This window comes from Cryptomeria japonica, chromosome 5 (assembly GCF_030272615.1).
Source record: "Cryptomeria japonica chromosome 5, Sugi_1.0, whole genome shotgun sequence".
Lineage (NCBI taxonomy): Eukaryota > Viridiplantae > Streptophyta > Pinopsida > Cupressales > Cupressaceae > Cryptomeria > Cryptomeria japonica.
In genome coordinates, this window is record NC_081409.1 from 649379212 (window position 1) to 649523390 (window position 144179).

At 36.1% G+C, this 144179-nt stretch overlaps 1 protein-coding gene across 5 annotated transcripts; it reads right to left on the reverse strand.

Annotated features, from left to right (window-relative positions):
• Nucleotides 1–3775: 3775 nt before the first annotated feature.
• Nucleotides 3776–100619, reverse strand: LOC131078135 (truncated transcription factor CAULIFLOWER D). 5 transcript variants are annotated; one of them, XM_058015830.2, is made up of 8 exons: nt 100073–100562; nt 75272–75350; nt 60157–60218; nt 59918–60017; nt 59630–59671; nt 4544–4585; nt 4340–4458; nt 3776–4256 (listed from the first exon to the last, which is right to left on the reverse strand). In XM_058015830.2, exons 1-8 carry the CDS (start codon nt 100252–100254, stop codon nt 4247–4249), a joined length of 636 nt encoding a protein of 211 aa, XP_057871813.2. In that variant the 5' UTR covers nt 100255–100562; the 3' UTR covers nt 3776–4246. The 5 variants fall into 5 exon arrangements, with proteins under 5 accessions (XP_057871813.2, XP_057871804.2, XP_057871795.2 ...); XM_058015821.2 differs by lacking the exon at nt 4340–4458 and having other exon boundaries at nt 75272–75341; nt 100073–100619; XM_058015812.2 differs by lacking the exon at nt 4340–4458 and having other exon boundaries at nt 100073–100610.
• Between the last annotated feature and the right edge of the window lie 43560 nt (nt 100620–144179).

Genomic DNA, 144179 nt, shown 5'->3' on the forward strand with positions numbered 1-144179 from the left:
AAGTACCGACAAAGAAGAGGTGGAGGTTGAACCAGTAAGGTTGTAGCAGTGAGTGAAGGAGAGGAGGATCTAAGTGAGAAGAGAACCGGCAGAGAGCAGAGCAGAGGAAGACCAATTGAGAAGAGTAGAACTGGAACAAAGATTGCAGAGGTTACAGAACACATTTGTAACCAAGTATTAACTTTCGTATTTGAAATATGATATTGTAATCACTGAGTTGGATCTCGGTGCAGGGGTTGGTGCTCCTTGGGTTGGTTCCCTAAAGGAGTGGTACTACTTAGGTTGGTGCCCTAAATGTTGTAACTGAAGGTTTTCACTGTGAGGCTGGATTGGAGTAGTAGACTCCATCAAGACTTCTCACTGAGGTTTTTCCCATCTTGGGTTTTCCTCGTATATATTGGTATTATGTGATGTGCCCTCTCTATGGTTGATTTGTGTTGTCTAACTTTATCTTACAGGTAGGTTTGCTTGGTCCTTAGGTTGGTAACCAGTAATCTCTCTTGGAGGTAAAAGTATTTAGAAATCACCGATTCACCCCCCCTTCTCAGTGGCATCTTGTGTTTAACAGATCTATCTTGTTTAATGACAATAAACACATCTCCATCTCCTTTTGATTCATCATCTATAACACCTTCATCTGCAACATAATAACAATTCTTTTGGTTCCTAAACTTCCTATTAGACTTATAAGGCTTATCATACTTCTCATGCTTCTCATAGATATCATTCCTATCATGCTTATCAAACTTATCATGCATGTCATACTTAGCCATTCTCTCTGGGAATCTAGAGGCAAAATATCCTATCTTATTACAAGAAAAACATTTTAATATCCTAGAATGTTGCCTCAAAAGTTTGACATCTATGTGTTGTCTTTGAAATTTTTGAGATTTAAATCAAACCCTTTTGTGTATTATAAATTTTTAAATGGTCACATTATTATCATAGTCCTATATGTGGATGATATGTTTTTTTATTGGGAATAGTAAAAGAATGATTTGATATGTGAAGTCTCAATTAGCAGCATAATTTGAAATGAAAGATCTAGTTGTAGCAACATATATTATTAAGATTGAGATCATTAGAGATAGAGCTAGAAGAAAGATTTGGATGAGCTAGAGTAAGGTATGTTAACTCTGTGTTGGAGAGATTTAGCATGATAACTTATAAGAAGTTATTTGTTCCAATGTTATAGGGGAAAATTTTTTTGTGGAGGATTGTCAAGATCTCCTATTGAAATGGAGGACATGTCTAGAGTACCTTATGTCAGTGTTGTTCATAGCTTGATGTATGCTATGGTTTGCAAGAGTTCCCTGGTCTCCCTTTGCCTTGTTGGTCGGTCTTGCACTACATTGCTCAATTTATTGGCAAGGTGGTTTGCATGGAACTTGATATATTTTTTCATGCTTGTCCCCAAAAAAGGGTTTGTGTGGAGGTACATTTCTCTCGAGACCTCAAAGAGACTTGATAAATTCAAATAGGAGTTCAATGCTACTCTCAATGAGTGCTCTATCTGAACATTCCTAATACATGCTATTGGTACCAATCCTGAGCATAAAATTAGGGATTGTCCTTTGGCCATACTGAGGGTTAAAACTCCACCCAAGGAGTCTTCCCCTCCATGGTCCTTCAAGGTTGCTAAGAATGAGGATGGATGGACTACAGTGGTTTACAAAGAAAAGAGTTATTCAGTTGCTTTTCAGAAGGAATCTAATTATACTTCTATGCAACCACAATCGCAGGAGACAACTAAGTTGCTACCGTAGTTCACGACTCAATCACAGTTGCAAGTTACTTCAAACCATGATTCTCGGGAGAAAAGTTTAGTTGTTGAGGGTGTTTCCCACATTGTGTGGGTTTGCACAACCTAGGCCACTTCAGATTTATCATCTCATTCATATTCATTACATCTCTCTCACAGCCTTTCTTGTCGAGAAGCGGATGGCAATGAGGTTCCCGAAAAATACAAGGTGATCTTTGGGGATTCCTACCCTAGCTTTCGACCAACTTCCAATTTCTTGTAGAATAGATTCTCCTCTCTCGAGGATAGGGATTACATGCAAAATTTTGAATCATGAAGTTCATGTCATGGAATGTCTGAGGTCTAACTGACCTCACTAGGAGGAATTTTGTGCAAGATACTCAACCAAAATTTCCCGATATAGATATCTTTTGCCTCCAGGAGATTAAAATTACAACTTTCATGTTAGTTGTTGCATGTCATCTAATATGGCGAGATGGCCTGATTTTTGCTTCAGAATGTGAAGCTGGTCGAAGAGGTGTTGTCACCCTCATCTCACCATTCTGACATTCCCCTATTGTGGCTAATGGGTTGGATCCCACTCACCAACTCGTGTGGGTCCTCATGTTAGTTGATAACCAATCCTTTGGAATCATTAATATTTATGCTCCCAATGATGTTGTTGAAAGATCTCATCTTTGGCAATGGTAACCTAATTCTCTAACACTAGCCACTTGGGTTCTATGTGGGGATTTTAGTATGGTTTAGGTGGCCTTTGATAAGGATGAGTTCTTACCTTTTCAGTGGACAGTTGGTGAAAGAGAGGCATGGTTTTATATGTGCAATAAATTGGGTCTTTTTGACTCCAATATCAACTGTTCTCGCACTCAAAGTGTCGAGCACACTTGGAGTAACTATAGGGCTGGTTCTAATATAATTTTCAAACGACTTGATCATGCCATTATCTCAACTCAATATTTTTTCTATTTTGGGGAAAATCAAGTTCTACAAATTTTACCTCCTTGAGGTAACCTTATCAAATCATTATCCCATTAAGCTTCGCATTGAATGGCAAGTGGGTCACTTACAACCATCAAAAACTTAATTTTTTTAACACTTCATTGTTGAGTCATCCACCCACGATGACCCACATTCAGAGGGTTTTGAATCTTAAGAGCCACCCCACTCAGCTTACGGGTTGGCTTACATGGTGGAATGATGCCATCCAACACATGGATTGTTTTCTTCGTATTTATGGCAAGTGGCTGGCCATGTACCATCGACGATCCTATGAGGTGGCCACCATGGATTTGGGCAATGCCACAAAGGCTCTAGCCACCAGCCCTTTCTACTCCGTGTTGTAGGTCTGGGTCGCTCAACTTCATCACCAGAAGAAAATTGTTGACAATTATGTTGTGCATGGACCTCAAATCAAAGCTAGATTATACTAGCTTAAAGTGAAAATTGTTAGCCATCATCATGCCCATCATGTCTATCTCAAAAAAACTGAAACAAAACCTGCATTTCAAGCATTTAGATCAATTATACAACAAAATGATAACTTTAGCACTCTTTAAATTTGATTTCCTTATCAATACTATATTATAAATTTATGACAAATAAACAAATAATATGTTCATATATATTATCAATAAAAATAAATAAAATTAATAGTATACATAGATATTATTGAATCATAACTTACCATTAAATTTTTCCAAATTTTTGTTATTCAAACTACCATTTCTAAAAACAATTGTTAAACATATTTCTCAAACTCTCATGGCATTTGCTCTAATTCAAATTACTTGTATAATTCTCTCCCCTAATAATGTATATGGAAGTATAATGCTTGTAAGCCATATCCTTTATAATTTATATTGCTGCTCTATTTCCTATATATAGTGCAGCGCTAAAATAACAGTAACAACTAGTATAATTTTCTGTGTATATATGTCTGAGCGATTTCGCTTATACGCATAATTTTGAACTAATAAGAGATGAATACAATAGTTTTTTAGAACAGTATAAACAAAGCATTTGAAAAACAGCGCGTACAGAAAATGGCACTATAATACATACCTTGCATAGCTAATATTGATTCAAGTGTTCTTCTAAAATATTTTGTTTGGGAGATGCAACCTGCTAAAAATTTGTAACCATGAAAAACAATTTAAGGAAATTTTGATGGATTATGGTTTGTTGCAGGTTACAGATTCTGGCCTTTACATTAAAGAGAACCATAATACGCTCTGAAATTTACCCTTGTATACTATTTCAATCTAGAAGTTATTTTCAATTTGCTAAAATTAATGTGAAAAGATTGAGCGCCCAGCTCAATTCATAGCATAGAAAACAAAGAAAGTGAGAGGTGCGAACCTAAGAACATTAATGGAATACTTGATTGCTTAATATATAATCTGTTTGAAAACTGTACTGTTGGAACTTCACTGTGCCTGAAATAAGTTGCAGAAAAATCACTTTGACCATAGAGTCCCCTTGAATTCATGAGAGGCTGCACACACAATTTCTTCATTAGATTTTATCTTTTGCAATAAAGAAGAATTGTTTATTAAAAATTATGATCATAATAATTACGCGAGATTGAGATTAGTTTGAGGTAGATCTTGTTGAGTTGCAGCATCTGTTTCCAAATTATAGTTGACTTCTTCCACGGTGTCATTATTAAGGTGCCATGCCGTGCGACTTCTACCAATCTGTAGAAAGTTTACAGTTTTATCCATGCCAAAAGCAAAACAAACATTATGATGGCAATAAGAATATCGATATACAGTCTGTTACCTTTTTAAACATATAAGCGTTTTCCACTATAAGTGATTTTGCCTGCGTGACAATTCAAATCATCAGCCATTATCAAAACAGCTTGAGTATAGTTGTGATCAGTGAGGAATTTACAGCAGTTTTATTTATCCAGTGTATAGCAATTCAGATTTAAAATGCAAAACATGTTGAGAAAGCCAAACTAAAAATAAAGTGAAATATTAACCATGTTCATTCTAGGTCAGACTGATCGGTAGATGTGGACCATCTTCAACGAAAAGAGTTCAGATTAAAGAACAGTCTGTCTAAGAAAAAATATTCAGATTTAAGCCCTAAAGTGGTGTAAGATTCCAAGATAAATGGTTTGGACGTTAAACGAGTAATAATTAATTTATTGAAAAAGCGTACAAATTTCATCAGCAACAAATAAAATTTTACTATTTTATTTATAGAATATATAAGACAAATGTAAGAGAGTTATGTTTATAGAAATTCTGAAGAGATGGGAGCAATAACTTCTTTTTTTAACAACGAATGAGGTGACACTTCAATCTTTAAAGCAGTGTAATTCCAAAGGAATAAAGTGACATCATATTTTTTAAATAAAGAATCAAAATCGAATCTTATATATTACTTTCAATATAAACAATAATAAATATACAATCCTGTAATAAATTTATAGTTATATCAGCATTCTTTATTGCATAATTTACATGGTTAAAGAGGGCCAGGAAAATATGATATAGTGAAATTATTGCAATCATAACAAGTCAATTTAAGAAGCAATCTTTCAAAAGTCTAAAAAAATATAATTCACAATGTTATTAAGAATAAACTAATCAAATTTCCTATATATACCATAATTATATCATGAAGGCAGTTAAGATTGCCCTAACTATCTATATAAGATTACATAGATAATCACATAACTTAATTAAAATTTATTTTAACAAATAATTTTTGATATTGGTAAAAGACTGGATTACAAGGCCCATCCATAGAGCTAAATAGTTGATCACATATCTAAGATGCTAGCAAAAGTTGGTCAGATATATCTCAATGGGCTAAGGTAATAGCATGCCCACCTTTTTGGGAAGTGTATGCGTGAATTTTTTATTCTTTATATAGAATCTTTGAAAGGATAATTCTTCCACTGGATCATATACTCTATAAGCACCCTTGATTAGAACCTCTTAGTGCCTATTTAAAATATTCCCTTATTTAGAATTATTTTTCCCTCATCATCAACCTCTAATAATTATGTCTAATATGAAAAACTTCCTTTAATAACCACCTTCATATAATAAATAAATGTAAGAGACTATATTTTTGCTGACCCTGACAGCTCCAACTTGTTTGCTAAATTGCCAATCTTCTGCAAAACTATGTAAGGGCTATAATTGGTGGGTGCAAAGATTGTCATTCTTCTATTGTTTTACTCATTATATACTAATATGAATATAATCACACAAGTGTCAATCTCCAACAATAAAAATTTCTTTCCTTGCAGTGTCTATCTACTTGCTACTTCATTCTACTCTTTATTATTGATATGTTCTCCCTCCAACAATAGAGTACCTCTTGCTCGTGTTGAATGTGTTCTTCAACTATTCTCAACCTTGAGTGCACTTACAAGAAAGAGATGGTAGATAGCAACCACAAGGCATTACAATTGGTTCTAGATTTAGAATTAAAATAAGTACCATACTAAAATTCTACTAATAGAAGCCATTGCACCTATCTCTCTTATTTATATGAAGTGAAATGTAAAAGATAGCCCTAAAATAACTTGTTATTCACATCATTCTCTGATATTTCATTTTTTTGTCTCATTAAATTTTAGATTACCCAAAATGAATAAGTGATGGATAGTGGATGGTCCCATACAATGGGAAAAGGAGAAAAGTGTAAAAAAACATTGTATTGTCATTTGCCGAGGGGCAGCCAATATCCACATCTCATATTTTTATCTCAATAAACAAATGGAAGATATCTTTAAAAGATCCTAGTGAACACCTTTTCTTTTCAATCTAATTGGGAATGACTTAATAGTCTATGATAAAGCTGAGCACATAAGAAAAAGCGAAAATTATATATAAAAATAGGATCATTATTATTCTATAATTTTTTGTGCCAGGAAACCTTTGAATGATATTCGAGGGCCCTTTCTATAATGCTTTCTATAAATAGGTATGATATAAACACAAAAATATGCACATTCAGCGACATAATCCATTAAAAAACATGATAAAATCTATTGATACCTATTCTTACATATGGCTTAAAATAGATAAAGATTGTAGAATGCCCAAAGTTTTAATTACATTTTATTTATTTTGTTACTATACTATGCATTCTAAAATAAATTTCTTGACATCACCTTCTAGCCTAATAAAAAATATTTTTCTTCATTTGTGACATGTTTTCAAGAATCCTTATTGTCCACCTACTTGAGAGTAGTAGAATATAATGTCCCCTACTAGGTTTAGTCCTGTTTTAACCATAATTAATCCATCTCAACATACTTATGACTTAAACTACGTTGATTAGGAGACAAAACCATCTTAACCGGATTTCAATCAGTGACAACATAATCTTCTTCTTGATATTGAATTGATAATTCAATCAGATTTATAATCTCACATTTACTTGTTCATTCAAATTATGATTTCTATATATATTTATTTATCTAAATTCGGATAGTATTACACTATAAGTTTTACTGCAGAATAGTTCTTTGTAAAATATTATTTGACTGAACAACCCGTATATGTATATAAATATAAAAATACATAAAACAGATTATATTCCCAATAATATAAATTACTACACTGCCCATTTACTAAACACCAATCATTATTCCACCTAGTAGCTGTAGTGGCAGACAGATCTGACATGCCACAATATGTGAAATTAAGCTTGAATCCCTTTATATTAGTATTACTATTATACATATTGTAGTTTATGCTAATATTATTATTATTAAATTCTTCATACAAACATTATCGGGCTATATATATTAAGCAGTCTTTAAAACACATTCCCTATGCATACCACTCAGGACAGGGTTGTCACTGCCTGTAACTTAATAACAGTTCCAACCTTCTCTGATCTGATTTATGAAAACCAGATTACAATATCTACTGTGATACCTACGGTATTGTAGATTTCAACACAAAAATTGACAACAAGAATATTGCAAACCAAAAACTGTCTCCATTCTATTCAAAATTGGAGTTTATACAAGTCGAATGTATCCCAAGGGTCACACAAATCCCTTGGAATTGAAATGAAGAGTCATCATAATGTTTATTACAATTAAACTATTAAAACTATCAAAATTATCAAAAAACTAAATATAAAATTTCAGTCCACTTTGAGAAGGCATAACTTTCTCATCCTAGCTCCGAATTACAAACCGTTTGATGCGTTGGAAAGGTATTCAAATAATCTAGAACCAAATTATATTTGTCCAGAAATGCACCGAAGACCCTCAAAATTGCAATTTACTAAAACATATAAAATTTTGGAAAAAAATTAGATTTCAATATTTTCCCAATTTAATCCTGATCATTCCTCCCCCCTTAAGAGGCAATGGGCCCCATTGCACTAATCTGCTCCAACAGATGAGGAAATTGTTCTTCAATTTGTTCCTTAGTAAGCCACTTGCCTTGATGAGAATGCTGACCAGCTCGAACCACCCGATACAAAGGAATTTTCTGATTTCTCAAAGTCTTTAAAATGGCTTCAGTAACATGGTCACACTGGACTGGAGCAGTAGTAGAGGGGTTTAACTCTGCAGCTTGAATGTATTCAGTAGCTTGGGAGATATCCAATAAAGGAGGAAAATAGGGTCTCAACAACTCCACATTGAAAACTGGATGCAGTCCCAAAAAGGATGGCAAATTAAGTTCAAAAGCATTCTCACCAACTTGTTTCACAATAGTGTATGGTCCATAACGAAGAGGTCGAAGCTTCCTATTTGGTCCATGCAGGCGCTCTTTCTGAAAATGTAACCATACCTTGTCACCAACCTGAAACTGATGGGGAGTTCTATGTTTATCATGTCTTTCCTTATACTTTTGATTACTCTGCTCCAATATCTCATAAACTTGTTGTTGTAGGTGTCTAATGTTATCAATGAATTTTTCTGCTTTATCTACCTCCTTGTAACCATTCAATGGACTACTAGACTGTAGAGATGGTATTGCTACATCCATAGGTGCCAATGGCTGGTACCCAAGAGAAACCTCAAATGGACTGTGCCCTGTAGTACTATGGAGTGCACGGTTGTAGCTGTGTTGCACATAGGGTAAGATTTCATCCCACGTGCGAGGATGTTTTGAATGATACATCCGTAAAATATGAATAATCATTCGATTCACCACTTCTGTCTGCCCATCTGTTTCGGGATGGAATGCTGTGGACTTTGTCAGTTTCGTGTCCATTTTAGCCCATAGTGCAAACCAAAATTTGCTGATGAACCTACTATCTCTATCAGAAATAATGGTTTTTGGCAAACCAAAATGAACCCACACATGTTCAAAAAATAGCTTGGCAGTATCTTCTGCAGAAATCATCTTTTTACATGCCACCATGATAGCCATTTTAGAAAACCTATCTACCACAACATATACACAATCATGCCCCCGCCTGGTAGTTGGAAGCCCAGACATAAAATCCATTGAAATAGACTGCCATGGCTTATCAGGAATAGGTAATGGTAAGTATAGACCCAACTTACGGTTTGCTGGTTTTGCAATCGCACAGGCTGCACAAGCTTGTATATGTGAAATGACATCTTGCTTCATTTTTGCCCAATAGAAATACTTTTGAAGGATAGCAGTAGTCTTACCAATACCAAAATGTCCTGCAACACGACTGTAGTGAGCTTCCCATATCATTTTCTTCCGTTCTTCGGTGGGTACACATATGTGACCATTATGGCAAAGAAACCCATCCTGCAAGTGAAAATCAGAGACAGATTTTCCTTCTACCAAATTACTATAGATGTCAGCAAAATCAGGGTCAGTACTATATAGTTGTTCCCAAGTGGATGATTGATGACCGCATGAATCCAACACTATTGTCAAACCTGCAATTGGAGGCCTACTCAAACAATCTGCCACCTTGTTACTGCTTCCTTTTTTATGACGAATGTTGAGGTGAAATTGTTGTAAATAGACTGACCACCGTTGATGTCTATCATTCTGTAGCTTTCCTTGTGTTTGCAAGAATTGGAGTGGTTTATGGTCTGTATGTATAACAGTTTCTTTTCCCAGTATATAGTGTTTCCATTGTTTGCAAGCCTGAACAATGGCATACAACTCCTTATCATAGGTGGGATACTTACGTACTGTATCAGAAAAAGTTTCACTGTAATAGGCAACAGGATGCCCATTTTGTGTGAGTACCGCACCAAGAGCATAATCTGATGCATCTGTTTCTATCTCAAATGTTTGGTGTAGATCTGGAAAGACCAATACTGGTGCTGAACATAGTCTTTTCTTTAACTCCTCAAATGCTTGTTGTTGTGCCTCTGTCCACTGAAATTTTGCTTGTGCTCCACCCCTGAGTGATTGATTAAGAGGCCATGATATGTGTGAGAAACCAAACACAAATCTACGATAGAAGTTGGCTAAGCCCAAGAAGCTGCGAAGCTCTGTGAAATTTTTAGGGGATGGCCAATCTTGAATTATTTGAATCTTTGCTGGATCAACATGAATACCCTCAACGTCAATGATATACCCTAAGTATTGAATACTCTGCATACCAAAAGAACACTTCTCAATGTTGGCATAAAGTTTGTGTTTTTGCAGAGTTGAAAGAACTTGTTCAACATGCTGCAAATGCTCAGACCAAGTTCTGCTAAAGATGAGTATGTCATCCAAATAAAAAACTACAAAAGAATCAATGAATGGTCTAAGCACATCATTCATCAATCTCATAAATGTGGTTGGGGCATTTGTTAGGCCAAAAGGCATGACCAACCATTCAAACAAACCTTCCTTAGATTTAAATGCAGTCTTCCACACATCTGCTGGATCAATTGGTACTTGGTGGTATCCAGACTTCAAGTCAACTTTTGTAAAGAATTTAGCCCCCCTAAGTTGGTCCAACAAATCATCAATTCGAGGGATTGGATATCTATTTTTAACAGAGATTTTGTTTAATGCTCTATAATCAATACAAAGCCTCCATGTCCCATCTTTCTTTTTAGCAAGGACAATTGGACTTCCACAAGGTGAAGCACTTGGACGAATGTGTCCTTTCTGAATCAACTCCTGAATTTGTCTCTTAATCTCATTATTTTCCAAAACTGACCTCCTATATATTGGCTCATGTGGTAGCGGTGTGCCTGGAATTAAATCAATAGAGTGCTTGACTTGATAGTGTGTTGGTACTCCCACTGGTGGTGTAAACACACTGTGATATTCTTTCAAAATTTTATCTATTTGATTTTGTTGATTCTCTGTTACCTTAGCATGTGTATTAAGAACAACTGACTTTGTTTGTTCAGGGTGAATCATGAGTACAATAAAAGCTCCAGTTTGAGCAATCAAGCGTTTACATTGTTTAGCACTAATTAAAGATGTAGTTTGTGTTGGACATACCTCTGGTATTCGGTACCTCTTCTCACCAAGCTTGATTGTAACACTACGTGGCCTGGACTCATACACCCCATGCCTCTGATACATGTATGGCTGCCCCAGCAAGACATCGCATACATCCAATGGTGCTACATCACATATCACTTCATCCTTGAAAGGCTTGATTGAATACGGCAAACGACATTGTTGATTGATTTGAATATCTTGTCCCTCATTCACCCATCCCATAGAGTATGGTTGTGGGTGTCTTGTCACTTTCAAATTTAATCTTTTGACTGTCTCCCTAGAGATCAAATTCTTTTGACTCCCACTGTCAACAATAAAATGTAGAGGCTTTCCATCAACCCACATCTGTGAATGAAAAAGTCTCTCTTCATCTTCACGGGGAAATACTTTACCAGTTCCAACTACGGCATATGGGTTTGCTTCTATGATGGAATCATTCTCCTCTTTCTTAGAATTATCTATTGGTGACGATTCAGGTTCAGCTTCCTCCCCTCGTATTTCTGTCATCAAATTTTTAATACTTCGACAATCCTTTGTATTATGGGTTGGGGACTTATGCATCTCACACCACATGCCTGTGTCTGTCTTTTTAGTAGACCACCATGTGTTCTTGGGTGAATTTGAATGAGGTTCCTTGGTCACCTGTTTCCCTGCAAATTTATTGCCACCTTCAGCCCTTGGCTTGTTGTTTGCAAAGTAGTCCCTCTTCCCTTTTTGCTTGAATTTTTCTTCAATTTTTGTAGCATATTTATAGGTAGTTGCCAATGTCTCAATATTTAAAAAATCCATCTCTGTTTGAATATACCTGTGAAGTCCACTCCGATATTTCAAAATTCTATGCTTCTCTGAATCATTAATACCGAGTTTTGCTGAAAGTGAATGGAATGTATTGGTGTAATCTTGCACAGACTCATCCCTCCTTTGGCGAAGAAGCTGCCATTCTATGTATTTTTGTTCATATACGTCCTCCGGGAGGTAGGCTTCTTTTATATATTCCACAAATTCTCCCCATGTGGGCTTCTTATCAAGAGATAGTATAAAACCATCTTCAGCAACTGATTCTTGTTCTTTATTTGCTACTTTGGTTTCCCATGCTAATTTCACATGGGTTTCAGCTTTGAGGAGAGCAAATGTTATCTTTTCAGCATCTAAGAAATTATTTACAGAAAAGTACCTATCCAACTTTGATAACCAGTTATCAACAGCTTCAGCATCGACCTTTCCTTCAAAATTTGGGATGTCGAAATTGACCTGCACTTTGAAAGGGGTATTTCCACGAAATGGTGTTTCAGATTCAGAGGATTTTTGCTTCTGTAGGAGGCATGAAAATTGACTCATCATCTCCTCTCGTTGCTTATTTAAAGCTTCCTCGACCAACTTCTTAACATCATTGTCTGACATCTTCGATTGTGTGCGTCTCAAAGGTGGGTATTTTGACAAATCTTGTGTATCCAATCCTAATCTTTGGTAGGAAGACCTTGTGTAAATTGGCATAAAGGAGCGTTCCCGCTCTGATACCACTGATCTGATTTATGAAAACCAGATTACAATACCTAGTGTGATACCTGCGGTATTGTAGATTTCAACACAAAAATTGACAACAAGAAGATTGCAAACCAAAAACTGTCTCCATTCTATTCAAAATTGGAGTTTATACAAGTCAAATGTATCCCAAGGGTCACACAAATCCCTTGGAATTGAAATGAAGAGTCATCATAATGTTTATTACAATTAAACTATTAAAACTATCAAAATTATCAAAAAACTAAATATAAAATTTCAGTCCAGTTTGAGAAGGCATAACTTTCTCATCCTAGCTCCAAATTACAAACCGTTTGATGCGTTGGAAAGGTATTCAAATAATCTAGAACCAAATTTCGGAAACATCAATGATGCTCCATCATGTTTCCAGAAATGCACCGAAGACCCTCAAAATTGCAATTTACTAAAACATATAAAATTTTGGAAAAAAATTAGATTTCAATATTTTCCCAATTTAATCCTGATCATTCTCCGATTTCTCCTTATGATTTCCTTCGTCCCTTTTTGTTTTTTCAATAGAATGGATTGGATATCTATTATATATCTTGCCAACTTGGAAGCTAACATGCTTTGGGGGTGAAAAGACATCCCTTTAATCGCCTATCTTCATAAACAATGATTAATGCTTCTAATCGCACTTTTCCACCATTATTGGTTAAATGTTCTATTTGATGTTTTCGTTTGTATTTACTTATTTAATCATATCTCTCCAAAAATTATACAGGTTGGTCAAATCACACCTCTTTAGTAATCGTGAATCTTTACTTTTGTGCATGCTTCCTTTGGATCACAATGATAGAATTGTCTTGATTCGATACTTTCCTGTACAGTGATTATAATCTTTCTTTCTTAGATATTAATTAAAGCCATTCAATGGGTGTCTAGTCGCTTATACTGAGTTGATGCCGTATATGATATGGCTGTCCATATTATTGAGAATCAATTACGTAGGATTTTGTTTGAAAATTGCCCGATACTATTACCCTTAATGGTTTATCCCGATTACTATAACTTCAGTGCTTTCCATTCGAAACTCAACGAGTGCCATGGGAGCTCTTGTCTTCACCGACCACGTAGCGAGGAAACCCGTAATTGAATTGTGGTAGCTGTATCTTACAAAGGATTTCCGTAATATCTTATTTCCTTACTGCTATATAAATAGGTTGCTTCATCCACGGTATCACTCAGTTGATCAATGTTTGTAATAATAATAAGTCAGTAGTAAGCAAACTCTATTATTGTTTATTTCTATAAACAATAAGTTATCAATATATGTATTGTTATCATATTTATATTCTTGGATTTATTTTTATGTTTATTATTATTTTTTGTTATTTTTGATTTCGTTATGCTATATATAATGATTAAGGAGGGGACATGACAGGTATGATCTAGTACTATGGAACAAGGTATGATCTAGGGGATAAGACCCACGCCATAGGGGGCCAGAAGGGCATGTGACTGCTTTTGGTTCAATATGGGACGGTTGGGCAAACCTGGTACTAAGGAACAAGGTATGATCTAGGGGACAAGACCCACACCATAGGGGGCTAGAAGGGCACGCGACCGCTTTTGGGCTCAATATGGGACGGTTGGGCAAACCTGATTTTATTCTGGTTTCAAATTCTTATAATAGAATGAATTACCTTTATGATCTTGTAAGCAATAATTGTTGCCTATGTAAATGATCTATGATTATGTGTTTACTATATGCCTGATGTGTCTTCAACTTGATTGCTCCATTATATATGTTTTGTATGAATGTTTATGGAATTGCTTAATGTTGTCATGTTTTCAGGATAATTACATATGTACCGTCCTAATGTATGTATTCTTTGTATATATATTATGTGTAATCATGTGATGGTTTCATGTCTAATATGTTTTTTCAGCAAGAATACCTTGTATCTTTATGTGTTGCTTCACAACTGGTATGTCTACAGCATGTCCACTCCATGAGTGCCTTTCTTATATATGCTATGTGTCTTATGTGTATTTTTGTATTGCTTCAGGCCTTACATGTCTTATGTGCATACTTCATGCTTTATTGTATATTACTTAATGTTTACATGTGTACTACTTCATACTTCATGTGTGTATTTCATGTTTTTTATTTGCACTACATGTCTGATATGTACTTAAGAGTATTGCTTCATGCTTTGTGTACCTGTCGTGTATTTATTGCATTACCCCTAACATGTATACTTCATGCAATACATGCATTTATATGTCTACATGCCTGATGAATGATTCATGCCTTGAGTGTATTCTTGCGGATGATTCACATATTTTTCTATATGCGTGATTTTCATGCTTTGTATGATCTATGACTTAAGTGAATTCCTGCTACTTAACTTAAGAAGATTCAATTGTATACTCCATACCTTATGTACTATATGTATTTCATGTGTATGTTGCATGCCTTAATTGTATTCACTTATATTATACATATGCTACACACCTTGAGTGTATTCATGTGTATAAATCATGCTTCTTGTGATTCATGTCTTGCATGTATTCATATGTATGATTCATGCTTTACTTATGTGCATTACTTCATTCCTTACGTGTATTCATGCATGCTGCTTCTTGCCTTACATGGTTTCAAGCCTTATGTGTGCCCATCATGTTTTATGGCATTTATGTGCATTACCTCATGCCTCATACATATACTTTATGCTGCATATGTTCATTTGTATGCTTCTTGCCTTATATGCTGAATATTGTTACATGCATTACTTACGTTTATGCTTCCAGACTTCCATGTTTACTTCAAGCCTTGCATGTATTTACATGACTTCGTGTGAATCACTTCATACCCTACGTAGATGCCTCATGTCTTACATACTCTTATGCCTCATACATTATTCCTTGCACGTATTCATGTGTATTACATGCATTCAAGCTTCATGCTTCACTAACTTACGTTTATTGTGTATACATTTCATGTATACTTCGTGTCTTCACATATACATATGTATACCTTGTATTTTTATTTGGAGATAACTCAGTTTGAAGAAATTGTCAATTGCTTGAGGACAAGCAATTTCGGGAAGGGCGGACTGTCATGTCCCCTCCTTGATTGTTATATATATTCTAAATGAAGTAATTATTATTAATTCATTAATATAATAATTAATTACCAACGAATAATTATTTGAAATTTATTTATTTATTATATATTATTAATTAATATTTGTTCCAAATAATATTCATGAAATATTCAAATAAAAATAAATTAATATTAGAAACATAATTTACATATTCTTAATTGTAGAACACAACCTACATATTTAAAATAATAAATATATAATTTATATATATTTATATATCAATCACCGAATTCAAATAAATTAATAAAAGGCAGCGATCTGTTGTGGAGAGACATTGTTAGGGAAAGACATGTCTCTTACACATTCAAGGGATGTAACCATTTGGATTACAAGATATATAATATGAATTGAATCCCATTTTGAGGGGGGGCATCATGGAAAAAAGAAACGGAAATAAGTTCAGTTTATAATATCAACGATCATCCTTGTAGGAGCATAATATTATTTGACTGGCAGATTCCTATTATAAAAACATTCATTCATAAAGAGAAGGGAAAGTAAGACATGGAGAATACGGAAGAAAAGTAAATTTTAAGGAGAAGGAATAGGTGGTCAGGAAAAGGCATCGAACAATAAGGAAAGAAAGTGGTGATCGATGGATATAATCAGGTTGTTGTATATTGCTGCCATTGGTATGTTTTATTTACGAATTGTTATAGTAGCGATGCTTCTTTCTGAGAACTGTTCTGCATTTATATTATTATGCAGTTATATATTTATAATAGTGTCTGAAAAATTATATATATATATAATGTCTTGATCAGAAAATAATAATATTAGATTGTAAAATCAGAAAGAACTTTCAAATAAACATTTAAGATAATAAAAATATATTATTCATTCTCGCTATTACTGTCAATATTTAAGAAGATAGGATTGAGTTGTTTGCAAGGGAGAACAATTAGAAGGCTAAGCAGTAAAACATTCCTGTTCTTGGCGGTATGTACAGTGATGTGCTTAATATGAAGATGCAGAACATAATAATAATATATTTATAAAAAATAATATAACGATTATAATTATTATAATATTTTATAAGAACTGCTCTGCAGTAAATTATATATGATAATACTATCTGAAAATAATAAAAAAATATATAAATATATAGATATATGTATAGACATAGTAATTTGAATGAGCATTTACTGTTTGAACTGTGGATTATCACTGATTGGATTCATGTTAAGATAATTTTGTCTCCTAATCAATTTAGTTTATGTCATAAGTATGTTGAGATGGATTAATTATGGCTAAAACAGGCCTAAACTTAGTAGGGGACATTACATAGAGCTCCACCAAAACATTGAATTTGAGGGTTCAATTCCTAAATAGGCTACACCACGGCCTTGTACTATAGAGCGTGTTCTTTCAATGAAAATTTATCTTACATAATTTAATTTTGTTAGAGATTTTTATTGAAATGTGGTGCATTCATATTAACTTTCCGTTCTTCTTGTACCTCATCCACTTAATCTACTTGTATTATACAAATGGAATAAATAGTTAAATTGTAAGCTTATTCTTCCTAGACAGAATAGTTAGCCATAGCATTCTCCTACTATTTTTTGCATGTCATCTCAAAGCCATTTTAAAAGATCTTTGTGATCTATTTTTTTGTTCCTCAAATGGTAAACTCCATCCTATGAATTATTTGAAACTATCATGATTTATGTTTACCTTAAATTATCTTCCCCATTAGATATATTCTCTATTATTTGACTCCATGTACGATAGCTATTATTTTGTTCACCAAATCCTTACCTTGTAATTGGCGACTCCCAAATGTTAGGGGTCTTTCCTCTTGCATAATTACTACCCTCCTACCATACCTATGCCATACCAAGATAATCACACTACAAAATGAAGGCTTTATAAAATTTATAATAACTAAAACTAGAGTTGTGTATGTTGCTTTCCTATGTTTTTTAAAATATCTTGGGGACTAGCTCATTTCACTAAAGAGATTCACTCAATAAACCTATGATTGTTACCGCTATGTTGTCATAAGTTTTTACAAATTAGTGATACTAATGAATAAGGTTCTAGCTATTTGTCATTCTATTATGGCCTTGACCTTGTGAGGATCCATATTAGATCCCCTCTATGGAATAAAATGCCTTAGGTACTTGTTGGTAAATAGATTTGTACTATTAAAAATGCTCTAAAAACTTGTTTCTCTTATATTCAAGAAATAGTATAATTTGCGCCATCAATTTGTAAGGTTCCTATCTCATTAAACCTACCTTTGGTTTTAAGAGGGGCATCTCCCTGGTATTGTAGACCTTGATTTTCAAATTAATTAAAATACTAATAGAGAAAAAAAATTATAGAATGAATGATTTAATAAACAAACAAATATTAACTCGTAGTTCTCAGCATGTGTTACAATGACTCTTATTAACTTGTCTGTAGCTCAAAGAAAATACTTGAATCCATAAGCATCACAATAATTTTGAGTATAACTTTATGATATGCAACACGATAAGATGAACACCATAAACATTCTGAAGTTAATGACATAAATAACTTTCTCCATAATCTCTATTGAAAAGAGTTCATAAAGAAAAGTCATTTATCAAAGAAAAGAAATGAAAAACTTGGAAAACCTATGAAAAAAAGCTTACAGATTGCCACCTCTCAAAACATAGATTCTTATATTTTAGACCTCCTCTTTACAAACAACTTGATAACTAACTATTTCAACTACAACTATATAATATGTCAAATAGTTTGTTATCAAGTTGTTCACCGAATTTTAAACATTGGCATAAACAACTTGATAACTAAGCACTTTAAGAACTTATAAGAAGTTCCAATGAATTTAGAATCCAATGGACTCACTAATTACTTGTTTATTTATTTCATTCTTGTCCGAGGCATCCCATCATTGTGAACTTTTGAAACAAGTACTCCTACAATGCCTTTATCAAAAATTTGAGCCTTGTCATGAGCCAAACACAATATAGAAAGCGATTGGACGTCCTCTCAGTTCACAGAATCTATGATTCCTCTGATTCCTCTTATCCTCCTCCTTCCATTCTTTTAAATTTTATTCTGTTGATACTTTTATTGAGGATGCCAAGAGCAATCAACAAAAAAGTTCTGAAATCAATATTGCACTGTTAAAGAATAGTTTGGACAAGAGTCCGGAAGTAAAAGACCTTAAAGACGAGAACGTCGCTTTAGATCAAGTATTAACGGATCACTAGGACTCACAACATGAGGTAGAAGATTCGCTTCACCAGTATATTCCTTCCTTAATTGATACGTGTAAGGAGAATTAGATTTGGACTCTAGTTGGTAGTAAGAATAAATGGAAGATAACTTGGAAAAAGAATCATGTGCGAGCGAGGAGAGACCACGAGATTGTCTCATAGGGAGACCTGATCAAGGGAGGCCACGAAAGAAGTTTCAACTGAGAAAAGAAGATTTCAGAGAATCTTTCAGGGTTGAGAAAATATAAGGAACGAAGATTCTTTCATAAATATAAGAGGAAAAAATAGCCCGCAAAAACAATATCTGCTAAAATGCTGCATTTTAGATAACGAGATAGATGTTCTCCTTCTTCAAGAAGTAAACAAAGTAGAATCAAATTTTTCTTTTGTAGCTGCTAAAATCTGGCCGATTGCTACTTTTTGTATTATTGTCTGCAGGTGCTTAAGGAGGAATGGCTACAATGTGGAGCCCTTCTTCGTTTATGGGGTTTAAAGTGAGCCGTTACAAGAATAGACTAACAGACTAATATTTTGACCAAAGTTAACTGGAAGCTCATTAATACTTCTGCTTAGAAAATACCTCTCGGACAACCTCTCCTTGCTTAGAAAATACCTCTCGGACAAACTCTCCTTGCTGTTCGATTCCCAAATAGATATTAGATGTTGGATGGGGACTTCAACACGCCTTTGTACCGATTAAAAAAGCTTGGAAGTCAAGATGATTACTCTGAAGGTATGCTACACTTTGTAGATTTTCTAAATAGAACAGTGTTACAAGTTGTGGAGTTGAAAGATACCCAGTTCACCTGGTCCAACATGGATATGGGAAATACTTTAATCAAGTCAAGCTGGATAGATTCTTGATCTCTGGCAGTTGTGGTGGTTGAAAATTTTGTACACCTCAACGGTTGTATAAAATTGTGGATTTCAGTCACGTGTAAGTAAATACTCTCTTAATTCTAAGGGAAGGCTCCCCCTATCTAAATTAATAAAAACAGATGGGATTACAGTTTTCCTTCATCTTTCAAGAAAAACTATATTCTTTCCTCTTCACAGGAAAGAATAGCAATTAAAAGCAAATATCAGTAACAACTTGTACCACGAAATAAGAAAGAGGAAATGAAGTTTCCGGAAAACCCAAAGATTTCCGTCATTTCCTCCGGGATGGGAAAACAATATCAAGCTCAAAGTCTTGAATATTTGCGATCCTATCAACCCTGGTAATGATAATTTTCAGAACCAAATGCAATATATAACAGCACAAAGTCTGCAAATAGAATGCACTTCTAAAGCTAATCTATTTGAGAATCTATCATAAACACAAAGTCTTGAGATCCTTCTCAACTCTAATTGTAATTTCTAAACTAATTCCACTTCCAATAGCTGCAACACAAAGTCTGCAATTAAATGAAGTGAAGCTCTTTCTAACAGCCTTCCACAATCTTCAAAATAAACACAAAGATATATCCCAAGATAACATAAGAACACAAAGCGACAAAACAAGACTTCGACACAAAGTCTGAAATTCCTCACTTCTCTTGTATTACTCAAAGATAACAAATTTACAATTATAAAGCTCAAAGTCTTTATGAGTAGAAAATCTTGCAGAGTTTTCTTGCTTTTCAAAAGATAAAAAGATACAATAGACCCCCTCAAGTATTTATAGGAGAGAAGTCTTGAGAAAAAGGTGGGAGGATCCCAACTAGCTTGAGAAATTCTCTCAACCACTATGTCTTATTCCAACTACTAACTAAGACTTATTCAAGATTACAAGTCCTATTCTAAATTGACTTGTAATCAGCTTACTTGTATTTACAAAAGTGCAAGTGATCAACTTGCAATTACAAAAGCATTTCTACAAATAAACTTGTCAAAAGAAAAACTACAATTTTGAAATTACAATGCTGAAATATAAACCAAGTGTTGAAAGCACTTATACGGTAGCATGTTTGGCCATGTATTCTTTGAACTTTTGGATAATTCCTTGTAGCTCATCAGGATTCGGCTCACGGGTATTCTTAGCAACAATCATTGTTTTGACAATAACATCACTACAACCAAGAATTGTAGAGTTGTACTTCTCAAGAGTGGACTGGATTTCCTACAAGAAGATTTGGTATTTCACCAAAGCTTGAATCGATGGAGCTGAAAATGGTTCATTGCTCCATTCTTGATGAATCTTCCTCTTAAAATCTGTGAAGACCTCCTCTTCTGGCAGCAACTCTCCATTCTGATTCATAATATTACAAGAACCTTTCTCACAATGAGAAACAACATCTTGCAATACTTCGGCACGCAATCCTAAGGCCTCTCAATTTCTTCAATGAGTGCCTTTAGAACAAGGGCTTTATTCTCTAGAAGTTCTGCAAATTCTAAATACATGATTCTAGAAGAAATCATGCCATTCTCTTGAAGAACAGTCAACTTTTCTTGTGGCATCCCCTGCCAAACTTTCAAGTTGCTCTCGATGCATTCCAGATTCTGTTTGAAGGATTCAGTAGTTTGGTTCAATTTTTTTTTAATGGTCTCGAACTTAACCATTACTTGAAACACCTCCTTCAACACTTGAGCACATAGATCAGAAATCTAATCTACCCAAGAACCCAATGCTTGTACTTTCTGAACAACTCTTTCAACTTCTTGGACTAATTCTTTTGCTTTGAAAGAAGTTGAAGGATTATTCTCCCCTTCAGAAGACTTGGTAATTCTCTGAATAACTATGACAAGCTGCAAATTTTCCTCCTGCAGCTTATCTTTCTTTTCCAAAAGTTCCTCATATCATTGCACCAATGAAGACACTTAATGCTGAGAGTCATGCATGACAACTGCATGTGTTTGTTTACCAAGTTCCACCCTAGTGATTTTGTAGTTAGAAGCTTGTATCTCTTCATGTGGTTTATCTACCATTGGTTCAACAATCTCTGCAACTTTCATCCTGTTGCTGTCAATTGTCACTCTATAAACTGTCTTAGGTCTTTTAGCAACCTTGGGTTTAGTTTGCTTGAGCTTCTGAAAAATATAAGATGTCAGGAGAAATCTCCTACTTCTTTCTTTTAGAAGTGAAAGAGCTTAGCCATGGAGGTAAACACATATAATTTGCCTCAGAAGCAACTGGGGAAGAAGCAGCTTCTATTTGAGCTAAAGTAGTCACTCTAGGAGAGGTTTTTGTTTGGACAACAATCATAGCTCGTTCAGTCACTAGAGGATGTGATGCTTGCAACATGAATTTATCAAAACCGGAAGTAGAAGTATCAATCTCCAATGATGTCAAGCCGGGCATAGAGACATGGGTAGGATTATCCTCAAAGATATCCAGTAGATCCGCCTGTGTGTGATCAAGAGATATGTTATCACTGTTTCAAATATGTTGAAAATCTTGCCTTTTGTTGTTGGAGTCTGTCGAAATTCAGAATTTGACCTTTTCCTTGAGTTTGTGGTTCTAAGGGTTTAGGGTTTTTACTTTTAAATGAAAACATTTAGAAAATTAAACCTTTGTAGCGCATTATTGTAATTCGTTTTGAACTTGAACCCTTGAACCAAATCGGTTCAAGGTTCAAGATTCAAAATTTCCCTTTCTTTTGTTAGAGGTCTTTGCTCGTTACCTTTTCCACTTAAGTGGAAGGATCTGTGCGTCGTCAACGGGGCCCCTTTTAAGTCTAGGCCTGGGCGGGTTCTGATAAATTTTAATTTTTCCTAAGTCCTATGTCTTTTCCTATGTATATGTCGGGTATCCTAAAGATCGAGCAAGTTTCTTTAGATCTCGCGGCTGTCGCTATATCGCAACATAAAAGTGCTCGATGGTTATTAGCCGTGCAATGGTGACAAACCACCAACGGTGAACCATGGCCGACAGCTAATGCAAGCAATTTAGGCAAATAAAGATTCACAGGCGTTTGGGGAGGCATCGAAGTTTTATGAACAATGCAATGGCAGGTGCATAGTCCAAGCCCAGACCAGAACCATCCTCTTTGCATAGTCTGAGGAAGCAATTTCAGTCGCCAGGCGTGTAAACCATTTATCCCACATTGACCGCGGGGAGGAGCATTTTTGTATTCAAATGAAAAGTCACACACATCCTTAGTGTCAAAGCTTACGGGCTTTTGACAAGACGTCGCTGAGCGATCCGGGGGGCCCCCTGCGCATGCATCTGCAGCAGAAGGGCAAAATAACCAGTGAGCAAGTCTGACAGAACAATGGTGATCGAAGAAGATCCAACGACTGTCGCTATGTCGCGACATAAAGATGCTCACCAGATATCATCACGACTTGGCGGGAAAGCACATGCCGAAAAGGGTCAACGGTTCAGGTTAAGGATCAAGCAGGTTTGAGCCGATCGAACAACTATCGCTATACCGCCATGTGAAAGTGCTTGACTGTTAATAGCCGCGACTTGACGATTGGTGGGGTGGCAAGCCAGATAAGCCGAGGTAGACTCTGAGCAAATCATGAGGTGCTACATGGTGACATGCAGCTGATGAGGTGGAAAGTCCAATGGTGACACAAGGCAGAATAGGTGGCACGTCATCTAAATGAATGTCAAGCAGACCTTGGCCGCAATGAATCTCTAAATGGTTTCATCGAAGGCTCAGTTCCATTGACAAAGGCACATCAAAGAAATATCAACTGGTCCCGCAGATAAAATAAGGGCATCGATGAAACTGCGGGTTCGATGAGACATATGAACGGCTTGCCGAAGAGGAAGTTTGGCCGAAAGAATGATATCCGACAAAACTAGAGGTTGACACGTGGCAGACCCGGCAAACAAGTGGTGCCCAGGTAGATCTCAGAACGAATCACTAGATGACACGTGGTGACACCGTGGCATAAGAAAAAGCCGCTCAAAGAAGTTAATGGGTGGGCAGATCAAGGACGATCAATAGTGATCAAGAAAGATCTGATGGTTGTCGCTATGTCACAATGAAAAGATGATCGCCAAATATCCCCGCAACTTGGCGACAAAGCACGTGTGAAAAAGGTGAAGCGGTTCAAGTTAAGGATTGAGCAGGTTGAGGGAAGATCTACTGTCGTCGCTATACCGCAAGATGAAGATGCCCAATGGTTATCCCCTGCGACATGGCGACTGACGAGGTGACAGTTGAGGTGGCCGTCCAGATGGGCTCGAAACGTATCATGATGTACCACGTGGCAGGGAGTAGAAGAAGAACCAAGTTAGGCCCAAGTCCGGTGGCAGTCCAAGTGGCAAACAGGTGGAGTCAAGAGGGACTCACAAGCGAACCAGGAGGTGACATGTGGCCGAGATCTGCGCGGGAAAGTTAGGTTAAAATATAGTTTCAGACTATAGTGAGAAAGGAGAAATTAATAACTGACATGCAAAGGGATTTATTCGCCTGGGGGTTAATTTTTTCCTAAATATGGATTTGCCATGTATTGTTAGAAAGCTCTCGATCCAAGGAATCTGATTCTATAGTCAAGTGTAACCCACGGCAAGTATTTTTTTTTTGGGGCAGTGACCTCGAGATCTCAGAAGTTTTTTCTCAGCCAGAAGGTGATGATTTTGTGCAGGCCAAGTGCAACAGCGGTTAATGCCAATAGTGAAGGTGAGCGATTACGCTGCACAACTAGTGGTAGCGGTTAACTTTTTAACATCTAGAGACCAAGTGGTGGGGATCGTTTCTAAGTGGATTACTCAAGAAAGTTAAAGGGCATGCTAGTTTCCCACGATCGGATGGTTGTCGCTATACCACAATGGAAATACGTCTAAATTTTAAACACCGCGACATGGCGACTAAAGGAAAGGTGCTAAAAAAGAAGGCTTCCCTTGTCCGTTGATGCCAAATTTTAAAATATTCAAAAGAATCAATGGCAAAGATGTGCAAATCTCATCAGATATTGTTTCAAAGTGAAGGTTTGGTGAGGGGTATCCAGGGAGATCTGCAGAGAACATAATGGTGCGCGGCTATGTGTTTTCTTAGGGAGAGCTCATTAATGCTCTAGGACGAGATGATCCACCGGCATTATGAAGCTGACAGTGGTTGTAACCGATTTTGGGTAATAGGAACTTACCCTTTCGGCCATTTTCCAAATGAATGCCCAATAAATTAATGAAGCACGCATTCCAAAAAGAATGTTAGGTTTCTCCCTCAGCTGCAATGGCACAGAAATGTAACTTTTGGAGTAAATGACTGTTAGGGTAAGATTTTTTCTTCTAGGTAGTCCGAAGCTTGTTGCATCCTGATTTTCTATTTAAGGATACCAAGGCTACCTAGAAAAGGGGACACAAATTTTTGTAGCTAAACTCTAGCAAAATTAATACAAGCCTTTGTCTTAGCAATTTTTGAGTCAAAAAAAGAAGTACTTGTAACCTTCTAACAGAGGAATGAAGTATACAGTCCAGAGAATTTAAACTCAAATTTGTATTGTTTCTATGTCACCATACTGGTGTTTGTTCCATTTAAGTAATCAAGGATTGCTTATTTGAATGATTTGCTAGGCATCTAATGAAGTTATTTTGAGTCTTTTTCTTAAGGAGGAAAATATAAATATACTTTGAACAAAGTCATTGATATCAGTATCTTTGGTGTGGATTGAATGATGAAGTCTGATGCAGATTAGGACTCTGTATATGTCAAGCATATTCAGAGTTGATAGACCAGGAACTTGTGATTTGTGTACTAGCTTCTTTTGTTAGGTTGCAGTCTATTGTAGATGACTCTATTGCCCAAGATAAGGCACTAGTTTACCTGTTGGTCTTTTCGGTGCGGTTTTGTAATCCTTTGCAAAAGTCAAATCAACTTTCCATTTAGGTTTAGTTGTACCGGTTAGTAAGGAAAATTTACAAGAATTTACACTGGTTTTCTGCAAACCATTCAATATTTTTGTGAGAAAATAGTCTTAAAAGGGTTCACCTGCCCAAGCTTTTATAAGCTTAAAGTGTTGGAGGTTTCCTAAGTCTGGAACCTCATATGGTTGTCTTTATTTCAAACTTTTATTGTTCTCTTCCATTGCAGCACAGAGGCAGTAGTTTTAACTTTTAAAGAGAAGAAACAGAAGTTTTCAAAATGGAGAACAACAAGATGGTTTTGTTCCTAAAACTGGAATGACCATCTCTGCATTCATACTTAATGAAACAGGATTTATATGAATGGTGGAAAAAGAATCCACCTCTATGTTGAAAGGAGACATAGGCAAATCCAAAGGGAGTTGAGGAGGAACTTCATGAGGAGACTCTGAAGTTGTGGACATAGGAGCATCATCTTCTTACTACTCTTCTTCTGGATCTTCAAGATGAATGACATGAATATGAAACTGTGGTTTTTCTTTCCCTTTCACTATTACCTCTTTAGGAGGAATCACCATTCCTCTACTGACTCTCAACTTGATCCTTGTAGTAGAAGAGGAAGCACCTTCCTTGTTATCAACTCTAACTTCAGACTTGCATCCGACAGGTCCTGTAGAATCTTCTTTTCCAATCTTGATATTGATGAGTCTAACACCATTTCTTTTGAGCCAAGCGTTGGTGTTAGCTAGGACAGGCTGAAATCTATCAAGAATGGAAGTGCATTCCTTCTGTAACCATTAAATCAATGGAAGTGTGGCTTCACCAACTCTTTTCTCAACATACTCGGAATCGAGTACCTTCCCATCATTAACCATTCCTTCAAGAATACTAGCAAGATCCAAATCAATAATCTTCTCAAGTGTGAGCCTGCAATAGTCCATCCTACGGATCTCCTCTTCAATGCAAAGATCAATCCAGATGTCCTCTATGTGATGCACATGGATGAAGGATCTTTTAATCCTTTCCTTCATCCCATTGTAATCAAAATCTACTCTCGGTTTGAACCTTTTGAGTTTGATCTCCTGCATCTCAGTCTCCATTGCTCTAGCCTTCGTAAATGTCATGAGACAATATCGACCAATCTGCAATGGGTTGTTAGAAGATATTCCCATCCCAACCTTCTGTCGAACTAACTGATGTGCATGAACTACCATGAGTTGTCTTCCCAATTCCATAAGAGTGGTTTTGTCAGTTGGATATCTTGGAAGCATGTATGGTTGCCCACTGTAGCATCCAACTCTCAGATAAGTAAATGTTGGGAATTGAAGGAAAAAACACCCATACTCATTTACTTTCTCCCATGCAAAATCTGACACTCTTTTGTTCTTCAATGTTCTATCAAATAAGCACATGTATTGGCCATAGAAAGCATCTCGGACTCTCCTGTAATGGAATCCGCTAGGTCTTAGAGGTAACTGATCATAGTAATCCCACACAGGCACAAACGAGCGATCACCCTTAGTAGAAAGACCGGGAAAGTGTTTGAGTGATGTTGCTATATACACCAAATATGCTTGTTCATGTAGAACGTCAAAGTAGTGGGAACTCAGGCAAGTTGTTCACAAAAAGTGTCGCTAATGATTTCACCCCAGAAGATGTGCTGAGACTATCTGATGATTACAATAAATTGATACATCCATGGTGCAAAGGCATTTGAATGCTCTGAACCCATGATTCTACTCAAAAGAGTAATTGTATCACCAATTTCCTCTTTGAAATCACAACGAAACAACTTAGCCCACCGGGTAAGACATGTCCTAGGTTCTTGAATTCACTTGTTGATATGACACTTCCATTCCTTCTCCCTCTTCATTTCGTATTTTGTTGCACTTTCCTTTCAAATCTCTACATAAATAGGAGCTACGGGTATTTTGAAAATCTTTTCAATACTTTCAACATCAAGACAAATGACTTCCTCACTCTCATCATCTCTAATAGTTCTAGTTTCTTGATCAAAGTGGGCAGCACAAGCAAGAACGAATTCTGGCTCTAGGGCAGCTACTGGAAAGGAGGACGCAAGATGAAGATGACTATCTAGCAAAGGCGGCATGCTATGGTCCACGGGATTTTTAACCCTTTTGAGAAAGTCTGACATATCCACATGCTCAATCTCTATATCTTTAATCTTATCCAATGGAGAAGAGACTTGGGAAGGAGAGATCTCATTCTGACACATGGTGTATTTATACTTCATCTTCTTTTGGGAAGATGATGCTGGCAAATCAGTCATTGAACACAAACTTGGAACACTGCGATGAAAATCCACAAGTGTTAATGCAACATCACGATCCGTTGAAAGAGCCATATGATCTTCTTGGAAGGGGAAAAACTCAACTCTAACCCTAAGGCTTTTAAAAATGGAAGGATGGATAGACAATAGCCTTTGAAGACTAAGCTTTTGACTAATTTTGGATCTTGGGAAACATATTACAAGTATGCAAATGGGAAAAGATGTTCTTGCAGTCGGGTTTTTAAATCCCGATTGCAAGTAAACTTATAATGGGTAAAGAGAATGAATGTATGACAAGTGATAAAAATGGGATTTTGACATAAGGTAAATGAAGCTTATGACAAAGACAACAAGTGTAGATGTTATGAATGGATTTTGGAGAACTTTTTTCATTTTGACCACACGAAAAATGGGAAAAACTTTCACTTGTAATCATGTTTTTAAAACCCGAAATTGAGTGGATAGGCTTCATAACAACTTTCAACTTTGAAATTTTGGCAAAAGAAGATTAAGTCTTTTCAGCCAAACAAAAAAATTAACATTTCCATCTTACTTGCAATCAGATTTTTAAAACCTGAATGCAAGTAGATGGAAATAATACAAATGGGAAAAACAATGCAATCTCAAAATTGCATTTAAGATTTGGGTAAAATGGGAAAAACTCTCTCAAACGCAAATTGAAACAAGAGCAAAACATATACCTATCATGATCAATCAAGGAATTTAAAACAACAAAAATGAAAACAAAACAAAAATAAAAATAAAGCATACCTTGCTTGATAAGAATGCCCTTCAAAGATATGAAATAACTTTGAAAGAAACAATCAGCTCCTGAAATAGAAGGCAAAATCAATACGTTGGAACCTTTGTGTGAACAAAGCAAACTCGAATTGAAACTTTGATGCAGAGTGCACAACCAGAAGTGTGCCAATGGGCTCACCGTCTCTAGAACTCACAAGGTGACTTTCCCAACTTAGTCAACCTTACCCACACTTCACAAAAGGTATGAAGGCTCACCTTCACTCAATCCTTAGACCTACTCAAAGGCCAAACCCAAATCCTATGGGTTACTCAACTTAGACACAAAAGTTGCTTTAGAGACTCAATCCCCTAGTGAGACTCAAATAGGAAAAATAACTCAAATCTGCTCTCTAATGCAAAACAGCAGTAGGGTCACCTTTAAGGACCCTAAACAACCAAGAATCAACTACTGGTTTGATTCCCCAAGCCCCACAATACCAACTTCACCATTTGGACCTACTAGGCTACTAGGTCTCACAAATAGAAATCGGGTAACACAAGACAAATTAAACAAAGTATTTGGTACTGTTTTTGTTGATTTAGAACCTCCAACAGATGTTTGGACAAACCCCAAGAGATCAGATCCTCACCCCACTCCTGCACTATCAAACCCTTACTTGGTTCATAGGCATAAGTGGCCAATTTAGGCTCGGAACACAAGCAAACACTTGATGATGGGTACACAAGGTTAGGACAGAGTCTTGAGAGGTATATTCAATCTGATTTCATGCTTTTCAATAGCTTTCACCAACCCCTTGGTCCTTCCACCGATCTGCACTCTTCATTCATCCACTTGCCGGCTAAATACATGAGGATATTTAGCCTAAGGCTTGCACAAACACCAAGAAAACTCAATCACCAGATCCTGAGCATTTGGGATATTATAGTACATCCTTAGACCTTCCAAATTCCAAAGGGGCATGAATTATTACCTCTGGAATTGCAAGATATTGTCCATATAGCAGCAAATTCCTCAAAACCCTATGGGTTTGGGGCTGATTTTAGAAAAAATGCAATATCTTCCACAAAACAACTCCAAATTCAGTCAAACCAGATTCATATGAAAGGTATTTCACGTGCCTATGCAACCATGGACCTGTATCAGACTTTTCCAATCCGTACAAATTCGTACAAACACGTTTTTGCTCAGAAAACTGGTTTTTTTCCAGAATTTTTATCACTTTTTACATCAATTCGACTTCCAACCTTTTGGGAATTGTTTTGAAGGCCTAAATAGGCTTCCCCAAACTGTTACAACCGAACCAAGGTGGTTAGAAACCATGAGAACCATTTTTCAACTAATTGTCAAAGTTGCAAAGCAACTTTTACAATTTTTGCATTTTTTGCATTTTTGCCTTCTAGGACTCCAATCAACTTATAAATGGTTCTAACATGTCCATAATGATCACAAAACATAAAAATCTATCTCCTAATGTCAAAAAGTCAACAATACTAGAAAATGCCATACTAGACCTAATAGGATCCTAGTGGACTAAGGGTAACTCTAGGCTTATAGCATGACCTAAGAGTCCCTTGACCACACAAAAGGATCAACAATTCCATGGATGGTCATCACACATCCTTATTACAATGCCAAACAAGAAAAAAAAAAAATTCCATAAAAGACATGTGAAGGTGCCCTGCACCAAACTTCATGCACAAAAAATGACATAAAAGGAGAAACAAAAACACCTTGGAATGATTTTGTAAACCCACGCTTGGAAAGAAGAAGCCAAAACACCTTGCAATGGAGATGAAATTGCCCCAACACGTGCTGCAAAAACGGTCATGAAGGGGAAATAAATGTGGCTCCAAAACAGTAAAAACCCCTCCCAAATAGGAAAAAATATGGTCCATAAACCAGCAAAAAAGGAACAAGAACGGCATGCATCCTTCATTCAACACATTTCTCCATGACAATCGGATTCAAAGCCATGAAAAACAAATTCTTGGGAGCAAGAATGCAGGTCGGGTTCTTGGTTTGCAAATGCAACTCAACAATGCCCTTCAAGAGATGTAATTGGGTTTTCAAATCCCCTTTACAAGTTTTAATAACTTCACTTTTTCAACTCCTAAGGAAAATTCGGGTATGTGAGAGGAAAGAGCAAAAAGAAATGCCATTACAACTTGTAATACGAAAATAAAATCCCTATTGCAAGTTGAAAATAAAAAAACTTAAAAGACAATAAAACTTGTAATAGGGATATAAAATCTCTATTACAACTTAAAATCACTTAAGTAGGAACTTTTATAAGAAATTAAAAGTTCTTTCTAAACTTATAATTTTAAATTCACTTGTAATTTGTCCAAAAAGTTCCTACAATGACTTAAAAGACATAAAAAGCAAAGGGGAAAATAAAAAGTAAGTCACAAGTTACAAGTTTACAATAAAGCGCACTTGTAATGTTTTAAAATTTTCCTACAACACAAAAATAGAAGAAAACTCCTAACCTCCAATAAAGGGAAAATTACCCACCTGCAGTTAGGAAAGAAAAACCCGAAATTGAAGAAAGGACTTAAAAAATAACTCGAAACATGATGAAATTTGAAATGAGGATGGACCGAAGATCAGTCCAGTTTAACGAGAAGCTAAAATTTTGCCTCGAGAAGTATGCCTTATAGTAAATTTTCTTTTGTTCAATAAAAATTTTAAAGCAGTTGTCTGTTTTTGCGAATACAAAAATACGGACAACACGTTGCAATATGCTTCTTATATTCTTGACTTGTATCTTATTTGTCTCCCAACAGTGTGCTTTGATCACAATGCTCTCCTCCTGAAATGGGAATCTCCCACTAGGAAAGGATTGTTTCCTCTTAGATATGAAATCGTGTATTCCTCCCACCCAAACTTGAAAGGAACCATCTATGATTGCTGTAATTCTCCTATATAGGGCACCTAGGTATATTTTTCCTACATCAAAATCTTACGTTGGTAAAAAACAAGGTCAGAGGATGGAATACATACTCCCTTGGGATTATCTTCTTTAAATGATTATGAAGCTGATGGAGATAAAAGAGATCCCAGATTAGATGGTTGTTGGGTCTAATGATATGGAAACTTGCTCGAAGGGGAACTATCTTAGGGAGGAATAACGAAAGTTGATGAAACAAGACGAAACATATTGCAAATAGAAATCCAAAGTCCAGTGTCTCACAAAAGGAGACATGAATATTCATTTCTTCCATCAATCTATAAAAAGGCATAGGAGAAACACAATAAGGAACTTGTTGCGTAAGGAGGAGACATTATTGAAGATGATGAAGCTATTCGTAATTGATGCAGATAAGATTGGGAGGACTTGTCAAACTACCCAATCTTGTAACCTTAACATGTCATTTAATCTATTATATGAAAATAAAATATAAAACATATATTTATTACAGCTTTCATCTATACATTTATGCAATAGAATACCTCATGAACAATTATATACATGGAGGATATCAACAACAAAAAAAATTAGTATTTCTAGGCACTTCATGCCTTCAAATCTTAAAACCTTCATGTCTTCACATGCTCACATCTTCACTCCTTTTTAAAAATCTTATTTTAACATCGTTCTACAACTCTCATGGATGCCTTGAACATCACCAACATACCTGAAAATTCATTCCTCTCTTTTCTCTATTCCTGTCATCTTCACAAGCTGATTTCCTACAATTTTCTTGGCCAATCCTTTAAAGCTACCTACAAATCCTTTCTTCAAACTCGCTGCTATTGATTGCTACCTCTTAACACCAATAAACGCTATATTTTATAGAATTTGGAACCTTTTTGAGGCAACAAAAAGAGGCACCCAAATGTACTCTTTTGTTTCTCATAACTTGACCCTTGATATTCTCTCAAAAAGAATGCAATAAAAACACAGTTTTGCTTCCAAAATGTGTTGTCAATGTTGTTTCACCATATCCAATGCCTTGCTGTTGTATATATCTTTTGAATTTAATTAATAAAATGATAATCCAAGTCATTCTCATTTAGAAATTGAATATTTTTTAATTGTTTTCTCAAAATCACTAGTTTTTCCCTCAATTTAGGCACCAAAATTGAACTAATATGACAAGAATGGAATGCAAAAGATGATTTGTCTTATGCAAACTTATCTAGGCATCAAAATTGAGTAAATTAAATAATTTTCAATTTATAATATGCCAAGGAATCCCTTCAACCCTTGAATCTCTGAAATTATAAGATATAATACTTTTAAAATCACATTAATTGCCCTGTTTGCCTCTAATTCTTTAAATGGAAGACGAGTCATAAAATAAATATTATATCCTTCAACACTCCAAAATATGCTCTTAAATCTCCAACCTACACTAAAAATATAAAAAATTAACATGAAAAGAAATTTACTTTTTTAGCAATGCAAGATTGCTTCTGAGCCCAAATGATCTTACATAAGCCACGCCAGGTAAGAAGTTTGTTAGCATAAATTACAAATGGAGTTCAGTAGATGGACTACCATTTCAATTTAAAGACAACTTTGCAGCATACTCAAATGCTATGAATATGTATCAAAGGATTAGTTTTCTTCTTTATTTTCTTCTACCATCTATTTGAAACATTTGCCATGGTTCTCCACTCATGTTTCCTTTCATAGGATTTAACCCACCACAATCCGGCCTCCTCCACCAAAATTCTTCAACAACATATACACTATTTTCCATACCTATATATAAATCTATACTGAAAATATCATTAAAATGAAATATTTCCATCAGCTTCCCTATATTTATCTCTTCACCAATTTCTACCACCTCATCTGCATACATCTCATAATAATCTTTATGATTACCAAAATCAGAAAAATAAAATATTACCTCCATGATTTATTTCTCCAATACTGCTACAATGCTTTCCTCTTTCTCACCGTATAGTGTTACATCACTTTTGTCTACATATTCTTTCTATCACCGTCTTTTTATTCTTTCTTTTCTTATACTTGCACAATATCAAGAAAATCAAATTTTACCTCCTCCTCCTCTATTGCAGAAAATTCATCCTCCATCTATATACCTTCAAATAATCTTTCAATCTCCTTTATCTCCTCTTTCAACGGACGAATTTCCTCATCTTCACTAATTTTGTCAAATATAGGACTCTCAAAGTCTATTTTATGGGCTCCATCTTCTACTTCTTCCTTGTTTCCTAGAAACAAAAAAATATTATATAAAATGAACTCTTCAACATTAACACACTCCTTTACTTCCTCTTCTATCTTTCCTTTTTAAGATATCTTAGGTACAATCTCTATAACATCCTCTTTATCCTCTTTTGGAGTTAGTTGGTCCACAACTAATAATACCTCTATTATTTTTCTCATTTTTGTTGCTCCATATTATTCAATTTTTCAAACTTGTCCAATCTCAAATGAATATGCACCATCGTTTCAAAGATTTTATTTTTATGATACTACTTCATAGAAATCCATATAACTATCTTCTTCAAAATAATATTCATTGTATTCTTCAAACAGATCTTGCTCATTGTTGCATCCTTTTATAATTTATTTTAGAGATTCACACATCTCTTTCTTGCAACAATCTATCCAATCTCTAGGGTGTTAACCCTCTATAGTTGACAACTTGACAGACTCTTCTTGCAACAAAATCTCCACATTCACAACCACATTGGTTTCCTATAATTTTGATGTCCACCTCTTTGCACCTGCAACAAGCCTTTACATCCGTTGACACATCGTTCACCACTTCCAACCCTAACACCATATCCATGGACTTCATCATTTCCAAATTTTTCAGCTATTCATTAAGGTTGTTGCTGATTATTCGGGACCAATTTAACATTTTGACACTTGAGGTGATTTCTTCAATAAAATAGTACATCCATGTTTCAAATGGCGCACCTTGAGGGCTGTCCATTACTCTATTTAGCAGTAAAATGATATCACCATGTTTCTCCTTGAAGTCAATGCGAAGCAAATTTTTTTGCACTTTCTTGAGGGTGGGCCTCGGCTTCTTCAACCACAACTTATTGACATTTGTCACACAAATCTCAATTTGGTCCTCATAAAGTTTTTTGGTTTCTTCCTTAGTTTTATATGAGGTTTGGTTATAACTTGGAATTCCAAATGCTTCCTGAATGGCTAACTCTACGAGATGAGCCAATATTCTCCCATTTGGAGCAATGATTTGCCTTTCTTGAGAATTATAATGTTGACGCAGCCAATGAAGGACATCCAATGAAAGACATCCCCGCCTGGCAGCCTATAACACAAAACGTCGTGCAAGGTACCGGCAACCGATTGATGAATACTAAGAGGGGGGGTGAATTAGTATGCCAAAAATCTTTGCACTTAAACACTTTACAAGACTGACGGTAAACCAGTAAAACAATTTAGCAGACAAACCGGTTAGCACACATGCAAACCAAATAGCAAATAATGCATTCACCCACAAAAGCACAAACACCATAACACATGAGATTTTGACGTGGAAACCCAAATGGGAAAAAAAACCACGGTGAGATGGAACTGACAAGTAACTATCTGCAGAATTGGAACCAGACTGGTTAAGGTCTTACAAAGTTCTTTACCAGAACAGATCCTATTAAGAATCTCAATCTTTGTTAGGAGATAAGTCCGATTAAAGACTACCTTGCTAGAGGATTTTAGATCCACAGATGTGAACCACCTTGTTAGAGGATTTACAAAAGGCTTTTGGGCCTACCCGATTAAGGACTACAAACTTGTCAAAGATGTGAGTAATCAACAAGTGTTTGATCTAGCTAATAGCATAGACTACTCGGTTAGATCCTTGATAGCTCGTTCCTAATGCATTCCAGCATTACTTCAATCTTCTACACATTCATATTCTCTCCAACTCCTCAACCACCTTAAACCCTAGCAACAACATAAACTTTCGCTACAACGAGATCAACAACTTAAAACCCTAGACATGATGTCCTTATAAAGGAATCTGATTTCATGTCGGTCCAATAGGATTACATTACAATTTCCTAGGTTCATTGAACCTAGACAAACTCAGTAACACGACACAAAAAGCACCACCAAAGTGTCAGCACCGTCAAACAATCGGTGGGTGGTAACTCATCACAAAATGTCGGTTGGTAACTCATCACAAAGTATTACCGGTTCATACAAAATACCGTTTGCCCGTTTGACAAAAATGAAGACTGGTAAAAATGTGTTATGCCGCTTTAATCCCTCGTACCGCTTGGGATCCATGAACCGCTTGGGTTCCACATGCCGCTTCAGACCGGGAAACACATTCTTCAAAATACCAGTACTCTAAAGACTATAATACAACAAACCGGTTGGAACAAATACCGGTTGTGCTCTAACTCTTACATATAAAGGGGATCTCAATGCAAGTGTGTGTCCATCAATGACAATCACAACATGAACATCAAAATTGGCAACAATCTCCCCTTTTGGCATTGATGGCAACACTTAGGAAAATAAAATTTTGACATCTAAGTGTTTTACAACAAAATCATGCCATTAGCAAAATTGCTCACCCTAAGCATATACACTATCCCTTTGACAATACAATGTATAACAATTTTGCATATAGAGCATAAACATTGAGATATTCAGAGCATATATCAAAATTTTGATTACAGATACTTCTCCAAATAGAATTCTTCTCCCCCTTTGCCAACAATGACAAAGTATAGCTGAACAACCCTGTTTTCATTTGATATTAAAATAATAAAAGTTTATGACAATAAGGAATAATACTTGTCAAAAACAGATTTAAAGTCCTGCAAGAATTATTTCATCAATAAAGACCAGGACACAAGTAGGGAGGTGGCTACTTCTTTCTCTATTTGCATTTGGGAGACCTGTTCTTCCATGGAATCGATTGTGCTCATCTCCTATTTCACTGTTAAGGCATCCAGGTTTAGATAGCACTTTTGAAGAATTTACAATCGTGGAAGTAGAACCAGTTGTAGCTCCTGCAAATCTCTAGATCGGGTGCTGATCTCTTGCTCCATTTTTGCTGACTGGATGCGAAACTGGGGCACGGTTTGCCCATAAGTTGTAAAGGAATCATAAGGCGGCTTGAATGTGCTCATGTAGGACTGCAACTCTGTTTGAAGCTTTTGCTTCTGAGCTAGCACATCATCATAGAACAGATGGGGTTGGCAGATCTTGCTGAGTAGCAGATTCCCCTCATCCAGAGTGTCCCTTATATCCTTTTGTTCTTTTTGCAGTTCAAACCGGAGCTCATTCAACTTCTTTACTAGAGCTGTATTAAGAGCTTTTTGATGCTCTTTCTTGACATTTGCCTATGCTGCCTCTTCTAGGCTCTCCACCTGATCATCCACTACTATGCATAGGAGCTTAAGTTTAGCCAGTGATGATTCAGTGCTGGGAAGGTTAGTACCAGGTATCAAACCGGTAAGAGTGTCCACAGCCGCTTGAATTACATCCTGTTCCTTCTTCTTCCGTATGTTTTCAAACCGTTCTTGGGCAACTGTGATGCTCTGCATCAGCTCCATTTCACTTGCAGACTGGAGGTCAATAGGACTGGTGAGGTCAGCCGGTTTGGCTTGACTACCGGTTGCCTTCGGAGTCTCCATCTGGGTTCTCTTTGCCGCTTCTCTTTCCTTATCCTCTTCTCCTTTTTTCTTCTCTGATTCTCTCTTCTTCTCCTCTGCTTTATCTTCCTCAGCCTTTTTCTTTTTTGCTTCCTTCCGCTTCTCCTCTTCTTTCTCTTCCTCTTCCTTCTTCTTTATCTCTGCTTCTCTCCTCTTCTCTTCTTTCTTATCTTCCTCTTCTTTCTTTTTCTTTTCATCTTCTTGCTTCTTTTTCTCTTCATCTTCTTTTCTTTTCTCCTCTTCATGTTTTCTCTTTTCCTCCTCTTTCCACTTCTCCTCATCTTCATTCTTTTTCCTCTGCTCTGTCGGTTCCTCTGCCACTTCCTATCTATCCTCGGCTTGCTTATCAACCTGTTTAGCCTGTTGCTCATGTCCTGTTGCCTCAAATGGTGTATCCTGAGTAACATCCTCTACATCCATAGCATCGACATCAATGGTGTCGATCGGCTCAACAACCAGGCTTCCTTCATCATCAAATGCTTTATCCAGTTTTGTTATTACCGGTTCTTGCTCAGCCTTCCGGTTGGCTTCAACCACTTGATGCATTTTCAGAGCTTCTAGAGCAAGGGTGTGTCTGTTCTTGAGTATTTCTTTACCCTTCCCTTCAAGTAACAGGAGTCTTCTTCTTCTCATGAAGAAGAGGCCTTTGTATTTGTTCATCACTTTGAACAGTTCCGAATTTGATACATCCGGAAAATGTTCAGTAAAAACTTTTTCTCTCATTTCTTGTTCTTGCTCTATGCCAATGCGCCATTTATTTTATACAAAGAATCCGATGTCTCGGATCTAATTTCTGAAGGCAACCAGTCATTAACACATAAATATTGAATTTTTTTTTTCTACCGCTTCCTTTTCATCATCATTAAAGTCGTCAAAACAATCAATTAAATCATTCAATACTTTTCTCCTAATGTTTTTGATAGTTCTTTGACAATGTGTCAAAAGTTTGTAGGAGATATCAATATTTACCGGTGCCGATGGTGCCGATGATGCCGATTCATTCTTTGTCTTTCTCTTTGCTTGACATGTTTTCTTTGGTTTTTCCTTAGACGCAGTTTCTTTCGAGTCTGGAGAGGTATTCCTTGTCTTCCTCTTTCTCTCGAACACTTTAGCCAGTGCCGCTTCAGGTTTTTTCTTAGCCGGTCTCGCTTCTGGTTTTTTCTTAGCCAGTATTTGCTTGGTCACTGCAGGACTAGCTGTAGTAGCTGGTGCCGATGCTGAAGGCACTGATTTTGCCTTCACTGAAGGTGCTTTTCCTTTCTTCGCTGGTGGTTCCTCAACCGGTGTTATCCTTTCTAGGTAGGTGCCGGTTCTTTTTGCCTTTGGATCAAGCAGTGAGGCAATAAGGGTAGAGGCATATCCTTCCAGCATATCATTCATGATCTCATAGCCCATAGGCTCCACTTCCTCTTGTCTGGGCTCAACAGCCTCCATTATGCATTGATCCACTTTGATGATAAAACAGATATCATCTTCATATTTCTTGACAATATCACCTAATATTCTCACTCTTTGGCTCATTTTCCGTCTGAACTCATCAAAATACTTGTTCAGAACTTCAAAGTAACCGATTCCCACTGCTTGCAAACTTTCCTTTATCTGTTTGGTAACTGGTTGGTCCGCAGACCACTAAATGTCACCCACTCTTGGGAAGTATCCTTGAAAGTAAAAGAAAAACCAAACCAATAGTTGTCCAAATGTGAACCTTAAAGCATTATCCTATTTGATAGATTTCAGATTCAATAAGAGTTGCCTTTGCATACTGGTGCATAGGTCAAATGATGCATCCTCCTTGATCATCCAATAAGCGGCATTTACCGCTGCAGCAGATACAGAGTTAATTCTGCTAGCTGAGAATGTCCGACATCTAATCACCATACATGCATACTTCACCAGATCGTCCTTGATAGAATTGATGGTCATACCTCGTGAGTTGCTCACTGAACTGGTGAGCTTGGACATTTCAATTTTGCTTACCGTCCTTAAGGCTGGCACATCCCCTGTATTGCAGAAACCGATGACGGTATGAATTGCTTGTGGTGTTATATCATGCGTTCTTTCCAGGTACATCTTGTCACCATGAACTCTACTCAAAATGATCCTAATGTGACCATCTGTGAAATCCTCCAAGAAATAAACAGCATTGTGGAGCTTCTTCTTCTCCAAGATACTATACTCCGGTTTGATCTTTTTATCTTGTCCACAGTACAAACCTAGCTGGGAGTGGATAGAAAGAGACCCTAGGTCTTCGAGTTTACAATCAATATAATATGAGATTCCCTCTTCTACTATAACACCAGCCGGTACTTGAGACAAGGCATTATACTTAGACTTGCATTGAATAAAACTTGCAGACTCAACAGATGCACTAGAACTGGTATGAGATGCGGAAGCCATGATAGAAACTTAAAAACTTGAGAAATACCTTTTGAAACACGTGAAATTAGGGCTTTTAGATCCGTCTTCACCTTGCACTCCATCGGTTGCAGAATCACCACTTTGCGTTCTTCACTTAACCGTTTGCAATTTGAACTTGAATCACCTTCAAGGTTTCTTAAATTCTCAGAATCGCAGCACAAATCGCTTTGTCCTCGCTCTGCACTCAAAAACCTCCTTCGCTTTGAAAACTGATAGTGAAAAATGATTTGAAAAAACCTTTTAAGCATATTCCTCACCTACCCCAATTAATGCTCCTCCATTAGGGCGTAAACCCTAATTTGCCTTTCACCATTTCCAGTCTTCCGCCAACTGACAGGTATCACATGTCGGTTAAGGTCTTTTGTCAGTGTAAACCAGGGGTTCGAAACATTTGGCCGTTTGCTCGCCCTAAGCTTTTCTGAAGCTTATTTTGTCGATTCCGTGATTTCCACACTAGGTGCAGAAACCGGTTCCTCTTGTAACACCGCTGGTTTCTTCTTCCAGTTTTTATTCATGTTCGCTTGAACAATGTCAACATCAATGTTTCCTTCCGGAGTGACCGGTATGTCATCAGATATGTTCTTTCTTGATCTACGGAATCTGGCAATGTGACCCGGTTTGTTGCAGTGATAGCAGACCAATCCAGGTGCTCTCCAAGGTCCAATGTTCATGTTTTCATTCTTCCTTCTGCATGTTGCAGCAGTGTGACCATGACCATGACAAACCATATAGTTTGCTCTCCATCCGATTGCCGCTTGATATCCACCGCTTCTTGGCTGATGATTGAAGGCATTAAATCGATTGTGATTCCGGTTCACAAAAGGTTCAGGACCAACTCCTTGGGTCCTCTGAGGATATCTTCCAGTGTTATTCATAACAGACCTGCATTCAGATGCTCTATGCCCATACTTGTTGCATGCATAACATTTACCATCAAATCTATAGGATCTAGGCTTATCATTTAGGAAATAAGGAAAATTGTTGTAAGCCTTACTCCTACACACATTTGCAGTATGTCCTTCTTTAAGACAGTTAAAGCAAACAGGTTTAAACTTTTGCTTACCTTTATCCTTTGATGCTGGTTGTTTCTTTGATGTTCCAGCATTTGTACTAGAGGTCTCACCTTCCTCATGACCGGAATAACCAAGTCAATTGGTATTCTTAACCGGTTTGACAGATTCAAGCTTTTTCTCTAGCTTGACAGTACTCTTGTTGAACTTAGCGAGTATTTCCTTTGACTCGGAGACTTCTTCGGAAATAGCAGCATTTGTTTCCAACAGGTTTTCATTCTCAAAGATGGCAATGTTCAGTTCTTCTTGCATGTCTTTCTTTTCCACTTTGCTTGCATGGAGTTGAGCAATTAGGGCACTGATCTCTTGTTTCAGCTTGGAGATCTCATGATTTCTTTCTTTCACCAGATCTTCATCTTTCCTCTGGTTCTCAAGCTCTTTACACATCCGGATAGTCAGTCATTCCAACTCCTTTCTAAGGTTGGAGTTTGATTCATTCAACTTATTTACTTTTATAATTAGGGCTTCCATGTCTGCTTCATCTAAAGAACTATTTTCAGATAGCTCCATCAACTTTTCAGCACGTTCTCTCCTTTTTGCTTGACATGCCTTGTATTTGACCATAAGATCATCATAGGCTTGCTCAGACTGAGTCAACCGATAAGTAAGTTCCCTTATAGAGTATTCCCCCATATCTCTTTCCAAGTGGTTAAACTTATAGAAAGGTAGGCTCTGATACCAATTGATGAATACTAAGAGGGGGGGTGAATTAGTATGCCAAAAATCTTTGCACTTAAACACTTTACAAGACCGACAGTAAACCGGTAAAACAGTTTAGCAGACAAACCAGTTAGCACATATGCAAACCAAATAGCAAATAATGCATTCACCCACAAAAGCACAAACACCATAACACATGAGATTTTGACGTGGAAACCCAAATGGGAAAAAAACCACGGTGAGATGGAACTCACAAGTAGCTATCTGCAAAATAGGATCCAAACCGGTTAAGGTCAAACCGGTTAAGGTTAGACCGGTTAAGGTCTTACAAAGTTCTTTACCAGAACAGATCTTGTTAGGAATCTCAATCTCTGTTAGGAGATAAGTCCGATTAAAGACTAACTTGCTAGAGGATTTTATATCCACAAATGTGAACCACCTTGTTAGAGGATTTACAAAAGGCTTTTGGGCCTACCCGATTAAGGGCTACAGACTTGTCAAAGATGTGAGTAATCAACAAGTGTTTGATCTAGCTAATAGCACAGATTGCTCGGTTAGATCCTTGATAGCTCATTCTTAATGCATTCAAGCATTACTTCAGTCTTCTACACATTCATATTCTCTCCAACTCCTCAACCACCTTAAACCCTAGCAACAACATAAACTTTCGCTACAACCACATCAACAACCTAAAACCCTAGACATGGTGTCCTTATAAAGGAATCTGATTTCATGTCAGTCCAATAGGATTACATTACAATTTCCTAGGTTCAATGAACCTGGACATACTCGATAACACGACACAAAAAGCACCGCTAGAGTGTCGGCACCGTCAAACAATCGGTGGGTGGTAACTCATCACAAAATGTTGGTTGGTAACTCATCACAGAGTATTACCGGCTCATACAAAATACCGGTTGCTCGTTTGACAAAAATGAAGACTCGTAAAAATGTGTTACGTTGCTTTAATCCCTCATACCGCTTGGGATCCATGAACCGCTTGGGATCCACATGCCGCTTCAGACCGGGAAACACATTCTTCAAAATACCTATAGTCTAAAGACTATAATACAACATACTGGTTGGAACAAATACTGGTTGTGCTCTAACTCATACATATAAAGGGGATCTCAATGCAAGTGTGTGTCCATCAATGACAATCACAACATAAACATCAAAAATGCCAACACCGATAACACAACATAAGATCTAACAGGTAAACAGATAAAGAGCACCCCTAATCGATACGGGTAACACACAATATAACCGGTAACTTGGTAAATCAATCATTATAACCATTTAATGAATTGCATATGCCTTCAGTGACTACACATGCTGGACCGCAGCCCAAGATTACAAAACAATCCATACAACACAATCTAAGATCTGCAGATCTTCTGCTCGACAAATAGGCCTCTGATAACAATTTGCATTGGTCCGGACCTCAGTCCTTCCGAACTTCAATCCCTTCGTACCAGAATCTCTCTGGAAATTACATCTTTGCCCAATCTCTTCTTTCTCCTACCTTTGTCCACCAAAATAATTCTCAAAAATTTCCATTTATACCAACCACAAACAATAACAAAATGATCAAGTCAGTCAAAGACCAACCGGTTGATGATGAAATGTGTAAATGATAACAAGTTGGCCCAAATCACCAAGAACGTCCTAAAATGCATAAAACTTCACGCAGTCCTGCGGAAACATCAGACAAGGTCCAGAACAATATCGTTGAACGATCTACAAGTTATAGAAACCACCCGCAACCCAATTCATCTTCGCACCATAAAATGCAAGCCCAACCAATAAGAACGTACCAATACCAGACCAATACCGAGATTGATATCTCACCGAAATCAAATCCAAATGCCAGTTTGAATTACGTTGATGCTCCTACATCAGACTCTCAAGGTTAACTAAAAAGTCAGTCCCATCACTTGATCTGATTCAACGATCTGTCAGTGGGTACTTGCAACTGCCTCAAGCGTTCAGCAGTCTGACTACAAGTTCCAGTTTCCTCTCCTCGGAAAATCTACCGGTCCACCCTACAGCCTGCCTCGGTTTAGCGATCGATTTAAGTCTCCACACACTAACTACCTCAAGCTCAAGCTCTAGGTTCAGCGGTCTACTTGCAAGCCTTGCACTGCCTCACATTCGACAATCTGAACAAGTCTACAAGCTGCCTCAACTTCCTTTCCAACCAACCGATACATAACCAGGTCTTCTTCAATTGATACAGGCCGGTCAACAAGAGTAAACACAACAAAAAAACAAGGATACGATGGAGGCAATGCAGAACTAAATAAATTCTATCATGAACACTGTTTACAATCAATCGGTAGCAAGCGGGTTACAGAAACCGGCTCACAGGCTTGATAAAACATGCTTAATCACATAACAGGTCACAACCGAGACCCCAAATCTTCAGATCTATTTTCTACATTCTATATCTTAACTTATCTACATTATAGTGCTCAGTTACAATGATTTATACAATCAAAGGGGATCTGGTCGGCCCAAAAGGGATCAAATGCCGAAGAACAAGACCTAACGTGTAAAAAAAACAAGGTCGGCCTCCACCAAAGAAATTCCTCCGAAAAATCCGAAGGATGAAGTGTAGATCAAAGGGAAGGTCGACCACACACCAAGGAACATTGTAATCAATGCTCAGGGCTCTGCAAGGTACGGAAGGGATCTGGTATATCATGGTAGATTACAACTAGGCAACCGGTACCAAAAAACTCTCGAAAACCGGTAGCGATAACTTGTCGGAAAATGATCGAAATGCTCCACGGTTTGTGAATAAGGTAGATGATCAAGTCCTTAAACAAAATCCAACTCTTTGAGATCCATTAAGACAATGTCAGAAAATGCAAAAAGAAATACAAAACAGAAAGGAAATATTTTTCGTTGATGGAAGATTGCCATGAACCGAGGATGCTCCTCAATCAAACATCCGAGGTTATTGAAAAAGTGAGTCTCTCACTTTGTTGGGGTCAGAGGAAAACCAAGGCGGTCTACCTCTGTCTGAGAAATCCAAGACGAATCTTCAACTGGTATGTCGTTCCACTTTACAAGATACTCCTTATATTGACTGCTCCGGGTACTATGCCCAATCCTACTGTCTGAAATGTCTTCAATTTGATTTGATTCCTTCCAGGGCAACTATTTCTCCTATTGTGCACTATTGTCCTCACTGAATTATGTTTCATGATACTGATGAAGATCTGCAATGTTAAATACAGGTGAAACACTCAGACTACCCAGTAACTCCACTTCATATGCATTTCCAGAACTGAACTTTATCAAAATCTTGAAAGGTCCAAACTTCCTCATCTGCAACTTGTTATAAGTTCCAACCGGGAATCTTTCTTTTCTCAGATACACCATCGCCAACTTCAAATTCCTTATGTCTCCTCTTCTCATCTATTTTCTCCTTATACTTGTCGTCCATGTCCTCCAAATGTTTTTTAACTTTAATATGTAAGTCCTTCATGTGATCTGCAAATTATTCTACTTCTGCACTTCTCCGGTCTTCACCGCTATTATCTCTTAATTCTAATATACCTCTAGGGTGTGCTCCGGTAACAATCTCAAAAGGTGTCCTTCTGGTACTCGTGTTTATTGAATTATTGTAGGCAAACTCTACTTGTGCAAGAATCAAATCCCAACTTCCAGTTTTGTCTCCAACTAAGCATCTTAATAAATTTCCCAAGCTCCGATTAACTACATTTGTCTGTCCATCAGTCTGTGGGTGAAAAGTAGAACTGAACTTCAAATCTGTCTTCATCTTCTTCCAAAGTGTAATCCAAAAATAACCAACAAACTTAGTGTCTCTGTTTGAAACTATGATCTTAGGTAATCCATGCAATCTCACCACATCCTTGAAAAATAGGTCTACTCTATGTACTGCATCTGATGTTTTCTTACAAGGTATGAAATGAGCCATCTTCAAGAATCTATCCACTACCACAAATATAGAATCATTCCCTCTATGTTTTAGGCAATCCTAGTATGAAATCCATTCTTATATCCTCCCAAAGTCTCTTCGGTACTATCAAAGGTTTATACAATCCCACATCCTGACTTACTACCCTTTGCAACTTGACAAACTCTACAACTTTGCACATATTTCCTAACATCCTTATGAATATTGGGCCAAAAGTAATGCTCACTAACCACTGCTACTGTTTTAGCAACACCAAAGTGTTCGGCTAATCCTCCAGTATGTTTCTTCTTTATCAGATTCTCCCTCATAGAACTCTCAAGTATGAACAACTGAACTCCTCTGAATAACATCCTACCCTGAATGAAGTAATCCAGCCACTTGCTTCTGTCTACCGTAATCGGTTCTCTACATGCTCTCCAATGTTCTGCAAAATCCGGGTCATCATCATACAAGGTCTTCAACTCCTCAAATCCTAATGTTGCCACTCTCATCTCTGTCAGCAAATTCCTCCTTCTACTTAAAGCATCAGCAACTTTGTTAGATTTCCTACTTCTATGCTTAAACACAAAGGTGTAACTTTGCAAAAATCCTACCCATCTCATTTGTCTCTAATTCAACTTAATCTGACTGTTCAAATACTACAAAGCTTGATGATCCATATACAACACAAACTCCTTAGGCAATAGGTAATGTCTCCACTTCTTCAAGGCTTGAACTATGACATAAAATTCTTGATCATACACTGAATATCTCCTCCGGACATCATTCAATTTCTCACTGAAAAAAGCTACTGCTCTCCCTTCCTAATGCAAGACTGCTCCTATTGTTGTTCTACTTGCATCACAATCCACTTGAAATACTTTATTGAAATCCGGTAAAGCTAACACAGGCTACTCAATCACTTTCCGCTTCAACAGTTCAAAACTTTTGTTTGCTCCATTGGTCCACTTGAACTCCTTCCTATCTCCCCTCATTGTCTCAGTCATAGGGTTACAAACTAAACTGAAATTTCTAATGAGCTTCCTGTAGAAACTAGCCAATCCATGAAATGATCTTACCTCTCCAGTGCTTTCGATGTAGGCCATTGAACAATTGCTTTTACTTTCTCAGGGTCCATCTTCGAACCATCCTCAGATATCACAAATCCCAAATAGACTAACTCATCCTTCATGAAAGTACAATTCTTAAAATATATCAATAACTTTTCTTCTCTAAACCTCTGCAAACCTTGTCTCAAATGCAACAAATGCTCCTGTTTCGTCTTACTGAAAATTAGAATCTCATCCAAATATACAATAACAAACCTACCCATGAATTTATTCAATACCTCATTCATCAGCCTCATGAAAGTACTCAGTGCATTAGTTAACCCAAAAGGCATCACCAACCATTCATGCAGTCCTTCATTTGTCTTGAATGTTGTCTTCCACTCATCTCCTTCTCTGATCCTAATCTGATGATATCCACTCTTCAAGTCTATCTTTGTAAAGTATTTGGGTCTACTCAAATAGCCCATTATGTCATCCATCCTAGGCAAAGGAAACTGGTATTTCACTGTGATCTTGTTTATTGCTCTGGAATCGGTACACATTCTCCATTCTCCATTCTTTTTAAATGCTAATATTATTGGTACTGCACAAGGACTCAAACTTTCTTTGATCAAACCTCTCTTCAACAGCTCTTGTACTTGTCTATTCAACTCTTCATTCTCTGTCAGTGTCATCCTGTGTGCAGCTTTGTTAGGCAAACTAGCTCCAGGAATCAAGTCCATGGAATGACTAGTACTTCTCATAGGTAGTAATCCATCAGGCACATCTGAAATGATGTCTTCATTCTCTGTCAACAAATCTTTTATCTCTTCCAGTTGTTCTTCTTCATGCTCCGAGTTCTCAATCTTCTTAGGAACTAAGGCAAAACACACATTCTTATGTCTCATTCCATCCACCAAACAAATTCTAGCATTCATACAGACTTCACTCTTCAAAGGCTCCTTCAAGGGCAACAAGGTTTGCATCATCTCATTGGCCACAATAGTGTATGTATTCTTCCTCCCATCGTGTATTGTCTTTCTATCAAACTGCCAAGGTCTACCCAACAAAAGGTGATAAATATCCATAGGCATAATATCACACAACACTTCATCATGATAATTCCCAATTTTTAATTTCACCAAACATTGCTCATTTACTAACAACTTACGATCATCTTGAATCCATGCTATCTAATAAGGCTTAGGGTGTTTCAATCTTTCCATTTGAATTCAACTTATTCACCATCTCTTCTAAAACAAGATTATCTGAACTACCACTATCAATGACAACTTTACAGCACTTACGAGATACCTTACATCTAGTGTTGAACAAATTCTTCCTCTGCAAGGGCTCTTCATCTCTCCCGATATGACACAAAGCTCTCTTCATCTTCAACAATTCTCCATCTTCCAGTTTATTAGCTGATCCGGTGGGTTTTTCTTCCACCAATTCTATTCTTTCGATATTCTTTGTCTTCTTACACTTGAAAGCACGATGTCCTTCTCCTCCAAACTTATAGCAAGTTCCTTTAAACACTCTCTTGCCTTGTCTTCTATCATTTTTTCCTAAATTCTCATTCGAGTAGTCATCTGAATCTCTCCTCCAGTAAAAATTTCTATCATATTTTTGGTATGAATTATCTTATTTGCTCACTTTCTTGTCCTTGTTTTGATTCATACAGGTTCGTCTACCTCTGGTATACCCTCTTCCTCCTTGAAATCTTCCTCCGGAAAACCTTCCACCTCTGCCTCTCTTCCTCTGCTCATGTCTTTTGTTCAACTTCTCTTTTGCTTTAAAAGCATACTGGTAAGCTTCTTCGACACTCTGCAATTTGATCAAATTGAGTTCATCTTATATAGACACCCGCAATCCATTCAAATATCTTGCAACTTGTTCAACTTCATCATCAACATGATTGGATCTGATATTCAACTTGTAAAATGCTTCGGTGTACTCCTTCACACTAGATTCCTTCTGTCTCAAATTTTGCAACTTCCAGAACACATTCACTTGATAATCAGCTGGCATAAATTTTGATTTCAACTTAGAAACCATCCAATCCCATGTTTTGATCTTCTCTTTACCTCTTCTTTGTCTATCAACCTGCAAATGCTCCAACCAAAGAGATGCATGCCCCTTCAACCAGGTACAGGCATATTTCAACTTTCTTTCTTCCGCAGTGTTTTCAAAATCAAAATATTTCTCCATCTCCGAGATCCAATCCATCAATTCGTCCAAATCTAACTTTCCATCATATTCCGGTGGGGTAAAATGAGGTTTGGTATTCGCCCTACTCAAAATCCTCAAAAACCTTTCTTCATCAGGATCAATCGCCGGTGGGTTTGCTTGTTCCGTCAGGGCTTCTTCTCCTTCATATTTACTCACATCTTCAACATGTCGGCCTCTTCTCTGGGATGTCTCAACGGCTTCTAACGGGGCTGCAATTCCTCGCAACATTTCCATCATAGCAGGGTCTGCATTCCCACACACTCCATTCCTATTTCCTCTTCACGCCATCTTCACGCCAATCCTCTACAGCTGCAGGTTAGATCCACAATGCGCCACCCTACAACAAAATTTCTCAGGACAACACAATGTCCAGAATGAAAGCTCGCTCTAGTACCACTTAGTGCAGTCACCGGTTAGGAGAGACCTCAAAGAAATCAATCTGGGCCTGTCAGCAAGATAAAAACACAAAGGAGGCACAAGGATATGATGGAGGCAATGCAATATTGAATGAATTATATCATGAAAACTGTATTGGCGCAAAAGTTGAATGAACTGATCTCTTTCATCCGAAGTGCAGTTATTGCCAATGTTTACAAGTCTTCATTTGAGCCAATTTTATATTTCTCATATCCCATAGGAGAATCAACACTTTCTTGTTACCATCTCTTGATATAACGATCATGTTGATCGAAAAGTTTTTCAAGAGAAACCAACCCCTTGAGGATTTTATTTCCTTTTACCTGAAGAATATTTTCATCTGATTTGAATGATGTTTCTGACATTGAATCTGACGACGAAGAGAAAGGAGAATTACTCCCTTCGAAGTACAAATTGTTGAAACCATCTTCTGTTTGCAAGAAATTATTAATCTGCTTATCATCATTGAAAATCTACCAATGATCCCAATTGTCAGGCACACTGGATCTGCAAATCAATTCAATAATATATTTATCTTGACCAAAGTCAAAATGGGGAACCAACAAAGTAGCTGAAACAGCAAGGGAATCAGCCCTGTCATTTTACTCATGAGGCACAACTGAGATGCTAAAAGCATCAAAATCGTCAATATTTTCCTATACCAAATTACGGTAATGCTTGAGTCTATCATTTCCTGTTTGATATATACTCCTTACTTGAAAAACTACTAATTTTGCATCACCCTGGGCATGAAGACTTATGATTCCTTTTTTCAATGCAACGCTCATTCCTAACAAAAGCAACTCATATTCAGCCGTATTGTTAGTATTAACGAATTGCAATTTGAAGGAATAAGGGAAGATCTTTCCCCTAGGAGATATGAGAACTACGCCAGCTCCGAATCCATTTGTAGCACAGCTACCATCAAACTCAAGAGTCTACACATCATTTGAACTGTCATTTTCATTAGAACGACTAGTGCTACCCTCATCCAAAATGGATACATCATGAAAAGAAAAGTTGTCATCTTCTTCCATAGGAGAAGATGAACTTTCTTCTTGTGTAGGAGAAGAGTAAAACTCAACTTGTTGAGTAGACAATTGAGCATTTTCATCAGCAACAAGAGATGAATCTTCTCCAACCATGATATATGAACTTGAAGATCCATCTTCCAATGCTTGGTCTTCCTCAATATCAGTAAATTTTCCATTTTCTGAAAGTAGTGAAATGTCGGAGCTACTAGAAGGGCAATCTTCAGCGAACTCCGAGATTTCATCTATATGAAGATGATAATTCCCAAAACCCGAAGACTCAAAAAGAATCTGAGCATGGGGATCATTAGATTTGACAACCGTGTACTTGGTCTCTCTTTCAGGAACTAACTTTTGCACAATACCTTTGATAGGTATCCTTGCTTCGGTCATATCCATTTTGAGTTCTCCTCCGACATCCTTGCAAAAATTACGGCCAAGTAACATTCCATATGATGCAGGAACTTCGGCTACCAAAACAATCATCTTTATTTTATTATCTGCAAAAGCTGCAAATGCAAATTGAGCATCCTTGATTTGCTCAATAAGAGGCACTTGTTTGTTTTCCATGGAAAAATAATGACCAAAATTTTTGGTCAAGGTCAGCCCCAAAGCTTGAGCAACCTTAGCGGGCATGACATTATCAGAAGCACTAGAATCCAAGACACAATTGCTTAATTGAAAACCATTGATCAATAGGGAAATATAAAAGGGTTCTATCTTTCCTGGAGTAGCTAATGGAATGGTCACCAAATTATTGGGCAAATTCTTGGATTCTTGCGGGGTAGTATTTTCAAGTATAAGACGAGTTTCCTTACTTTTAACAAAATTAGCTAGCCTATCAAATTGATCAGAATTAGCTTGTAAATACTCAACTTCAAACATTTGAATCTTGGTCTTCCTAGCATGATCAATAATGTCAAAATCTTGGAACGAACCAGCTAAGGAGGGATGAACATTGTCCGATTGTGATTTGGGGTTAGGTATACTGGGCTTGGGATCAATAGAAAAAGCAAAAGGAGGATTATTGTTACTTACATGACTTTTCGCTACATCCTTTGGAATATAGGGTAGCAGTGTCCCTCTTTTAGCGATACTAACAAGTAATTGAGAATCACTTGCAACTTTTGTGGCTTCATCTTGTTGAGCCAACCGAGTCTGGGATCTTATCATCACAGCAAATGCTTAACTATGAGTCCTTTGAGCAGCAACAAAGTCATCATAGTGCATATACTGTATAGTAGAGTCGCCAGTTGCATCTTCTTCTTCTTGTTAAGGAAGAGCAACATCATCAGACTGATAATCAAAATAAGAAGACTCATTTTTATCAGTCTCATAATAACCAACCGTTGCCTTTGAAGGAGGTGGTTCAAGCGCAAGCCTTTCCGGAGGAGGAGGTGGCTTGGTTGGATTCTTAGCAGCATAGCTAGAAGCAAGCATTAGGATACGTTCGTCTTGGGATATCCTTATATGGTGTAAGATAGTAATTCTAAGATACTTGCTTCTTTAAAGAAAGGAGTTCATTTGCTAATTTCTACACCATTGGGTCGGTAGAACCTAAAGATGAACTCTCTATATGTGAACCTCCTTTGGACCAATTAGAATCCCTTTTGATTTTACCAACTACGATCAAATCATCCTCAATTTCAGTAGCAATTGATTGAGCAGTAGCTAAATCAGTGGGAGATGCTCGTCTTAGAATGAAACTGACCTCCGGCAACTGAGTATTGATGAAAAAGCACTTAAGATTCTCAGGAGTATGTTGAGAATTTATAGGAATTCTATTTGCTAATTTATTGAATTTAGCAATGAATTCTCGCATGCCTTCGTGGGTATCCTCCTTCATTTAGGTCAATTGGACCAGCAAGGCAAGTCCATCTTCTGCGGGCTTGAAACATTCCTCAAACTTGTCTCTCAACGAGTTCCAAGAAATGATCGAACCAGCAGCAAGATTGAAAAACCAATCGGCTGCAATACCTTGAAGAGTTTCTATGAACAAACGAACAACAACATCTTGATGTTCCACTCCAAGAACACCACGTGCCATATAGAAAGATTTGACATGCTCATCGGGATGTTGTTTTCCATCTTTATAGAACTTGGGAAGATTTCTCTGGGAACCTTGTGGAAGTGGATGAAGAGGTGGAGTTAAGGCTAAAGGACCAAAAGCTGCTCCCCACGGACCGGGAGGAGGAAGTGGAGGAGGATTATCCATACTAGATGATGAAGATATCAATGGTTTGAAAAAGGAGAATTTTCACTTGGGATAGACTTATTTTTCTTTGACGGGGGATAACTTGTGGTTCGTGAAAGGGAGGATGTACTAGTAAGGAAATGGAATCTAGCTTGTTTAGTAGGAGATATTTCTTGAGAACTTTCACCCTTCCTAGGATGAATATAAATACGCATACCTTCCAACTTAGAGAAATCTGGAAAACCAAAGTGATAAAATTCTAAAAAATCAGCAAGACGCTAGATTTCAAACGAAAGTGTGAGGCTTCTGAATGCGTTTGTGTCCCCAGCGGAGTCCCCAAAAACTGTACGTTGAAAATTTTGTGCACTTGGAGAAATATACAAAATTGTGGTTTCAACCACAATGTGTGAGTAAAACTCTCCTAATTAAGGGAAGGCTCACCCTATCTATCTACAACTTAAACTAATATAGGATGGAACAACAGTCTTTATTCTTCTTTCAAGAAAGCCAATATCCTTTTCTCTTCAGAGAAAAGTGATAGCAATTTAATATAAAACAACAGTAACAACTTCTGAAATGAAATGAGAGAAAGGAAATGAAGTTTCCCGAAAGCTCAAAGACTTTCGTCACTTCTTTCGAGACGGGACAACAATGTCAAGCTCAAAGTCTTGATTATGTGAAGTCCTATCTACCCTTTTTCTATATTAATGATATTCAGAACAAATTATATCAGCACAAAGACTGAAATACTTTATTCTCTTCTATGTAAAATAGTAAGAAGTAGTACAAGCTCAAAGACTCGTAGCTATTTCTTACAAAATCTGCTTCTAAACTCTCTTAAGAACAAGTGCAAGCACAAAGTCTTACAGCCCCTCTCAAAAGAATATTTACTTTATTTTATATTAACCTCCAATACTTGCAACACAAAGACTGCAAATCAAATTTGATTAATCTCTTAAAGAAACACTTGCAAGAAAGATAATATGGAGCACAAACTCAAGAATGTAGCACAAAGACTCAAAGCTTGAGCAATTTTCTTCTATTTCTTTCAATTCTTGAATTCACACATGAAAGATCAAAGACTTCTTTGCTGTAAATTTGGCAAAGTTTTTGCTTGCTTTTTTAAAAGATAAAGATTACAATAGACCCCTCAAGTATTTATAGAAGAGGAGTCTTGAGAAAAAGGTGGGAGGATCCTAACTAACTTGAGAGATTCTCAACCACCAAGACTTGTTCAATAACTAACTATGACTTATTCCAACTACAGTCCTAACTGAACACAACTTGTAGTTGTTTTTACATGTCATTACAAAAGTGCAAGTAAAGACTTGACTTGCAATTTACAAAATGTTTTTACAGGTAACTTGTCAAAAGAAAAGCTACAACTAAGAGATTACAATTCTGGAAAAAATGCAACTAAGTGTTGAAAAACACTTAGGTTGCAGCATGTGAAGACATGAGTCCTTCAAACTTCTAGAACATCATTTGTAGCTCAACAAGATTCGGTTCGTGGGTGTTCTTGGCAACAACCATGGTCTTCACGATGGTGGCATGGCATTAAAGAAGCACATAGTCGTTCTTCTCCAAAGAACTGGATTTTGTGCAAAAAGATTTGATGTTACATCAAAACCTGAATTGAGGAAGTTGAAAATTGTACGATCCTCCACTCATTATGAATCTTCATCTGTAAATCTGCGAGCACTTCCTCTTCTAGTATCAACTCTCCATTCTGACTCATGATATTGCAAGAGGCCTTCTCATAGTGGGAAAGAACACCTTGGAACACTTCAACTCGCAATCTTATGGCATCATCAATCTCCTCAATGAGGGATTTGAGAATAAGGGCTTTGTTCTCTAGAAGTTCTTCAGATTCCAAATACATGACCCTGGAAGGGATAATGTCATGCTCCTGAAGAATACTCAATTTTTGTCGTGGCATTGTGCGCCAAATTGTCAAACTACCTTCAACCCTTTTCAAATTATGTTTGAAAGTCTCGGAGGTATGATTCAATTTTTCTTCAATGGTTTCCAACTTAGACATCATTTGGAAAATGTCTTTCCGCACTTGTGCACACATATCATGAAGTTGATCTACCCAAGAATCCAACTCTTGTACTTTCTGAGTATCTCTTTCAACTCCCCGAATTGATTCTTGTGAATCGAAAGAACTTATAGTATTACTCACTTCACCAGCAGGTTTTGTAATTTTATGAACAGCTGCAACAAGTTGTCTATTCTCCTCTTCTAGCTTGTCTTTCTTTGCTAGAAGTTCATCATACAGTTGTACTAGTGAAAATATGGATTGTTGGGCATCATGCTTGACCACTTCATGTGTTTGTTTACCCAATTCTATCCTTGTAACCCTGTAATCAGCAGCTTGCATTTCCTCACGTGGCTTATCCGCAAGGGGCTCAACAATTTCTGCTACTTTCATCTTGTTGTTGTCAACAGTTACTCTTGAGATTCTCTTGGCTTTTCTAGCAACCTTGGACCTAGATTGCTTGAGTTGCTGATAACTAAAGACATCAAGAGAGATTTACTACTTCTTCCTCTTTGGGGTAAAAGAACTAAGCCATGGAGGTAAAACGACTAATTCTCCTCTAGTAGCTACCGAAGATGAAGGAGAAGCAATTTCTGTTTGAACAGCCGTGGTCACCCTGGGAGGAGTATCTGTTTGGATGACAACCATGGCTTGCTCAGTAACCAAAGGCAATGAAAATTGCCTCATAAATTCTTCAAAGTCAGAAGTAGAGGTATCAATCTCTGATAAATGTATACATGTAGGAGTATCCTCAGGGATTTCAAGCAAACTCTCTTGTTGATGATCAAGAGGTGGCTCAACTGCTGAAATAGGAACGACATTCTGAGGAGACTCCTCCACTATTATGTCAGGAGGAAATAGAGGCAGCTCCATAAAAACTGAGGAAATCTCATGAGATGACTCCGGAGCCAGTGACTTAGGAGCACCATCGAATTGTTGTCCTTTCTCTGGATTATCAAGATCAATCACATGAATGTGAATATGGGATTTTTCTTTTCCGCGAACTGTCGCCTCCTCAAGAGGAAGTACTATTGCCCGACTAACCTACAATTTGATCCTAGTGCCTGAAGATGATGTATCTTCCTTGTTGTCAATTTGAACCTCAAAATTATCTCCAAGAGGCCCTGTACATTCATCTTATTTTCCAACCTTGATCTTGATGAGTCTAACACCATTACCTTTGAGCAAAGTGTTGGTGTTAGCTAAGATAGGCTAAAATCTTTCAAGAATGGAAGTGCATTATTTATATGACCATTGGATTAAAGGAAGTGGAGCTTCCTCAACCCTTTGTGAGATAAACTCTGGATCAAGCACATTACCATCATCAATCATTCCTTGCAGAATGTCCACCAGGTTCAAATTAATAACCTTCTCAATAGTAAGCCTGTAGTAGTCCATCTTGAGAACCTCCATTTTTGTACGAAGATCTACCCAGATATCCTCAATACAATGCACATGTACGAAGGACTTTTTGATCTTTTCCTTCATACCCAAGTAGTCAAAATCTACCTTCGACTTAAACCTTTTGAGTTTAATCTCCTACATCTCAGTCTCCATAGCTTTGACTTTGACAGATGTGACAAGAGAATATCGGCCAATCTTCAATGGGTTAGTTGTAGAAATACTCATTCCAACCTTATGTTTGACAGATTGATGAGCGTGCACAACCATGATCTGTCTTCCCAACTCCATAAGAATGATCTTATCGATCAACTATCTAGGAAGCGTGTATGGTTGCCCACTATAGCATCCAACTCTTATTTAAGTGAGTCGGGAATTAAAAAACAAGCACCCATACTCATTCACTCTTTCCCATGCTTCATCTGACACCCTTTTGTTCCTTAGAGTCTTGTCAAACTGGCACATGAAGCAACCAAAGAATGCATCTTGAACCCTTCTAAAATGTAATTTGTTGGGTCTCAAGGCTAGATGATCATAATATTCCCACACAGTTATAACCGAGCGATCACCCTTGGTAGAAAGACCAGGGAAATGTTCAAGTGATGCTACCAAATACACTAAGTATGAATTCATGTAGAAAGTCATGGTAGTAGGGACTACTACAAGTTGTTCGCACAAAGCATCACCAATAATCTCTCCCCATGATATATAATGGGACTGCCTTATGAACATGGTAAACTAATACATCTAGGGCTCAAAAACATTGGAGTGTTCAAGACCCATCATCCTGCTAAGGAGAGTAATGATGTCTCCAATTTCCCATTTGAAGTCACAATGGTACAACTTAGCCCACCTCGTGAAGCCAGCTCGTGGCTCATGAATCTACCTGTTAATGTGGCGTTTGCAGTCCTTTTCCCTCTTGACATAGTACTTAGCTCCACTATCCTTTGAAATTTCCATATAAACAAGTGCCGGTGGTATTCTGAAGACTTTCTCAATAGTATCCTCATCAAGGCGGATTATTGCCTCACCATCATCATTTCTAATGGTTCTCGTCTCCTTGTCAAACTAGTGAGTGCAAGCGAGAACAAATTCAGGTTCCAGGGAAGCCACTAGAAAAGAAGATGCATGATACATGTGGCTGTTTAACAACTGCTACATATTACTATCCTGTGGATCCTCCACCCTCTTAAGGAATTTTGACATGTCCACATGCCCTATCTCTTTATCCTTGATATGACCCAAAGGAGAGGAAATTTGTGAAGGTGAAACTTCATTCTGGTACCTGTCATATTTATACTTTATCTTCTTCGGAATCGCAAATAATGATAATTCTGACATTGAAGAACAACCTAGTATGCTGCGATGAAGACTTAAAAGTGTTAAATCAACATCATAATTAGTCGCAACTAACATTTTTCCTTCTTCAAATGGGAAGAACTCCAGCCCTTGCACTTCACAACTTTGTGAGAGAAAGATGGGATATAATTCGAAATGTTGGAAACTTGACTTTGACCAATTTCGGATCTCGGAGAAATTTTTACAAGTATACAAGAGGTGAAGAACTAACATGCAATCGGATTTTTAAAACCCGAATGCAAGTATACTAGTAAAATGAAAAATGGCGAAATGAGTGAAAAATGAGATTTGGACTGTGGGAAATGACGTGAATGGAATGTGCGGATATAGACAATGAGTATGGATAAAAATGGGAAGATTTTGGGAATGTCATTTTCAAAAATATGGGAAGAACTTTCAACATGCAATCTGGTTCTAAAAACCCGATTTTGGAAGAATGGGTTTTTTTCATCTTTGCAACTTGGAAGTTCAACAAAAGATGGTTCAAGTCTTATAACCATAAGGGAAGGTCAATTATTTTCATCCAGCTTGTAATTGAGATTTAAAATCCTGAATACAAGTAAAGAGGGAAAATAAGGAAGAACAATGCAATTCACAAATTGCTTTGCAAAGGGGAAAATCTCTCACAAAACCGATTTTAGGGCAAAACCAACATATATACAAATTTACAACTAGAATGGAAAAACAAGAAGACGAGAAAATGGAACAAGAAGAAAAGAAAACATACCTTGCTTCAATTCAAAATGCCTCTTCAAAAGATGAAACAATCTTTGAATGAAGAAGGCAATCCTTTAAATAGAAAAAGATTCCAAAACCCTTGCCACGTTTTTCCAAACTCGGATTTGGAGAATAACAGCAAAAACATGTTTCAAGATGCAAGAAAATGGGTCGAATCTCTATCCAAACCCCACGCCTAGGTGAAGGAAGCAAAACAATTTAGGAGAGTGTTGAAATTGTGACAAATTTCAAAGAAAATCATGGCATTAATAAACACACTTTTTGTTGTTCATATATCATTAAAACCTAACGATTTGAACCTCCAAATGGCGTGGGATGTGTTCATGAATGCATAAAAATAGGAAACAACCCAAAACACCTCTTACGTCCTAAAATTCCTCCACAAAATTTTCTTGAAATCTTCAACAAATCCACCTTCTTGGCTGGTTGGGTTCTTGGAAATGAAGAACAAGTTTTAATTTTGCATGCAACAATGAAAATCGGGTTTTTGACTTCATATTACATGTTTAAAATGTCCCTATATCTTGCACAAGGCAAAACGGGTTTTCAAAACCCTTTAGCAAGTTTAAAATACCTTTATTTTTATTCATGGAGCAAATCGGGTTTTTAAAACTCAATTGCAAGTTTATAATATCACTTTATCTCCATTCTAGACAAAATTGGGTTTTGAGAGAGAAATACAAGTTATAATAACTTGACACATGTAATAGAGGAATAAAATCCCCATTACAAGTAAAAACACTAAAATAGGAACTTTATAAAAGAATTACAAATGACTTTTTAAATTTGCAATTTAAAATTAACTTGTAACTTATCCAAAAAATCCCTATTATGACTTAAAAAGCCAAAAAGCATCAAGGGGGAAATTAAAAGTAAGTTACAAGTTGTTTTTTCATAAAGTGGACTTGTAACTAGCTAAAAATTTCCCTACAAAGACTAAAACATAGGAAAACATTAAAACTTGCAACTTAAGGAAAAATTCCCACCTGTAGTCAGGAAGAAAAAACCCGAAATTGAAAGAAAAACATAGCAAACGAACCCAGAATGCGATGAAATTTGAAACGTGGTTCGACGATGGGCTAAGGATTAAGCCAGTCCAAGGGCGAAGCAAACTTCTGTCTTAGGAAGCGTGCCATAGAGTTAAATTTTTATTTTTTGATAAAAATTTTATTTAATGGTCCATCATTTTTGAAAACGCTAAACCCTAACCCTAAAAATAAGTATATATAAGTATAAAATTAATATTATATATTTAGAGGGGGATTGATCCAATAGAATATATATTTAAATATAAGATATATTAAATATTGTTCGGGTTATTGTATCTTTTAATATAAATATATAATTTATACAATTTATACTTTAATAAATAAAAAATAATACTAAACTTTACTTTCAATAAAATATAATTACACTTCAGAAATTAATTTATTTAATGGCTTTCATGTTGCGCTGCTATTGCTACTAGCTTACATATACTAAATAAATATAAATAAAATATGTCAAGAGAAGGATATCTCTCAACGTATGTTTATTTAGACAAAGGTGCAAAATCCAATGACTTATGTAGTACTTTTAAGACAAAACATATAGAATGTATGTTTATTTAATTCATCAAAAAAGATAAAATTCATTAAAATAAAATAACAAATTATAATATTCTACCTTCATTTTTAGAGACCGGATATGCTCTAGTGACATTTTTTCCTGCAATTTTGAATAGCATGCTCCCATTAAGATATGTAATATCGATTGGAATCAATCTATGAAAATCATACTACAACTGATTTCATATTTTTGAATACTTTTCTCTACAAATAAGAATATATTCAAAAAAGTGTGCATAAAACTAATCTAGAATTATTTAAGTTTGATAAAAGTAAATATAAAACTTAAATTATTAATGAGTAAATTTAAGAAATATTCAAATAAATCTGAAGTTATTATAATTGCCTTTTTTGTCCCTATCCTTTTGGCACCCAAGCTCATTTGCTTCTCAAGACATTGGAGCTCCTTAAAATTTAACGATTTCAAATCTTCACCAATCATATTTCTGTTTCAAAAGAATAATATTTCTTATTACTAAAATCTTTCTATTCTTATTACAAAACTATGTATAAAGATTTGTTATAACTTGAAATCTATAACATAAATATAAAAATTTCAGCACAAAATTAATTCTAAATTCTTACTTGTAGGTTTTTTCTAGATAAGTAATCCTTTTCCGCATGTTCTCCACTTCCAAACGTAGCATCTATTGCCACAAAGAGTGTTAACTCATCAATGATTAATGCTATAAGTGCATTTTGCTAAATAGGTAAGAAAGATGTATTTGATTCAGCGTACACATTCAAAAAACTTGATATAAAGGATTCACATCATTATTTTTATTTTTTTTCTTCAACAGGTGATGCCAAATGTCGTAAGTCAAAAGAATATTTATCTTTTGTATGTTCAGTCATGAGAGATTGCCACCGTGGACGCCCTTTACTATCGTTGAACACAAACCCATATTATATTTTTTCAATATTGAAAATCATATTGAATTTTCTTCAACAAAAATCTTTACAAAATGAGTGTGTTTGTGTGCATGTGAATTTCTTCAATAAAAATCTTTATTTTTTCTTTGTGTGTGCGCGTGTGTATGTTTGTGTGCGGGATTTGGTCTCAATTATGAGAGTTTCATTCTCATATTCATGACTAAGAATTTATACTAGACTTGTAATTGATCTTTAAAAATTATTTTCAAGATATAAATAATTATACAAACTAAGCATCAATTATAAAAATAATTTTGACTACTACATGTGTACTTATCATAGTGGTACAGATGCTACCTACAAAGGATTTCTCCACATTAATTCTCACATCTTCTTTTCTATGGTGTTTATTCATTTGGTTTTTATTCCCTTCTCCAAAACTCTAACTCTATTTCATTATATAAGATGGTTACTAACCTATGGAATACCCTTGGTGGTTTATGAATTGGGTGATAAAAGATCTTACTTCTACAGACACCCCAAAATTGGCTAGTCATTTTATAAGTAATTGCATAAATGGTTAATTGATAATTTTACCAGATCCACATCATATTCTCATTATTAGTCAGATAATTTAATTAATCAATTGTAGCGTCGTAAAATTGCGACACTTGCAATTTCGATTGCATTTGGGTCTTCACGATGGCGGTGCAACGTTGAACCTGAATGGAGACCCCGAAACATGTTTACGACATCAAAAACTGCATCTTTCTGCACCTTGGCTTGATCCTCCTTGCACCCTGTTGTCCCGGGAGGTGGGACCATGGCGCCCAGCGCCCTGGTCCCTGGCCCTATTTTGGGCCCGGTTTCTTGTTGGGCATCGGGTTTTCAAGTTTGCAATTCGGAAAATAATGTTCCTAGGTCGGCCTAAGGTCGGAAAAATCAGTCTCCTAACCCTAATTGACAAGTATATAAACTACATTTCCCCTCCCATTTGAGGGAGAAAAAAAGGAAAAACATGTGTGCAAGAGGTGGAAGCGATATTCAAACATTCAAACATTCAAGCATTCAAGCATTCCTTCAAGCAATTGAGCATTCTAGGTCTCCATTCAAGGCTAGGTGTTGCATTCAAGACAAAGATTCAACCATTGAAGAGGAGATCACCCACAACATACAACATCATTACACCTTCGCATGTAAGAATACAAACATTCTTACAACAAGGTATCAGTACTTGATTACATTACATTTACATTTACAGCATTCTCATTTCTTGGTTAATTCCAAAACCGGGGTTTGACCTGAAGGCAAACCCCTAATCCCTAACCCCCCAATCGTCCTCTTTTTTCTGTGTGTAGGTTGCAGGTACGCGGCTGTAATTGAAGATCTGGAATCCTTGTGCAGAGACGAACAGATCCCCCTTCATTTCGCGGATTTTTCGGAGGACCGTGTGCACTCCGGGCGCCATCGTCCCGTCAACTTTCCCTCAAACTCGCAGGACAGCATCGTCTCGACATTTTATTGCTAATTTCAGGTCCGCAGCTTCATCCCGTGTCTCTATCTCCATCTACAAGCGAATCTTTCTTACTTTCACATACACTCCTAGTTCAATCCTTCTATCTACATTCTTTACAAAAGAGGGTATCCTTGCTGTCTCAACCCTTGAAACTCATTTAGAATTCAATCTTGCATTGTGTGGGATTGGATCTTGTGAGTTTCAAGCCCTCTTTTGAATGTAAAGTATCTCCTAAGTGAAAACCGTCAATCCTAGTGACCTCCTTTCTCTCTCCTTGGAGTGGGGGAACACCTAGTGTTCGATTTTCCGCTTTACATTTTGGTGAACCCGACGTGAAACATCCTAATTCTGATTATTCATGGTTAGATCTGAAAATTTGCTTCCTTAATTACATTTCCATGTTTGATCTTTTGCAAATTTTAGAGGTTAATTGCATAAAAACCCTAAATTTTTTTTTTAGTAATTGAGCTTGTGGAATGTTTAATTGTTCATGCTTGTTTCAGGTCTACCCTTCTATTGCAAATTGTCAATTCATATTTGTGCTTTAATTCTGAAAATTAAGTGGTTAAGTGTCAAAACCCTAATTTTTTAAAACCCTCTTGGTTCAACCTTTGACCGACAATCTCACTGATCAAAACACCTCCAAATCGGCTGTAACGTTGGATTCCGCAACAAAATCATAATATCTTTCATCCCTGAAAATTTTGAGAAAAGTTGCGAGAACCATGTGCACCCCGAGCGCCATTGTCCCCGACATTTTTTCCGAAATTTCGGGAGCTAGATCTTACTGTATTTTTTTGCTAGAATCCAGAATCTTGGCTGATTTCATCAATTCAAACACTTTTAAAATTAAAGTCAAAGTTGGTCTAGCGATTGCTTGGATTAAGGCTTCTAATCATTCAAAAATTGTTGAAATCGAAATTTCGGGTCAAAATTGTGTTTCTTACTGTCCTAAATCTGAAAAGTGTGTTGGCATTCATTCAAAGTTTCAGTGCTTTATTCAAATTTTTGCAATTTGTGACTTTTGAAGTTAAGTGTTTAATTGCAACAACTTTGATTTCCGCTTTCAAAATTGAATTTTGCATGAAATTAAGTCAACTTTTAAATTTCAAAGCTTGCATTGCTTTTAGTCTTCCCTCTAAAATCATAAAATTTAAAATTTCAGTTTCCCTCTCTTTTTTCAAAATTCAAATTTTGCATTTTTCAACAATCTTGGTAGGGTTCAATTTTGAGATTGCAACTTTAATTTGGCCTATCCACAGATCGTAAAATCACTCAATTTTTTCAGATTAGCTTTAAAATCATCATAACTTTCATCCCTGAAAATTTTGAAAAAAGTTGCGAGGACCGTGTGCACTCCATTCACCACGGTCCCTGACATTTTTTCCGAAATTTCGGGAGATTGTCGTGATTGCATCTAACAGCTTAAATCTAGGAGATTGGCTGATTTTATTGAAATTTGCTACCTCTAAATTCGAAAATAAATTCAAAATTCAAAATTTTCTCTCCCTCTCTACTGCATGAGTTTTACAACAATAAGCCCTACTTACACTATTCCCATTAGACGAAGCCTTAGAATTAAGTCTTCCCAAGGTTTAATTACCGAGGAGATGGAACCTAATTTGAATGGCCTCTTTAACGAGGACATGGGTAATTCCTCTAATCCTCTTAATGATGAAGAAGCTCTCCATGAGGTTTCTGTAGAACAACTTTCGAAATTGGATAACCAATTTGATGATTTTCAGAAATGGATGTCTCAAGAATACCCCGATAGTCAAGCTCTTTCATTAATTGAGGATCTAAAGCGTATGGTTCAAAGTGATAAGAATGGAATTGATATTTTGCGTAGTATTGCACACATCGTGGATTCGAATGTGATGCCTATGAAGAGTTGTGCCGAAACTTTAGGTTATACACAACCTCCTACTCAAGTCAATCATTCTATTCCTTTGACAAATTCTATTGCCAGTATACCTACTTGTACATCAAACATAATGACTACTTCAATACAAAACATTCCACCTATGATCACCAGTCATGGGGGCAATCCTTCCTCTTCAATCAACCCTCTTCATTCAATCCGACTTCTTCATTCATTCCTTCAATGAGTGTCCCTATTACATCTCCACAAATTAACATGACGCAAGGGGGCAATTCATTTAACCATTCCATTCCTCCTTGTAGTGTTCGTTCTTTTCAATCATCTCCTATGACTAACTATCATAGTGTCCCGCCACCTTACTCTCAATCAATACATTCTTTCAATAACATAATACCTCCATCACAATCTAACATGTCTAATATGAACTCTTCGACTGAAGCGACCATTAACAATCTTGCACAAATTGTCTCTTCTTTACAGCAACAAGTTGCCTCTATGAATCAGTCTAAGTTTAGTGTGCCCACATTTGATGTTGCGAGCCCACTTTCTCTTGACATTGTTCGAGCTATCCCCCCTAAGCATGTTGAAGTCCCGCAATTGGACCTTTATAATGGTAAAGGTGATCCTTTAACACATGTTAAGACCTTTCAAACAATATGTACTGATTTTGCTCATGACCAAAGGTTGCTTGCAAAACTGTTTACTAGAACATTAAGAGATAAGGCTCTACAATGGTATTGCCCATTGCCTTCCTATTCTATTACTTCTTTCCAACAACTTGCAAATGCTTTTATTCAACAATTTCAAAACAATATAAGTCCTAAAGTTACTTTGATTGATTTAAAGCATTGTAAACAAGGTGTTAAAGAAAAAGTGACTGATTTCATTGGTAGATATAAGCATTTGTGTGCTCAAATTTCTTTTCCAGTACCTGACAATGATATTCAAAGAATCTTCATTTCTAATTTACAAAAAGATATTAGAGAAAAACTTATGTTTTCTGAGTTTACTTCTTTCCAACAGTTGTGCGCAACTCTTCACAATTATCAACTGACCGTGAGTCAAATGGAACAAGCAAATCCTATGGCTCCGAGTGATAAGGGTGATAGTAGTCAACAATCATTTGGGAAGTTTAAACCGGACAGAGGGTTCGTCAAGTTCAATGAAAACATCACCAACAACAATGTGAATGCAGCATCAGGTGTGCCTCCTATTTCTAAGTTTTTCAAGAAAGAAAGAGAGTTTACTCCTTTGAATGAATCATTGCATAGTATTATGAATAAGTTATTGGAACAAAACGTGCTTACTCTCCCTCCTATAAAGCAAATAGATCCTACAAAGATTAATTCACCATATTTTGATAACAAATCTTTTTGTCAATTTCATCGTCAACCTGGGCATGATACTGAAAAATGTTTTGCTTTAAAGGGTAAAATTCAAGATTTGATTGATAATAATACTATTTCTGTTTCAGGTGTGAATGATAAAGGCAACACATCTGTAGCTCTTCCTAACCAAAATCTTAAGATTTCTACTGATCCATTACCTTCTCATACCTCTAATGTGATTGAGACTAATGATTACTCTTTCTCACCTAATAGTCTTGTGTCTATTACTCCGAATGTGATTAACTTTGTCGAGCAACAGAAAATCCCTAAAGAACCTTCCATCACATTTGATTCCAGTGAAACTATCAGGGCACCTGATGGTCCCTCATATATAGTTGCAAAAATCAAGAATACACCTTGTCGTGGAGTGCTTATTGATCCTTCTTGCGTGGTTAATGTCATTACTGAAGAATTTCTTTTTACTTTGCAATTGAATCAAGTGATCTATGACAAAACAAATGTGGTTGTGAAATTATTTGATGCATTTTCTTCTCCTGCAATTGGTTCTATTACATTACCTATTGAGGTCCATAACAAATCTCTTGATGTGAGCTTTGCTATTATTCCATCATCCGAACAATTTTGTGTGAAGCTCGACGGATAAGATTAAGAGGTGAAAATATAAATGGTCGGCTAGGATTAAAAGGTAGGTAGAGAAAATAATAAAATGATAAGAGGGTAATTAGGAAAATTAATAAAATAATGAAAGGGGTAGGTAGAGGAAAATTAAGAGATAAATGACATGTGTCATAGACGGAAAAATCTAATGAATTAATTAAATAAATAAAGATTTATTCAATTAATAGAAGAAGTGGGACCAATTAAATAAATAAAATATTTAAAATATTTATTTTAGGGAACGAATAATTATTTAAATAGGGAAAAGGCTAGAAGAGGATAAGTGAATTAATTAAACAAATAAGAATTTATTTAATTAATAAAAGACTTAAGATAAAATAATTAATAAAATAAATAAAATATTTATTTAGTTACGCTAGAACAATTTTAGATGTCTACAACTAGAAGTAAATTATTTTTATTTAGAACGAAAATTTTCTATGCTAATAATCATTTTATGAAACATTCATTAAAATGAGAGACTACTAATTTATATCGCTACGTAAAAGTAAATTTCTATTTGAAATAATTATTAAGAAGTTATTTAGGAAATCATTTAGCCCAAATTATCATAAAGGAGAAATATATTTATGATTTGAAGGAACTAGTACACATTCTCAACATTCTCCATTATCCTTAATGTCAAGTGGAATTGTGGTTAGTACAAAGATGTCTTATTCAAAGCCTATCAATATCAAGTTTATAGTAAATGGTGATTATTCAATAGATCCATTACATAATCCTGAAATAAAATCATAACACATGTCGACCTAAGGCCAAATAAACGTCATCGAATCAATAAAACATCTCGAAAGTGCATCAAAAGGATCCACCAATACGTTTCATGAAACCGATCCGTAACCTAGATAGCACTGGACCTAAGTTAGATCCACACATGCCAAAGCAATGACACCAATCCGTCGAGGCACGAACACAATCACCATCAGCATCCTGAATCCCTTCTAAAAGCTGCACCAATACCACTTATGCATTACATCAAAGATCTTCAATAAAGCTCTACCAATGAAACCCTTACTAGACCTACAAAGCAGGCTTACTAGAACATAAGATAGCATCTAATCATCAAGTGAATACCAACTGAATGTGATACGCATCAAAACACATGAATAACCAATCCAAACCAATTCCACCAACCAAAGCATACCGGATCAATATCGTAATCCAACCACCCTACCGGAACCAACTAGAAACCGGTAAACAACCAAAACAGTCGGTGTTGCCATCAATGCAACACATAATCAATTCCTCCAAATTGCCAACATGTTGAATGTTATAGATTCTCATTTTGAATCCTTGGAGAAGGCGGCAAATACTAGAGTTTTGAATCAATTTAATGCTACGAGACTGAAAACATTTTTGAAGATGATTAAGAATGATATAGTTAGTCTAATAACTGCTGTGAAGGGCATTCAAGATGCACTAGATGAGCGTGGTCAAATATACAAGTCATGTCTAATTTTGCCTAAGTTTACTATAGACATTGACAAGAAAATAAATGAATATGAAGGCCAGCTAGCTAGCATATCCCAGTCATATGCACCTCAGTTAGTCCCGGCTAGCAATTTTGAACCACAAGTTTTGAGTAGATTGGATAAGATTTAGAGCTTAAACCAAGAGAAGGACATAATTTTGGTTAGAGTAGAAGACGTAAGGAGTCTTATCACTCCCCGGATAGATTCTCTGATGAGCAGTATGCAAGATGCAAAGGATGCTCTGGATAAGAGTGTTCCAATAGATAGACAGGGAGCAGAGATGCTCACATATCTTTTTTGTGGGATGATCAGCATTTTGGAGAGTCTGAAGAAGGCATGGGATAACCACTTGCTGTCCCTTAGGAAAAATTTTGCTGATATGTTCAATTTTTTGTGAGCAACTGTCCATATCCTTGTATTTAAGTTTTGGTGGAATTGTTGGACATTGGGGAGATTGTCGGAAATTCCTCCTGCTAGGATATGTTGTTGTCATTGATGTCAACATATTCCTACTCCGATGATTGCAGATTGGTTCTTTGTGATTATGGTTTCGTGTATAGAGTATCTTTAGTATCATTATATTCTTTTGTACTGGTGTTCGTGATCCAGGAAGCTTAATTGATCATATCATGTGATTCGGTTTTGCAGTTTGTTTATCTAATCAGTGCTTTGCAAAGTTCAGTATTTCCTCCAGTATATTCCGGTGTGATCAAATCTTGATCTGAGATTTTTGGATATTGTTTGGGATGGTCTTGTGTATCTTCATTTCAGATGGTTCATAATTTGGTGCTCCGCAAGTTATCTTTCTTCGTGACAGTTGCTACTGTTTGAGTGTTCTTGAGTTTTAGACGTTGACAAATGAAGATTTGATAAGTGGTGTTGGTGCAGCTGTTACTAATGATTCTAATGTGTTTTCTGGTATTTTCAAATTGTGTCCTATTTGTCTTGATGATCTGCATTGATCGTTGTGTGAAGTTTTTGTGATTTTGTTGAGTCGGTGATGTTCTTCATTTTATCCTATTTTTCTGGTGGTGTAGCGTATTGCAATTGATCTTGGCATGATTTCCAATGGTGTTGCATGTTTAGAGACTTGAATTAGGTCCATGTTATATCATGTAAATCATTATATTGGTCCGCGGGTCGATCTTTGTATCGTCTGATATAATTTTGTAATTGTGAGTTGAGGGTTTAGCCGACCTTGTTGTCAAGGTTCATGAATTGTATAAATAGGTGATATTGTCATGTAATTTGGGTATGAAGTTTGTGTCTGCATTATCAGAGAGTGCTGTATGTGCGAACAAAGATTCATTTTTTGGTGTAGTGCATTGAGGAGATATTGGTGTTGTAGAGCAGACAATTGTGCTTAACGGGAACTATCATCAAGAATTTGGAGATGCTATTATTGTAGTTCATTCCTACCGAATTGTAGTTTGAATCTTGTCGTAGGTCAATGAGACTTCCCTGAGGGTTGTAGCCTTCCACGTCATTATCTTTTGAGCAGTGAGCTCTAGGTAGTGTGCCTGAATGCATGTGCATTCCCCATTGTAATATTTTCACATACTAATACAGAGTATCATCTTATTGTGGGTAGGTTCCCACCGTGGTTTTTCCCTCAACCAGGTTTTCCACATCAAAATCTTGGTGTTGTATATCATGTTATCAATTTGCTTATCTTTGTTATTGCTGCAGTTTATCAGATCTATTTTTGTGATTAAGTTTATAGATCCGGTAAAAACTGATTCACCCCCCCTCTCAGTTTTCTCATTGTTGTTGCCATCAGGAATCCTATCTTTGGCCTTGTTGTCAAAGGGGGAGAAAGAACAGTGAAAAATGGTGCACATTCTCAAGGGGAGTTTGTAGATTCTTGGAGAGTTTGAAATTTTGCAGTTTAGCAGTCTTGAGTGTACAGTTCATTTGTCATAGTGTTGCCATCAATGCCAAAGGGGGAGATTGTTGGCAAGAGACACTATTTTAGTGAAGATTGATGCTTAGGAGTTGTCATTGATGGCAACCCATTTCAAAAATCATATTTGGTGTACATAGATTTGATTTGCCTGAAGTCATATCATTCATGGGACATAAGTCTGGAAGGTGGAATACAGTAGCAGGTAGAGCATGAGATCATTGTGCACATCTTGATTTTGGTGGTATAATTTTGGTTGCGGTGATAAAGCTAGATGATTTGAGGTTCGAGGCAAATTATTTCATAATCTTGATATCCAGTGTTGATTCATGAGCAAGATTAAAGGTCTAGTATTTGGTAATTCAATTAGAACAGAGATATTCTTATGTAACGTATGATGTGGAATTGTTGGGTTGATTTTGGTGATTGGTTTCGTCTTCAAGGAGATTGGGCCGACTTGTATGAAGCTTGTTATCATTCTGATTAGGTCCACATATGGATTTGTGGATGGATTGAGCCGACTTAAGGTTACAGGTTACATATTGTGTGTTATGCGGTTTTTGGAAGCTGACATGGTAAATGATTCATTTTGTTGATGGGGATATATAAGACCGATTCATTTGAGCATTTTGATAGATTAGAAGAGTGTGAGAAGTCTGTATGAGAAAATTTACAAAGGCTGGTGAATGTTATCGAAGGTTAAGGTGCTCCAGTGTAAGATAGAGCAAGAAAACAGAGCAAAGAGATAGAACAGTTGCAGAAGTCAATTTGAGTCTAACCGGAACTGCTTTTTGACATATGTAGATGTTTCTCTTTAGTTCACTCATTATTATAATCAATTGTAATCGCTAGTAAGGCAGTGAGCCTTCCTCCAGGTTGCAGCCCTTTTGTATTTGAGCAATGAGCTCTACGGATTGTGCCTAAATGCAAGTGCAATCCCCTTATGTAATACTATCATACTCCTAGCCATGGTTAATAATATTGTGGGTTCAAATCCCATTGTGGTTTTTCCCTTTCTAGGTTTCCACGTAAAAATCTTGGTGTTATGGTTGTGTGGTTGATTGCTTTATGTTTATGCACTTTACTTTCATTCTTATGCATCTAGTGGTTTAAGAATCAGCTTAATAAGTTTGTAAATTATAAAACACTGATTCACCCCCTCTCAGTATTCATTGATTCCAACACAATTATTATTGTTAATGCATGATTGCCTCAGTAAGATAAATGATTGAATGAGAGATAAATGAAGTCTCTCATTCAAACATTTATTATCGTGAGGGGGCATGATCAAGTGATGTCTTGATCGACCATGTCCAAAAGACATGGCCGGTCAAGGCATCGCTTGACCGTACCCAGCCCACTACATATACCAAATAAAATGTGTGAGAATGGACATTGAAATAAAAAAATGCTCCTCCTCTCCTGGAACATAAAAGAAGATAATCAGATTTATACAACAATTCAATGATAGATAATACATAGAAGAAGATAAATTTTAATTCTGATCCACAAAATTAACATGGTATCAGAGCCAGGTTTCCTTCTATAAAGCCTAACCGCCTGAAGGAAGATCCGATTAAGATCAGAATGATATCTCCTTGAAAGTCTCAAATATGGCCACATTGCAAGAACTTGTCCTCTCAAACTTAAACTAAAAGCGTCCCTTGCTAAAGTCAGAAATTCAAAAGTATGTTCAGAAAAATATGTTCTCTAGAAGAAACTCAAGATACCTTGTGATTGAGAGGGAGCTTACTAATCAAGATTGAGCACTTCTGAGGTAAAAATTGTAAATATTGATTATTATTATTAATACTAATAATTATTTTATGGGCCCTGTGTAAATCATAAGGAAGTGACGACTTCCAAATGATTTCCACTTGTATTTTTGAGGTTATTGGAAGGTGACGATCTTACAATAACTCAAGATTGTGGATAGAATCGCCGACTGAGGCAATCCACATAAAAGCTTGTGGATAGAATCACCGACAAAGGCAATACACAAAAGAGCTCATGGATAGAATCGCCGATTGAGGCAATCCACGTAAGAGCTTGTGGATAGAATCGCCAACTGAGGTAATCCACGTAAGAGCTCATGGATAGAATCGCCGACTGAGGTAATCCACGTAAGAGCTCATGGATAGAATCGCCGACTGAGGCAATCCACGTAAGATCTCATGGATAGTATCATCACCTGAGGCAATCCACACAAGAGCCTGTGGATAGAATCACCGACTGAGGCAATCCATACAAGAGCTTATGGATAGAATCGCCGACAGAGGCAATCCACTCAAGAGTTTGTGAATAGAATCGCTGACAGAGGCAATTCACATCTTGAAACTATGGTCCCAAGATAAGCATCATACGATTTATGAATATTGCTCCCAATACCTTTTACATTTATCTTACCTAGCTAAGAGGGAGCGTTAATGCATGATAGCCTCGGTAAGATAAATGATTGAATGAGAGATAAATGAAGTCTCTCATTCAAACATTTATTATCGTGAGGGGGCACGATCAAGTGATGTCTTGATTGGCCATGTCCAAAAGACATGGCCGGTCAAGGCATCGCTTGACCGTACCCAAACCACTACATATACCAAATGAAATGTGTGAGAATGGACATTGAAATTAAAAAATGCTCCTCCTCTCCTGCAACATAAAAGAAGACAATCAAATTTATACAACAATTCAGTGATAGATAATACATAGTAGAAGATAAATTTTAATTTTAATCCACAAAATTAACAATTATTAATACTAAAAAAATATAATCATTGAGATTGCACTATCATCAATAACTCTAATACATTAGAAAACATAGTAAGACCTCAAAAAAACTGTAATAAACATGTTTGCATCCCTAAAAAATACATCATCCAAAAAAAGATCAATTTATTAAAAAAAAATCATTTCTCATAATAGCTAGAGTCAAATGGGCACGAATTATGTATTATTAAATACACAAAATACAAAATCAGTTGCATCACATCTATTTTCTATATTAAACCAAACCTTCAAATTCAATCAGAGTATTGACCCATAAAGTAGAAGTAGAAGATAGACACAAATCACATTTTAGGACAAAGACGCATAATATCGAAATAAGTAATACAAAATCGCAACGATGAGGATTTTTACGGTTTTTTATTAATACTATCAATCAAGGTATTGAAAAAAATTCTAAATCTAAATATAGATCAAATTAAACCCTGATAAAGTAGACACAAACTATGACATATGAACAATGACCTACAACATGACATTAGAATATAGACCATTCATCTATCATAATTGTAAAATAATATCTAATTAGATGGAATCCCATCAGAATAAAATAGATTTAATTTTACCTTACTAATTTAAATTAAAATCCTTCTTACATGCACATTGAAAATTTTATTTGATAAATTATTCATCTATTTGTATGTGTTGGTTTAATTTTGTGTAAATACTATTTATATGACATGAAGTGATAAAATGTATTTGCAAAAGTGTTGTAACAAAACATTCCCTACCTTTGACTTAAATGTACAGCCTCACATCACCTTGCAAGTTTGTAACTTATTGCACCTTGTATCCATGTTCCAACAATATCTTGTTTGTAGTTGTGTGCTTAAAGTATTCCATAAGTACCGTATTCATAACACTTTTGTCATTTCCCAAGTTTTGGAGGCTTCAAAGATTGCAAAGAGATTGATCTAGATTTTATACATGTTTTAAATGCATTTTTTATGTAGTTTAAACATGAAATTTGTTGAAAATCACACTCAATAGTGTTTTAAAAGATGGGACATTTTTTTGAGAATAAAACACTCGTGGTAAATTTTCATTAAAAAATTAGATATAATCAAAGATTTTTTGGAAATTTTTCTTCCAAAATTTAATAAAGAAATTTGTAAAAATACAAGATCAAAAAAAAATCTCTAATAAATCATAGATCAAGTTTAAACATCATTCCTTTAATGTATTTCCTAGCTCTAGATTTGTTCATGGCACCTAGTTTAGTCTCTTAGTGTATAAACTAATCCGTTAGATACTATAGGTTTATTTTATGAGCTGTGACCGGAGGTTTTCTTCCAGGGTTCTTTCCTCCAGTATGCTCTTTGAATCCCGTGTAAAAAATAAAAAATATTAATAAAAAAGTTTAGTGGAATAATCCACTTTTATTGAAAAAAAAAAATTAAATTATTATATTAAATTTTAATATCAATATTTATTATTAAATTTTTATTTTAATCAATAGAAGCGATATTATTATTCATAAGAAATATGATATCGATATATGAATGTATGAAATTGAAATTTGAACTCTCAATCGATTCATTTGATCATGATGCTATCCCATGTCTATGATGCTTCTATTTGATTCGTTTGATGTTATGTTCTTAGTTCTATGATGATTAGATGATTGATCATTGATTTAATGATTTTAGAATTAGAATCTAGATTCTGATTTATAAATGTTCTTATGTTACTATGATGAATGTTTATGTGTTACAATGTTATATAAATATATAATTCATAAATATATATAAAATTTCAGATTTCCACAAACACATATATAGCCGTCCTCTATTCTGAAAAAAAATGTCCAAAAAACCCGTTCACCGTCCCCCATATGAAAATCTTGAAATAACAAAAAAAAATAATCATTTGTGAAACATTTGTGATATCGGAGACCTACAAATTCTAAATAAATGTTGATTGAGAAAGCTTATTTAAGAAGGAGATAATCTAAGAAATTACTCTAATTTAAAGTTATCTTTTATTTTAGGAAATTCACACATGTAGCCAATCTAGTATCTAGCATGAAGAAGAATGGTCAAAAAAAAATTAATAGAAAAGGCTCAAAAAGTATAGTCCAACATCTTTGGGGGTATGCTACCTAGCTTTAGGTAACATGCAAAACTCTAAATCGGATAGAAAATGAGAAATAACAGAAAACTCATATATCATAGTAGCTTTAGAGGCATATTCTTATCACCATCACAAATAAAAAAATATTACATATAAATATAGCTTTAATTGTATCCGATGTCTCAACCATGTACAAAAGAAGATGATAAAGGACTACAATACACAACACTCGCACACGACGTGAAAATAGGAATTAACAAAGAAAATATTTGAAAGAATGTAACCCATTTTTTCTTTCACTAATAAAATAAAAATACAAACTTAGAAATTCCAATTCTACATCCATGGGTTTGATTCCTTACAAGGACAATCAACTGCCAAGGAAAACTCTACAACTCAGAGCAGTAATCTGCACTAATGGAGTTATCTTCTGTAATATCTATTCATCTATTTATTGAAACGAATAACTTTCTTGAAATGTTTCGAAGAGTGTAACTCCCCTTAATAGGAGTCCACAGTTCCCAGCAGTAAGTAAGATTTGTTTTTTTTAAATTTAAATTTTGTAGAACATCTTCTTAGAGTCAAAACTTTTGACTTACGCATCTGATAATTTAGTATTACAATGTATAGTTGAAAAACTCGTGCAGAAATATACAACGCAAAATTGACATTGTCCACTTTTTGAGCTTCTACGAGACAGCAAGGTGCTTCAAATTTGACTCTCAAACTTTATCCGAGAAAATGCAACTTTAATATCTTTCAAACTATTTTTTCAACATTTTTTTCAATTTTAAAATTTTTTCCATTGGAAATGTTTTAAAGTCCATACATCTCTATACAGGTGGACTAACAAAAAATAGTAAGTGATAATTTTTGGTCCTTTCAAATTTTTAACAATCGTACATCTTAGAAGTTTCATCATAAGCTCCAACAAAATTAAATAAAACAGTAAAATAAAAGTAAAGTGCAATTTTTTTGAGTGATTCAAGATTGCTCTTACACTAGAGTAGATACTTCTACATCAAATTATATTAATGTTAGATAGATATATTGATAAAAAAAAAAAACAATATGATGTATATGTGATGAGCCTCATAAGCTAGATCATGTGACACTTGATGACCAATAAAATTAACTCAATGAATATAATAAATAATGTACAAACCATACCTCTATATTATCTGGTATTTTTGGTTTGTCTTCTGTAGAAGCATAACCATTTTGATACTTCCCAATTATTCTGTTCATGCTTTATCAAAAAAAATCCAGTCACTTAAGTTTCCATAAAATCAATAATAATTGAATAAATTAACACATTTTTCATACCACAAAATTTCTCAAACCATGATCAAATTTCAGTATGATACTTTAAACAAGATACCATTTATATAATTCTAAGACAAATAGAATGACATTTAATTATAATTGTATTTTATTTCATAAAATAAAATTAAAAAATAAGATACTATGTGTTACATGAGTGGTCAATTATATATAGGTATATCAAACCTTGCATTATTGCTAGGATTTAAAGTGACTGCAATGGATTGTGTCAATGTCATGTGGTATTCCATATATCTCCTAACACTATATTAAAAGTTTGAAATTATCTTGATATATTGCCCTTCCCTAAAATTAATAATAGGATTTGGAGACATTATTTAATCTTTTAACAACCTTATCTTGTCTAGAAAACTAAAGAATAATGTTACATATTGTATCAAGCTTGAATGATGCATCTACATGTCTAAATGATCATTAGGCTAATAATTAGCTACAATATAAACACATTAAACCTAAGCTCAAGTAAAATTAAACATTATGTAAAACTTTGACTAAAATATTTTATCAATATTCAATGATGTATATACTTGTATAAATGATCACTAGGCCAATAGTTGAATATAAAGAGGTATTCAATATAAACTCCAATAAAATTAGACATTACAATAATTTTACTATATCTTCTCCTAACAAATTCCCTTTGAATTATCTTTGCTAACAAGAACAAACTCCTAAAATCCCTTCTAGAAAATTGATTTGAAATTCCTATGAGTCCATTGAGTTCTATTTCTTCAACCCTTAAATTGTTCCCTCTGATATATATGGCTCAAACTTTAAGTGGTAGATTTTACATTATGTTTATAAAAATCTTCCTTTTGTCTTCAAACATATTTATAGCATAACATAAAAAAATCCAAGAAAATAAAAGGTTATGTGACCCTCTATTCCTAATGATGATGTTCAATTATAGCTCTTTGGAAATGATAACGATGTCACACTTTTCATTTAGAATGAAGTCAAGTTCTCAATTGAAATATAAAAAAGTATCAAATTTTTACAACACTAAGGTTTGTTGCACACTTCCAACAAGAACATAATTTAAAGACGTGATCAAATTAAAAAAATCATGGCTACCAAATCTAAGCTTTTTGAATTATACAATCTCATTATAGGTAAGAGCATCTATAATGGCTTTTCAAACATCTATATCTCTTTCCCAAGAGTTTACAGAAATATGGTCTTAGCTATATGATGATCTGAATTTCTATTAGTGTGATGTAATAAAGCACATCATTTAAACCAAACTTTTTCATGTCCTGTTTCAAAAATATAATGACTAGTTCATTATTATATTGAACCAATGATGTTAAAGAAGATCACTAAAGTGATTAAAGCCAAGACAAGCTTTCCTATAAATAATTCTACATGGATATGTAATCTTATATTTTCATAACTTCAAACAAGCTTTTCTCAAAGACGATTATCTATCCTCATTGGACAAAACTTAGTAGCTGGCTAGCTCAACTATAAATTCATTTTTGGATATATATATATACCCAATTTTGATTTCATAGTGAAATTGGGGATACCCTACGAATTTTTGGCCTATTTGTGGTTTACTAGCTCTATGCATGCTTTTCAAGATGACTTCGTCATCTCGTGTGTGATCATTCTTAGTTTTTATCCCTTTACTTATCCACCTAAGTTCAAGGTGTCAATCAGACCTATAAACCTGATTTACACCAATTTTGAACTCTAGGTGCAAATCGGGTTTCTAGGCCCGAGGTGCACCTCTGTGTCCTTTTTGCGCTAAGGTGCAAATCGGGTTTGTAAACCCGAAATGCTCCTTGACAAGTGCAAATAAGGTTTACAAACCCGATTTGCATCTATTTATGGCATTGGAGTTGTAAATTAAAGTCTGATTAGTTCCTCTACATTTTTTGTTTCTAATTTCCATTTTGAGCTAAGCTAAGTTCGTGGGAGTTTGATTCATCTATGGAGTTCATGGATTTATTTACTCATACCGGGTAAGTCTTCGTATTTTTCCTGGTTTTTCTTCTATGATTTTCCCTTTGTTTAGCTAGGGTTTTCCAAACCCTATTCCTTGATGGCTTTCAAATTAGTGGTGTTCGGGATTTTCAACCCAAACATTCACTCCTTTCGAACTGCATTTCCAAAGTGTTTAGCATCATCAATGGTGATGTTCGGGTTCAGAGGTCCGAGCAGCACCACAAATGTGGTGTTGCTCGGGTCTATAAACCCAAGCATCACAATCTTAATATTTTCTTTTTTGTATTACTCTTGCACTTGGTGGAGTTCTTCACAAACCCGCGCTCCACCTCCCTTTGTCATTGTTATGTTGAGTGATGTGTGGCGGGGCCGTAGGCCCGCCATGCACCTTAAGCCTTTGAGTGGTGCATGGCGAGTCTACGAACCTGACCCGCACCTTGTATCCTTTCCAAGAATGTATGCAATAATATATAGCAAGTTTGTCAACCCGCCTTACACCAACAATCTTGCCATGGTGTATGGTGGGTTTATAAACCCACCTTACACCAAGTTTTGAGTTCTTCCTTTTCAAATGTATGGTGGATTTATATCCACCTTACAATTTAATCCACCCATTTTGGTGTTGTTCCAAGCTAGGGTTGTCGTTGCACCAAAAGATCAACCTCTCAATGCCCGATACAACCACTAGACATAGAATCCACAGGAGGCTGTTAAACCATGTCGCGAATCCCCACGAGGGATGTTGGCCCACTACCAACAATCCCCCTCCCAGTGTCACTCGCCGCAGCCTACGTGATTCGAACCTATGACCAATCTCTGATACCACTTGCTACAAGCTAGGGTTGTCGTTGCATCAAAAGATCGACCTGTCAATGCCCGATACAACCACTAGACTTATAGAACCCACAATAGGCTATTAAACCATGTCACGAATCCCTACGAGGGATGCTAACCCACTGCCAATAGGTGTATGGCGGAACTATAGGTCCGGCTTACACCTTGTTTTGATATGCACTCAATTATTGTGGTTCAGACCTATAGGTCAAACCTACACCTATTCTTTCTTTTATCTAAGGTGCAGTTTGGAACTATTAACCCGAACTACACCTGTGAACCACACTTTGCCAAATAGAGTAATTGGGCCTATTGACCCAAATTATGCCAATTGCACACACATAAATAGGGTTCATAGACCAAATTTATTTTTGAAATACCATAATTTAAGTAGGGCTTTTGAAACCCTAATGGCATCAAATGCATCTTGTTCAAGAGTTGTTTAGTTCCAAATAAGCAAAGTGATTGGTGTTTTCCATGTTACAGTGTTGTTACTATAGAAATGACAGAGGCATCCCCAAGTAAGAAGGCAATGAAGTTTAAGAAGCAAGACCCACATCTATTTTTCTCGCCTTCGTCAGTTTCATCAAAAATAGACCAGATTAGAGACACTAAGATAGGTCATGCTGACCTAGTTGAGTTTCTTAGGAGAGTTGAGAAGCCTCCTTCATACTGCAAAATGGAGTCCATCATCAATAGTGGTATCCATTCAGTTGTAACTTTCCCCATGTCTTCTCAAAATCCAGAATTTGTTATGGCAGCTTCGAGTCACTTTGACCCTATTAGCAAAAGTGTAAAGGACACCACTGGTAAGAAGTTGATCAGACTGGATGAAGGCCTGTTACAGCAGAGTCTAAATCTGAGGATGACAGACCCTTGGCATTCAAGAGGGTTATAAGAAAGAAAACAGAGGAAACAAAGGTAGAAGCTAAAAAGCAACCGGTTAGGAAGGTTACATTCAAAATACCGACACAGAAGCAAGCACCAAAAGTAACCACTTCAGCTGCATCCAGTACTGCAAAGAGGAAGAAGAAGAATGATACGGGTACAACTATTCAATCTGGTAATGTTCCACCTAAAACTTGTACAGAATTATTAGATGAAATAACTAAGGATGGCATGTTAAAGAATGAACATTTTTACTATGATTGTTTAGAGGATGATGAACAAAGAGAGGTAAAGGAAGAAGTATTATTATACTTGGATATTTATAAGAAAGACTTGATAGAAATTGAAAACCAAATACCGGCAGAGTTATATAATATGTTAGATGATAGAAGACTGTCAGCAATGTAAGAAGACAATCATATTAAAATTCAAGAGTTGTTATCTATTTGTGTTACTATTGCTCCAGAGGAGATGGAAAGGCCACTTGAGGTAGCAGATAGAAAATTCTTTAATAGCAAACATAGAATAACCAGTCTGATGCTAGGAAGGGTAAATGAGATAATAAAGGAGACTCAAAAGGCATGGGTTAAGTTCTTTGGAGAGAATAGAGGTTTCTTAACTTCACCGGAATCAAAGACAAACACTGCAGACACCCCGGTTAAAGGAAAAGGAAAGGGGATTATGGGTACTTCACCCTCAATTTTGAAAAACGTTAAGATAGTGGAAATCAAGCCCTCGGTAGATACAAATGTACAAATAGATGTTGAGATGCCGGCTAATACAAAGAGTGAAAAGGTTGTTGATGTACATGATACTAATATTGAGGATAACAGTCCTCCAAATATAAATGTACAGGTTAAGGTTACAGTTCCTATAGGGGAACCGACAGTTACAAAGACTGCACCAAGTGGCGAAGCCACTGGTGCAAGTGAGGAAGCTACAAAGAACAAATCATCAGAGGAGAAGAAAGGGGAATCCAACAGGGAACCGGTAGTAGGTCCATCATTGTTGGCAATTAACACCTTGCAAGTTGTAAAGAAAAACATTACAGAGATGAGTCCTACTGAACTCATGATGATGGCAACGCAAAAATTAATAAAGGAGGGATCTACAGATAAAGAGATTATTGATCAATCAATCACTGTTTTACACAAACTAGTCACAAAGTGCAAGATTGATAATGAAGCAAGCCCATTCTGCAAGCTTAAGACAATTACTGAGCACATTTCAAAGGATTTTCAATCCTTACAACAGATTTCAAACCGATAAGCACTAGAGAGGTTCACTCAAGCTAAAAGAGTTGTATTTGATCAAGTGATTGAATCTGAGAAGAAGAAGACTGATCAAATCTTGAAACTGATAGGTAATTCTTTGAAGAAATGTACAAATATTCATAGGGTATGTTGTAACACAAATATACTTACAGTTAATGTGGATAAGAAGATAAAATAATTTTAGGAGAAAATTGCAAATATAGCTAATTCTTTTGATGGATTGACGTCATTGACTACATCCATTGATGGTCAAATTTTGATTTTGGAAGCCCAAATTTTTGTTCTTGAGAAGGAAAGAGACAAAATCATAAGAAGAGCCAGAAGTCTGAGAGGCTTGGTGAGTCCCCGGTTGGATTCACTCAGTGTACATAAGAAAGAATGTATGGATATAGTTGGAAAGCCCACACCAGCAAAGGAAAGTGAGAAAGAGTCATTTGCACATATATTAAGTGTACTTGTATCTATTTTCAGCACTTTCAAAGCTGGTTGGGATACTTATCTTGAGCTATTGGAGAAAGTTTATCTGGAAATTTTAAAATTGTTAAGCTTCAGTAAGATTATTTTGGGATATTCATTGTACAGTTTCTTTTGGATCTGAGATTCCTTTTAGAATTTTTGATGGCATTAATGTCAAAGGGGGAGTGATATAGATGTGAAAAAGAATAGGAGTTGTATACATTAGAGGGAGATATGGAGATATGGAGATATGGGAGTCTGGAGTATTTTGCATTAATGAATATTCAGCTCAAGGGGAGCAAGCAAGATGAAACCGACAGATGAAACCTTCAACATTTTTCACATGAGTGTTGCCATCATTGCCAAAGGGGGAGATTGTTGGCAATTGGCACTCAATTGGTTGGTTTCATTATGTTGTCATTGATACCAACATGGTATTTTGTTTCGACTTCATGTTTTGGTTCAGTTGTGTACCGGCAAGCACTTCACAGACACTACACCGGCACCGGCACCGACAGGATAGAAGGATTTCTTTGGTTACCGGCAATGCAGGCCGACATGGTTTAGAAAAAGGTTATCGGTATTGGAGGTCGACATTGGCAATTGTTTTTGATATTCATGCATTTATGTTATCTAGCCAACATGTAATTTGATATTGTAATAATCCTTGTAAGCCGACATAAGGCATGATAAATTGTATAGGGCATATAGGTCAGTTGGATTAGATCATTCTGATATCGACATAGGTCGGTTGGATTAGATCATCCCTTGAAAATCCTTCTAGTGTTGTTACTACAATATCACCCATTGTGACTCCTACCGCTCAGGAATTTATGATTCCCTCTCAAGCTTTACCCACAGGTGATGATGATGATTTCTCCTTGCTGCCATGGTTATTCTCTAATGCTTCAAAGAGGAAGAAACAAGTCGTTTCTCCTAATGATTTTGATCTCAATCAGCTTGTCCGTCCTAAGCCCAAGATCACAAAGAAATAAGTGTTGGCATAACTGATGAAGATAATGATGGAGAGATTATTGGCATATGGAGATGATGATGAGATGAGAAGACGACCAGTAAAATTATTGTTGGCATAACTTGTAAAGTTGATGGAGATTGTTGGCTAGATGATGATGATATAGTTGTAAGTTGTTTGATGACTTTATTTGTATTGTCATTGATGGCAACCATGTTTGTTGAGTCATCTAAGACATCTCGACCTATCGGTATAGCCTAACCGGTAGACGAATGTGTTAGACAACAAAACTGCTAAGTTATTGTAAACAAAGTAAACATGAACAGTGTGATGATCAAGACACCGGTACGGATGATCTGTGAAGAGTTAGACGTTGCGGTTTGGAACATATGTTTATGACATTGGCTTGAGTCTGTGATTGCAACCGCATCAACAAATTCAATATATTGAGTAAGTTATGATTGACTATCATAAACTTTGTGAAGGAGAATGTATACCGGTAACAGATCTTTAACCGGTAATGATTTTTGGTTTGGCAGTGGATCTTATCATGTTCATAACTTAGTGATTACATGTCAGAATCCATGTGTAGTGATAAGATGGTGTTTGAGCATGTACAAGGATCGAATTTCTTGGGAAACAATAAAGTGCTTAGTAGAATGTGACAAGGGTTTGATTGCTTATCAAATCAATGTGTGGTGATGTGCTGTGATCATTCAATGGTGGAAACTCTCTAGAAATTTGTTGTAATGATCTGCAATGATCAGTAATAATATGTAATGTAAATTCATTGTATTTTGAATGTAGTTAGGGTTATGTAGCCAACCTTACTAAAAAATATATTTAGGGTTAGTTAGAGAAGAGACTGTGTGTCAGTGATTTGAGGTGGTGTTGCCGAACCAGATTGAAGTGTCTGTATGTGTGTAGAAGAGGTTGAGCTGAGATTGAAGGATCTATACTAGCAAGCAAGGAAGTGCTGTGATAAAATCATTTGCCCTATTTTTCCCTAACAGTTACAGCAGTTTGAAATCCCTTAATTGGGTAGATCCTAACAGGTCTTATGTTGTAAATCCCTTCACCGGGTGGCTCATTAGCTTGAGTTTAAAATCCTCTAACAAGGTTATTCCTAACAGGGCTGAGGTAAATCCCTTAACCAAGTGACTCCTAATAGGGTATGCTCTTAACCGGGCATATCGTAAAGCTCCTAACCAAGCTAGGCCTTTAACCGGGTGCATTTCGAAAGAGTGCAAATATTTTGTGGGTGTTAATTCCCATCGTGGTTTTTCCCTTTTGGGTTTCTACGTGAAAAATCTTTGTGTTCATATGGTAGTTGCATTATTGGTTTGAGCATTTTTACTATGTTTGCATGTTGATGAACACTTGAGTGAATGGTTTGGTAAATCTGCTAACCAGAATGTTTGAGTAGCTACCGGTACAGTTTTTTGAAATATTGCAGAATTATTTTACTACTGATTCACCCCCCCCCCTCTCAGAAGTAACCGAATCCTCATAATAACAATAAGTATGCTGAAATTCTTGGTATTATGGATGACTTCGTCATGTGTTGCATTAGTTTTGTCATTGATGTCAACACTTATCTTTCTAGAGGTCTAAATTGTTGATTTGACACTTTGGTTATATTGATTTGATGTTGAACCGGCACATTGTGGTCCCGGTATGGATATTGGCTTATGCATAGTCACCGGTAGCTCAAGAAGTTGATGATGACTTGTTATCATCTGGAGATAATTTGGTTATGTCGAAGACATGGATTAAATGTTTACATTTGGTGTTTTTCTTATTGGACTAATCGGGTTGACATATCTGCCTTAACCAGCAGATAGGTCTAGGTTATGGACCGGTACAAAATATCATGTTCCAGATCAGCACGACACGTTTTGGAAATGGTTTATTGATTGGATAATGTGTAAATGTATTAAGACCAACATATTGTATTACATCAAGACTTATTTTATAAATGTAATATCTTTAGGGAGCCAACCTAATCATGAGGTCTTAGGTTTTGTATAAATAATTGTAAGATGTATGAGTGTGTGTGAATATTGAATATCATTATGAAAAGCAAAAAATAAGCAGATCCTTGTGCGAATCACGCAGATATTATCTGAAGGTTGAAGGAAAGGTTATGAAGGTGTTCAGCACTCATGGTCAGAGCTTAAACCGGTACTAAATCCAGCATTGCAGATGCTATACTGAAGCAGTACATTGTTATTGGATTTAACCATCCAATTGTAGTCAGTGTGACTCCTATTTTGTGATTGAGTAGTGAGCTCTAGGCAATTGGCCTTTCTGCATCTGCAGACCCCTTATTGTATTCACTTACTATCTGCAGTAGTATCATCTGATTGTGGGTAAGTTTTCCCACCGTGGTTTTTCCCCTTACAGGGTTTCCACGTCAAAATCTTTTTGTCAAGTGTTGTTGATGTGTTTTGCTTTTTGTTTCATGCATTAAGTTATACAGGTATTAATATAACTGTTAATCTATTTTTCCAGAATTGAGTTTTAAGTTGGAATAATTAGTTTTGGGTTATAATTTATTGACAACTGATTCACCCCCCCCCCCCCCCCCTCTCAGTTGTCCTTCCCGGTTCCTAACAAAAATTGCCATTCTACCCCTTGATAAAGATATTGATCGGATTCAAAAATCAAATTACATCATTAACAGGATTGAATTGGGCAAACAGACTCATGATTCAACTTGAGGGGACATTCAATCAGCTTTAGATGTTGTTGTTGCTACGTATGATGAAGACAAGGTTAAAAAGGATAAGTTCAAAGCACAGGTTGAGCAGCTTACCATTGTACTAATCAAGGTGACCAAGTCTTCAGAAGCCATTAAACCAGTTACTTAATCACTAGATGAACAAGTTATGAAAAGGGTCAAGCAAGCAATATCACAAAGTAGAGCAATGGGAGAATGGATGGACAACTTGAAGCAAAAAGTGACTGAGCAGCCTGTCATAACTTTACCGGATTATAATAAAGTATTTCAAGTGGATTGTAATGCAAGTGGAACAGCAATAGGAGCAGTCTTGAGTCAGGAAGGGAGAGCAGTAGCCTATTTCAGTGAGAAATTGAATGATGCACGGCGGAGATGTTCAATGTATGATCAGGAATTTTATGCCATAGTTCAAGCCTTGAAGAAGTGGAGACATTACATGTTGCCTAAGGAGTTTGTGTTGTATACAGATCATCAAGCTTTGCAGTATTTGAACAGTCAGAGTAAGTTGAATCAGAGACATATTAGATGGATAAAAGTCTTGCAGAGTTACACCTTTGTGTTGAAGCATATAAGTGGAAAATCTAACAAAGTTGCTGATGCATTGAGTAGGAGAAGGAATTTGCTGACAGAGATGAGAGTGACAGTATTAGGATTTGAAGAATTGAAGACGTTGTATGATGATGACCCGGATTTTGCAGAACCTTGGAAAGCATGTAGAGAACCAGTTATGGTAGATAGAAGCAAGTGGTTGGATTACTTCATTCAGGATGAGATTTTATTCATAGGAGTTCAGTTGTGCATACCGAAGAATTATGCGAGGGAGAATCTGATAAAGGAGAAACATAGTGGAGGATTAGCTGGACATTTTGGCATTGACCAAACAATAGCATTGGTGAGTGAGAAGTACTTTTGGCCCCAGATTCGTAAGGATGTTAAGAGATATGTGCAAAGTTGTAGATTTTGTCAAGTTGCAAAGGGTAGTAGTCAGAATGTGGTATTGTATATACCTTTGACAGTACATGTAAGACCTTGGGAGGATATAAGCGTGGATGTTGCACTTGGATTGTCTAAAACACCAAGAGGGAATGATTCTATATTTGTGGTAGTGGATAGATTCTCGAAGATGGCTCATTTCATACCTTGTAAGAATACATCAAATGCATTGCATGTCGCAAACTTATTTTTCAAGGAAGTAGTGAGATTGCATGGATTAACTAAGAGCATAGTTTCAAACAGAGACACTAAGTTTATTGGCTATTTTGGGAGAACACTTTGAAAGAAGATGAAGACAAATTTGAAGTTCAGTTTTACTTTTCACGCACAGACTGATGGACAGATAGAAGTAGTTAACCGGAAGCTGGGATTTGATCCTTCCACAAGCAAAGTCTGCCTACAATAATTCAGTAAATAGGAGTACCGGAAGAACACCTTTTGAGATTGTTACCGAAGTGCATCCTAGAGGTATATCAAAATTGAGATGTTAGCAGTGAAGACCGAAGAAGTTCAGAAGCAGAAGACTTTGCAGATTACATGGCAGCCTTGCATATTCAGGTTAAGAAGCATTTGGAAGACATGAACAACAAATACAAGGAGAAGGCAGATGAGAAGAGCGGACATAAGGAATTTGAAGTTGGCGACAAAGTGATGGTATATCTGAGAAAAGAGAGATTCCCAGTTGGAACTTATAACAAATTGCAGATGAAAAAATTTGGACCTTGCAGGATTTTGAGGAAGTTCAATTCTGGAAATGCATATGAAGTGGAGTTGCCGGATAATTTGAGTATTTCACCTGTGTTTAACATTGTAGATATTCATGAGTATCATGAACCAGAATTCAGTGAGGACAGTATTGCAGACTTGGAGAAACGGTTTCCCCACAAGGAACCGGATCAGATTGAAGAAATTTTGGAAAGTAGGATTGGGTGTAGTACCCAAAGCAATCAGTATAAGGAGTATCCTGTGAAGTGGAAAGACAAACCAGTTGAAGATTCATCTTCGATTTATTTGGCAGAGGTAAACCGCCTTGGTTTTCCTCTAACCCCAACAAAGTGAGAGGCTCATTTTTTCAATAACCCCAAATGTCTGATGCAGGAGTATCCCCGGTTCATAGAAATCTTGCATCAACCAAAAATATTTTCATTCTGTTTTTCTTTTTGTTTGCAGTTTCAACTTTTCTTTGTGTGTGCACTGGTTTTGGCTCACCGGATCCTGTCGAGTTGGATTCTACTTCAAGACTTGATCATCTTTCTTATTTCCAAACCATATCGCATTTGGATCATTTTATGGCAAGATATCGCTTTCGGTTTCCTTGACAGTTTCCTGTTACTGGTTGACAGTTTCTTGTTACCAGTTGCCTGGACCTATTTTTGGTGATCTACCAGAACACCTTCTGAATCTTACGGAGCCTTCGACATTGATTCTGATGTTCCTTGGTGTGTGGCCGACCTTTTCTTGCATTCTACACTTCATTCTTTGGATTTTCAGGAGGAATCTCTTAGCAGAGGCTGACCTTGTTGACTTTACACGTTAGGTCTTGTTCTTTGGATTTTGATCCCTTTTTGGGCCGACTGGCTCCTTTGGATTGTATATATAATTATAATTGCGCATTGGAATGGAATCAATCAAAGAATCAAGTAGCTAGGTTGAGCGTAGAAGATAGATCTTAAGATCATATATATAATTATAATTGCGCATTGGAATGGAATCGATCGAAGAATCAAGTAGCTTGCCTGAGCGTAGAAGATAGATCTTAAGATTCAAGGTCCCGGTTGTGACCTATTCTGTATGTCCCACCAGGCTTGTGAGCCGGTTATGGTGTAACCCGTTTGTTACGTGTTTGTTGTAATCAATTTTCATGAAATAAAACAATTTATTCTGCATTGCCTCTATCATATCATTGTGTTTCCGTTGTGTTATTCTTGCTGACCGGTCCGGATTGATCTCTTTGAGGTCCCTCCTAACCGGTGATTGCTTCAATACCCCATGCTCATTTTCGATCCAAACATCTTCCTTATCTACCAACCTCTTCTTTAGCTCCTCTGGTCCTCAACCTGCTTCTCTAACCTCTGACTCTCTGTCTTTCTTCCTTTGCTACAAATCTGCACATTGTATTTGTCTATTGCTCTCTTTCTTCTGCAACTCTAATTTGTTTCTGCCAGAAGACTTCATCCGGTTTCTCACCATAAGTTCTCTATCATCCGGTTCTATCTGTCCATCAGGTTTATTTATCAAATCTTTCTGCAAACTCGTGTCACCTTCCAGCATTACCTCTGCAACCGGTTTCTCAGTACTGCAACCTTTTTCAAGACTCATATTATTCACCTCCTTCTCTTTCTCCTTCAAATAAGTCAATGTAAACTTCTACCCATCCTTCTCAATAGTGACTAGGTTTCTTCTACAGTCATAAATAGCTCCTCTATCAAATTGCCAAGGTCTTCCCAACAAGTCATGACAAGCACTCATAGATACAACATCACAAAAAACTTCATCTCTAAAAGGCCCAATATTGAAATTCACCAAACACTATTCCTTTATTTCTATCTTTTGAACATCTTGTCATCAACTTACCTTGTAAGGAAAAGAATGCTCAAGCCTTTTCAATCCAAGCTTCACTACCATCTCTTCAGATACCAAATTGTCAGTACTTCCACTGTCCATAATAACCTTGCAAAACTTACCACTCAATTTGCACACAGTCCGAAAAACTCTTTCTCAAAGGAGGTCCGGTATCCTCACTGCTCTCCTCCATCATGACTCTTCTTATAAGGAATTCTCCTTGCTCTAGTATACAGTCAAGTCTAGTAACTTCACTTTCCGATTCCTCATTTGCCACACAACTTTTTTCCATTCCCTGCTTACATTCTTAAAATCTATGTCCGGTTTCTCCACACTTGAAACATTTGCCAGGAAATTCTTTATCGGCATTGCCAATACCTTTCCTTTATGTTTTTTGTTTCTTTTCTTTACTTCACTTAGGTTTTGATTCCTCCTCAACATTTTGCTTCTCTGTACTCATTTGTCCCTTGAATCTCTCCTTTCCTCTATTCGGTTGTCTTCTTCTCATCTTCTCCTCATCCTCCAAAGCATACAAGTAAGCTTCTTACACTGTGGAAACCTTCAACATACTCATCTCATCTTGAATGTTAAATGCAAGTTCATTTATGTACCTCGCCACCTTTTCTCTATCCATCTCTCTATGTCCAGATCTAATCATCACCTTGTAGAATGCCTCAGAGTACTCTTTCATAGTCATGTTTCTCTATTTCAGGTTCTGCAACTTCTTGAACAATTCCATCTTATAGTCTCCTGGTATGAACTTGGCCTTCAATCTTGCAGCCATTTGTCTCCACCGAGTGATTTTCATTTCACCATTCTCCACTCTATCTTTCTGCAATTCTTTCCAGAATAAGGCAGCATGCCCTTTCAACTTAGTATGTGCCAACAAGACTCTTTGCGGGTCCTTGACATCCTTGAACTCAAAGTAGTCGTCCAACTCTCCAATCCAATCGATCAGATCCTCTGGGTTCAGCGTTCTAGAAAAGTTTGAAACTTCCACTTTATGAACTTTGCTCGCTTGTGCCACTGCTCTCAAGAATCTTTCCTCTCTTCCATCTTCCGGTTCTTCAGCTTCTTCTGCTTCAAGCTCTTCACTGACTTCTTCATACTCATCCTTAGATTCAGGGTTCCTCCACAAACTAGCCAATACGTTTCGTATTTCGTTCCTCACTTCATTCTTGAAGTCCTCCATCATCTGCTTTACCCTCCGAGGGTTTGTCCTTCTAGGCGGCATCTCCTCTTCCGCTCTGGTGAACTACCTCAACTCGGCGATCTGACTACCGATTTCAGTTGCCTCTCCTCGGTGATCTATTGAACACATGCGCAACCTACCTCCAATCGGCAATCTATTGAACACACACGCAACCTGCCTCCAATCGGCAATCTGTCCACCCAAAGGAACACCTCAAGGTTCGCAAACAACTCTTCCACTAACCGGTTCATAACCAGCTCTAATACCACTTAATGCAGCCATAACCGATGAAACCCTCAAAAGAGAATTGACAGACTTTGCAGCAAGAGTAACACAACGAAAGCAACAAGAAAACATAACAAGATTATAGAAGATCATATTATTACCTTAGAATTTTCGGTAACCAAACAGTTATCATCATATAATCATCTCAAAACATCTGTTAGTTAGCCAGTTACATGCAGGCTTCAAGACAGATACAATCCAACCGGGACTCTAAGAATCAACCAGATGACTAAATGTGAATCGCAATCCTTATACTCAATTCTAATTCCTCTACCCCTACAAATGATTACATAATGCTATATAAATACCCTCCGGAACATATCTGGGTCGGCCTCATAAGATTACATTTACCAATGCTGGAAAATGAAACGTGTAACTAGGTCAGCCCTAAGAATTAAAGAAATCCTTCAGGAAAATAACAACCAAGAAGTGCGGTTCAGCAAGAAGGTCGGCCACACGCCAAAGAACATTGCACAAGACCCAAAATAGATCCACATGCCAAGAACAGCTGCAGTAATGAAGGAAAGTTAACTGGTAAGCACAAGAATGGTCTCGGAACCCAAAAACAGTCAACCAAGAGCGATAACTGACTGGAAAAGAATCCAAATGGACTGAAAATCTGGAATTAAGCACATGAACCAGCCTAGAAACTGAAAATAGGATCTGCAAAGAAAAGAAAGCAACTACTGATACCAACCGGTAAGAACACATAAAACTGCATACTGAACTAAACCAAAACTAAACTGAAAGGAAATATTTTTGGTTAATGCAAGATTGCTCAGAGATCGGGGATGCTCCTGCATCGGGATGAAATGTCACCTCGATGCTCAATGAACACTTGATGATGGATACTTGTGATGAAAAGATGTAGATGTAAAAATGAACAAGAAGAATGATCTTGTATAGGGTCCTCAAGGTATTTCCCTAATTAGGCCACCCTGCAACGGTCAAATTAAGATATTGTGATCTAAAACCAACAAGCAGTAAAAATGTGCATTGGGATATTCAAATTTGGGCCTGGTTTGGGAGGACAAGTGCACCCCGGGCACTACTTTCCTAGGACAAGGGCGTTGCAGGTGCCATTGTCTACCCAAAACACAATGAACAAGCCAGGGATATGGTGCACATAGCCCAACACAAAGGTTTAGACCACCATGTGAATAGATGACATCAGTTTTGAGGTAAAAGGTTGGAAATAGACTTGGATGAGAACAAAAATGGTCACACTAAGGCAAGGGCACAAAAGGTAGTGTAAATTGTACAGGGTTACAATTTATGATGCTACACATTCATGTTAAGCACCCTTAATATATTTTGTGGGAGCTATAAAAATAGAATCAAAGACATTTCATCTACTTCAAAATTTAATGATGATTTCTTGTTTCTAAGAATTTTATGTTGAATCCCAATCCATCTACATTTCACATCTTCTCCTATTGGCTTGAATCTGAACCTCACGATAACAAATGACATATTGAGTCTCAAATCCATGTTTTATGCTTAAAGTTAGTGACCTTGATATGATTTGATTGAAATATTAACTCCCATTTAGGTCAAGGATCTTCAAGAATTTTTTGAAGAACATTATGTAAACATGATAGATACAAGTCAAGGAAATTAATTCTTGGGTGTCATATTCATGGTTGTGGAGGAAGTAGTTGATGAGTTAAATGAAAATTTATTGGTGCCCATGCTAACAGTGAAAGTTTTGAAGGATGATCTTCCCCTATTTTGTATAGAAATTTAGTCCAAGGAAACATTATGTTGTGCCAAGAACCATAACCCTTTTTTTAAGTATATTGTTGTACAACAAATTTAATGAAACATGTCCTATAGTGTTATGTTAGTTTAAGTAGTGTCATTACCTAGCTAGTTAATTGCTAACACTTTCTAGATTGACCTATTCACACATAATATTAAGTACACTAAGGTATTTTATGATTTGTCTCACCTCATGTGTGCTCACTTTGTGAGACACCTTAAAACATACTTTCCACTCACTCGAACACTTTTCAAGTGAGTTGACAAGTGTCTCATCCTTGAAGGGATAGTTAGTCGTGTCCAACTTGCCAACCTCCACTTGCTTGCCTATGTATGCAAGCCTCTATGTATATTTATACATAACTCTTTCATAATATCATCATTTTGGATTTTGCTAAAAAAAAGAACACTACTTTTTGAAAAAGTTAATGTTTTGACATTCCTTACATAATAGACCTTGATGCATTATAAAAAGCACTAAGTTATAAAGTGCCAAAAATTAGGGGGTCACCTAATTTGAATAAAGGGAGTGTCTTGACTCGTGCCTTTGAGCAGTTTTGTGAGTTGTGCCATGAATAGTTTCATATTTCCCATACTATTATTCCTCTTGAAAGTTTGTCTTGAGTCATGTCTTTGAACACTTTCATGAATTCACACCTTTAAGAACTTCCACACCTTACTGATCACTATATGGAGATGAAAATGTTTCTTATGGCATGCATTGCAGTCTCATCATCACTACATATGGCGATGGACAATATATTATATATGAAATGCATTTTGATCTCATCGCCTATTACTACATATGAATCCATAAATGCTTCACAAAAAGCATCAATGATTCCTTACAACAAGCTATGCATACTAGTTTTAAGCACTGCAAGTTTGAAACTAGTATGACAACATTTAGTCTTTGGATCATATGAAATATTTAAAGACATTCATATTACTTCCTACATATCTAAAATGGGAAGTCATCTTGCACACATTTGTGGTCTTGTTTAGCAAGTGTGGATCATATTTAGTATCCAATGTCAAGCATCTACCAACATTACAAGAATCACATTATGAGGGCACTATATAGTCTCTCATTTCTCTCCTAGGGGGAGAACATTCATTGCACATTGTGATTAGAAGTAGTCCCTGGCGGCTCCTCGTCAATCATTGTATCACTTATCTTCTTCACTTGTACATTTCTCTTATGGAGATGATTTTCATTCACATTGGGTTTTCTCCTTCTCTTCTTTATGATAAATTTGTACATGATTACCTAACATGGCCTACTAGTCAAGACTCATCATCATGCATATATTACTCGCTAAGTTGCACTTAAGGAGGTTTTTCATGTAAATAATGTCATTATGTAACTATTAAATTGTTAATGCTTTATAGATTGGCTTATTCAAAATAAGCTAAATTTTATTTAGGTATTTTAGATACTTGTTAACACTATGTGAGACACCTATTCATACACACTTTTCACTCACTAGAGCACTTGTCAAGTGAGTTAACAAATGTTGCATATTTGGAAGGAAAATCAGTTGTGTTCGTCTTGCCTACCTACACTTTCTTGCCTATATATGCAAGCTTATTTTGCATATTCAAACCAAATTTTTGATATTATTCATTTGGCTTTTGTATGGTCATGGTTTGTGGATGTTTGGTGTTTTCTTGTAGATCTTGGCAAGTCACAACATGTTCGTAATTTCAAAAAAGGAAGAATTTAGATTAAATTTAATTTGGAAAACCCAAGCTATTAAACAATTAACTTCATTGACTAAACTTCATAAGATGTTGTAATTTTATGAGGTTGTGTACAGTCAATAAAATTTGTTTTCCATGGATTTGTAGAAGATTAAATTTAAGTTATTCAAGGCTGTTCTATATGGTATATTCCTCTTCATTCATAGGGGTTGGAAAAATTAAAGGTGTTGGAGCTACTTATAACAAATTCTACTTTGTTAGTAAAATAGCATATTGTGTTATATTTTTTATGGTTTTTCCAAACTAGATCATGATATTCTAAGATCATATCTTTAAAATCATCTAAAGTGAGGTAAGTCACTTATGATCTTTTGTATATCAAACCTCCACATAAAATATGGTGATTATATGTGCTTGCATTATTTGATAGTTTGTCCTATAAATTGAATCATCTTAGGCTCGTGATTTTGTGACAACCCTATTGATTTATTTGTTTCAAATATATTAAATATTGTCTGTAAGATAACATAAACTTACTCTAAACTCTCTTTTCCCTTATATATATATATATATATATATATCTAATTGCTTGCAACAATGAATCTATATTATATTTTCTAGAAGTTCCCACATAACCCCTTGAGTGCAACAAAACTCTCTAACCTTTGAAGGAAACTAAGTATTCCTTAACACATTTCCCAATCCTTCCTGGGTGATTTCCCCATTTTAAAGAGGAACACATCACCCCATTTTAAAGAGGAACTATACCAATCATGTTGTCTTTTTATTTACATCTACAACAAGTAAACCACATTGGTATTCCAAACATGTCATATGATAGTATTAGGATGAGTTTTTGTTGAGCTTGAGGTCAAGTCTCCAATGAAACGGAGAGGTAAACCTCACCCAACACCTAAAAAATTCTTTGACATTTCCAACTCTATTTTCATCATAATTTATTTATTGGCCGCTACATCAATATAATTAACTACTTTTATTTCTTTCTAGACCTATGGGACAATTTTGGGAATCTAAAAGTATTCACTTAATATTTAGAAAAAGACAACACTCTACATAATGAGTTCTTGACTTTTTTTTTTAATTAAGTTGACAAGTTATACATAGATTTCAAATTCTTTACACAAAGAAAGTTATCAATCAATTTAAACATTTGTATGCCAATGACATGGAAGGAGCAAAGAAAACTATTTAACTCACTTACCATTAGTAATATGCATACCTTTCAAAGGATTTTCTTCAATAGCTACTTCTTCAAGATAGTTTTTGTTTACTATAAAGGAGAGGAAATAGAGATTATTTCTTATTTACGATATTTCTATTCTAAATTATATATTATGTTTTATTTTATTGTTTGATAAATTTAATGACTTTCTAAGAATATATCAACTTGTCATACTCTTTATCAATAATAAGCGTAGACATATAAAAAATTTGTAGACTACTTTTAACTATCGTTACTTTTATTCTTTCTACCTTGACCCAAGTATCCATAGGACATCAAATCCAAAAGAGAAGAAAAGTGCATAACTTACCTTTTCCTCTCTCATTAAATGTTAATTAACCTAGATTTATGTAAAGGATACTCTATGTGTCCAATTTATAACTCTCAACAAAGCAATATCCATGCACATATCATAATATGGTGATAGATGGACAATATGCCTCACTTGAATTGCATCTAATAAGGCCCAATTTTCATCTATTAGGTTGAGTGATTGCATATTACGAGTTATTGATTCCATGGACACTCATATATCTCAACCTTAGTCTAAATTAATAAAAAAATAGACCATTAATAAACAATAATATGATTAAAAATCAATTTAAAGCAATGAGAAAATTAAAAATAAAACTAGTAGGTGGATTATCCTACAATAGTGTGTCCCATATTTTTCCATAAGTGAAATATTGAAGTCAACATTTTAAATCAAATTTTAACTTAATTTTAACTTCCTCTCAATTATAAGAAATAGACCATTAAGATTTGACAAAGTGAACAATTAAGATTTTAGAAAAAAAATTCGATATTAGAAAACATCGTCTCAATTTTTAAACATTTTTGAATAGATTTTTTTTAATACATTAAAGCATATATTCCTTAACACATACTTTGTTTAAGAAATATTTATTCCAACATGCATACTTCTTTTAGAAATAGTTTATTGCCAAATTCATATTTTCCTAGAAATAGGTAATTTCATAAGCATAGACCATTAGTACTGTAGCGTCGTAAAATTGCGACACTTGCAATTTCGACTACATTTGGGTCTTCACGATGGCGACGCAACGTTGAACCTGAATGGAGACCCCGAAACCTATTTACGACATCAAAAACTGCATCTTTCTGCACCTTGGCCTGATCCTCCTTGCACCCTGCTGTCCCGGGAGGTGGGACCATGGCGCCCAGCGCCCTAGTCCCTGGCCCTATTTTGGGCCCAGTCTCTTGTTGGGCATCGGGTCTTCAAGTTTGCAATTCGGAAAATAATGTTCCTAGGTCGGCCTAAGGTCGGAAAAATCAGTCTCCTAACCCTAATTGACAAGTATATAAACTACATTTCCCCTCCCAGAGAGGAGGAAAAACATATGTGCGCAAGAGGCGGAAGCGATAGGCAAACATTCAAACATTCAAACATTCAATCATTCCTTCAAGCAATTGAGCATTCTAGGTCTCCATTCAAGGCTAGGTGTTGCATTCAAGACAAGGATTCAACCATTGAAGAGGAGATCACCTACAACATACAACATCATTACACCTTCGCATGTAAGAATACAAACATTCTTACAACAAGGTATCAGTACTTGATTACATTACAAACATTTACATTTACAGCATTCTCATTTCTTGGTTAATTCCAAAACCGGGGTTTGACCTAAAGGCAAACCCCTAATCCCTAACCCCCCAATCGTCTTCTCTTTTCTGTGTGTAGGTTGCAGGTACGCGACTGTAATTGAAGATCTGGAATCCTTGTGTAGAGACGAACAGATCCCCCTTCGTTTCACGGATTTTTCGGAGGACCGTGTGCACTCCGAGCACCATCGTCCCGTCAACTTTCGCTCAAATTTGTAGGACAACATCGTCTCGACATTTTACTGCTAATTTCAGGTCCGCAGCTTCATCCCGTGTCTCTATCTCCGTCTACAAGCGAATCTTTCCTACTTTTACATACACTCCTAGTTCAATCCTTCTATCTACATTCTTTACAAAAGAGGGTATCCTTGCTGTCTCAACCCTTGAAACTCATTTAGAATTCAATCTTGCATTATGTGGGATTGGATCTTGTGAGTTTCAACCCCTCTTTTGAATGTAAAGTCTCTCCTAAGTGAAAACCGTCAATCCTAGTGACCTCCTTTCTCTCTCCTTGGAGTGGGGGAACACCTAGGGTTTGATTTTCCACTTTACAAGTACACATATCTAGGGGATGTATATCTTATTATAATTTTAGTTCCATTTTTTTAAGGCATTAAAAAAATAAATTTAGGAATAGTAAAAACATATGTTCACTTAAAAATAGAAAATAAAATAAAATATATTAAAAATTTACTATTTGGAAATCTTAGGTAGACGGTTAGAATTCTACAAAACCTAATGTAAAGGTGTCTCTATTTGATGGCTTGACCCTTGCTTTGAAACAAAAATTTATTTTGAAACTCTACGAGGACAAAAAAAACTTTAAAATATTACAAAATTAGTTTTTCAATATTTTCTAGTTTGACCATCTCAATAGCATCCAAAATCTTGACCTATTTTTTATCATGAGACCCATTTGAAGAGGTTTGAATAAATAGAAATAAGTACCCAAATTGAGGAGTTACATATGACATGTTATGAAAGGTATAAGACCATCTTCTAAAAATAGCCTAAAAGATTAGGGCAAACTTGAGCATTAGAATTTGTGTCATTTTAAGGCCATGAATTTGGTGTCTAGTTTTGAAAACCATTCCTTGTTTGTGGTTTGATATTTACCTATAAATTGAGTGCTTGGTATGGAGTGTACATAGTTGATTTGGAAGTATCATTATTCTATTACTATTACTCTAAAGTTGTATGTTGGTGATATATCTATAAGGGAATGTCCCTCTGAATGCATTGTAACCTTCATTGTCCATCCCTCATTGAAATACCAACTCTCTTTATGACTAGTCCATCTTCAATATGAATGTGGCTATTCTCCAATGCCCCTGAATCACAATATAAATGTTTAAATATAATCCACATATCATAATTTTCAATAATTTGAACTGTTAACTACCATAGAACAACCTAAAGAAATATTTTTATATTGGATAGTGTGCATACTCTCCACATTATTGAAATAGTAACTCCATAGAGATCCAATGCATCCAAACAATAACATGCACCTCTTTAATTTGATTTCTTCATACTTGCCTTTTTTTCAAACAAAACTCCAATGAAACAGTCAAATATTGCACAATCGGAACCAAGTTGAAACAACCCCTTGAAGTGCCCTTCCTGTTAACTATACTACCTACCCAATATGCATCAAGCTTCACTCCATCGTGCTGAATATACCTTAGCCCATAATCAATTGTGCCTCGGAGATACCTCAAAACATGCTTCGCAGCTACCTAACGCACACATAAAAATTAGGTTCCACTATAAATTAATTGAGTGAATTCACTACAAAACAAATGTTTGGCCTAGTGTTGACCAAATACACGAGAGAGCCTATCAACTGTCTGTATAAGGTTGGGTTCACCGCCTCTAATTTGGAAGCATCAATCTTCTTCCAGTTGGTCACAAGTGGCATGGACATGGGCTTACAGTTTTCCATCCTAAATCGCTTCAAGATATCAATTGTATACTTCCCATGTCCAAGGAAGATTTCTCCCTCTTTTTGCCACAACTCCAATCCCAGAAAGTAGTGCATCAAACCCAAGTCCTTCATCTCAAACTCTCTTGCAAGATCCCACTTGCAATGTGCTATGAGTTCTTCTGATCTTGTAAGAAACAAGTCATCAACATATAACACCAATATGAGAAGCTCGCCTTTCACGTGAACATGGTACAGGTTTGGATCAGCATCACTCTTGGTGAAGCCCACACTTTGCAAGTAACCATCAATACGTGCATACCATGCCCTTGGAGCATGCCTGAGCCCATACAATGCTCTCTTCAACCTGCACACATGAGAATCCCTCCCATACACTTCAAAACCCTCTGGTTGTTCTATGTAACTTGGACAACACGTGAAAGAACTTTTGTTTGGCAATTTAAGGAACAAAAATTGTGGTATGTAGTGCAACAGACTGCAGATATTAAATGCAGCAATTAATAAATATTAAGACATAACCGATAGAAATTATAAAAAATTGCATGACGCAATTGGATTCCTTCACCTATATCTTCACTAACAATCTACTGACATCCACACAAAACAATTTACTGGCCCACACACCAAAAAAATCTGATATCATGATTTGTTCTCACGACACAAGCTTGTCAAGATGCCCAGGTACAAGATAGACATATAAAAATAATGGGAAAAGAAGAAGGATAAATCTAAGCATGTTAATATGAGACATAACATATAAAGGAACTATAAAAGAATACGTAATAAATTAAAATGACTAAAGTGAACAAATGTCTAACAACCCACTTTTAAGATTCAAAAATCAAGATAGACTAAGGACTAACACTAGGATGGATAAATATGCAAATACAAACATGGCAATAATCCCCCTATAATGTGAAGTCTCCAATGAACCGCCAATCTATGTAATTAGAGTGATGCAGATGGTACAATTTTAAAATTGGAAATCATAATGATATGGCTGTATTTGATCCATCTTCAATTTTATAAGAGATCGTACCCACTCATAATGTATTCCAACAAACCATGTATTTGATCCATCTTCAATTTTATAAGAGATCGTACCCACTCATAATGTATTCCAACAAACCATGTGTCAGAGAGTAAAACTGAATAACGCATACTATTATTTACAAATAATCTTTAAAAACCCCAAATTCTGTTGCAAAAATTATCTAAAACTGTGAACTCACTTAATTCGCAAAGCTCTCAAAACTTCATTTAATAAATGACACACACACACACAAAAATAAACCACTACTGGTTTAAAAAAAAATTAAAATAGATAAACTAAAATAAGCAAAGTGAGGCACTTTTCCCGCCTCCATTAGAATCTACTCATTCTGAGCGCGTACGAGATACACAGAATACTCTCTGGATTTGCGAAATGATGGCAATGCAGATTTTAACTATGAATGAGGTAAAGAATGGGAAGCTTTATGAATCGCGGAACAAACTTGAATAATGTAATCACTCGATCTAAACGTACATGCACTGCATCAATACTATGCCTTCCAGATTGCACAGAGATTAGAAAAGCATGCTTTCACGCACAGAAACACCCAGATTTTCTTCGTTTCTTCATTGTACTAAATAATGCTAACTAGGAGTAAGCGATGTTTGTTCAACATAAATATAAAAAAAAAAAATCTAGTTGTAAACAAACTTTCAAATCTGTAAAATATAATGTTTTCTGTTTGATTTTTTGTGGTTTAAAAATAATAGGGATACAGTTCATGAAAATTTAATTACTGAAAATTTATGAAAAACTGTTAGATTTTGCAGATTTAGAAACTGTACAAAATACCATATTTTTGGTAATGTTTAGCCCCTTCCAAATATATATGAATATATAAATATAAGACATAAAATATAGAAAAATATAAATAAATTAAAATAAATTAAAATACCTAAAGTGAACATATCTTTAACAATCCCACTTTAGCATACACATATCAAGATAGACTAAGGCTAAACGTTGAGGTATTTAAAAATGTAAACGCAAACATGTAAAATATATTTCTTATTATCTGAAATCTCCAATGAGCTGTCAATCACTGTAATTAAATCTCAAAATTTTCCTACCTTCGGAAATAAAATAAAAAGTAATTTGTCATCGTTTGGAGACTACAAACCAGAGGGCAAAGGGTATTCCTTACCTGGGCTTTGCAAACTCGTACAGCTTCCCCGTCGGCGAAAAAATGATAAGGCCAATTTCAGCATCGCAGAGAACAGAAAGCTCCTTCGCCTTCTTCAACAGTCCGCCCTTGCGTTTGGAGAATGTAACCCGACGATTTACAGGGTTTTGAATCTTTTTCAGATGCACCTTTCCCCTCACCATTCTATTCAATTCGTAAATGCATATAGGTACCTATGTGGATTTCCTAGTTTCTAAAACCTAATTAAATAGCCGATACTCACAGTCTATGCTGCAAGAAAGAGTCTTCACACAAATAAAAGCTCTCCACCACTCAAATCACCAAATGAAGAGTTTTACACACGTTTGTATTATTAAAGTGAACATCGTACTTTTTTAACCCTCCATCACTCAAATTTAAAGCCTGCACATTTTGACGGAGGAAATGTCACCTCAGTAACTGCTGTTTCTGACGTAAATCTTGGACTCTTGTACTAATTTTAGATAAAAAGAGGGAACTACGATCGGGAAAAGCTACAGGTTTTTTCGAAATCGTAAAAATGGCTATAACCGTGCAGAACTCGCGAACAGCATTCAAGTTAAATTTGACGGTCATCTCTGGCCTTCAACGAATCCATCAACGATGGCTGCAAGTTTAAAAATGAGTTTGGCAGTCCTATGTTAAAACAATAATTCATATGTGGTAGGTCTTATGTTTAGTTTATTGTAGTTTGCATCAATAAAAATTGATTATTATTTTTAACTTTTAAAAAAAATTGGATTTTGTAAAGTTAGATTTATATTTTTAAATTTAAGATATTAAAAAAATTTAATAATTATTTTTTTATTTGAAAATATAGATAATAAAATCAATTATAAGGACTTGATTTAGTTTAAGTTCAGTTAAATACAAATATTTCTATTAAAAAAATAAACATAATTATTATATGTATTCTTTTAGCTATATTTTATATTTTTTTTGAAATCATTCTATTTTTTAATAATTTCATAACTTTTAATCATAAATTTAAATATGTTTCATTAAGTAATTCAAAAAATATTTTTTTTCACTTTTATAATTATTAATAGTTATTTTATTAAAACCAATTATAATTAATATTACATAAATATAAAATATAATATTACACTACAAATTAATAAATAGATTTGAGATTAATTTTATTAAATTACAATTATAATTATATGAATTTTTTAAATTAAATTAGGATTATACTTTTAAGAAAAATATATTTTTTCATTATAAAATGTTTATTATATTGTAATCATTATGCCAAAGTCATTCCCTATATGAAGTGAACCACCTAATTATTGAAATCAATGGTTCAAAATTGACAAGATAGTATTGCATTATTCTCCTCAATTTTGAACCATTGATTTCAATAAGTAGGTGGTTCAATTCATTTAGAAATCTCTCATTCTCCCTCTTTTTGGTCTTCTATATCCTTATCTTGTTTCCTCTCTATCACTTCTTTCATCTATCTCTCTATCTCTATCTCCCTCTACCACTATGTCTCTCCCTCTATCTATATATCACTTCTTATCTCTATTTTTATCTTTCTATATCTTCATCTCTCTCCAACTATTTATTTTTATCTTCCATATCTATATATTCCTCTCCCCTCTCTCTCTCTGTCTCTTTCATATCTCTCTCCTCTCCATTTTCCTCTCCCCATTCTCAATCTCTATCTTTAACTCCATCTATATCTCCATCTTCTTCTCTATCTATATATCTATCTCTTTACCCATCCCTCTCTCACTCTTACCCCTCTATATATACCTCTTTCTAGCCCTATCTCAACCTCTCTCGCACACTCACCCTATTGCAAACATAACATGAGAATGTTTCTAATAAAAATTGATTATCTTCTCAATTCAAAGGTTTCATTTCAATTATGATTGAGTCCTTGTAAGTGGATGCATGGTTAATTTTAAGCTATCACCTCTCAATTAAGTCATTTGTTACACAAACAACATCATGGCCACAAATTGACCTCGTGAAGTTCTAAACAAATATATCCAAAAAATAGATCAAATTTTCCCCAATTGACCTTCCACACCTCTTAAGCATACCCATTGCACACCAAAGTGTAATTGGTAGTTTATATTATTTTATTAAAATAAGAGTTGTAGTTAATATTACATAAATATAATTATTCTAATATAATTTTAAATTAACAATGATTCAAAATTATAATGATTTAAAATTTAAACAAATATTTTAATTATAATTAAAAATTAGAACAAATATTTTTATTACAATACTATGACGACAATTACTCACCACTATGTGGCACTTGTTTTAGACTTAATTTTATTGTTTTTTTCTTAATATCAAGCAATTTTATTAAATTCATATTAACAATACTAATAATAAGTCGTTAGCCATAGTTTTATATATGGTGGGGAACTTCCCACTGGAATCCAAACACCGAATTTTTTTTTACCTATACCAGAACATGTACGGTTTCCATCATATAATCATATTGGTTTCTCGAGCAGGCGTTGGCATTTGAATGAATGAATGAATGCTTTTAATAATGCCCATGAGGTCAAACAACCTATGAGACCCACAGGTAGCCAACAAAGAAAAGTATGAGAAGACCAAAAATTTGTCAACTAAACCTCCTTTTCCTTTTCCTTCTACATCTTGGATCTTAAACCATGTATGTAGATGTTTCCGTTTATTTTGAGAATGATTCACCATACCTATAAAATTATATATATTTTAAGTAAATCTTTTTATTAATACTTCACAAATATTATTATGTGAATTGTACAAAATACTTGGGGATGCTAGCGCATTAATTTTTCCAAATTCCTTCAATTATGCATATTTTTGGGACATGAAACATGTACTTTTTAAAGGCGATATAATATATGTGAGAAATATGTTATACATGCATTAAGTAATTAATATAATTGGTAAAACTTATTGTTCTTTATAAATGAGTAATGAATAATAATTAGTTTATTTTTTATATAGTAATTTGTAATAATAAAAATATATTTATTTAGTTTAAACTTATTATACAAATGTCTTAATATTTTGTTGTTTAAAATAAATAATAAATAATGTACAATTATTTTAAATTATATATAAATTATATACATATATATATATATATATATATATATATATATATACATATATATATATATATATATATATATATATATATATATATATTCTTTTTCTTACAATATAATTTTTTTTCTATTTTTTTATATTAAATATAAGGTAACAAAACATTGTACAACATATCCGAAGGAGTTCAGATTGTCAAAAAAGACAGCAATAGCCAATTTACATATTGACACTGCATACTATATCTAAAACTATAAACAGAAACTATATATTGAATTTGTAAACAAAGTATGGAGTAATGTACATATAGCAAAAGTAAGTTGCCAAATTCGTTGTCTATATGAATGATGCATAGGGAAGTGTACAAAACAGAGAGGATCAAAACAAAGAGCTATCAAGTGCAAAGGCATCCTTAAGTGTCAAGCCACTAGCTCCATCCCATCGGACCCTCCATCCGTATTGCAGTTCTTGTTTCCTGGATTATGATCAGTTCTTGTTGCTACACCATATGTTTGCCTTCATTACTTTCCTTCACGCATGCTTCAAGTGCACTCACAAAGGGGGATCGTTCATTGTTGAATTTAGTCCAGGTGTATCTATGAGACAACTCTAAAAGGTAGACTTGCACTGATCCTTCTTCAATGAGTCTTTCAAATTTCTCAACTGCAAGCTTGATCACAAACGTAACCTTCTTGCCAACTGTAAAGCAAAAAATTGAGAGCTTAGCAAATTCACCACGAGGAAAGGCAGATTCACTAAGCTCAATTTTTCAATTAGGGAGACTTTACATTCAAAAGAGGGGGATGAATCCACTAGATCCAATCCTAAATGATGCAAGGACTGAATACTAAGCAGATTGGTTATGTTTAGAATGTGATTGACCCTCTTTTGTAAGTTGACTAATTGAATTAAGACTAAGTGTTGGAATTGAATACAAAGCATGAGAAAACAGTGAGCTACAAATCTGAGATTTAGTCATGCACCTGGATCTGGGAAGTTTGAGATGATTCGGAGCTGCTTTGTGAAATCTGCCAAAATTTGTAGGGACCGTGTGTCCGGACCAAGTTGCCCACCTATCGGTCCTCCGAAATTTTCGTACGTCGAAAAGGGTTTTTTTGTCTCTGCAAATAAAGCTTAACTCTATAGGAACAGTTGCGAACCTACTTTATGCACACATAAGGAAAGGGAAATGTGTTGGGAATAAGGTTTTGCCTTTAGGTCAAACCCCAGTTTTGGAATTAACCAAGTGGTTGAAATAATGTAATTGAAATGATTGAAAGTAGAAATCCTCCTCTTTGAGGGGATGTTGAATTGCTTGAAAATAAAATGCTTATATACCTCCTTGTGAAGTTTTGCTTGCCTCTACATGGAATTATGATTTCATGAATTAAAATGATCTCCTCTTCAATGCTTGAAGGAAGATTGAAAATTATCAATTTCTCTTGAATGCTTGATCTCTTTAATTCTTAGATGCTTGATAATGATTGTGTGTTTAAGGAGAGGGGAAATCCCTCTTATATACTTCCTCGTAGTATTAATTGACTAATTTTCTAACATGAGCCGACATAGAGGGGATTTTCCCACTTCAAAATTAAGGTAGGAGAGGGAGAGGGATCCAAGATAGGTCCCCATTAAGGGAGAGCAAGGTGCCATGCCCTAGTCCTACCCTAATTTGGGGCAAGATCAAGGTGCAAGCAGGGTGCAGCATTGAGTTAGATGAATTTTTTGATATGTGTGAGCATAATTAGGTCTCCAATCAGGCCAAGGGCACAAACACTAAGGTGAAGACCCAAATGCAATCAAAAATTGCAAAGGGTGCAAATTTAGGATGTTACACCAACATTGTAAAATACTAGTCTCCTAAGAGACTCAGTAAGCAATCTATCCCTATTCTGAAATTTAGCCTCATTATGTAACTTCCAAATGTTCCACAATATTTGACAAGATAAAATAGACCAGAAGTAATTAACATCTTTTTTATACCTTTGATAAATCCATTAAGAACATCATAGTGAGATAAACCATTATTAAAGTTAATGCCAAACATACTCCATACCTCTTTAGCAAAGAGGCAATTAAAAAAATATGCATGGTATTTTTAGGAACTCTACAGAGATCACAAATAGTAAAATCTTTTTAGTGATCTTTAATGGGTAATCTATGAATAATAAACAACCATTTGAAGAACTTGTATTTAGGAGCAATAATGGAATGCTAGTGAAAGGAAAATAATTTCTGCCAATCAACATTAGTATAATGTAAATTTCATATAAAATTTAAATGAAGAATAAGATCATCATTAGATAAAAGAGAATTGTATATCATCTTCGCATTAATCTTATTCAGGGGCGACCCATTCATCCATGTGTATGAGGTGAATCTTTCCACCCTTAGTACACATGGCCTAGATAGGTCCATACTGACACAAGCATCCTTAAGCATGGCATAGGTCCTCCACTTGGAGGAGGGTATCTAGAATCCTTGCTTAAGGTCGCACCAGGGGATCGAGGTACCATTGCTAATAATATCATTAAATGCTCTAATGCCTTTATGAGCCCAATTTATTGCAGAGAAACCTTGGACAAGAGCTAAGGGCTTATCTTTATGCATAAGGTTCCACCAAATAGATTTCTCCCCATAGATAGTACTATCCTTTCCAACAATCCCATTGTTAGCAATCAAGTGTCTAATAAATTCCTAGGATTTTCAAATATACTTAAACACAAAGGACCCAGCTGGGGAGATAGGAAACTTTCTGACGACTGAGTTATCAAAGGGGAGCATCTTCGAATTTTTGGCTTGCTTAGGAATTGCAAGCTTAATATTGTTCCTAACAAAGACGTTCAATGATTCTTCACCTTATAAGGCATGAAAGATCCACTTAGAAGCTAGAGAAATACCTTGAAGCTTCATATCCTTTAGCCCAAGATCACCCATACCCTTCTCCAAAAACCACCAATTCCACCTGACAAAGTGCCATTTTCTTTTCCCTCTACCATCAAACCAAAGAAATTTCCTCATGACCTTTTGAATCTCATTAATTTGATAATTGTTGAACATCCAAACAAAAGCATAATATAAACTGCAACAATAGAGGATCTTTTAGAAAACTTGAAATGCCAAGGAGAGGTAAAGATTATTCCATTTATTAAGTTTGCCATCCAATTTGCCTTTAATCTATAGTCACATCTCTCTCAGACAAGGGTTAATAGCCAATGGAATTCCCAAATATCTGACCTGCTTTGAGGATCCACCCCATTGAAAATAAAACTTGGATAACTAGGGGGAATCATCCCACTTGGGGGCAGAATTCTTGGCCCTAGAGGCATTAGAAAAGGTTTTTAATTTACACAACAAAGAGGCAAAGTTAACCTACTCTAACTGAAGGAAGAAGACTGTATCATCAGCAAATTGGACATTCACCAAATCCATATTGTTGGGCAGGTTAATACCCTTCACCCTTGCAAAAAGGGATGAGTCTTTAAAAATATTAAAGATAGCATCAACGACAATCACAAATAGGGTCGATGCTAGGGGGCAACCTTTCCTAATGGATGTGCTAAGGGATATAGTTTGATAATGAGATCCATTTATCTCTACCTGACCTGAGGCATCTTTCAGCAACACAAACATCATATGACAAAATTCTTTAGGAAAGCCACATGACTCCAACATCATAAGAGAAAAACCCCATTCCACCCAATTGTAGGCCTTCTCAAAGTCAATAAGAAACATGGCAACATTCTGCTTTGTGTCCTTGGCCCAATTCATGGCTTCCTAACTAGTAGTCAGATTTTCAATAATATATCTCCCTTTGATAAAACTTGTCTGAGTATTGCTAACTAAATATGGAAGGATTGCTTCTAATCTAAGAGCCAACATTTTGGCTAAGATCTTATATGATACATTAAGGAGTGTGATGGACCTCCAATTCTTGATGAGGGATTTGTCTCCATCCTTTGGAATCAATATAATGACTCTACTATTAATCTTAGCACCTAAAGTCCCAGCTTCCATAGCTTCAAGATAAACTTGAAGCAAGTCTTCAGCAATCCAATTAATATTAACTTTGTAGAATTGAATAGGGAGCCCATCTGGCCTAGGAGATTTGTCATTGCTAAGACTATTAATGGCTTTCTTGATCTCCTCAAGAGTGAAAGGTTTACTAATCATGTCTGTGTCTATATTAGTAATCTTCTGTGGAATAAGTTCTCTACATTGATCAAGAGAAAACTTGTTAAGAGAGGAGTCACATGATAGTTCTGATACTCAATATAAGTACAGATCTAATAGCCAACAAAATGAGAGGGGGGGGTGAATCATACAAACTTAATCATCCATAAAAACATCAGACTCAACCTCGGTAACATACATGTCAATAATATAACCAAAACTATTAAACATGCAAACTCAAAAGCATATGAACAATATAAACCTCATAACACTAGATTTAACGTGGAAACCCAAATAGGGAAAAACCACTATGGGATTTCGGACCCACTAAGAAATATACTCTTCTAGAGTATGCTCGGTTAAAAGCAAATCCTATTAAAGATTACAAACACATTGCTAGATGTGACCCGGTTAAGGGATTTCCCTCAGATCTGTTAGGATCTTCACTTTGTTAGAAGTGACCTTGTTAAAGGATTTCAAACACTCAATCAGAATGTCACCTTGCTAGAGGGTTTTACATATAAGACTGTTAAGTCTGGACTCGGTTAAGAGATTTTCTATCACTTTCACAAAATAACAGTAATAAAAATCTATCTGCAACTTCACATCTAAAATGCTAAAGCAGATTCCTATTTGTTCAATACAATCTAGACATAGAACTAATCTTGTCTATCTGTTGGGCTTCTATACTCTGTTATTCTAACAAGTCTTTAAGCTTCTATGCTCGGTAATCACTATGTGGCATCCCTGTGCATACACTTGCCCGCATGCATTGTTTATCAACAGTTTCCTATTTATAAACAATTAGGTAACCGCTTAATATCCTTGATCACATTTCCCATGATCAATCATAGCCATCAGATCTTTAATCTTGTCCAGGTTCAATGCATCTTTCGATCTAAAAACATTTTACCCCGCCTTGGAATAATAGTCTTGGAACTTGTGCCAGGGTATTGCAGTTCAATCTGAGTTGTAGATCTTCATGCCGACTTTCCATTGCCTTAGATTCGTTAACAAACTTCTTCCATGACTCACCAATCATTTAATCCACTCCAGCAAATCATCTTCCTTCATTAAATACTGCATGTAAACATTTAATGCATTCTGTTATAGCTCGGTTACAACTCGGTAACAACTCGGTGAATACCAAACTCCACTCGGTAGACATTCCGCCTTCAATAACCGATAGCGATAACCTTAGGGTTTACCGACTAGGTTCCTTAGGGTTTACCGACTAGGTTCTTTGCTTGATAACATAGTATAGTATTAACCTTTACAATTTACAACATATGTATGATGTTAAAACAATCTAAAACATCATGATCTCATCATTGTTTGACTCGGTAGTAGTTTCCCATTGAATACCTTATTCATCCCCTTATTCATCATATTCTTTCCTGTGTCTTTTACCGACATCTTTATAATCTTCATATCATACTTCTCAAGATATGGCAACATCATACTGAATTAGAAAATCAATTTCTTGACATCAATGACAAAATAATAATATAAAGACAGTAAAACATCTTTAATTAGCTATATCCATAATCATCAACAACCTTCTCAATATCCTTAAGAAATGCCAACAATCTTTCATTGTCTATTATAATGCAATATTGCCAACAATCTCCCCCTTTGGCATTGATGGCAAAACCAATTGATTTGACTTTAAAAGATTCGGATTGCTATGATTCTAAAATGCTGAAATGCTCTCCCCCATACATTAGACTTCTCCTCATTTCTTCAGTCTTCTTCCCAATCTGTAGTCTGATCAGTTTTCTCTTAGTCTTCTCCCCTGATAGGTCTTCTCTCAGTCTTCTCTCCTTTATAGTAGTCTTCTCCCCCTTTGTAGGTCTTCTCCCCCTTTGACAACAATGCCAAAAAAAAATAAAGAACTAAAACATAATTTATTTCTGTAAGAAGTGATTTCTTGTTGTTGTGTATCAACTGAGACTCGGTCAGAGCATTTGTCTTCAATTCCTGTTCCCTGTATAATTCTTGTATTAATTCCTGTACACTTTTAGAAAACATCCTAAAGTGTATAACTCAACATCAACTCCCAAAAGATATTCAATAGAGTCATTGGATTGATGCTTTCACCGAGCTCGGTTGGTGAGTAAAAGATAGGGGTAGGACCCCTAACTTACTTCTGAGATATTCAAAAGTGTCCCTTGGTAGTGGCTTGGTGAAGATATTTGCTATTTGCTCCTTTGTGCTAACATATTACAACACCAGTTTCTTCTCTTGAGCTTCTTCTCTAAGATAATGATATTTGATAGATATGTGCTTTGTCTTAGAGTGCATAACAGGATTATTTGAAATATTAATGGCACTAGTATTGTCAAAGAATATAGTTACTGGCTCGGTAACTTTCTCATTTATACCTTCCAACAGTTGTTTGATCCATGCAATGTTGGTACAATTCAATGCTACAGCAACGTATTCAGCTTCTGCTTTTGACTGTGAAACACATCCTTGTTTCTTGCTAAGCCAACTCACTAGTCTTTCTCCTAAAAAGAAAGCTCCTCCACTTGTGCTTTTTCTGTCATCAATGTTGCCTGCCCAATCAGCATCGGTATAAACTTTTAAATCAAAATAATTTCCTGTCTGATATACTAAGCCATAATCCTCTGTGCCTTTCAAGTATCTAAAAATTCTTTTGATTGCTGTCATGTGTGTTTCCTTAGGATCTGCAAAGAATCTTGCAACTATACCTACTGCATGTGCTATGTCTAGTCTGTTGTGAACAACATATTGTAGTTTTCCAATCATGGATCGGTAGAGTGTCTCATCAACAGATGTAGATTCATCATTCTTTGATAATTTATAGTTGGTAGTCATAGAAGTACTTACTAGTTTTGAATCCTCCATTCCAAATTTCTTCAAGATTTCTTTTATACTTGGATTGAGTAATGAAAATCTCATTTTTCATTTGCAGTATCTGTAAACCTATAAAATACTTTATCTCACTGATTAATGACATCTCAAATTCTTTGCTCATTTCATTTCCAAAGTTCTTGCATAAAGAGTCATTTCCACAAAATATAATATCATCAACAAATATGGCTGAGATCAATATTCCATTTTCATCATTCTTCATGTACATGTTGATGTTCTCACTCATCCTTATAAAACCAATCTTAATCAAATAAGAGTGCAATCTTTCATACCATGCTCTTGGTGCTTGTTTCAAACCATATAAAGCTTTGTTCAGTTTACATACCTGATCTTTATTATTGTCTTCAACAAATCCTTCAGGTTGTTCAATGAAAACTTCTTCTTCTAATATTCCATTCAGAAATGCAGATTTGACATCCATTTTATATACCTTGAAGTTCTTGAAAGCAGCATAGACCAACAATGTTCTTACTCCTTCAAGTCTAGCAACAGGTGCAAAAGTTTCACCATAATCAATTCCTTCTTCTTGAGCATAACCTTTGCAAACTAGTCTTGCTTTGTTTCGAATGACTTCTCCTTTTTCATTTAGCTTGTTTCTAAAAATTCACTTTATACCGATTACATTTTTGTCCTTCGGTCTTGGGATTAGTGTCCATGTGTCATTTTTCTTGATTTGATCAAGCTCTTATGTCATAGCATTTACCCAATCTTCACTGTTAAATGCCTCTTTCACTATTCTCGGTTCAAATTTAGATATCAAACATGTGTTTTGTCTCAGTTTGTTCCTTGTCATCATTGGATCATCCTTATCTCCTATAATCTGACTTGGTGCATGATGTCTTCTGACATACTTGGCTAATACAAGCTCGGTAGGATCTGTATGATCTTCTTCATCACTCGGTAACTGGATATTTTCTTCATTTTCTTCAACAATCTTCTCGGTAGGACTTCTCAGTTGAACATAGACAAATTCATCATAGTCTTCTGGTTCCTTGGAATTTCCTTCATCATTTCTTTCTGCAAATTCATCAATTTTCACATTTGCACTTTCTACTATTTTGTTAGATGATTTGATCAGACATTCAAATGCTTTGCTTCTAGAAGAATAACCTAGAAATGTTCCTTCTTCACTTTTCTGATCAAACTCACCATTTCTATCATCTTTATGAACATAGCATCTACTTCCAAAGATTTTAAAATAACTAACATTAGGTTTCTTATCATACCAGATTTCATATGGTGTCTTCAAAGTACCTTTCTTCAATTGAACTCGGTTCAAGGTGTAAACAACTGTGCTGATTGCTTCTCTCCAAAATGTTTGTGGCACCTTCTTTTCAATCATCAGTGTTCTAGCACAATCCACAATAGATCTGTTTCTTCTCTCAGCTATTCTATTCTGTTGTGGAGTTCTCGGTGCAGAGACTTGTCTTTTAATACCATGATCATTATAGAATAAGTTGAATTCATCAAATGTGAACTCTCCTCCTCTATCTGATCTAAGACATTTCAGTTGTCTTCCTGTTTCATTTTCAACTCTTGCCTTGTACCATTTAAACATTTGAAAAGCTTCTGATTTTTCCTTTAAAAACATTACTGACATCATCCTTGAATAGTCATCCACAAATAATATGAAATACTTATCATCATAATAACTTTGAACTTTCATAGGACCACAAAGATCAGTGTGCACTAGATCTAAAATTCCCTTAGAAGTGTAAGACTTACTTGTAAATATTGATCTTGTCATCTTACCCATCTAGCATCCTCGGCACATAGCATTCTCAAGTTTTTCAAGACTCGGTAGACCTCTTACTCTGTGCTTCTTACTTATTTTGATTAGATTATCAAAATTTACATGACAAAAACTTTTATGCCATAACCAGGTATCATCAATCTTTGCATGCAAACACTTATTTCGAGTTGAGTCAAGGTGAAATGTATTACCTTTTGTTTGTGTCCTGGTAGCACTTTCCATTCTTGTCATGAACTTTGACAATTCCTTTCTGAAATTCTATTCGGTAACCTGTGTTGTTTAGCTGTGCTACACTCAACAAATTGTATTTCAAACCTTCAACCCAATAAACATCATTGCATTTTGCATTATCAAGAAGTGTTATAGATCCTTTACCTCTTACCGGACACGGTGCATCATTACCAAAGCTAACATAGCCTCCATCATAATCTTCATACCTTTCTTCATCCACTATCTATAATCCAAGAATCATTAGTGTTTATGTGAGATATTAGGGCTTTTTCTTCATACCTTTCTTCATCTAATCCATCCTTGATAGCCACATAAACTACTTCCTCTCTATTAGTCTCATCTGATTTATCATCGTTAGATTCCTCATCAGCTATTAAGCATGTTTTTCTATCTCTTCTTTTGAAGTCTCGGTGTCCTCTGTAATGATTATCTTTCTGTCTGTCATCTTGGTAATCTCTCTTTTCAGTAAAACCTTTTTCAGGATAGTTAGAAGCCATATGTCCTATCTTATCACAATTGAAACATTTCAAAGGTAGTTTTCCTTTATACTTACCTTTGCCTCTCGGTAACCTTTTGGCTAATAGTGCTTCAAACTCTTCTTGCTTTCTGATTTCCTCATACAGTTTGTGTACTTCTTCCATGTTCTTCCAAAACATTTTACTTGCTCCATTGTGATCTCCTTCAGAGTACTGGAAGTGGCTTGAGCCTAGGAAATACTAAAGGCCTGATTGCTAACATTGGGATCCGCTTTGATAACCTCAATACTGGCAACATCAATATCACAAACAATGGGATGAGGATCAGATAAAGGGGGCATATTTCCATCACCATGGCTATCCTTATTAGTAGAATAATTCTGACCGTCAACTCAGTCATCAACACAAACAAAATTAGTTTCTCTATTAATATTATTATTATTACCATAATCCTCATCAATTATATCATTAGAAATGGTTATATTATCAATATCATTTATCATAGATTCAACAAGGGAATGTTTATTATTAGAAGCAATAACCATGGGTAATTCATCTGTCATGTTATCAACAACCATGGGGTTAGACGAATTCCTTAATTTATCAAGAGCAAGTTGTTGAGCATGTTTCTTCTTGACCTTACCAACCTTGGGAGGAGGAGTAGGGTTATTCCTCCTATCCCTCATTTGAGAAGGAGAGATTTTAATAGAAGAGTGTGAGGGAGGATCTACATTAAAACTCCCAAAAGTCACAGCCTCATCAAAGGGAGGCAGAATGTCGGAGGGCTTGTGCATAGCCTCTGAGACGATATTCTTGAGAACATTTAACTTCTCAATGATAGGGGTATGTGAAGCCCTAGGATTAGAAGGAGTGGCTTTATTGGTATCATCGTCTAAAGTATCTTTAGATGCAAAGTTTGGTTTGCGTTTACCATGGATAGGGCAGTTCTTTTGACCATTCCCTTCACACCTACAAAGAAAACGGGCATTTAAGCTGCCTAAAAATTTAATAAGACAATACACAAGATCATCGTCCACCATTATTTCAATAGAATTAAGGATATCTTTCCCTGGTTCTAGGGTTATAAGAACCTGAGCATCGAGATGGGGGACCAGTGAGTGGGAATTATCAACTCTAATGACCCTGTCCATAGGTTCAAGTAATTGCGGAACAAAACTTCCAAAATAAAGGGGGGAGATTCTTGATAACTACCCATCTAGAGCAGGAAAGAGCAAGGATTTCATCATTAACCATGTCGAGGGACCATTTAATAGCCCTAAATGTGCATTTGCCAACCGACCATAATTATTTATTAACGTCTTGCTCATGCGATTTAGCATCTTTCAAAAAATTTATAAACAAACCCTTTTGAATCATGCGGCAAAACGAAAAATGAAAACCCAATTTTTTAATCCAGATATTTTTTAACCATTCATCCATAAACTTGGGGGGCGGATAGTTGGTTATGTCTGTGGCCACCAAGAAAAGCACAATATCTTTAAGTCTAGCTTTTTTAGTGTTAATGGCATTATGCATTTGAGAATTAGGAGCCACAGTAAGGGGTAAAAGCAGAGGGGGTAGGGTTCTTACCTTCTCCTCCTTCGACCCCATCAATACCCGTGAGTGCCTTCAAATCCGTAGTTTTGAATTTGGCAACGTCTAAGATCGGTGAGGAGTCAAGGTCGAGGAGAGCGGATTTAAAAGACTTGGAGATATCTGTGCCCTCGGTCGGAGGACGTCCATTTGGATCACTTGCAATCAATAAGCTGATATTCAGATGCCCACATAGACGCCCACCACACGCAGGAGAGGAAACAAATGATGATAGAAGTAAAAGCAATACAATAAATGTGAGGCAAAAAGAAAGAAACAGAGTGCTTACCTATGTGGAGGAGGTTGAATGCACTCCTTCACGTCAGAAGGTCGAGAACCCCTCCACGTACCATGAAACCTTAAAATTCAGGCCGTTGCGAAGCCTCGTCCTTACCAAATCTCCCTTAGGCTTCCCATATTCCCTTTTTTTTTTTTTTCCATTTTTACAATATCTGAATTATTTTAAATAAATATTAATTTGGATTACTGTCTTCTAAATAAACTTGACAACATTTATTTAAAAAATAATTATTTATTATTGTGTATTTCTATTGTTACCAAATTTGATTTGCAATTTTGATTTAATTCTATTTTGTCTTTTATTTTTTATTTTATTGTTTCGGTTGTTGTCATTTTACAAAATTTTATATTTATATGTTATATTTATTAATATTATGCAATTAAAAAATATTTATTTTTAAAAATATTTTTCTTGATGAATAGGCAGCCATTGAAAAATTAAATCATTTGAAAATTATTTTATTTTTTAGTATTATCACTAAAAAAATTAAATACCTTTTACAAAGATAAATATTGCTTATATAATCATATTTTTTAAATTATATTGTTATATATTTTAATTGTTATGTTTGACATGTTCTTTGTGGGTTTTTTTTCTTTTTCGTTTTTTTAATGACCATTCTTTTTGTTTCTTATAAATTCAATATCAATATTATAATAGTTTATAATATTTTAATGATAGTTTTTTTAAATTGACTTAAAATATTTAAAGGTATGTTTGGATGTTATTGTAAGTTCTCACTGGCCTATAAAAGAGTCTTAACAAATATGACCTACTTATGTAATTATTTTGAACAAATAAAACAAGAAAAAAAATTGAACATACTTCACACTATTGAAACTAGCGAAGAAATAGTGATGTTAAATAACGAAATGGACACTGATGAATACCAAACAAAAAATAAATGCATCTATTTCACCCTCCAATATACCATTAAAATATATTTTACTATGTGTATGCGGGGAAATGTGGTGACAAAAATGAATAACTCAAATCCAGAATACCCACATACCAATGAGACTCGTGGTGCAAGTATATGAACTGATTCAATCAATTCAACTTCCGAAGGTGTGTCCCATTGTTCTCTATCTCATAGGATCCCTAAAGTCAATGTTTTGCTCTCAGATCACTGAGTAAAGTGACTTAGGAATGACAACTCCAAGAACGAGTGACGTTTGATTTATATGCATGAATGCATTCTAAGATGTATGATATTGAAACTATGATGATCAAGCTATCATAAAGATGATAATATGATAAAAGATTAGCAAATTATCCTAGCAAATGATATATTATCCTAGCATGAATATTTTATGATATATAAAAATGCTTCTAAATCCTATTATGATGATTTAACGAAGAGAGATTAAATGTTTAGTAATTTAGGCTATAATGTAGATACATGAAAACTTGGAGATTATGAAAATGATGAATGAGAGCTCTATTTATAGGGAAAATAGGGAAATGGATGGTCAAGATTGGATAATCTTAACAAGGGCCAGGATTGAAAGTTAATCAATCCATGTTTACAATTCTTACCAATGAAATGGTGACAATTGTCAACAAGAGGTTGCTTTCGAGGAGATGTAAGAAGCATTAAATGCTTGAGGAGACATGAAGGTTACCTTAGGAGGTAAGGATTAAGGTTAGGTTAGGGTTATCCAATGGATAAAGCTCTTACCCAAGGGGTAAACTCTTGTGCAAGGGTTAAAGGGATAACCAAGGTTAAAGCCATGAATTCTTGATGAGACCCATGGGTTAGATGAGGGTTAAGTTAGAGAGACAATCTCTAATCATGCAAGAAGGTCGAGTTAACCATTAATGGTTAGGAAGACTTTGAGGGTTAACTTGTTGAAGACGTAAAGCCTTTACTGCATTTCAAAGACTTTGGAGGCTTTGAGAAGTGACTTCTCTTTGCTTAGGAATGTGACAATAATTAGGAGATGAATTAAGCTAAATTGGAAGTGATTAGAAGAATCTAGAAGGGGTTTAGGAGACAAGTGGGAGATGTAGGAAAATGCAAGTGGATGGAGGATGATTTTAATTAAAATAAAATTACTTTATTTCAACAAAATAGATGCAACTTGCATAAATACAAGTGGGGGATTTAATAAATAAATTAGATTTATTTATTTGCAAGGACTAATTTAATTAAATGTAATTTTAATTAAAAAGAGAGAAAGGGGATTTAATTAAATAAAGTGATTTATTTAATTGAAGGTTAGAAAAGGTTTAGGTGAATTTAATTAAATAAATTGAGTAATTCATTTAATCAAATGGATGAAAATGAAGAAATTAATTAAATAAAATTTAATTAATTGGGGGAATGGGGTTAAAATAAATATTAAATAATCATTTAGAAAAGTGGTTATATTTATAAATCTATGCTATGAATATAACCATTGAACCTCTTTTTGGTGCAACTGATAGTGTAGTTAAAATTTTCAAATAAAAAAATTAAAACAAATGTTAAAAAAGAGGATAGGAAATTTGTTTATTCACATAACATTTCTTACAATATGTAATTGTTACTTATTTTGAGTCCCTCTTTTTTGCATAGTTATTTTTCAATATCCATTTAAATAGCAAAAGAGTCAAAATTTTCCTTTTTTCACAATTAATGCTTGGGAACACTCTAACTACTTAAATTTAAGAGAAAAGTTGCATGGGGACATGGGGATATTACCTATAAATTTTACATAAAAAATAATTATTATAAAAATTCAAACTCCATTGAAGTAAAGAACTGTTGTGTCACAAATTGCACCTAGTACATTTATTACACTTTTGCATTGTGTTTGATGTATTTATGATGGCAATTTGTGATCAAGATTTAACCATTCTGACATCGTGGATTCTAAAAATGGAAGAACACTATCCACCCCTAAGCTCAATTAAAGGTTATCTTGGTTGGACAACAGTGTGAAGCATAAACGTTTGTGTGACACACTAACATCCAAAGAATGTCCCAAATTCAAATTGGCATATTCTACATTAGGCCCTTGCCCACACGTGTCCCTTGTCTTGTGCATGTCTAAAATGGTCACTTTTGCACATGAAGAACAACAAAACCATTCATTCTTCCTCATTCTGAAAAAGAACTCACTCTTGGCTCCCTTGCTCTAATACTCTAAGTGAATCTATCAAAATACACACTCAATACTGCAACAAATTGGTCTTCTCTCATAATACAACCACACTATCATCTCAAGAGAGCGGTCTTGGCTATGTAACACTTCTTCCTCTTTCTTATCCATTATATCATTATATGATCATACTTTCTAAGCTTTCAATGCATATATTATCTAAGTGCATTTGTATCAATATCATTTATCTTCATGATAAGGGTTTTCCTCCATTAGTTGGGTTTGTTTCTATCATATCATTTCATCATAGGAATTTTTCTCCATTAAGAGAGGTTTGTTTCTCTTGTATCTTGTTACAAGTGTGGTTGTCGTTGCACCAAAAGATCAACCTATTAATACCCGATACAACCACTAGACTTATAGAATCCACAGGAGGCAGTTAAGCCATGCCACAAACCCAAGCACTGTGTTGCATAGCACAAGGAGACCAAGAGCGCACACCTTGCAACAATCCCCCCAACGCAAGCAATGGGTTTGAACCTATGACCAAGCTCTAATACCACTTGTTACAAGTGCGGTTGTCATTGCACCAAAAGATCGACCTGTTAATGCCCGATACAACCACTAGACTTATAGAATCCACAAGAGGCGATTAAGCCATGTCACAAACCTGAGTGTTGCACTGCACAATAAAAGGAGACCAAGGGAACACACCTTACAAAATATCTTTCATCTTTTGTAATAGGGGTTTTCCGCCATTTAGCGGGGTTTATTTCTATTATGTTATCAGTTATCTTTTATCTGAATCTATCTAGCTATCTATGGAGGTGGACACACCAAAGAAGGGGTTTGACTAAGGCAAAGTCCTATACAACTCCAACATTTTTCCCATGTTTAAGTATTTGTAGGTGTCAAACAAATCCAAGAAGCATGGAGTAGGTCTAAAGTGATTGTGGCAGTTTTCTCTTTCTTTGTCCATGCATACGATAGTGCGGTTCACATCTACATCTTTGCGACGCGATGACGTCCTAAGTCTGAAACCTAGGCCAACTGCTAATAAGACTTATTCTTTGTTAAGTACTTACTCTTGTATAGCTAAATTTATTTCTTGTATTTTTAATATGCCTCTATTATTTTCATATTAGTGCAGTCTTATTTTATTCCCTTTATATCGTCCTGGCTCACCAAAGTGCCAATTTAGTGAGGTAGCGAAGGAAGATTTGTTTTTTGAGGTTCATCACTTCGAGGGTAGAAAATCCCCTCCTCCACATTTTGGTATACCCAATGTGAATTCCTCATGTCAGATCTCTTTCTCTTTGAGTTTGCCACATTTCACAAGGTGTTTTCGAAAGATGATTTTGATATGTTGGCTGATGCCATGAATGATTTCATAGAGGTATCCCCTTTTGATTGAAAGCCTTGTAAGGTCAACCCATATTTAAATTATGCTTCCTTGGAAAATGATAAGTCTGTGAAAGTTATCGTAGTCTCTACTGCTCAGAAGCCTAAGAGACTGGTTGTGACAACTGCTTCTCCCTCATCGAAGAAGAGTAAGTCTATATGATATAATAAAATCTTTGAAGCAACATCTCTAGATTTACTCAATCTCAGAATGCTTCTTACAAATTTGTTGCACATACTTATAATACAAGAAGGAACAAGAAAAATGTTGAAATACTACTTCTTTGCCACCTTGTCAACCTAACCTTCCTCAAGCACCGAAGCCTATAGATAAGTAGCCCACCTTCCTCTTGTGTGTTATCCACCTTTCCAAAATAATGATCAGCAAGATCGGGGGAGGATGATGTGCTTTATTATCTTCATTAGCACTATAGACTCTCTCTCTATCCTCTCTTTCTTTTTTGTGATATTCTTCTATTTATTCTCTCTTTTCTTCTATTTGTTGTCCCTAGTGTTGTTTACTTGAAGATGATGCAAAGCGTTGAGATCTCTTTTGGTCTCTCCCATGTTGACTCAAAAGACACACATGTTCCCTTCTTCCATGGTGGTCTCCTCTCTTTGGGCGATGAGGACAATTTTATGCATATATATACATGATATACATGAGTTATCATAAAAAGCATACTAACTCCAAAGTTAGGTGAAACCACCTCGTGCTTTGTGTTTTGTGTTAATTTTCCTTTGATTTATCCTCTATTGGGGGCAAAATTATTGCGATAATGTGTTTTTCTTCTTTGGGTGTATCCTACCTTAAATAAATTGCTCCCAATAAAGTGTACACCATTGATTTAAAGTGGGGGCATACACTTCACTCATGATTCTCTCTTTTGATACTTAAAGTTACTTAGCGAACTTTGTGTTTGCTTTGTAATTTTTGGTGCTTCTTTTCATGACTCATAGTAAGAGAACCTTACTAGTTGTAGCCATGGTTATCTCTTTCTCTCATGATTGTCCCTTTTAACTTGTCATTGAATTCATAAGATTCTAAAATCCACTAGGGGGCTTGGTGGATCTTGCCTACTTGATTGGTGTAGGAGCACCTAGTTTTGAGTTCTAGTTTTGAGTTCAACTGCTTCATTTTGGTGTGTTTGCTCATAGTTTGGTTTGAGATGGTGAATAAGAGTATTATCTTAGGTCCTCATATGTTTTTGAAAAGTTTTGGTAGGTTGAATGTCCTTAAGACAATGCATTTGTTCAATTTTGGCTTGTAAGCCCTTGTAAGCCTAAAATGGCATAATCTTGCATTTTGATGAAAAATGCGTTGAATAGCCTTGTTTGGAATGGGGAAATGTTAATTTAATGGTCTTTAGTCATCCTAGATATTTTGGAGGAGAAAAAAAAGCATGTAAGGAAAAAATGCACTTTTTGGCAAAAGTTGTCAAAGTTGCTTAACAACTTTTTGCAACGTTGAGCAACTTTTTGCATTTTTGAGCAAAGGGTTGGTTAGGAAACCGATGGAGAGATATTTAAGACAAAAATGGCATATAAATTCCTTGAAAATTAATGTAATGAGGTTTTTGAATGCCTAGAGTAGATTGGAATACAAATTGGAGACCATTTTTGAGTTTTACCTTGCATTTTTCAAGAATTAGAGCAACAAGCTATACTTAATGGATTGATTGCATTGTTGTTATTTTATTGTTGTTTTTTACATTTTCTTGTAGTGCTCAGGAATCATTTTGGTTAGTTATATTGCAGGTTTGAATTGAGTTTTCAATTTTGCAAGCTCTCGGCCTGAGTAAGGGTTTGAGAGGCCCAAACATGGTTCCATCTTGAAGTCCTTTGAGTTCTTCTCAATAAACCTTGGGATTCGATCCATGGAACCTTTGTAGAGTGTACATATTCTTTATTTTCCTTTGGAGGTCATTTAAAGGCCAATGAGCATCGTTTCCTAGGCGAGCTCAGTCATAGCCCGGTTAGGAAATAAATGAAATTATGCAAATGCTTGCAGGGATGAGCAGGGTTGGAAGTGCAAAGTGTTTGGCATGAACAAGTGAGGTGTGTTAGAGCATATGTGTGAGTTTGGAGGTGTGGCAGATCAAGGAAGACACCAAACCCTTAGAAAAAGACCAAAACAAGCCAAAAACCACCTAAAACAAGCATTTATTGGGTTCAGTACATGTACGGTCATACTGAGATTTCTCATGTCATAAATTGGAAAGTACTCCAAAAAGGGTATCCTGATCATCAAATATTTTGTGTGGGTCTTTGGAGAAATTGTGAGAAAATCCATAAAAACTAGTTGGGTAGGGCTAATTGGGGCTCTAGAGCTACTACGCCTAGAAAATAGGGAAAGGAAGGAGCGATGGGGAAATGAATCAAACCCATACTCAAAACTAGTTGATTACCTTTGGAAAACATCATAAACACCTACTATAACCTCTGCAAGTATTTGTTAGGAGATTGAAAGTGTGAGGTTGGATTTACCCTTGTGAATCCCAACCATGCCTGAGCAACCACTGAGCACATCTTGATTGGGAGCACTCCTAGAGAGTTGAGATATCTAAATTGACTAGTAGATCAGATGAAAAATGAAGGGATCCCACTAGGACAACACTTGACTTCCCTTAGACAAGGAATTAACTCTCTTTGAGTATACCTCCCCATCATAGTGGTATCAAAGCAACCAAGATTTGGGAAGAAGCCAATACATGCCAGACACTGAATCAGTAGGAGAGAATAGTCTAAGGATGGTGACCAATGCAGAACTAGCCAAGAAGGTAGAATACCAAGAGGAAGAAAATAGGCTCCTCAAAGAAAGATTACTACAACTGGAGAGCAAACTAGATGTAGTTGAAGATAAAACTAAGAAAGTGACAATCAAGGTCAATGAGGGGAAGGGTAAAGAAGTTGTAGAAGAGGATAGGACTCCTAAACTAGACCCTATTCTACATGAATAACCTTTCCTTAAAGAAATAAAATATCTAGAAGGAGTGCTACTTTTTTGTGGAAAAATGAAGCTTGAGGTAGTCCTAGAATGGATAGAGGGATTGGAGAATCACTTTGAATGTGATAGAATCAATGAGGCACAAAAGGTGGAGGTGGCCAAGTCCAGATTGAGAGGGGCAACATTGACTTGGTGGAAATTTATTCAAGAAGAGAGGCAAAAAGAGGGCAAGAACCCCATAGCTACTTGGAAGGGCATGTTAGCCAAGGTGAAAGAGGCATACATCCCTGAAGATTATGAGATCCAGTTGCATAAGAGGAGACAAAATTTGAGACAAAGAGACTTGGATGTGAGTAGCTACACTGAGGAATTTTAGAAGTTTTGTCTGAGATCTAAGGTGGTACAGGATGAGAGCATCAAGGTAGAAAGATACTTAAATGGCTTGAGATGGAATATTCAAGAGGAATTAAGCTTGTTATGCCCCAACACCATGCACAAGTGCTATCAATTGGCACTAAAAGTGGAGGAAAAGAGAAAGAAGAAACCAAAACAAAGCAATAGAGGAAGAGGTAAAGGAAGAGATGGCAGAGGTTAGAGAGGCAGTTTTGGTGGAAGGAGTTTAGACCAAAGATCCCAAGGGGAATCCAAGTTGGTTGAGCAAAGTGGGGATTCCAATAGCAAGAGCATCTATAGAGGAAGGGGATCTAGCAACTCTAATAGAGGAAGGTCTAGTGGATAAGGAAGAGGGTCCTATTTTGCCACCATGAAGTGCTACAATTGCCATCAACTTGGACATCCAGCCTATAGATACCTTGAGAAGTCTTCTTCATCCCAAGGAGGTGAGAGGAGAGTAAATTATGCTCAAGAGAATGCAACAAACATGAAAGCATCAGAAGTAAGTTTGGATTCAAAGGTTGGAGAGAACCTCATGATAAGAAGAGTCTTGATCAAAGAACCGATTAAGGAGGAATCTAACCAAAGGACATCCTTGTTCAGAATAAAATGCAAGATCATGGGAAAGGTATGTAGAGTGGTAGTGGATTCAGGATCCACAGACAACATAGTGTCAGAGGAAGCGGTTGTTACTACTTATCAAATTGCCATTAGTTTTTATATTCAAAATCATAATATATATTATAGTCGGTTAGCACTACTGAATCATGCAGTCAGTATACACAGAGAAGTCGGTATGCACAGTCTAGTTAGTTACAGAAGAAAGTAGTCACAAGAACGTAGTATACACCGAGCTGTCTACCGAGTATCTTTTTGAGACTATCGAGTAGTAAAAATGACACACCGAGTTGATATTCACCGAGTGAAACGTGTTACCAGATACATTGAACCTGGACATGCATATGAAAATGTGTTACAAGATCAAGGCACATCTAACCATTATTACATTGGAAATTGCACTGGAAGATTGTGTATGATTACAAGGACAATCTAACCAATGAAATATTTTGTTTAGTTATTCATTCGAGGAATCTTGTTTGTAAGATCAAAGCAATGAATTGGATCACCATTTTAAGAGATCTATTTATACAGCATGAGTTAAGTGCATGTATGCATGAAGGAAGATTGTTACAGAGACACAGAGGTCACCGAGAAGGTTTTCAGAGAATAGTCAAAGAACAGAGTAAATATAAGGGTTTATCGAGTTACTATATGGGTTACCGAGGTATGCTATAAGCAAGGTAATCTTATTCTGAGCACATAGAATTTGCTATAATATTTCAGATGTAAAGTTGCAGATATTTGTAATGATTTTAATTGTAATATTGTGAAGATTGAAAGAGAAACATTTAACAGGGTAAAAGACTCTAACCAAGTCTATAAATTGTAAAGCCTCTAACCAGGTGCATCATTCAGAATAAATGTTGTAAAATCCTTTAGCAAGGTAGATCTAACAGATCTTGTTACTCCTAACAGGGTAAGCTATCAGAAATAGCTAAATGTAGCTCTAACCGAGCTTTCTTTATTATTGCAGTAGTGAAGTTGTGGGTGCCATCTCCACTGCAGTTTTTTTCTCTAACCAAGAGTTTCTGCGTAACCAAAATATATGTGTTATGGAGTGAATCATGTATGATTGTTATCTATTTGCTTTAACTTTATTTTATGTTACTGTACTATTCTATTTATGCATAACAGTAAGGTTATTATTGAAGAAAAGTTTTGGAGTACTGATTCACCCCTCCCCTCTCAGTACATTAGCTTTCCATATTGGGCCTAACAATTGGTATCAGAGCTTGAATCTTGGAAAAGGGTTTAACTACCTAAAGAGAAAGATCTTATCAATGGAAGGATATAAACAATCTCGGAGGATTGTGTATTTGCAAGAACAGTTGGATCATGCTAATCAAGTGATTGCAGACATGCAAAGGCAAATGCAAAAATCTCTGAAAGTAAGAAGAAGATTATCTGATGACTTGCAGGATTCTCAAGAGTTAGTGGAACAAATTGAAACATCATCTAGAGAATAGTATATCTGAAGAAATTGAAGAAATGATTGGAGTGTTGAAAGAAAAGGACAAAGCATTGGCTGATCAACTAAAAGCAATGAAAAGAGAACATGAACATTTTAGTACACAGATGACTGAAAATCTAGATGCATTGAGGACAGCTGAGGATAAAGCAAGAGATCTACAGAGAGAGAAACAACAACTTGAAGTCTTAGTATCTGATAAAAATGATGAAATCATAAGGTTAACTGGGATTCAACAAAATATGATAGATCAACTAGGGTATGCACATCATGAAGCAATTCTGAAGAATGATGAAAATCAAGCATTGAAACTTGAAGTATCAAGGTTGATCAATGAACTTGAAACATAGAAGAAATCCAAAGAAACATTGAAGAAGAGTTATGAAGCATAAAAGATGTTGGATGAGCAACTGAATACAAGAAGACCCAACAAAGATGCAGGACTCGGTTACAAAGGAAAAGACTCTACTGAGAAAGGAATTCATACTACCGAGAGAGGAGAATCATCAAAGAAAGCTGGAAACAGGAATAACATCTAAAGAAAGTAGCCTATTTGCTACTACTGTGGAAATCAAGGTCATACTGCCAACATATGCCAAATCATAAAAGGTAAGCAACCGAATATCACTAAGTCAAATGGTTATTGTTACAATTGCAATAAATATGGTCATACATCTAATCAATGTAGGACAAAGTCTGTTAACAATTATCAGAAGGCAAAATTCAAAGGGTTTTGTAGAAACTACAATAGATATGGACATAGTACCGAGAAGTGCTGGCTTAAGCAAAAGAACCACATGTGGTCTACACACTGAGTAAACACTAGAGGTTACCAAACTCACACAGATCCTTACTGACAATATGCAGTAGTACCATGGGATTACAATACAAGGATATGGTGCGAATGTTGTGGAAGATATGGACATATAAGTGCCAACTATTTTATAAGGTTTGGAATGAACAACCGAAGATCATGGACAAATCCTGGTATGGCATGTTTTCATTGTCACAAAGTTGGACATTTAGCTAGAGATTGCAGAGATCAACCTAGAAGAGACACTGAAGAGATAAAAGAAAAATTCAAGATGATCTGGAAAAAGAAGGAAATCATGTCAGATGAAGAAAGCACCTTACCTACCGAGTTAGGTGCACCTATTCCAAATTAATTAGCAAAGGTATGAAGGGACTGCATTCTCTAAAGGATTAAATCATAATAGTTCCTATTCTATTATGTACTAAATCCAAAATCTACATAGTTAAGATGCATTAGTAAGTTTGAAATTCTATCAAAAGTACTTTACAGGAAACCTGTCAAGTTGGTGAATACAGGAAGCCTGTCAAGTTGGTAAACAAAGGAAATTTGGTTACTTGGTTAAAACGAAAGAAAAGAGAGTAAATCGGTTAAAGGTAAACCAAGTGCATTTAATGTTTTGACCTAACCCACACGGAGCCGGATAAGGTATTTTGTGTACTTAAAGGTATTTTCGCGGTCATTTACATTCACCAAGTTTTCAAAAGAGCAGAGCAGAGAAAATCAAGGCGATCAAACTTCATTCAAAGCGAATCCAAGGTATTTACATCAAATCTCATCACACTGTTAAGTTGGTTTTCCGATCTTGTCAAATTGCTATTTATCTACCGAGTGTGAAGTGTCTGTTGTTTGTAAACCGTCAAACCCTAAGGATAGTTTGCTAGTTTTTACCTGAAATCTACAATGGCGCCCAAGATCCAAGATCCCGTAGTTGTCAAGAAAGTGGAGAAGCCCTCATTGAAATACACTTTGACTACTAAAGTCGCCTCTAAACCGGATGATAAAACTATCTTTTCACTCATCCCAGATCAAGTCTTGTTAGTCGAAGATGTTAGATTCTTCACCAAATGTCGTGTTGAAGAACTCGGTCATGTTGAGATTAGTGACACATATGATGAGCTATGTACCGATGGAAAAATGGATAGCAAGTACGAGCATATCAAAATCAAGGGATTAACTGAAGCCCTAGCCTATCCCCGTGTGTTCAAACCCTAGTGGGTTAAGTTTGTTTTAAGCAGAGTTCATGATGATTTTATGTGGCTAGAAGAGCAACCATTCAAAATCACCAAGGAAATCATTCATGTGATCATCGGGTATCCTATCTACGATCATGCACGAGCACATAAGATGATATCACAGAAGGAGTTAATCAGTTTAACTGTAGTAGAATCTGATTACCGAGGATTGAAACTAAACAATGTCACTGATACAGAACTTAAGTTTGCAATTAGAGCAATTGGTTACTGTTTCTTCCAATCAGCAAGGGAAAATAGTGTACCCTGTGCTGTAGTTGACTTAGCCTATAAAATAGTGAAAAAGGGAATGAAAGTTGATTTATGTGAAGTGCTACTGAAGAACTTGTTTGAGAACCTGAACACAATAAGGATGCTGAAAAAGAACAACTCGACAAATACATTGAAGTTTGGTTCACTTCTTGTATGCATGTTTTTCTACTTTGAGAAGTTTTTTCCCTCAGTCGGTAAAGTAGTTTGGGAGCTACACCGACCTATCACCCATCAAATTAATGATTTTATCAAGAAGTTGGGAGATAATTTTAATGATATCATGGATGACTACTTAAGCAAATTTCAAGAGAAGATGCACAACACGTACATGATTCCACCACAGCTGGTAGAGAAATACAAGGATGATATATGTTTTGAGGTAGACACCGATTATTGTTATGTGAATGTTGTAGAACCGAGGATTCAATCTTTGCCACCAATGGGTTACGAGATTGACTATGATATCACACAACAACAAATTGATGCCTATCTATCATTGCCAAGGCATGCTATCGAGCTAAGATATGGAACTTATGAAGAAGTGAAAGAAAAAGTTAAAATGAGCATTGTAGTACCTAAAGCTACAAGAAAGGCTACAAAGATGACAAAGGTTTTATCTGAGAAATTCGGAGAAGAATCTTCCTCCACACCTATCAAAGGCACTCTAGCCATTACCAAAGAGGAATAAGAAGCTCAAGAGGCATCAATAACATTAAGTACCGAATTGCCTAAGGGTAAAGTGTTAAAAAGAAAGAAACTGGACACTTCAAAGGCCCTACCGATTCCACCAACAAAGAGACCTAATACAAGAGCATCAACTGCATCATCGAGTAAGAAACAAAAGAGTGTTACTACTCCCAAGGTAACCAAGACCTACAAGAAATCTACTCGGAGACTCATTTTGGCAAAAGAGTCTAGTGATACAGAATCTGAAGATGCCAACAAATTCCAGATTGTAAAGAGCAAAAAGGTAAATATTCACAGTGTTGAAAACTTTTGTACCAATCTTAAAGAATATGGTGGATTTGCAGGATTTAGATATGTCAAGTATGAGACTAGGAATAATGATGAGAAGTGACAAATTGAAGACGCTGTCATTTGCACACCTCTAAAGTTTCGGCTAGCTCCATTAGAACTAGTAAAGTCACTTCCGAGTGAATTGTACTTACATATTGATAATAGGTGGAAATATGCAATGGACTCAGAGAAGCAAATTAGAGAAAGAAGTCTAGTCCATCTATTTCCTGATATGTCTGTAGTAGAAATAAAGGAGCATTTGACAACCTACAATTCTAAATTTCTTGTCAAACAAAGAGCCTTAAAATTGATGAATGGGCTATATATTGATGTAGAAAATGAGACAAAATCCAAGTGGTAGGAAATCTTCAAACTAAAGATGTCGGTGAACAATCTCAAGTTGAAATTGTTGATCTCACCAAGCAAGATCCTAATGTCATCGAGCAAGGTCCTGATGCTACCGAGCAAGACCCGGCTGACACTATTCAAATTGATGAAGATGTCATGGATGCAGAAGCACCGGAGCAGGAAATGATAGAAGGCACTACCTATGCAAAACTTGTATCTAGTGAATCTATGATAGTACAAGTTCAGCCTTATCTACTGGTTAAGCCACCTGTCTCTACCGAAGCACCTAAGGATATAGCACAAGGCACCGAAGGTCACCAGTTTGAAGCAGCAGAAGGTACAACTCAAGAAAAGACCTCTCAAGCACCATCAATCACTGAAAATGTAATAGTTGAGACCCCCAATACCGAGACACCCAAGGACACCACAACGGCTATAGGAACAGACCAAAGTGTTGCATCTACCGAGCAACCTCCTGAGAGTCAGCAAGCCTCACAAGCTATTGTCTTGGTACAACCGACCAAAGGTAAAGAGAAGAAATTGAAAAAGCATAGTTTTAAAGTTGATTTAACTAAACCGATAGTGTTGCCCAATGTGGATATTTCAAAATTAAAGGGGCAAACACTTATTGATTTTGATGAACTATGCAAAGCAAAGGCCGAACAAGAAAAACAATTGGCCATTCAAAAGAAGAATAAAGTACTACAGAAGGTAAAGACACTGCTAACAAAAATGCTACCATCAGCTACAGTGTCAACCGATGTCATCATCCATATTCAACTAGATGAACTCCTTACTCAAATAGAAACATCTAGAGTTGATGCATCTGAGTACTTGAGCAAGATAAAAGATAAAGAGCTTATTGCAAAAATGATAGAAGAGGTACAAAAAGCTCTAGCTATAGGAAAAGTCAAGCTTGTCAAATTCATTGTTGAGTTGTCCCCTCAACTCAAGCATATTCTTTATTTATTTCAGAAACTTTGTACATTTTCCTTATTCATTAAAGATATCAAGAATAAAACTGATGCAATTGAGAAAGAGATCACCGATCTCTCAAATAAGTTGACCACAGAGCCCAATTCTGTTCAGAATTTTTATACCAAGATTCAATAGCTCATGGCTCAACAGTTAGAACTCAGAAATGAAGAACATAAGATCAAGATGGATATAATGACCCTCCAGACATTATTCCTTCCTCATCTCTCATCAGTTCAAGAATAGATTAACAGAGCTACACGCCTATCTACTACACAAGAGGGAAGCACTCTTGATGGCTTAATATCACTATTGGCTGATATTCAAGCACAAAATTGTTTAATGGAAAGTGTAAAGGATGCACTCTCAGTCGCACTCACCGACGCCCGGAAGAAGTATAAATCCATTTTTGATCAGTTACCGCCCCTGGATGGAAATTAAGTTTTTGATGTTTGTCAAAAAAGGGGAGTAATACTACATAAGGGGAGTAATATACTATATTTAGGGAGTGATACAGTTTTGAGAAAATAGTTTTGAGTATTGTATACAGGGGAGTATACCGAGCAGAGTATAAAGAGTATGCAAAGCAAGCAATGCACTCAAGCACAGAACCGAACACAAAATCAGAGTTATGTATAGTATAATGATAAGGGGAGTATATTTGAATATACTATTTCATTGACTATTGTATATATTGTCAAGTATAGTCATTTTGCAAAGTATATAGATTTTTGAGTTATGACTTTGAAAGTAGTTTTTGTCAAACATCTCAACTAATGTCAAAAGGGGAGATTGTTACTACTTATCAAATTGCCATTAGTTTTTATATTCAAAGTCATACTATATATTCTAGTCGGTTAGCACTACCGAATCATGCAGTCGGTATACACAGAGAAGTTGGTATGCACAGTCTAGTCGATTATAGAAGAAAGCAGTCACAAGAACGCAGTATACACCGAGCTGTCTATCGAGTATCTTTTTAAGACTACTGAGTATTAAAGATGACACACCGAGTGAAACGTGTTACCGGATACATTGAACTTGGACATGTATATGAAAACATGTTACAAGATCGAGGCACATCTAACCGTTATTACATTGGAAATTGCACTAGAAGATTGTGTATGATTACAAGAAGAATCTAACCAATGAAATATTTTGTTTAGTTATTCATTCGAGGAATCTTGTTTGTAAGATCGAAGCAATGAATTAGATCATCGTTTTAAGATATCTATTTATATAGCATGAGTTAAGTGCATGTATGTATGAAGGAAGACTGTTACAGAGACACAGAGGTCACCGAGAAGGTTTTCAAAGAACAATCAAAGAACAAAGTAAATAGAAGGGTTTACCGAGTTACTATATGGGTTACCGAGGTATGCTATAAGCAAGGTAATCTTATTTTGAGCACATAGAATCTGCTATAATATTTCAGATGTAAAGTTGCAGATATTTGTAATGATTTTAATTGTAATATTGTGAAGATTGAAAGAGAAACCTTTAATAGGGTAAAAGACTCTAACCAAGTCTATAAATTGTAAAGCCTCTAACCAGGTGCAACATTCAGAATAAATGTTGTAAAATCCTTTAGCAAGGTAGATCTAACAGATCTTGTTACTCCTAATAGGGTAAGCTATCAGAAATAGCTAAATGTAGCTCTAACCGAGCATTCTTTATTATTGCAGTAGTGAAGTTGTGGGTGTCATCCCCACCGCAGTTTTTCTCTCTAACCAAGAGTTTCTGCGTAACCAAAATATATGTGTTATGGAGTGAATCATGTATGATTGTTATCTATTTGCTTTAACTTTATTTTATGTTACTGCACTATTTTGTTTATGCATAACAGTAAGGTTATTATTGAAGAAAAGTTTTGGAGTACTGATTCACCCCTCCCCTCTCAGTACATTAGCTTTCCATATTGGGCCTAACAGCGGTGAGTAAGCTCAATTTGCTAAGAATACCATATAGTGATCCTTATAGAGTTACATGGCTCAACAAAGGGCAAAATGTTCTTGTAAATGAATAAACTTGGGTGGAGTTCACTATAGGAGGCTACAAAGACAAAAAATTGTGTGATATCTTGCCCATGGATGCTTGCCACCTACTCCTAGGTAGGCCATGACAGTTTGATAGAAAGGTAATACACCATGGAGAGAAGAATGCTTATACCTTCCAAAAGGATGGAACCACCTACAAAATCCAGTCCATAGGAGACCAAGTAGAGGGTAGATCCAAAGGTCCTAATGTGTTGTTGATTGGTGAGAAAGAGTTCATTAACACCCTCGAGGAGGGAGAAGGAGTGGGGTTTTCCATTGTTGTGAAGCCAAAAGAGGACATCAAGGAGAAGAAGGTGAGCATTCCTAAAGAAGTGCAGCAGGTCCTAAATCAGTTTGAGGACATCATTAGTGATGGAACACTAGCTACATTGCCTCCTCAACGTGCCATAAGTCATCAAATTGACTTTATACCCATAGATTCTTTGCCCAATAAGGCAACTTACAAAATGACACCGGATCAGAACAAGGAGATAGCCAAACAAATACAAGAACTCCTAGACAATGAACTAATTAGGAAGAACATCAGCCCATGTGTAGTACCCACTGTTTTGGCTCCAAAGAAAGGAGGTACTTGGAGACTTTGCACTGACTCTAGAGCCATAAACCAAATTACTATCAGATATATATTTCCCACCCCAAGAATTGAAGACTTGATGGATTGTTTGGGAGGTGCTAAATACTTCACCAAGATAGATCTCAAGAGTACTTACCACCAAATCAGAATAAAGGAGGGTGAGGAATGGAAGACAACCTTCAAGACTATAGAAGGACTCTATGAATGGCTTGTTATGCCATTTAGACTCACAAATGCCCCTAGCACATTCATGAGACTCATGAATGAAGTAATCAAGGACTACATTGGTAAATTTGTTGTTGTTAACTTAGATGACATCTTATTTTTTAGCAAGTTTAAAGATGAGCATCTTAATCATATAGAAATTGTCTTGACTAAACTATGTGATGAACAACTAACCATCAATCTGGAGAAATGTGAGTTTATGAAACAGGAGTTGGTGTATCTTGGGTTTGTAGTCTCAAGAGGTTATTTGAAGATGGATACCTCTATGGTGGAAGCCATAATCAGTTGGCCCACACCTAGGACAACAAGTGAAGTGAGAAGTTTCCATGGCTTGGCTCAGTTTTATAGGAAGTTCATGAGAGGGTTTAGTGAAATATGTACACCCATGCTTGAGACAATCAAGGGAGGTATGAGAACCAATTTTGTATGGACAAAGGTATCACAAAGAGGTTTTGAGATCTTGAAGACAAAGGTGGCTACTCAATGGGTACTTATCCTACCAAGCTTTGACAAGCTCTTCACAATTGAATGTGATGCAGGCAACATAGCGGTTGGAGCATTTTTGAGTCAAGACAATAGACCAGTTGCCTTTTTCAGTGAGAAACTCAATGATGCAAAGAAAATGTATTCCTCCTATGATTTGGAATTGTATGCACTTGTCCAATCTCTTAGGAAATGGAGGCATTATTTGCTACCTAAGGAATTTGTGGTTTACACTGATAATCAAGCTCTTAGCTTTCTTAATTCTCAAGAAAAGTTAAACCATAGGCATATTAAATGGGTAGAGTATTTGTAGTCATATACCTTTACCATTAAACACAAGAAAAGATAATGTAATAAGGTAGTTTATGCATTGAGTAGGAGGTTACAAATAGTACAAGAAGTGCAGCTTAAAAGCATTTGAGTGGATCGTTTCAAGGAATTGTATGAAGAAGATGAAGACTTTGTTGCTGCCTACAAGGTTTGCCAAGGGTTTGGAAACCATTTTCATAGTGAATATGCAGATTACACCTTGCAAGATGGCCTTTTGTTCAAAGGAGGACAACTATGTGTGCCTAAAGGGTCTATGGGAGAAAATGTGATGCAAGAGAAACATAATGGATGCTTGAGTGGACATTTTGGTTTGAACAAGACTTTGGAACTTGTCCAAAGGTTCTACTTTTGACCTAAATTGCAAAGAGATATTAGAAGATATGTGGAGAAATGTGTGGTTTTCCAAAGAGATAAGGGTACATCTTCTAATGCTGGTCTTTATCAGCCTTTACCTATCCCCAACCGGCCATGGGAGTGTGTAAGTATAGACTTTGTGGTTGGTTTGCCTAAAACAAAATTAGATTTTGATAAAATCTATGTTGTGGTAGATAGGTTTAGTAAGATGGCTCATTTTATTCCATGCAAGGTCACTCATGATGCTAGCCACATTGCTCACTTGTTTTTCAAAGAGGTTATTAGGATTCATGGTTTACCTATCAGCATTGTGTCAGATAGGGACGCAAAGTTTATTGGTCATTTTTGGAAAACTTTGTGGCAAAGATTAGGTACTAATTTGTCTTTCAATTCAGCCTATCATCCCTAAACAGATGGTGAAACTGAGGTGGTCAATAGAACACTTGAGAATCTACTTAGATGCCTAACAAAAGAGTATGGTCGAGCTTGGTATCAGATCATCCATCAAGCTGAGTTTGTCTACAATGATAGTGTGAATAGGTCAACGGGTAAAAGTCCTTTTGAGGTGGTGTATGGAATTCATCCTAGAGGATTTTTGGAGCTCAGAGATGTGGGAAATATGGGGCAAAAGAGTGGACATGCCTTGGACATGGCCCAATCAATGCAAGAGGTTCATGAGCAGGTTAGCACAACCCTATTGGACACTACTCAAAAGATCAAGGACAAAGTGGATGAGAAAAGAAAAGACATCCAATTTTCTGTTGGTGACATGGTGATGGTACATTTGAACAAGGCAAGACTTCAGAAAGGTGTCCCTAGAAAGCTTTAGATGAGGAGGATAGGTCCTTGCAAAGTTCTGGCCAAGTATTGCAATAATGCATACAAGGTAGACTTACCTGGTGATATGGCTTTGTCACCCATTTTCAATGTGGTGGATTTGGTGTAGTATAAGGGCACACTTCTAGTAGAAGATAGAAGAGTTTAAAAGGTCTCTCAAGCACTTTTAGGCCCGCCCTTACCAGTTGCACCCATTTCCCAAGCTAAGAAGGTGTTAGATTCTAGAATTTTGAAGAAAATAAGGCATACCGCCTACATGGAGCACTTGGTCAAGTGGCATGACCTTACAACATCAGAGGCTACTTGGATACCTGAGGAAAACTTCTCTAAGAATGGAGTTCCACTTTCTTTTCTTCCTCAAGGAGTCACTTGACTTCTTTTCTTTGGGGGAGTATGGTGCAAGAGCACCTAGTTTTGAGTTGTCGTTTTGAGTTCAACTTATTCATTTGGGTGTTTTTGTTCATATTTTGGTTTGAGATGGTGAATAAGAGTCTCCTCTTATGTCCTCATATGTTTTTAAAAAGTTTTGGTAGGTTGAATGTCCTTAGGACAATGCATTTGGTCAATTTTGGCTTGTAAGCCCTTGTAAGCCTAAAATGGCATAATCTTGCATTTTGATGAAAAATGAATTGAATAGCCTTGTTTGGAATTGGGAAATGTTATTGTAATGGTATTTATTCATCCTAGATGGTTTGGATGAGAAAATAAATCATGTAAGGCAAAAATGCACTTTTTGGCAAAAGTTGTTAAAGTTGCTTGACAACTTTTTGCATTTATGAGAAAAGGGTTGGTTAGGAAACCAATGGAGACTTAGTTAGGACAAAAATTTCATATAAATTCCTTGAGAATAAATTTAATGAGGTTTTTGAATGCTTGGAGTAGATTGGAATACAAATTGGAGACTATATTTGAGTTTTACCTTGCATTTTTCAAGAATTAGAGCAACAATATGTACTTAATGGATTGATTGCATTGTTGTTCTTCTCTTGTTGTTTTTTACATGTTCTTGTAGTTCTTAGGAAGCATTTTGGTTAGTTTTTTTGCAAGTTTAAATTGAGTTTTCAATTTTGCAAGCTCTCAGCCTGAGTAAGGGTTTGAGAGGCCCAAACATGGTTCTGGCTTGAAGTCCTTTGAGTTCTTCTCAATAAACTGATGACTACTAAGAGGGGGGGGGGGTGAATTAGTATGCTTAAAAAAACTATATTCAAACACTTAAATAGTCTAGTGATAAACCAATAAAATAGTTTAATAGACAAACTGGTTAACACACATGCAAACCAAAATGCAATTAAGACATTCACCCATAGAAGCAATACCACCATAACACAAGATATTTGACGTGGAAACCCAAATGGGAAAAACCACGGTGAGATGGAACTCACAAGTAACTATCTGCAGAATAGGAACTAGACCAGTTAAGGTCAGACCGGTCAAGGTCTTACAATGTTCTTTACCAGAATAGATCCTATTAGGAATCTCAATCTCTATTAGGAGATAAATCCGATTAAAGACTACCTTGCTAGAGGATTTTAGATCCACAGATGTGAACCACCTTTTTAGAGGATTTATAGAAGGCTTTTGGGCCTACCCGGTCAAGGGCTACAAACTTGTCGAAGATGTGAGTAATCAACAAGTGAGTGATCTAGCAAATAGCACAGATTGCTTGGTTAGATCCTTGATAGCTCATTCCTAATGCATTCCAGCGTTACTTCAGTCTTCTATACATTCATACTCTCTCTGACTCCTCAACCACCTTAAACCCTAGCAACAACATCAACTTCAACAACAACCTAAAACTCTTGACATGATGTCCTTATAAAGGAATCTGATTTCATGTCGGTCCAATAGGATTACAATACAATTTCCTAGGTTCAATGCATCTAGACATATATGGTAACACGACACAAAAAGCATTGTTAAAGTGTCAACACCATTAGACAATCAGTGGATGGTAATTCATCACAAAATGCTGGTTGGTAACTCATCACAGAGTATTACCGGTTCATACAAAATACCGGCTCAAGCAAAATGCCAGTTGTTGGTTTGACAAAATGAAGACTGGGAAATATGTGTTCTACCACTTTGATCCTTCATGCCGCTTGAGATCCTCGAACCACTCGGGGTCAACATACCGCTTCAGATCGGTAATTACTTTCTGCAAAACACTAATAGTGTAAGGACTATAATGCATCATACCGGTTGGAACAATTACCGGTTGAGCATAACTCATACATACAAAAATGATCTCAAAGCAAGTGTGTGTCCATCAATGACAATCATAGCATAATCATAAAAAATGCCAACAATCTCCCCCTTTGGCATTGATGGCAACACTTAGAAAATTTTGACATCTAAGTGTTTTACAACCAAAATATGCCATTATCAAAATTACTCCCCCTAAGCATATACACTATCCCTTTTGCAGAAAATACAATGTATACTACTTAAAATAAATAACATGAAAGTATACATCAAAACATTCAAAATTTATACTTCTCCCCCTTTGCCAACAATGAAAACAAAATATTATAGATTAACACCCGTGTCATTAAAAGAATAAGAGTTTATGACAATAAGGAATAAAACTTGTCAAAAACAGATTTGAAGTCTTGCAAAAATTGTTTCATAGATAAGGACCAGGACTCAAGTAGGGAGGTTGCCACTTCTTTTTCTGTCTGCATCTGGGAGACCTGTTCTTCCATGGCATCTAATGTGCTCATCTCTCATGTTGCCATTAAGGCATCCAGATTAAGATAGCACTTCTGAAGTATTTGTAGATGTGGGAGTAGAACTAGTTGTAGCTCCTGCAAATCTCGAGTCCCATTGCTTATTTCCAACTCTAATTTGGCAGACTGGATGTGAAATCGGTGAATGGTTTGTCAATAAGTTGTAAAGGAGTCGTATGGCAGCTTGAAGGTACTCATATACAATTGCAAATCAGATTGAAGCTTTTGCTTATGTGCAATCACATCGTCACAGAATAGATGGGGTTGGAGAATCTTGCTGAGTAGAAGATTCCCCTCATCTAGAGCATTCCTTATATCCTTCTATGCTTTTTGCAATTCAGACCGAAGCTCATTAAGCTTCTTCACCAGAGCAATGTTGAGATCCTTTTGATGCTCTTTTTTGGCATTTGCCTCTGCTACCTCCTCTAAGCTCTACACTTGATCATCTACTACTGTGAATAGGAGCTTCAGTTGGGCCAATGATGAGTTGGTACTGGGGAGGTTTGTACTGGGTAACAAACTGGTAAGAGTGTCCACCGCAGCTTGGATCACATCTTCCTCCTTCTTCCTCCTTAACACCTCAAGGCATTCTTGAGCAACCTTGATGCTCTACAGTAGCTCCATTTCACTTGCAGACTGGAGGTCAATGGGACTGGCGAGGTCAGCCAGTTTGGCTTGACTATCGATTGCCTTAGGTGTCTCCATTTGCGTGCTCTTTGCTGTTTCTCCTGCCTTGTCCTCCTTTGTTTTCTTCTTTGCCACTTCTCTTCTCTTTTCCTCTTTGTTCTCTTCCTCTTCCTTCTTCCTTTTCTCTATTTCCTTCCTCTTCTCCTCTTCCTTATCTTCTTCTTCTTTGCATCTTCTTATTTCTTTTTCTCTTCATCTTCTTCTCTTCTTTTCTTCTCATCCTCTTTTCTCTTCTCTTCATGTTTCTGATTCTCCTCATCTTCATCCTTCTTCTTCTTGTCCTCTTCCTTTTTCTTCTGCTCCTCTTCATCCTTCTTCTTCTGCTCCTCTTCATCCTTCTTCTTCTTCTCCTCTTCATCCTTCTTCTTCTGCTCCTCTTCATCCTTCTTCTTCTTCTCCTCATTTGCTTTCTTCTTCTCCTCTTGCTTCTTTGCTTCCTCCTTTTTATCCTCAGTTTCCTTTTGCTTTATTTCCTATTCTGCCTTCTTCTCCTATCCTGTAGCTTCCGATGGTGTACCCTGAGCAATATCTTCTCCAAGCATCGACATCAATATTGTCGATAGGTTCAACAACCGGATTTCCTTCATCATTAAACACTTCATCCGGTTTAGTTATTGCCGGTCCTTGTTTAGCCTTCCTGTTGGCTTCAACCACTCTATGCATCTTTAGGGCTTCTAGAGCAAGGGTGTGTGTATTCTTGAGCACTTCTTTACCCTTCCCTTCCAGTAACAAGAGTCTTCTTCTTCTCATGAAGAAGAGGCCTTTGTATTTATTCATTACTTCAAGTAGTTTTGAATTTGATACATCAGGAAAGTGTTCAACAAATTTTTTCTCTCTCATTTCCTGGTCTTGCTCTATGGCAATGCGCCACTTATTGTCTAAGGACTTGTACAAAGAATCCAATGTCTAAGATTTAATTTCTCAAGGCGACCGGTCATTAACACATAAATATTGAATTATTTCTTTTTCAACCGCTCCCTTTTCATCATCATTAAAGTCATCAAAACAATCAATTAAATCATTCAACACTTTTCTCCTAATGTTTTTGATAGTTCTTTGACAATGTTGCAAATTTTTGTAGGAGGAGATGTCAATATTTACTGGTGTCAATAATGCCGGTTCATTCTTTGTCTTTTTCTTTGCTTGACGTGTCTTCTTAGGTTTTTCCTCAGACACAGTTTCTTCTGAGTCTGGTGAGGCATTCCTTGTCTTCCTCTTTCTCTTGAACACTTTAGCAGGTGCTGCTTCAGGTTTCTTTTTAGCCGGTGATCGCTTGGTCATTGTAGGACTGGCTGTAGTAGCCAGTGTCGATGCTGACGACACTGCTTTTGCCTTCTTCACTGAAGGTTATTTTCCTTTCCTTGCTGAGGGTTCCTCAACCGGTGTTAACCTTTCTAGGTAGGTGCTGGTTCTCTTTGCCTTTGGATCAAGCGGTGAGGCAATAAGGGTAGAGGCATATCCTTCCAGCATATCATTCATTACCTCATAGCCCATAGGCTCCACTTCCTCCTGTCTGGGCTCAACAACCTCCATTATGCATTGATCCACTTTAATGGTGACACATATATCATCTTCATATTTCTTGACAATATCACCTGATATTCTCATCCTCTGACTCATTTTGCATCTGAACTCATCAAAGTACTTGTTAATAACTTCAGGGTAACCGGTTGGTCAGTAGACCACTGGACATCACCTGCTCCTAGAAAGTAGCCTTGGAAGTCAAAGAATAATCCAACCAGTAGTTGTCCAAACTTGAACCTCAATGCATTATCCTGTTTGATCGATTTAAGATTCAACAGGAGTTGCCTTTGCATACCGGTGCATAGGTCGAATGATGCATCTTCCTTGATCATCCGGTAAGTGGCATTTACCGCTACAGCAGATGTAGAATTAATTTTGCTGGCTGAGAACGTTCGGTATCCAATCACCATACATGCATATTTGACAAGGTCATCCTTGATGGAATTAACAGTCATTCCTCGTGAGTCGCTCACTAAACCGGTGAGCTTGGACATTTCCATCTTGCTTACAGTCCTTAGGGTTGGCACTTCCCCTGAATTACAGAAACCGATGATGACATGAATTTCTTATGGTGTTATATCATGTGTTCTTTCCAGGTACATTTTGTCACCATGAACTCTGCTCAGAATGATCCTAATGTGATCATCTGTGAAATCCTCCAGGAAATAAACAACATTGTGGAGCTTCTTCTTCTCCAAAAGACTATACTCTGGTTTGATCTTTTTATCTTGTCCACAAAATAAACCTAGCTGCTAGTGAATTGCTAGAGACCCTAGGTCTTCAATTTTACAATCTATGTAATCTGAGATTCCCTCTTCTACTATCACACCAGCTAGAACTTGTGATAGGGCATTATATCTAGACTTGCATTGAATAAAGCTTGTTGAATCTACAGATGTACTAGAGCTAGTATGGGATGCAGAAGCCATGATAGAAACTGAAAACTCAAAAAATACCTTTCAAAAATCATGAATTTAGGGCTTTCAGATTCTTCTCCACCTCACACTCCATTGGTTGCAGAATCACCGCTTTGCATTCTTCACTTGACCGTTTGCAATTTGAATTAGAATCTCCTTCAAGGTTCCTTAATTTCTCAGAATCGCAACACAAATTGCTTTTCTTCGCTCTGCACTTGAAAAATTTCTTCACTTGAAAACTGATAGTTTGAAATGATTTGAAAAATCCTCTTAAACATATTCCTCACCTACCGCAATTAATGCTCCACCATTAGGGCTAAAACCATAATTTGCCTTTTACTATTTTTGGTCTTCTGCCAAATGACAGGTATTGCATACCGATTAAGGTCTTTTACTAGTGTAAACTGGGGGTTTGAAACATTTCGCTGTTTGCTCCCCCTAAGCTTTTTTGAAGCTTAGTTTTCCGGTTCCATGATTTCCACACTAGGTGCAAAAACTGGTTCCTCTTGTAACATTGTTGGTTTCTTCTTCCAAGTCTTGTTCATATCCACTTGAACAGTGTCAGCATCAATTTTTCCTTCCAGAGTGATCGGTATGTCATCCGATATGTTCTTTCTTGATCTGCAGAATCTGGCAATGTGACCCGGTTTGTTGCAGTGATAGCAGACCAATCCAGGTGCTCTCCAAGGTCCATTGTTCTTGTTTCCATTCTTCCTTTTGCATGTTGTAGTAGTGTGACCATGACCATGATAAATCCAACAGTTTGCTCTCCATCCTGTTGCCGCTTGATAGCCACCGCTTCTTGGCTGATGATTGAAGGCATTAAACTAGTTGTGATTCTGGTTCACAAAAGGTTCAGGACCAACTCTTTGGGTCCTTTGAGGATATCTTCCAGTGTTATTCATAACAGACCTGCATTCAGATGCTCTATGCCCAATCTTGTTGCATGCATAACAATTACCATTGAATTTATAGGATCTAGGCTTATCATTTAGGAAATAAGGAAAATTATTGTAAGCCCTACTCCTACACACATTTGTAGTATGTCCTTCTTTCAGATAGTTAAAGCAAATAGGTTTAAAATTTTGCTTACCTTTATCCTTTGATGCCGATTATTTCTTTGATGCTTCAACATTTGTACCAGAGGTCTCACCTTCCTCACGATCGGAATAACCAAGTCCATTGGTATTCTTGACAGGTTTGGCAGATTCAAGCTTTTGCTCTAGCTTGACAGTACTCTTGTTGAACTTAGCAAGTATTTCCTTTGACTCGGAGAGTTCTTTGGAAATAGCAGCATTCGTTTCCATCAGGTTTTCATTCTCAGAGATGGCAGTGTTTAGTTCTCCTTGCATGTCTTCCTTTTCCACTTTGCTCTCATGGAGTTGAGCAGTTAGGGCATTGATCTCTTGCTTCAGCTTGGAGTTTTCATGATCTTTGTCTTTGACCAGATCTTCAGCTTTCCTCTGGTTCTCAAGTTCTTGGCACATTCAGATAGTCAGTCCTTCCAATTCTTTTCTCAGGTTGGAATTGGATTCATTCAGCTTTTCTACTTCTTGAATCAGGGCTTCCATGTTCGCTTCATCAGAGGAACTATTTTCAGATAGCTCCACCAACTTTTCAGCATGTTCTCTCCTCTTTGCTTGAGATGCCTTGTATTTGACCATAAGATCATCATAGTCTTGCTCAGACTGAGTGAGCCGATGAGTAAGTTCCCTCAATGTGTATTCCCCCATATCTATTTCCAATTGGTTAAACTTATAGAAAGGTAGGCTCTGATACCAATTGATGAATACTAAGAGGGGGGGTGAATTAGTATACCAAAAAACACTGTATTCAAACACTTAAATAGTCTAGTGATAAACTGGTAAAACAATTTAATAGACAAACTGGTTAACACACATGCAAACCAAAATGCAATTAAGACATTCACAAACACTTAAATAGTCTAGTGATAAACCGGTAAAACAATTTAATAGACAAACTGGTTAACACACATGCAAACCAAAATGCAATTAAGAAATTCACCCATAGAAGCAATACCACCATAACACAAGATATTTGACGTGGAAACCCAAATGGGAAAAACCACGGTGAGATGGAACTCACAAGTAACTATCTGCAGAATAGGAACTAGACTGGTTAAGGTCAGACCGGTTAAGGTCTTACAATGTTCTTTACCAGAACAGATCCTGTTAGGAATCTCAATCTCTGTTAGGAGATAAGTCCAATTAAAGACTACCTTGCTAGAGGATTTTAGATCCACGGATGTGAACCACCTTGTTAGAGGATTTACAAAAGGCTTTTGGGCCTACCCGGTTAAGGGCTGCAGACTTGTCGAAGATGTGAGTAATCAACAAGTGAGTGATCTAGCAAATAGCACAGATTGCTTGGTTAGATCCTTGATAGCTCATTCCTAATGCATTCCAGCATTACTTCAGTCTTCTATACATTTATACACTCTCTGATTCATCAACCACCTTTAACCCTAGCAACAACATCAACTTCAACAACAACCTAAAACCCTAGACATGATGTCCTTATAAAGGAATTTGATTTCATGTTGGTCTAATAGGATTACAGTACAATTTCCTAGGTTCAATGCATCTAGACATATCTGGTAACACGACACAAAAAGCACTGTTAAAGTGTCGACACCATCAAAAAATTGGTGGATGGTAACTCATCACAAAATGTCGGTTGGTAACTCATCATTGAGTATTACCGGTTCATACAAAATATCGGTTCAAGCAAAATGTCAGTTGTCGGTTTGACAAAATGAAGACTAGGAAATATGTGTTTTGTCGCTTTGATCCTTCATGCCACTTGAGATCCTTGAACCGCTTGGGGTCAACATACAACTTCAAATTGGTAATTACTTTCTGCAAAACTCTAATAGTGTAAGGACTATAATGCATCATACCGGTTGGAACAATTGCCGATTGAGCATAACTCATACATACAAAAATGATCTCAAAGCAAGTGTGTGTCTATCAATGACAATCACAACATAATCATAAAAAATGCCAACATAACCCTTAGGACTTGAGCCATGGAACCTTTGTATAATGTACATATTCTTTATTTTCCTTTGGAGTTCATTGAAAGTGCAATGAGCATCATTTCCTAGGCGAGCTCAGTCATAGCCTGGTTAGGAAATGAATCAAATTATGCAAATGCTTGCAGGGATGAGCAGGATTGGAAGTGCAGAGTGTTTGGCATGAGAAAGTGAGGTGTGGCAGAGCATATGTGTGAGTTTGGAGGTGTGCAAGATCAAGGAAGACACCAAACCATTAGAAAAAGACCAAAACAAGCCAAAAACCATCTAAAATAATCATTTCTCGGGTTCCGTACCTGTACGGTCATACTAAGATTTATCATGTCATAAATTGGAAAGTAATCCAAAAAGGGTATCTTGATCATCAAAGATTTTGTGTGGGTCTTTGGCGAAATTGTGAGTAAATCCACAAAAACTGGTTAGGTATGACTAATTGGGGCTCTAGGGCTACTAGGCCTAGAAAATAGGGAAAGGAAGGAGCGATGGGGAAATGAATCAAACCCATACTCGAAACCAGTTGATTACCCTTGGAAAACATCATAAATACCTACTACAACATCTGCAAGCATTTGTTAGGGGATTGAGAGTGTGATGTTGGATTTACCCTTGTGAATCCCAACCATGCCTTAGCAACCAATGAGCACATCTTGATTGGGAGCACTCCTAGAGAGTTGAGATGTCTAAATTGACTAGTAGATTAGATGAAAAATGAAGGGATCCCACCAAGACAACACTTGATTGCCCTTAGACAGGGAATTAACTCTCTTTGAGTATACCTCCCCATCATTGATGTGGTGAAAGTCTTTCAATCTGAATTACTTGTACTTTACCAGCAGTATTTGTGTAAGCTCGTAATCCCACTAAAGTGGGTGTTGAATGTAACATTTTAAAATTGCACCCTTTGCAATTTTTGAGTGCATTTGAGTCTTTGCCTTAGTTTTTGCACCCCTCGACCTAAAGGGAGACATGGATATGCTCATGCACATAAAAAAATGTTGGCAATATGCTGGATTTTGTTAAGTGTTGTCATTGATGTCAACACTGTATCCCGGTTGGATATGGTTTTGCTATCCTAGTTTGAACTAGTCACTCATGAGGAGGGACCTCAAAGAGATCAATCTGGATTGGTCAACAAGAGTAAACACAATGAAAACACAAAGATATGATCGAGGCAGACCTGGTAGAATATTCAAAATAGGTCACAACCGGGACCTTGAATCTTGATATCTATCTTCTACGCACAATCTAGCTTCTTGA

Coding starts and splice junctions, on each gene's coding strand:
- LOC131078135 (XM_058015812.2), bottom strand. CDS start 100,254: ATGGTGAGGGGAAAGGTGCATCTGAAAAAGATTCAAAACCCTGTAAAT. Junction 60,219..75,271: donor AAATACCAGATAATATAGAG/GTATGGTTTGTA, acceptor TTGTGGCAATAG/ATGCTACGTTTGGAAGTGGA. Junction 60,018..60,156: donor TATCTAGAAAAAACCTACAA/GTAAGAATTTAG, acceptor CTTTTGAAACAG/AAATATGATTGGTGAAGATT.